We start from the raw sequence: 131,189 nt of genomic DNA on the forward strand, positions 1-131,189 counted from the left end.
CAATCCCTGAGGGTCAAATATCTGTAGGAAAACTTCTTATCCCCTGCAGGGGAAAGAAAAATCTGGTGAGTGCAAGCATTGTCAGAGCATGCAGACAAGGCACTAATTAAAGAAACCAGCACCTGGATAAGAAGTTTTCCTACAGATATTTGACCCTCAGGGATTGAACACATCAAAACAATTTTAAAAAGAACTTGTTTTTTCATAAACGGAACTTTTCCTATCCAACTATTACTGGTCACAGCACATCAGTCACTATATATGATGGATAATTTGCACAATTTTGTATACATTTTTATGGTTTAACACTGGTCACTTGAGTGATGTTGCACCATGCACTTTTGTTGAATAATTGAAGCACCCTATGTTGCAATTGTACCTTTAATAGTAAGTACTTAGCACCAGTCACAGATTTTATTTAATCATTTGGCGCACACAGGCTTAGAAGCAATACTTTAGGAATTATAGAGCTATTGTTTATTTTAAAGAAAAAGTCCTTTTGTCTCCATAAGGGCAGCACCACACTACTCCTGTTTTCCTTTTTTATACTTTCCACTTAGGTGGTATTGTATCCATATCCACAACTATTTACCTAATTTATTACCTAATTTAAAGCACACAATGCACCTTTGCTGAATAATTGGAGCACCATATGTTGCATTTTTCACTTTTAATAGAAAAAATCCGTCACCAGTCACAGTTTTTATTCAACCTTTTGACACATACAGGTTTTAGAAGCAATTCTTTAGGAATAAGGTCACTAGGTAACACATTTACTACAAAGAAGATAAATATCTTTTTGTCTCCATAAGGACTGTGGTGAGGAGACTATAGGATAAAACCAGAGCCACCGAGCTGGAGCCGATTGAGCCCTGCACGGTGCACCTGAGAGGAGGTCAGTGACAGCACCGCTAGGCGAGTCTGAGGGGGTCACTGATGTAAGGGGGATGAATACGATAATGTAAGGGGGCACTGATAGGTTTCCCCCTTATATCAGTAACCCACCCCCCTTACCTTAGTGCATTCTTTCTGCGGAAGGTCCCCCCCCCCCACGTTCTGAGTTCCTGGGGTCCCCCTTGATGATTGACCACTTTTAACTGGAATTTGCTTATATATATATATAAAAAGCCCTATGTGATTTCATATCTGTATTATCTATATATAATACACTCTTCAAATGTGCTTTATGTGTTTTCCCTTTCATGAACAAGAAAATAATGATGTTATGCTGTTGGGCTGGTATAATTATGCTATGGGGCTGGTATAATTTTTTTTCCAGGGCTGTTTTTTATTCCCATTCCAGACCTGGCTACTGGTGTGTAGGGCAGCCATCAGAAATTTTTGGGCCCCTTACACAGCTTTAGACCTGGGTCCCCCGCCCCCCCGAGTCTGACCTCCAACATTCCCCAGGGCTTGCCTATGTGCCATCCTACCGAATCCGCACACCGGCCAACTCCCCTGTACGCCCCCCCTCAATCCTGTATATATGTCAGCCCCCTCACACCTGTATATTTGTCAGCCCCCCAAACCTGTATATTTGTCACCCCTCCCACACACATCTGTATATATGTCGCCCCCCCACACACCTGTATATATGTCGCCCCCCCACACACCTGTATTTTTGTCCTCCCCAAACCTGTATATATGTCAGCCCCCCTCACACCTGTTTATATGTCAGCCCCCCCACACACACCTGTATATATATGGCAGCCCCACACACACACTTGTATATATGGCAGCCCCCCACACACACCTGTATATATGTCAGCTCCCCATAAACACACACACCTGTATATATGGCATCCCTTCTTACACACACCTGTATATATGTCAGCTCCCCCACGCACCTGTATATATGTCAGCCCCCCTCACACAACTGTATATATTTCAGCCACCCCTCCACACACCTATATATATTTCAGCCCCCCATACACACACACCTGTATATATGGCAGCCCCACACACACACTTGTATATATGGCAGCCCCCCACACACACCTGTATATATGTCAGCTCCCCATAAACACACACCTGTATATATGGCATCCCTTCTCACACACACCTGTATATATGTCAGCTCCCCCACGCACCTGTATATATGTCAGCCCCCCTCACACAACTGTATATATTTCAGCCACCCCTCCACACACCTATATATATTTCAGCCCCCCATACACACACACCTGTATATATGGCAGCCCCCCTCACACACACCTGTATATATGTCAGCCCCCTCACACAACTGTATATATTTCAGCCCCCCCACCCACACACACCTGTATATATATCAGCACCCCCACACACACCTGTATATGTGTCAGCCACCCCTCCACACACCTGTATATATGTCAGCCCCCCACACACTTGTATATATGTCAGCCACCCCTCTACAAACACCTGTAGATATGTCAGCGCCCTCCCACACACCTGCATATATGTCAGCGCCCCCCCACACACCTGCATATATGTCAGCCACCCCCCCACACACCTGTATATATGGAAGTCCCACATACACAAATCTGTACACACACAAGCCTCTGGCCCCTCCCTGTACACAAACAGCCCCCTCCCTTTCCTTCACAGCCCCTACTTCCTACCTGGTCCCAGCTCGTTTTTACAAAGCTGACATGTTGGTGAGAAGCACAGTACAGGCAGATCACTGTTACACGAGGAGTGCACATGCACATAGTAGCCAGAGGTGGCTGTAAAGAGCTTGATGTCTAAAATCAATGAGAACTGCAGAAACTGTGAGATTGTTTCTATACTGCACACCACGGATCCCCTTCACACATCCTGCCTTCTTCTGGCATGGGCAGGCCCCTTACAGTTGTAACGGCTGAACCCCCTGATGGTGGCCCTGCTGGTGTGCAAAAGGATCAAGGAAAGAAGAACCCATGGGGTACCCCCAGGGACCACAGCGTGCAATCTAAGTTGCCCCCAATGCAGGTGGCAAGGAAAGAAGGCCAAAAACCAAAATAAAGATAAAAATAAAATGGTGTAAGAATAAACTGTGAACTGTGACAATGTGAACACACAGAATTAAAGAGGTTGTAATCTCAGAAAAAAAAAAACCCTGTAAGACCAAGGCTCAATATCAAATACTTACCTTAGATCAATGCTGTGGCAGCAGTCCACTGTACACCGCTGTGACCGGCGACATGTCTCCCGGAGTTATTTCCGGGTTTGAGGGCTCCGATGCTGTGATTGGCTGGAGCCGCAATGCCGTCACTCCTGCGCAATGCTCGAGGGAGCCGCTGGTCATGGCACGGCTGCTGAAGAAATGGCACGAGCGAGCCATTTCTTCAGTGCACATGCGCTGATGACGTTGGTGCAAGTGTATATGGTAAATATATTTACAGTACCTACAGGCAAGCCTTATTATAGGCTTACCTGTAGGTACAAGTGGTGTAACAAGGTTTACAACCACTTTAACCACAATAACAAATGACACAAAGATAAAGGTGGGCAGCTCAAAACTAAATGGCAGCCAACTACTCTACCTATGTAAGTGATGATACTGGGTATACAGGAGCTGGTGCATGCAAACAAGGAGAGAAAATCACAGTAATAAAAGCATATACATTTATTAAACAATAAAACTGCACTTACAAAGATGATAAAGTACAGGTGGGTATTGTGAGCTACGGTGGAACATAAAAGTCTCACAAGGAAAGTCTCTCCAGCTTCGGCCACAGGCATGGGAAAGCCTGGAAGGTGGGCACCGATCCCATTGTGGAATCCCCTGGGTAACGCACGGGAACTGAAAGAGCCACCATGGACACAAGGAACTCCCTCATCTGACATCACATTCTGGGCATGCGCAGTAGAAATGCGTTTTGAGGCATGCTAACCTCTTCCTCGGCCTACTATCACTTTTAATGTGCAAAGCAAGGATGAAATGTACTAAAGTCAAGGAGCACAGCTTGGGGTTTTACTACAAGGATTAAGATACTGTAGAGCAGTGGTCCCCAACCTTTTTGGCACCAGGGACCGGCATTGTGGATGAAAATTGTGCCAAGGCCCAAGGTGGGGGGGGTGGGGGGGTGTCTGGGTGATAATGCGTTTTTTCACAGCCAATTTGTCAGGAAATGGCTGGTGTTAGCACTTTAATCATCACAACACCATGGTTAATATGGTGTCAGGATGATTGAAGCGCAATATTTTTATTATTATATTGTAATATAAGATTAAATAGTTCAACTCACCATAATGCAGAATCTGCCACCAGATGCAGCTTGCCACCAGATGCAGATTGCCACATGCCACCAGATTCAGATTGCCACAGTCACATGCCACCAGATGCAGATTGCCACATGGCACAGTCACATGCCACCAGATGCAGATTTCCACATGCCACAGTCACATGCCACCAGATGCAGATTTCCACCAGATGCATATTGCCACATGCCACAGTCACTTGCCACCAGATGCAGATTGCCACATGCCACGAGATGCAGATTGTCACATGCCACAGTCACATGCCACCAGATGCAGATTTCCACATGCCACAGTCAGATGCCACCAGATGCAGATTGCCACATGCCACAATCATATGCCACCAGGTGCAGATTGCCACATGCCACCAGATGCAGATTGCCACATGCCACCAGATGCAGATAGTCACATGCCACCAGATGCAGATTGCCACAGTCACTTGCCACATGCCACCAGATGCATATTGCCACATGCCACAGTCACATGCCACCAGGTGCAGATGGCCACAGTCACTTGCCACAGTCACATGCCACCAGATGCAGATTGCCACATGCCACCAGATGCAGATTGCCACAGTCACATGCCACCAGATGCAGATTGCACATGCCGCTGTCTCCTGCCACAGAGGCAGTGCACTGGAGTGGTGGGTTCCGTGTGAGGGAGAACAGCGGTGATGTGGGGCGGGCGGTGAGAGATGATGTCATCTCTCTGCTCACCGGCTTCACCTCCAACAGTATACTGGCTGGGCTGTGTGGGCGGAACAGCGGTGATGTGTGTGGGTGGTGGGAGATGATGTCATCTCTCTGCTCGCCTGCTTCACCCCCAACAGTGTAGCTGCAGGGCTGTGTGGGCGGAAGTGCAGTGATGGCGGTGATCTCTCTGCTCACCCGCCACCACACCTCAGATAGTTCAGACTTCGCAGCCCAGCTGCAAACAAGCTGCGGCCTGGTAGTGGGATGTGGCCCAGGGGTTTGAGACCTCTGCTGTAGAGGATACCGCAGAGTAAAATTGGGCAGTAGAACAGTTTGAGTTAGGGATAGTAGGCCTAACTGCTATATGCCTAACTTTTATTTTCTCTATTGGGACAGAGGGTGCAATGAATGTGAGTGATAAAGTGTGAGATGGTAAAAGTGTACACTACTTTTACATTTTCTTTCAAATAATGTAGCGGTGTGCGGCAAACAAAAGACACTGTTGGGGGTGAAGCAGGCGAGCAGAGAGATGACATCATCTCAAGAAAAGATGGTAAGTAACATGTGAATGCTTTGCTTTGACCACCCAAACTTAAATAAAGGCCCTATCAACATAAAATTTTAAAAAAGTGTACTCTAAAATAAAGGTCCTTTCTCACAAATAAAAACCAATATACCCCCCAAATAACTGAAAACTCCAAATCATACGTTTTTGTTTTTTGTTTTGCAGTCCTCAGCCACACTTTTATAAGGATCTGTTGACTTTTTTTTATGCCATTGATGAAATTAACAATAACCCTACAATGTTACCAAATATTACTCTTGGATATCACGTATATGACTCCTGTCAGGAGAGCAGAAAGGCGATAAAAAACACATTGCAGATTTTATCTGGACCAGGAAAGATGGTTCCAAATTACTCTTGCAGAGAACGTAAAAAAATACTGGGCTTCATTGGAGACCAGAGCTCTTCAACCACCACATCTATAGCACAGATATTGGCTTTATATCATTATGCGCAGGTCAGTAAGGCCTTTTTTCTTTTAGAATTTAAGTTGACTTCATTAAAACAGTTTATTGTGAGACGGTCTAAATTTCATTTTCAAATGTTCAGATCTGATCATATAGCAATGGCCTTACCAGCCAGGACCATTGTTAATGGTCTTCAATACCATCTGTCACCTACATATAATATCATTTTAACAATTCTACACCGGCAATTTGATAATGATTAACACTTGTTAATCATTGAGTAACTATTACCTGTTCCAGATGCCATGGCACCATGGGGTTTGGATTATGTAATTAGAACACAAACACGTCCCAACATATTCTGGGACAATCAGCATCTGTATTGACACCCTCCATGGTGTTTGATTCTGGGTGATTAAGTGATTAAGTTAAGTGATTAAGTGATTAAGTTACGTCCCATGTGGAAATAAATGATGGGGCTTTATTCTGTCACTCATTAGAACAGAGGAAGCTACTTGGATAAGTGTCAAAAGCTCTTTAGTGTTATAGAACAGGTCCAGCTCAATGTGATCAATTAATACTATGTAAGTGTAGCAAGGTACCAGGCCTCCTATGGTCTAAAGAGAACCTCCAGGGCCAGAGATAGCTGACATCCTTCTGAATATGGTGGGTTGCATGGCATAGTGAGTGTAATGCAAGGTAGATTGATTGGGCACCAGATACTTCTTGAATGCAAAAGAGATTTTATTTCTCTTAACAGAACTTTGGGAGAGAGGGTTAGGGCCAGGACACCCTTGCAAGAATAATTGGCAGACTCCGAGACTTCAACAGGAGAACAGCCATTCAGGGAAAGGCATCCAGCAAGACACCACATCTGCATGTATAGGAATGCTGTCTCCCATGGCAACCATCTTTAACAGTTCCTAACAAAAAATGTAACAGTTTCTTCGCTTCCACTACAATCACTTCTTGTAGTACTTCAGCCCACTGAGCTCCCAGTCTCTCACTAGACTAGATGATTTACTGTCACTGAATCCCTTGAGCTCCTCCAATCTTCATGGTGGTATCTTCCTCAAGCGTCACCCCCACCTCGCTGCTGGGTCCCTAGCTTGGCACTCGAGATACTTCTCAAGCTTCACTCCACTGGCCTACTTGGTCCCTAGATTGACACACAAGGCTGCTCTGCAAGCGTCACCTCCGCTGGCTGGGTCCCTGGCATGATACCCACTGAAGTTTCCTGATTCTTGGTGAGAATACTGCTCTGGTACTTGCTTCAGCTACTCACTGTGGTCCCTGATAATAAGGTGGATGATCCCTTGGTCCCGACCATGACAGGTTCTCCGGCCGTCACTTCTGGTTGGACTGCAAGCCGCAATCCCAATCCTGCCCTATTCTCTTGCTTCTGGATAGGCCCTCAGACAGCCTAGCAGCCATATGTGCCCGGGATAGGCCCAAACTCTGGCCTAGCAGCCCAGGCAATACAACACACATCCACTCAGACTGCCGTCCAGGTGGCACAGAACATTGATCACCTGACTCCACCCAAATATATAGGTTCTCCGCGCAGGCCAAGGGATTCAAGAAAACCCCTGCCCATTGGCTGGGATACCCCATACACCTATAATCTGACCTTGCATTGCCCTTCCCATATCTATTACCAGCAAGTACCCAGCCACCTAGCAGCAAAAGAGTGAAGTGCAGCAATTACAGACTTAACGTGAAATTAATTGATCCTTAACAATTAGCCAAGCCAGCTATACCTGGCAGGTAAATTTAAGAGCAACCCTGCCTAAACACCAGGGTGCTACATAAGTGGTCCATATAGTGAACTTGGAGATGAGTTATTCAATTTCAGGGTCATAACAGAGAACAAGGGGGCATTCTTTACGTCTTGAGGAAAAGAGATTAAATCTCCAAATACAGAAAGGCTTCTTCACAGTAAGAGCTGTGAAAATGTGAAATAGACTCCCTCAAGAGCCGGTTCTGGCCAACTCAGTAGATTGCTTTAAAAAAAAAAAAAAGCCTTGATTATTTCCTAAATGTACATAATTTAACTGAATACTAATATTTATAGGTAAAGTTGATCCAGGGAGTATCCGATTGCCTCTTGGGGGATCAAGAAGGATTTTTTACCCCGCTGGAGCAAATTGTATAATGCTTTATTGAGTTTTTTTCACCTTCCTCTACTGTGGGTACAGAATAGTATATATGGAGGTTTTCTATTGTGTGTGTGTCTTTTTTTTTGGCTGATTAACCTGGACTTGTGTCTTTTTTCAACCAGATCAACTGTGTAACTGTGTAACTGTGTAACTGTGTACTACCTACAAAAAATAATGAATGGAAACTATTGGAATTTTATTTTTGCCTTTTTTATTTATTGTTAAACAAAAAAAAAAATACAAAATATATAAATTAGCTTACTTTTTGGGTTATTTATTTTTTATGGTTTTATCACATCATCTGTAATCATGATCAGTAGAAAAAGTGAAATTGGAAAACAGACTTTAAGGGCTGCCACTATAATCCCAATGGGGAAAAAAGGGGGTACTCAAAAGTATAAATAAAATATTAACATTTATTTAATATCATCTTAAAAACATGTCACAAAGACAAGTGCATAGATATGTCACTGTACATATACATTCTCCCATCTATTACAGCTATGGCTAAACAAGGAGACCTGTACAGGTGGCCTCAAAAATATTGAGTGTATTCCTTTACAATAGTCTTCTATCTGAAGGCCAACCAACGGGATCACAATACCAGCACCAATAGATCACTACGCGTTTCACCCAAAGCGTCCTCAGGAGATCTAATTGGGACATGACCAAAATATGGGAAGCGCGAGGCATCCAAGCCACTGTGAAGGAGAAGAGGGGAAGGGAGAGAGAAAATCTTGCTTGACCAGCTCCAAGGGGAGTATAGAGAGGCACTAAACAGCCAAATGAAGGGCCTCATTCATGAATAGTAGCTTTTAAATGCACTTTTTAGTAGTGATATGGGATAGGTCACAGATGGTGAGCCCAAAGGCTTTCGTCCCTTTAACAAGTCGGATAGTCCAAGTTACTAAATAACTTGGACTATCTACTTAAAAAGGGATCATTTGGGGGTATTTGTACTGTACTGGTATTTTTTGGACCTCAAGAAATGAGAGGATTGATCGATTTTCAGATATATATCCCATAGTTTGTGGATTCTATAACCTTCCTACAGACTAAATAATATACACTGATTTGGGTTATTTTCACCAAAGAAACGTAGAACAATTTGTTATTTGCAAAAAAATTGTAATAGAAATTAAACATTTTTTTCAAACTTTCCAGCCTTTTTTTCATTTATTTAGCAAAAAAAGGCAGTGGTGATTAAATATCACCAAAAGAAAGCTTGAGTTATGTGAACAAAATGATAAAAATTTAGTTTGGATACAGTGTTCCATGACCGCGCAATGGCCATTCAAAGTGTAACAGCGCTGAAATCTGAAAATTGTCCTGGGCAGGAAGGGGGTAAAAATGAAAAATACAATTTTAAAAATGGTGTGAGGTCTCTCAGGAATTCCTTGGTCTTGAAGTGAAGTCCATGCAAAAAAAAAATGTGTGAGGTCCCTCTAAAAATTCACTTCGGACCCTAAACCTGAGCATTCAGCCTGACTGGCCAAAAAAGGTGGGGACAAGAGTCACATGCCCTCAACATGTGGATTGAGCTTTGCCAGGGAGGTCCCTCTCTGCAAAGCACTTTGTCTTTCTATTGATAAGGGCAAGGGCCCCATTCCCACATTCACTGTCCAGATTAATGTAATTTCCCAAATTTAACCATGTGGCCATATAAAGGTAATGATATCACCCGCTCCATTACCCGCCCATTTGCTTACATGGCCGTGGACTGTAAATTAATGGGTTATGACAGTGGTTGGTATGGAAACAGCGGGTGAAAGCAGCTTCTGGTTCCTTAGCAACCACTGAACGCCCATCCACTCTGAACACCGTAAATGTTTGACTTTTGCATGAACGTCTGAATTAGCGTTCAGACCAAACACTAAGCTCATCCCTAATTAGAACTCATCACTGATTACAAAAACGCTTCTGCTGAAATCCAGAATGTAATCTTTGGCCAGCCAGGTTCACCATGTTTTTATATATCATGCAGCTTTGTAGCATTGTCAATTCATGTTTTATAGATCAGTTATGGTGCAACCAGTCCATCACTGAAAGACAGGAGGGTTTTCCCAACCTTGTTCCGGATGCTTCGAAATGATTTTGTAATTTATTCTAACTTGGCTCAAATGCTGAAGTATTTTGGGTGGACCTGGATAGGAATTATTAGATCTGATGATGACAGCGGGAGAGAAGAGTATATGGTTTTGAGGGAAGTCATGAATCTCTATAAAATTTGCATTTCCTTTAAAATAGAAGTTGCTGTGCGGGAATCCATGTTTAGAAAGTTAGATGAACAAGCACATTCCTATAAAAAAGGATCTGTCAATGTCATTGTAATCTGTGGGGCGTTGTTTGATTTTGACACTGACTTTCTACATTTTATAAGAGGTTATGTAGAAGACGGAACAATCATCCTTAGTCCTGTCTGGGCAGCAAACGTTGTCCTCATTGGTAAACACCCAGAAATATTTAATTGTAGTTTGTCCTTTGGGGCCAAGTCCACAAGTATTGCAGAATTTCAGAATTTTGTTAATGAATTCCAACCTCAAAAAAAGCCAGACGACAAATTACTTGAAGATCTGTCGATGATTGAATTTGGTTGTTCTTCTGTAGATAAAGACAAAAATCTTCTCTTTGAAAAGATTTATAAAAGGTCACTTCATGAGTGCAATGGCACAGAACATATTACTGATATCCAACACTTCTTCCATGGCGGTAATGCCCACCAAGTGTATCTCGCGGTTTACTCTATGGCAACCGCCTTACATGATATGCTTGGATTCATGAAGACATCTGGAAGCCATTTATCTGACTTTAATCACCAGGTGAGTGCAGCCTACTTATGCCATGTACACACGATAGGATTTTCCGATGGAAAATGTGTGATAGGACCTCGTTGTCAGAAATTCCAACCGTGTGTAGGCTCCATCACACATTTTCCATAGGAATTTCCGACATACAAAGTTTGAGAGCTTGCTATAAAATTTTCCGACAACAAAATCCGTTGTTGGAAATTCCGATTGTGTGTACACACATCCGACACACAAAGTGCCACGCATGCTCAGAATAAATTAAGAAATTAAAGCTATTGGCTACTGCCCCGTTTATAGTCCCGATGTACGCGTTTTACGTCACCACGTTCAGAACGATCAGATTTTCCGACAACTTTGTGTGACCGTGTGTATGCAAGACAAGTTCGAGCCAACATTCGTCGGAAAAAATCCATGGATTTTGTTGTCAAAATGTCCGACCGTGTGTACGGGGCATTAGAGTAAAGCATATCTGAATCACTTTTTCCCTTTTATCTTTGTAACCCAGCAAATAACTCACACTACTTGTCCCTGGGTGGCTTCACTAAGTTCTCCACTGTATCTATGGAGGAATTCATGCTTGCCAGCCAGGCTGGACTTGAAACACGTCTGTCTATTTTTTGGGAGTAATGGGAAAGATAACATTGTTTCGCTTCCAGCTCAGTTCATGAGGAATTACAACAACATCACATTTCTGGCAAGATCAAAAGGTTTTTTTTTTCTTGCTGAAAATCAAAACTAATGCAGCCACCACATCCAAGGACTGTTAAACTGCAATACATTTAATCTATTGATATATTTTAATGTCCTTAACAATGCATGTTACGTAATGTGCAAGTGTGCAAGAGTGAAAACAATTTGTTTCTTTTTGATTTATTATTTAAATAATTGAATTCAATTTGTCCGAATTTGAAAAATTTGAATTGGCATTCAAATTTATTCTATTCAAAATTTATATTTTGGAAGACGATTATATTCTTTCTATTTTATTCTATTCTATTCTCTTTTTTTTCTATTTTATTCTATTTTTTTCTTTAATATTCTATTCTTATCTATTCTAATCTATTCTATTTGAATTCAAATTTATTCTATTTAAAATTAGAATTTTGGAAGGTGGTTATATTCTTTCTATTTTTATTCAACTCTATTCTAGTTTAATGTTTTTTTTATATTCTATTTTTCTATTCTTTTATTTTTTTATTTTATTCTTTTCTATTCTAAACTATTCTATTGAAAGCTATTCTATTTTTTAATCTATTATTTTCTATTCCGTTCTAGTCAATTCTTTTCCATTCTATTCTAATCTATTTTATTCAAATCTATTCAATTCAAAACTTAAATTTTGGAAGTCAGTGCTGTTTACAAAGAAAGATAACATTGTTTTGCTTCAAGCTCTGTTCCTGAGAAATGACAACAACATCACATTTCTGGCAAGATCAGCAGGCTTTTTTTTTGTTCTTGCTGAAAATGAAAACGAATGCAGCCACCACATCCAAGGACTGGTAAACTGCAATACATTTCATTTATTATTTTAATGTCCTTAACCATGCATGTTAACTAGGCCCGGAAGAATTTGCCCCCATAATGACCAGGCCATTTTTTCGCGATATGGTACTGCGCCGCTTTAACTGACAATTGTGCGGGCGTGCGACGCTCTACCCAAACACAATTTATGTCCTTTTTTCCTTCAAATAGAGCTTTCTTTTGGGGATAATTGATCACCTCTGCGGTTTTTATTTTTTGCCCTATAAACAAAGACCGACAATTTTGAAAAAAAATATATTTTTTTACTTTTTGCTATAAAAAAACAAATGTATTCATCAGTTTAGGCCACTATACAGTATTTATCGGCATATAACATGCACTTTTTCCCCCTTAAAATCAGGGGGAAATCGTGTGTGCGTGTTATATGCCAATCCCTGCTGCCTTGGAGTGGAAGTAGGGGACGAGCGTCGCTGGATTACACACAGCCGCAATCTCCTGTGTATCCGGCGCTAAGTCACATACAGTCCCGCTCCCCTGGCCCGGCATTGGACAACTGTTCTGTCCATCATATGAGCCGGGCAGGACTGTGAGTGACTGAGCGCCGGATACACAGGAGATAGGCGGATCTGTGTCATCCAGCACTGGCGCGGCTGCAATCGCCTTGGCAAAGGCGAGTCTACAGATGTGTACTAAACAGGCTGCAATGATGGGCACATTAGAGGCTGCAGATGGGCATAGATCAGTCTGCATTGATGGGCACTGGTGAGGCTGCAGAGCACTGGCCCTTATTTTAAGATTTAAGGTTTTTCACAGAAACTTCCCTCTTAAAGTTAAGGTGCGTGTTATACGCCAATAAATACTCTTCTACATATTTTTCGTTAAAAAAATCGCAATAGACGTATATTGATTGGTTTTCACAAAAGTTATAGCGTCTACAAACTATGGGATAGATTTAGGGACTTTTATTTCTTTTATTGTTTTTACTGGTAATGGCGGCGATCTGAGATTTTTAGTGGGAGTGCGACATTGTGGCGGACAAATCTGACCCCAAATGACACTTTTTGGGGAACAGTGACATTATTACATTGATCAGTGCAATAAAAATGCACTGATCAACTGGCAGGGAAGGAGTTAACACTAGTGGGCAATCAAGGGGTTAAATGTGTTCCCTGGGTGTGTTCTAACTGTAGGGGGGATCGGCTGGCAGGGACATGATAGAGACCACTGTTCCCGATGACTGGAAACAGTAGATCTCTGACATGTCCCCTGTCAAAATAGGGATCCACCTTATTCACAAAAGCAGATTCCCATTCTGCCTCTATACTAGGAGATTGCAGGCCGCCAGTGGACAACGAGTCCGCCCAACCAGCAGGCACACGTGCGCAGTGTGCATGTGCGCACGCCCCGCCCAAATGCGCCTGCGCGAGCCGCCGTACAGCTACGGCGATTCACGCAGGAGAGCCCACCTGTTGCCGTATAACGACGGCGGCTGGTCGGCAACTGGTTAAGTAATATGCAAGTGTAACTAGATGTGTGCAGAACATCTACTCTTTTCTTTTCAAATTTATTTAATTCAAAATTCAAATTTCGGAAGTCCGTTATATTCTTTCTATTCTATTCTATTCTGTTGTTTTTCTATCCTATTCTTTTCACATTCTTTTCCTTTTGTTTTCTATTATATTTTATTATATTCTTATATTTTCTTCTCTATATGTTCTTTTTTACTGTATTCTATTCTTTTCTATGTTATTCCTCTATTTTCTATTCTATTTTATTCTATTCTTGTTTTCAAATTCAATTTTAAATTCATTTTTAGATTCAATTCAATTTGAATTAGAATTTCGGCTGAATTTCGTTGAATTATTTTGGATTAATTTAAATTCGTTCCTATTGTAATTCGGAAATTCAGATACATCTGAATTTCCACATAACGAAAACATCTTCATAATTTCGATTCGGAACTAAATGAATTGCGCATGCCTAGATATAACACTTCTAGGTATTGATCACAATATCCCCCCTGACAATGTCATACCAGACCAACTTTAGCACGCTGCCTGGGTGTCCAGGGAAGGGAGGGGCAGTGAGCTTGCAGCCTCCACTCCCTCTTGAGCCATACCGATTTGCATGCTATCAACATTGCATGGTACCTTGCTAAGCTCCCCTGGAAGTACACCCAGCCCCCATGTTATTTGGAGAAAAGGCAGGGTAGATGTGAGTGTCTGCAGAGGAGACTTATCAAAATCTGGATGTCCCTTTAAGATAGGGGGAATTTAAAATTTTGGGACCCCCTATGTGAGTGAGGAGTGCATAGTACCCCTTGTTTATCCTTCACGGTAAAAAGTAAAATGGTGGATAAACACAGAGATAATGTGAAAAATCCTGAATTAAAAAAATACAAAAATAAAAAGCATCATCCCTCAATGTAAATTCAATGTCATTTATACCATCTAGCTATGTAGACCCAACATTCATCACAATAAATGATGCCCTGATGACCCACAAATAAAACTTCCGCTTCTCTTGTTGCATATGAAAGCTCCTAGGCCAGCCGCTGAATATCAACCAATTGGAAGGGTATCCTGAGTGATGTCATTGACCAAATATGGTCACGATCATGCTTGGACACTTGACCAGTTGGTTGACATTCAGCAGCTGGCCAGGGAGCTGTCATGTGTGATTGGAATATCAACAGGAGAGGATCATTTTTGCACAGGACTTATTGTCTGGCAGGTCATCAGGGATGATGTATCTACATTGTTGGGCAATGTGTTTAATGTTGGATTTACATCAGGGGCAATTGTATTTTTTTGTGATTTATTTATTAATTAACCACTTGCCAGCCGCCCACTATACATTTACGGTGGGCGGACGACATGGACAGCCTGTATCACGTACATTTACATGAACCAGCCCTTTTCTGGGTTAGGGGCATGCTGCATGCTACTTCCCTGGACACAGCAGGTTGTGGATCCCAGTCCCGGAATCACTATGCGATCACCTGATCACAATGCCAACAAAGCTATTGTGCATGAATTTAATTCTTAACAGCTGTGTTTCCTGCAGAGTGATGAGTGATTGGCCCACAGCTATCATATGGTACCTGGGCAAATCACAGCACCCTGTAACATGCTGTAGCCAATCACAGATCCCTAGTAATCACAGCTGTCATGAATGTAAACCATTCATGACAGTTGAAAATATTACTCTTACTATGATCACCATTGTAACAGTAATCAAAGTGTAAAAAAAAAATGCTTGATCACCTCCCCAGAGTAGTACAGTGTTACTATGGTGACACTGAACTACTCTGATGAGAGTATGTAAAAAAAGAAAAAACACAAGAAAAAAATGTTGAATAACAGGTTTTAAAATAATTGAATAAAAAAAGATTTACATTTAACAACTGTCACCAGTCAGTATTCCTAATCACAGCCACACAGTGGTGTAGCAACAGGGGTTGCAGGGGTCGCAATGGCTCTGCTCTGGGGGGCCCATGCAACTGGTAGAGAGAGGCTGTCAGACAAAACTCCCTATCGTTTATTGGCATTGGGAGCTCCGTCAGACAGTGAAGACACTGCAAAGTGAAAGCAAATGAGGAAGAAGCGTCTTCCCGTGTGCTGTGTTCTCTGCCTTCCCCTAGAGCACAGTACCCGGCTGTATGATTGAAGGTACTGTATTGCTGATTTTTTGACAGGTTGTATATATACACTACAGTGCCTTGCAAAAGTATTGGCTTTTTACCTATTTTGTTACATTACAGCCTTTAGTTCAATGTTTTTTAATCTGAATTATATGTGATGGATCAGAACACAATAGTCTAAGTTGGTGAAGTAAAATTAGAAAAATATATACATAAAACTATTTTTCAGAAATAAAAAACTGATGATTGGCATGTGTGTATCTATTCACCCCCTTTGTGATGAAGCCCATAAAAAGCTCTGGTGCAACCAATTACCTTCAGAAGTCACATAATTAGTGAAATGATCTCCGCCTGTGTGCAATCTAAGTGTCACATGATCTGTCATTACATATACACACACCTTTTTGAAAGGCCCCAGAGGCTGCAACACCTAAGCAAGAGGCACCACTAACCAAACACTGCCATGAAGACCAAGGAACTCTCCAAACAAGTAAGGGACAATGTTGTTGAGAAGTACAAATCAGGGTTAGGTTATAAAAAACATCAAAATCTTTGATGATCCCTAGGAGCACCATCAAATCTATCATAACCAAATGGAAAGAACATGGCACAACAGCAAACCTGCCAAGAGACGGCCGCACACCAAAACTCACAGAATGGGCAAGGAGAGCATTAATCAGAGAGGCAGCACAAAGACCTAAGGTAAGTATCTGGAGTATCTGGACATAGGACAACAATAAGCCGTACGCTCCATAGAGTTGGGCTTTATGGCAGAGTGGCCAGAAGAAAGTCATTACTTTCAGCAAAAAAAAAAAGGCACGTTTTGAGTTTGTGAAAAGGCATGTGGAAGACTCCCAAAATGTATGGAGGAAGGTGCTCTGGCCTGATGAGTTCAACTAAAATTGAACTTTTTGGCCATCAAACCCAACACATCACATCACCCAAAGAACACCATCCCCACAGTGAAACATGGTGGTGGCAGCATCATGCTGTGGGGATGTTTTTCAGCAGTCGGGACTGGGAAACTGGTCAGAGTTGAGGGAACGATAGATGTGCTAAATACAGGGATATTCTTGAGCAACACCTGTACCACTCTGTGTGTGATTTGAGGCTAGGACGGAGGTCCACCTTCCAGCAGGACAATGACCCCAAACACATTGCTAAAGCAACACTTGAGTGGTTTAAGGGGAAACATGTAAATGTGTTGGAATGGCCTAGTCAAAGCCCAGACCTCAATCCAACAGTAAATCTGTGGTCAGGCTTAAAGATTGCTGTTCACGAGCGCAAACCATCCAACTTGAAGGAGCTGGAGCAATTTTGCAAGGAGGAATGGGTAAAAATCCCAATGGTAAGATGTGGCAAGCTCATAGAGACTTATCCAAAGCGACTTGGAGCAGTGATAGCCGCAAAAGGTGGCTCTACAAAATATTGACTTTAGGGGGGTGAATAGTTATGGACATTGACTTTTTCTGTTATTTTGTCCTATTTGTTGTTTGCTTCACAATAATAAAAAAAAATCTTCAAAGTTGTGGGCATGTTCTGTAAATTAAATGATGCAAATCCTCAAACAATCCATGTTAATTCCAGGTTGTGAGGCAAAAAAACACGAAAAATGCCAAGGGGCTGAATACTTTTGCAAGGCACTGTATATCGCCAAAAGTATTGCCTTTAGAGGCACATGAACTTTAATGACATCCCAGTCTTGGTCCATAGGGTTCAATATTGAGTTGTCCCACCCTTTGCAGCTATAACAGCTTCAACTCTTCTGAGAAGGCTGTCCACAAGGTTTAGGAGTGGTGTGTCTATGATAATGTTTGACCATTCTTCCAGAAGTGCATTTGTGAGGTCAGGCACTGATGTTGGACGAGAAGGCCTGGATCATAGTCTTTAGTCTAATTCATCCCAAAGGTGTTCTATCAGGTTGAGGCGAAGACTCCGTGCAGGCCAGTCAAGTTCCTCAACCCCAAACTCGCTCCTACATGTCTTTATGGACCTTACTTTGTGCACTGGTCCAAATCATTTGGTGGAGGGGGATTATGGTGTGGGGTTGTTTTTCAGGTGTCGGTCTTGGCCCCTTAGTTCCATTGAAGTGAACTCTTAAGGCGTCATTTTGGACAATTTCATGTTCCCAACTTTGTGGGAACAGTTTGGGGATGGCCCCTTCCTATTTCAACATGACTTCGCACCACTGTACAAAGTAAGGTCCATAAAGACATGGATGAGTGGGGGGGGCGTGGCTACAGCGCTAGTGAACAGTCGCATGATCTTTTAGCTCCGCTCTAATGACAGGATTTGAAGCAGTTCGAGGCGAACCAAACTGCTCCTTCGGGTTCCAGTACCTACCTACGGACCTGCACCACCGTTAGAGATGACGAGAAAGAGACATAACTCATCGCAGCCAAAGAAACTGAGAGATTTCTTCCCTCCTAAGATCCACAGCGAGACCCAAGATGGCGCCGCTGGCTGCTCTCCGGTCACATAGTTCGGATCACACTCTGCCACACCGAGCCCGAGCTCCGGAAAAGGCCCACACCGCTACTCTCCAGATGCCTCCACTCCGCTCTCAGGCAGCCCTGCCAAATCGAAACCCCGCATGTCGGATGAGTCGCACAAACAAAAGGTCAGTACGGGCCATAACTCATTAGATGACACGAAGGAGACGTCTGACTCCATTAACTCCTTCCCTACTGTAAACCAACCTCTCTCAGACACAACCCTCAGAGACATGTTGGTCTCATTACGCAGTTCCTTACATGCAGACATGATGGAATGCATGCGGGACTTTAAAGTAGAAGTGAAGGAACTGGGAGGTAGAGTAGACCACGTGGAGAAAAAAATGGGGGATTACGCAGCATCATACAACACCCTAGTAGATGCTCACAATGAACAGTCAGATGAGGTAACATGGCTTAAAGAAAAAGTCGCAGACCTCGAGGACAGATCACGCAGGAACAACCTGAAACTGCATGGAGTCCCAGAAAGTGTTCAGCCCCCACAACTCTGAAAATACGTTCAGGAATTTATGTTAGCCTATTTACCATCTACTCCCTCCTTGGAGTTAGTCATCGACAGAATCCACAGGCTTCCTAAACCTGCACACCTACCAGACAATATTCCTAGAGACGTTCTGATGCGGGTGCACTTTTTTCATGTTAAGGAGCAGTTCATGCTAGCCTTTAGGAGAAACTCACAACCTCCTGAGAAGTACTCCAATATCCAAATGTTTACAGACCTTTCACAGTTCACAATGCAAAAGCGCAAATCACTGCTAACTGTGACTAAGGCATTGCGCAACCATAACATTGTATACAGATGGGGCTACCCAACAAAACTTATCGTCACCCATGATAGCAAGACCTCGGTGATCACAACCTAGAAGACGGCCTTTCTATGCTGCGTACATGGGACATTCTACCAGAGCAACCCTCTGCAGGGTCTTCCCCCTCACCGAGACTAGACGACCAAAATGAGTGGAAAGTCGTAGCACACAAAAAGAAACAGAAAAGCCGCAACACCCAATCGCCTCGAATGTCATAAGCTACCCACAACTACGATTTTCCTGATTCCAAATGGAGCTAACACACCCAACGTAGTTCCCCTCCTAAGGAAAAAAAAAATGCGCAGTACATCTGCCATCAGATTCTGGACGGAATCTCAATTTTTTACACACCAGTTCTATTTTTGTTTATTGATTTTCTCTGCTTTACCTTTTCTTTTTCTCAATCCTTACCCCTCCGTATTGGTGATGGACTGTAAAATCATACCATTGGAAGAAACCTTCTCATCCAGGAAGAGGAAAAAACTACAATCAAGACGTGCGGAAACCTACTCAGGATTACATAAGGTACCAACACATCATCATCCCACACATCTCATATGGCGGTTAGAGTAACCTCTTTTAACGTCCACGGTCTAAACCACCCTGCCAAAAGAGCCTCAGTGTGGAGAGAGGCCCTCAGACTCAAGTCAGATATCCTGTGTTTGCAAGAGACACACTGGGCGGCCTCAGCAGCCCCCAAGTTCTCACATCCTAAATACCCATACATCTTTCAGGCATCAGCCTCTAAAAAACAAAGGGGCGTACTTATTGCCATAAGAGACTCTGTTCTCTCTCAATCCGAGAGACCCACATAGACCCAGAGGGTCGATATCTAATCCTGATTGGGGAATTCAACAACCACCTATACACATTAGTTAACCTTTATGCACCAAGCACACACCAACTCCGCTTTTTGAAAAAGATGTTTCAAAAGATCAACTCAATCAAAATGGGAGCAGTTATAATGTGTGGGGACTACAATATCACAGTGGATTACAAAATGAACACCACCTCCAAATCAAGACGCCTTCTTCCCTCAATCCAAAATATACTACATAAAGAAGAGATGTATGACGCTTGGAGATGCCAGCACTCCAATGAATGGGATTATTCCTTCCATTCCTCTAGGCTCAACTCATACTCACGCATAGACCTGATCTTGGTGGACAGAACTCTCCTTCAGAAGGTATCCTCCTCTACCGTGCATGACATTATGTGGTCAGACCACGCTCCTGTGTCTCTCACGATAGAGGAGAAATATACATCGGCACCAGCTTATATTTGGCGGGCCAATCCACAAATCTTCCAGCAGCCCTCCCAGGTTGCTCTTGTGAACAAACATCTAAAAGAATATTTTGATGTCAATGCTAAGTCTGTCAATAGTCCATTTACTATGTGGTGTGCCCCTAAAGGCATTTATTAGAGGTATCTTGCTACAGATCAGTTCACGGATGAAGAGGCAGAGGACACAAAAATTAGATTCCCTTCTAAAAGATATAAAACTTTTGGAGGTTCAAAATAAAAAACCTGCCTAACCCTAGCACAGCAAACAAATTAAACCAAATGCGATCAGATCTCAGGCTCCTGTTGCTAGAACAATATGACAAACATATCAGATTCCTTAAACTGAATCATTACTCTTCTGGTAACAGAGCTGGCAAATTTTTAGCCCAGAGACTAAAAGACCGTAGAACACAAATGAAGATCCCCTATCTAATTCGAAGCTCAGACAACAGTAAAATATTCGACCCAAGCGACATAGCAAACAATTTTGCTGAGTATTACTCTTCTCTTTATAATTTAAAGGAAGATGTAAATACACCACAGCCCTCAGATGATGCCATTCAATCATTTTTGGCAGATCTCACATTATCCTCCCTCTCAACATCACAATTAGAACAACTTAACTCACCCATAACAGAGACTGAGATCCGAAAAGCAGTAAAATCATTGCCCACTGGTAAATCTCCAGGACCAGATGGACTACCAAACAGTTACTATAAAGTGTTTTGTGAAACCCTGTCCCCCTCACTCAAAGAAATGTATTTATAAGCAATGTCCTCTGCCTCATTCCCCACCGAGATGCTTAAAGCGTATGTTGTCACTATCCCAAAACCCGGGAAGGACCCTATAACACCTGCTAACTTTAGACCTATTTCACTACTTAACACAGATGTTAAGCTGTATGCCAAAATCCTTGCCCATAGACTTATAACACTCCTACCACTCCTGATCAATCCAGATCAAACAGGTTTCACCAAAGGCAGACAAGCATTGGATGCCACAAGGAGGATTATTGATGTGGTCTGTCATGCTGGATCCTGTCGGGTGCCTTCTCTGCTACTCTCTTTGGATGCGGAGAAGGCATTCGACAGGGTCCACTGGGGATATATGATGCAGACACTTAGGAAGTTTGGGTTCACAGGCCCCATTCTCTCAGCCATCTTAGCCTTGTATTCCTCACCATGTGCGCAAGTCTATACTTCCGGTATCCTTTCCCTTTCCTTCCCAATTACCAACGGTACCAGGCAGGGATGTCCACTGTCCCCCTCTATATTCAACCTCCTCATAGAGCCTTTAGCGGAAAAAATTAGAGCACACCTAGGTACACCCGGATTTTCCTTATCAGGTAAATCACACAACATTAATTTATTCGCAGACGATATCATTCTTCTTTTGACATCACCACATAGATCCCTAAGATGTGCCCATGATATTCTTACAAACTTTAGTCAAGTGTCATATTATAAAGTGAATTTCTCAAAATCCCTAATCTTGGGCTTAAATATCCCTCCATCCCTCAAGTTGGATCTACAAAAACGATTCCCTTGTACATGGAACTCATCTAGCATCCCGTATCTGGGATTACAAATAACGGCCGACCCCTTAAAACTAGCAGATGCCAACTACAATCCGCTGATAGACAAAATTAAGAAAGAAACAAAACGACTTACTAAAATAGAATTATCGTGGTCAGGACGATTAGCTTCCTTTAAAATGCTCCTCCTTCCCCAGATTTTGTATGTGTTTCGTACATTACCGATCCCACTCAAGAACACCCACCTCCAAATATTAAACTCTCTCCTCGGAAATTACATATGGGGCTCCAAAAGACCAAGATGCTCTAGAGCTATTCTAGTTAAACATAGATCAATAGGAGGAATGGGCCTGATAGATATTAAAGACTACCATCGAGCATCTTTGCTTACCCAACTCAGATGTTGGTTATCACCATCCCCAGATATCCTCTGGTACAACATAAAACAAGCCCTTAGCCCAACCCAAGATCTCTGAATGCTCTTACTACTTGATACATGGATACCTTACCCCCTAAGATCATTACCACTAACTATTCCGGCCTCTCTATTAGCATGGAGAGAACTCCACAAGACACCCCCACCCCTAGCCAAAAGCATAAATATTCCTATCCCAATCACAATCTTAAACCACGCTATACCATACTCCAATTTCTCAAAATGGTCCTCGAGAAGTATATCTCTGATTGCTGACCTATATATCAACAACACGCTTAAATCATTCAACGCACTGATGAAGGAATACTTACTACCCCTAGCGGACCACTTTAAATACAGACAACTTGTCCATTTTCTAAAATCTCTAAAATCAACCCACATACTTATACACGACTCAATATGGCAAATCTACACAAAAACTCCCGCTACACCCAAGGGTATTTCCCTATTTTACAATTTTCTTCAAAAAAAAATCTACCTTCACGAATCTACCACCTTTTCTAAAGTGGGAACTAGAATTGGGGGAATCCTACACCGATAGTCAATGGGAAATTGCATTCAAAACCATGTACAAGGCAACTAGATGTGTAAATCATTGGGAACTCTCCCTAAAAATAGCTCAAAGATGGTACCTCACGCCCTATAGATTATCTAAATTCTCCTTCTCCAACTCACCGTTATGTTGGAGAACATGTGGGGAAGTGGGTAATATCTTACATGTATTTTGGTCGTGTAAACATCTCATCAGCTTTTGGAGAAGTATATTTAGGTGTATATCTCGTATCACAGGAATACTAAGACCACCAAACCCTGGCCTAGCACTGCTAAACTTGGGTATTGAAAATTTCCCTCCTTGCTTCCGAACAGTGATCACACATATACTCCTGGCTGCTAGATCACTAATTACCAAAAACTGGAAAACAAATATCGTACCCAATGTATCAGAAGTCCTTGCAATAACACAAACTAATTATATCTTTGAATCATTAATAGCAGCTAGAACTGAACAAAAACCTTCCTTTGATAAACATTGGAAGATATGGTCGGATTGGTTTATAGATAGTTAGAAAAGATTGGTGCGTCAGGGATATATCAATGTCCTGCAAGCGGGTGGCTACTAGTTTTTGAAGTTTTTTGAAATTTGTTGAAATAATGCTTCACAAAGTATTCACCCCTCACTATGCCTCAGCTAACTTTGAATAGTTACTGTAAAATAAACATACCTACATCACTCCATCACCTCTCCCTTTCCACTAACCCCCTTCAATTCCTTGCCCTACTCTTCCTCCTCTCCCCCTTCCCTCTTTTTCTACATTCTCACTCTATTGTCTCATGGAAATACACTATGTTACATAAAGTAATATCTCATTATAAATGACTAACAAGGTAATAAGATTGTTAAAATCATTCACCCTCTACAATGTATACTTGGAACCTGTCTCAAATTCATGTGTGTTCTCATGTTTTGTACTTTACAAAAAACTTGTACTATGTTTTGTACTTGAAAATCTTTAATAAAAAATAATAAAAAAAAAAAAAAGACATGGATGAGCAAGTTTGGGGTGGAGGAACTTGACTGGCCTGCACAGAGACCTGGCCTTAACCCGATAGCATATATTTGGGATGAATTTGTGCTGAGACTGCGAGCCAGATCAGTGCCTGACCTCATAAATGCGCTTCTGGAAGAATGGTCAAACATTCCCATAGACACACTCCTAAACCTTGTGGACAGACTTCCCAGAAGAGTTGAAGCTGTTATAGCTGCAAAGGGTAGACCAACTCAATATTGAACCCTATTGGCCCCAGACACTGCTTTCCGCTATGCCATCAATGTTTGGGAATATTTTTTTCTAATGTTTACATACCTTAGGCATCCTGAAGCGTTGCACTTCCGTATTACCTTGCCACAGCGAGGTACGTCATATCCTCCCACCCATTTGGGATTGATGACACATATATCCCAGTAGCTATCGGTCAACTGGGATCTTCCGCACTTTGCCGAGTGCGCCTCACTTTCTTCACACTGTGCAGGCGCATGATTAGGAGGTGAATGCTGGGTAGCCAGCTGCACTGTATCCTGGGAGAAAGTCCGACCGGCTTCAGATGCACATACTGATGATGGATGCCTACAGAATTGAGAGGAGACAGTGAGTCAAATTGCATTTACAAGGAACACAAACAATTGCATATACAGCTTATACCAATCTGAATAGCATAAGCTGCAACTATCATGGGGGTGCTTTAAAAAAATGACTGGAGCTGCGCTTTAAGTGGGGAATAAGTATATATTGTCCAGTGGAAGAATATCATGAGGAACTCCACCAAACCTATTGCTGTTCACAAAAAATTGGAATGTTAGGTTGGGTGGATTTTAGAGTAGCTTGGCAACCTTCGTACATACTGTAAGGTGGCACTAGAGGTATGAACAGTATAGTTAGTGACCTCATGGAATAAGACCAGCCCTCCAGAAACACGAGGTCCATGGCTCAACAAGGGTCCTCTAAAACTGCATTATAGTTTCAATCAAATTTTGTTCTCCTGCAGAAGTTGCACCGATATATACAAGCTTCATACTACTTTTCTGAAAACACTTCACATCAATACTTTAATGAAGACGGAGAATTTGTTACACAATATGTAATCCAAAACCATTTATTAGTCAACAAAACTATTCTCACTAACGATGTTGGATTATTTGAGCAATCTATTTCCAGAGGACAGAGCATTTTTATCAATGCAAGTTTAATAAAATGGAAGAATCACCAAAAAGAGGTAAGATTAACCACTTCACTGGAAGCAGTTCGGAAGCATTCACCCCCTTCCTGACCAAGCCCTTTTTTGCGATACGGCACTGCGTCGTTTTAACTGACAATTGTGCGGTTGTGCGATGTTGTACCCAAACAAAATTGATGTCCTTTTTTCCCCACAAATAGAGCTTTCTTTTGGTGGTATTTGATCACCTCTGCATTTCTTTTTTGCGCTATCAAAAAAGAAAGAGCGACAATTTTGAAAAAAAAAGCAATATTTTGGGACATACTAAACTGCTTATTGGGATGATGGGATGATTGGATTATTGGCTGCAATACTCAAAACTCTCACTAGATGTCAGTGTAATTTATACACACACAGAATTATTATTTTCATGGGGATTATGGGTGGAATATCATGTTAACACCTAACAATGAACATATTAAAGCTATTTCTGATAAGAATATGCATATAATTATTTTTTTACATGGGGATTATGGGTGGAATATTACAGTTAAACATTCCTAGTAGGGATGAGCTTCGAGTTCGAGTCGAACCCATGTTCGACTCGAACATCGGCTGTTCGATCGTTCGCCGAATTTTGAACGATATGGGCCGTTCGCGCCAAATTCGTGTGGCGCATCACGGCCCATAATTCACTGCGGCATCGCAGTGCATTGCTTGCTGATGATTGGCCAAGCATGCACTATGACCCGCATGCTTGGCCAATCACAGCGCCGCCTTAACAGAGAGCCGTAATTGGCCAAAGCCAAGGAGGCTTTGGCCAATTATGGCTCAGGGGATTTAGTACACGGCCCACACTATATAAGGCCGCCTGCACGGCGGCCCTGTGCAGTGTGTTCCGGTGTGCTGAGAAATAGAGAGAGAGAGAGACAGTGTCATTTCATTTGAGTTAGCTAGATTAGGCAGGACAGTCAGTCAGTTAGCTGCACTTAAAGTGTATTGTGTATATATATGCATCCCAGGTGTTGCATATATATATATATATACACTGTATTCAGTTTAGCTAGATCTGTTCCTGTTATCTTCTGGACTATTTACATTTAGTGCAGTGCGTCCTGCTCACAGTGTTCAGCTAGATCCGTTCCTGTTATATTCCAACTGACAGGCAGGCTTGTCTTGTTACAGTATTTTGAAGAAAATTGCTGGTGTTCTTTTGATCCTATTAGTACCACAGTCAGGCAGCTAGACTATTTACATTTAGTGCAGTGCGTCCTGCTCACAGTGTTCAGCTAGATCCGTTCCTGTTATGTTCTTACTGACAGGCAGGCTTGTCTTGTTACAGTATTTTGAAGAAAATTACTGGTGTTCTTTTGATCCTATTAGTACCACAGTCAGGCAGCTAGACTATTTACATTTAGTGCAGAGCGTCCTGCTCACAGTGTTCTGCTAAACCTACAAGTTAGTGGGGTGCGTCCTGCTCACAGTGTTCAGCTAGATCCGTTTCTGTTATCTTCTTACTGACAGGCAGGCTTGTCTTGTTACAGTAAATACAGCTACCTGAAGAAAATTGCTGGTGTTCTTTTGATCCTATTAGTACCACAGTCAGGCAGCTAGACTATTTATAGTTAGTGCAGTGCGTCCTGCTCACAGTGTTCTGCTAAACCTACAAGTTAGTGGGGTGCGTCCACCTCACAGTGTTAAGCTAAACCTACAAGTTAGTGGGGTGCGTCCTGCTCACAGTGTTCAGCTAGATCCGTTTCTGTTATCTTCTTACTGACAGACAGGCTTGTCTTGTTACAGTAAATACAGCTACCTGAAGAAAATTGCTGGTGTTCTTTTGATCATATTAGTACCACAGTCAGGCAGCTAGACTATTTACAGTTAGTGCAGTGCGTCCTGCTCACAGTGTTCTGCTAAACCTACAAGTTAGTGGGGTGCGTCCTGCTCACAGTGTTCAGCTAAACCTACAAGTTAGTGGGGTGCGTCCACCTCACAGTGTTCAGCTAAACCTACAAGCTAGTGGGGTGCGTCCTGCTCACAGTGTTCAGCTAGATCCGTTTCTGTTATCTTCTTACTGACAGGCAGGCTTGTCTTGTTACAGTAAATACAGCTACCTGAAGAAAATTGCTTGTGTTCTTTTGATCCTATTAGTACCACAGTCAGGCAGCCAGACTATTTACAGTTAGTGCAGTGCGTCCTGCTCACAGTGTTCTGCTAAACCTACAAGTTAGTGGGGTGCGTCCTGCTCACAGTGTTCAGCTAAACCTACAAGTTAGTGGGGTGCGTCCACCTCACAGTGTTCAGCTAAACCTACAAGCTAGTGGGGTGCGTCCTGCTCACAGTGTTCAGCTAGATCCGTTTCTGTTATCTTCTTACTGACAGGCAGGCTTGTCTTGTTACAGTAAATACAGCTACCTGAAGAAAATTGCTTGTGTTCTTTTGATCCTATTAGTACCACAGTCAGGCAGCTAGACTATTTACAGTTAGTGCAGTGCGTCCTGCTCACAGTGTTCTGCTAAACCTACAAGTTAGTGGGGTGTGTCCACCTCACAGTGTTCAGCTAAAGCTACCTGTAGAAGGTTGGTGGTGTTCTCATACTACAGGCAGGCAGTTGATTTTGCTAGCTGCAGTATCAGTACATATATATATATATATATATATATATATATCCCAGCTTAGTGCAGCTACAGGCCATTAGTATGTCTGGAAGGCCAAGAAGGAGAGGCAGACAGTCACAAGCCAATAAGAGAGGGCAAGCAGGCTCTGTGACTAGTGCTGGTCGTGGAGACGGTGCATCCTCATCAGCACGTGGCCATGGGACACGCTTGGCCTTTTTTTCGGCAGCTGGCCATGTTGAGCCTCAACATGCGGAAGACTTGGTCGAGTGGATGACCAAGCCGTCCTCATCCTCCTCATCCTCTCTCACCCATGCCCAGGGAACTTTGTCTGGCAAAGCAGTGGCCTCTTCCCTCGGCTCAATGTCATCAGTGACTCCTTCCCTAGCCCCACCATGTCCTCCTGAGGAGTCCCTCGAACTGTTTGACCACAGTGTTGGGTACATGCTCCAGGAGGATGCCCAGCGTTTGGAAGGCTCTGATGATGATACTGAGCTCGATGAAGGCAGTAATACGAGCACGGACAGAGGGGGTGCCCAAGAAGGACAGCAATCTGGCAGTCATGCTCCCCCTGCTGCAGCATACTGCCAGGTTTGCTCCAGTGATGAGGAGGGAGGGGATGATGAGGTCACTGACTCAACGTGGGTGCCTGATAGGAGAGAGGAGGAGGAGGAGGCGGCACATCACCAACGAGGCAGGATGCCCTCCAGGGGCCAGCCTAAGGGCAGCACATTGACTGCATCACACCCCAAAGCTCCACATGTGCAGGGCGCTGCAGTCTCTGCGCGTTATTTAAAAAGTTCTTTGGTGTGGGCCTTTTTTGAGACGAGTGCATCAGATCGCACCGCTGCTATTTGCAACATATGTCTCAAGCGTATCTCGCGTGGCCAAAACATCTCCCGCTTGGGTACCACATGCTTGACCAGACATATGTTGACCTGCTATGCAGTTCATTGGCAAGCGTATCTAAAAGACCCACACCAAAGAACAAAGAGGACCTCTCCTTGCTCCTCATCAGCTGAGATTTCCAACCCCACTAGACCTTTAGTCCTCTCTGAGACCTGCACTGAGAGGAATGAAGGTGTAGAATTAGGTGTGTCACAGCCAAGTACTTGTGGGCAATCTGATTTTGGTACACCAACGTCAGATTGTACCAGGCAAATTTCCCTGCCCCAGCTGCTGCACCGCCGAAAGAAGTTTGCTCCCAGCCATCCACATGCCCAGCGGTTGAATGCTAGCTTGGCAAAATTGCTAGCACTTCAACTGCTGCCTTTTCAGTTGGTAGACTCTGCCCCCTTCCGTGAGTTTGTGGAATGTGTGGTTCCTCAGTGGCAGGTACCCAAATGCCACTTTTTCTCACGGAAGGCGATTCCGGCTCTCTACCAGCATGTGGAAGGCAATGTCCATGCCTCGCTGGACAGGGCGGTCAGCGGCAAGGTGCATATTACCGCTGACTCATGGTCCAGCAGGCATGGACAGGGACGTTACCTAAGTTTCACGGCGCATTGGGTGACTCTGCTGGCAGCTGGGAAGGATGCAGGACAAGGTGCAGTAGTGTTGGAGGTTGTTCCGCCACCATGCCTCCAAAATGCTAATGATTGTGACACACCTCTCTCCTCCACCCCCTCCTCTTCTTCTTCCTCCATGGCCTCTTCCTCGGAACCAGCGGTGCTCCGTAGTCGTTCAAGGGGCTACGCAAGTACGCAGGCCAAAAGATGCCATGCGGTGCTTGAGCTGGTGTGCTTGGGGGATGGGAGCCACACTGGGGCAGAAGTTCTGTCAGCTCTGCAGGGGCAGGTTCAGAGGTGGTTGACGCCACGCCAACTTAAGGCAGGAATGGTGGTTTGCGACAATGGCACCAACCTCCTCTCTGCCCTCCGACAGGGACAAATGACCCATGTGCCCTGTTTGGCTCACGTCCTTAACTTGGTGGTGCAGCGGTTCTTGGGCAGGTACCCGGGCTTACAGGATGTCCTGAGGCAGGCCAGGAAAGTCTGTGTGCATTTCCGCCGGTCATATAATGCCAGTGCTCGGCTGACGGACCTCCAAAAGGAGTTTAACCTGCCCAAGAACCGCCTAATCTGTGACATGCCCACCAGGTGGAACTCAACGTTGGCCATGCTGCAGCGGCTGCACACGCAGCAGAGGGCCATCAATGAGTACCTGTGCGACTATGGCACCAGGACAGGGTCAGGGGAGCTTGTTTTTTTTTCCCCACGCCAGTAGGCCATGATCAGGGATGCATGCACTGTCCTGTCACCATTTGAGGAGGCCACGAGGATGGTGAGCAGTGACAGTGCATGCATCAGTGACACTGTCCCCCTTGTCCACCTGTTGGAGCACACGCTGCGTGGAATAATGGACAGGGCACTTGAGGCAGAACAGAGGCAGGAAGAGGAGGACTTCCTTAGCTCTCAAGGCCCCCTTTATCCAGACAGTGTTCCTGCGTGCCCGCCGATCACACAGGAAGAGGAGGAGGAGGAGGAGGAGGAGGAAGATTGTGTCAGTATGGAGGTGGAGCCTGGCACTCAGCATCAGCAGCAGTCTTTAAGGGATCAGTCCCAAGAAACACATGGACTTGTACGTGGCTGGGAGGAGGTGGCTGCGGACCATGTCGTCCTTAGTGACCCAGAGGACTCCGGACCGAATGCCTCAGCAAACCTACGCTGCATGGCCTCCCTGATCCTGCAAAGCCTGCGTAAGGATAAAGTAATTCGTGGTATCAAGGAGAAGGACCAATACTGGCTGGCAACCCTCCTTGATCCACGTTACAAGGGTAAGGTTGCGGACCTTATCTTGCCATCGCAGAGGGAGCAGAGGATGAAACATCTTCGGGAGGCCTTGCAGAAAGGTCTGTGCAACGCGTTCCCAGAGACTGGGAGGTTACAAACTCCTGTTTCTGGACAACGTGTTGCTGAGGCTTCGGTCAGTCAAAGAAGGAGCGGTGGAGAAGGTGGCCGTCTGACCGATGCGTTCAGACAATTTTTTGGTCCGCAGCCCCAAGGTATGATCGGTTCCAGCAACCATCGCCAGCGTCTGTTTTACATGGTGCAGGAATACCTAGGGGCAAGATCAGACTTGGACACCTTTCCCACCGAAAATCCTCTGGGTTACTGGGTCTTGAGGATGGATCACTGGCCAGAGCTTGCACAGTATGCAATTGAGCTACTGGCCTGTCCTGCATCCAGCGTTCTTTCGGAACGCACATTCAGTGCTGCTGGAGGCGTGGTAACCGATCACAGGGTGCGTCTGTCCACTGACTCGGTCGATCGACTGACCTTCATAAAAATGAATCAGTCTTGGATCACCACCAGCTACCAAGCACCTGATGCTGATGTAACCGAATAATTTTTTTTGAAATCTCAGATCCCTTCAAAGACTGCCTATGCTGATGCTGAGTGACTATCCCTGAGTAATTATCCTCTTCCTCCTCAATCATCACGCTGATAGCTTGTAAGAACATTTTTGGTTCTGGGCGCCACCACCAGTGCCTAAGGCACAATTTTTCAGCCCCTGTTTAACAGGGGCGTGTAATTACAATTTTTGATGTAATACTTTGCAGCAGGGCTCGTTCCTGCATTCCAACTAGAGTGTCTGTGAGGGGTTGCAGTGTTGTGGCACCAGCACCAGTGCCTAAGGCCCATTTTTTCTGCCCCTGTTTAACAGGGGCGTGTAATTACAATTTTTGATGCAATACTTTGCAGCAGGGCTTGTTCCTGCGTTCCAACTAAAGTGTCTGTGAGGGGTTGCAGTGTTGTGGCACCAGCACCAGTGCCTAAGGCCCATTTTTTCTGCCCCTGTTTAACAGGGGCGTGTAATTATAATTTTTGATGCAATACTTTGCAGCAGGGCTCGTTCCTGCGTTCCAACTAGAGTGTCTGTGAGGGGTTGCAGTGTTGTGGCACCAGCACCAGTGCCTAAGGCCCAATTTTTCAGCCCTTGTTTAACAGGGGCGTGTAATTACAATTTTTGATGCAATACTTTGCAGCAGGGCTCGTTCCTGCATTCCAACTAGAGTGTCTGTGAGGGGTTGCAGTGTTGTGGCACCAGCACCAGTGCCTAAGGCCTAATTTTTCAGCTCCTGTTCAACAGGGGCATGTAATTACAATTCTTGATCTAATATTTCACAGCAGGGCCCTGTGAGGGCTTACAGTGTTGTGGCCACAGCAACACCTAAGGCCCAAATTTCTGCTGAGTATATAGGGCAGGACCCTACTTTCAAACAACTAACTTATAAACGACTCCTACTTGCAAACGGAAGGAGACAACAGGAAGTGAGAATAAATCTACCCCTAGGAAGGGAAATTCTCTCCTGTAAGAGTTAATATGGGAAAAACATTTCTCCTTTCCACTGATGCTTTCCAATCCATTGGGACAAAAAGTGAGGTGAAATCTTCTGAAGAGGAGGAAAGACAGCAAAACAAATGTCACAGGGGTGATAACCCTTCCCTATGTTTTCCAAAAAGCTTAAAAAAGATTTTTTGGCTGGAGCTAAACACGTTAAAAATGTACCCGTTCAAAATTACAAAGAGATTCTACTTAACAACAAACCTACAGTCCCTGTCTTGTTTGCACCGCCTGTATACTGCTGTTCAGAGTATATAGGGCCTGGTGGCCCCACACCTTTCCTTATTTTAATTTGGGTGCGGGGTTCCCCTTAATATCCATACAAGACCCAAAGGGCCTGGTAATGGACTGGGGGGTACCCATGCCGTTTGTCTCACTGATTTTCATCCATATTGCCAGGACCTGACATTACATTAAACCCGCAAGCAGTTTAAAATGAGATTTTTTCCTTTAAAAATGACATTTGGTGCAGGGACTGTTCTAAACACGGGAAACACGCATCACTTTACAGGCATACTATAGACACCCCTCAGGTACGATATTTAAAGGAATATTTCACTTTTTTTTTTTTTTACTTTAAGCATCATTAAAATCACTGCTCCCGAAAAAACGGCCGTTTTTAAAAGTTTTTTTTTGCATTGATACATGTCCCCTGGGGTAGGACCCGGGTCCCCAAACCCTTTTTAGGACAATAACATGCAAATTAGCCTTTAAAATGAGCACTTTTGATTTCGAACGTTCGAGTCCCATAGACGTCAATGGGGTTCTAACGTTCGTGCGAACTTTCGGTCCGTTCGCAGGTTCTGGTGCAAACCGAACCGGGGGGTGTTCGTCTCATCCTTAATTACTAGGAACATATTTAACCACTCCAGCCCCAGAAGATTTGGCTGCTCAATAACCAGGCCATTTTTAGCAATACAGCACTACACCACTTTAACCGCTTGCCTACAGAGCACTTTCACCCCCTCCTGCCCAGACCAATTTTCAGCTTTCAGCGCTCTCACACTTTGAATGACAATTACTCAGTCATGCAACACTGTACCCAAATGAAATTTGCGTCCTTTTTTTCACACAAATAGAGCTTTCTTTTGGTGGTATTTAATCACTAGTGGGTTTTTTATTTTTTGTGCTATAAATAAAAAAAGACTGAAATTTTGGTGGAAAAATGCCTTTTTCTTTGTTTCTGTCATAAAATTTTGCAAATTAGTAACATTTCTTCATAAATTTTGGCCAAAATTTATACGACTACATATCTTCAGTAAAAATAACCCTAATTAGTGTATATTATTTGGTTTTTGTGAAAGTTATAGAGTCTACAAGCTATGGTGCAAATCATTGAAAATTGATCACACCTGATCACACCTGATGTACTGAAGACCTATCTCATTTCTTGAGACACTAACAAGCCAGGAAAGTACAAATACCCACAAAATGACCCCATTTTGGAAAGCAGGCACCCCAACGTATAATCTATGAGGCATAATGAGTCTTTTGAACTGTTCATTTTTTTCCAGAAGTTTTTGGAAAATGTGGAAAAAAAATGAAAAGACATTTTTTTTCCACAAAGTTGTCCATTTTTAAGATATTTTCAACACATAGCATGTACATAGCAAAAATGAAACAAAAATGCATTCTGCTACTCCTCCTGAGTATGGCGATACCACATGTGTTAGACTTTTACACAGCCTGGCCACATACAGAGGCCCACCAGGGAAGGAGCACCTTCAGGTGTTCTACAAGCATAAATTACACATCTCATGTCACGGACTAATACTCACCGAGGCCGAGATGCCGAGAGCGGCTTGCCCTTACGACCATGCGCACCCAGACCCCTGAAGTGGGTACAGAGAGCTGGGGGCACGCGGAGGCACAGGCTTCCGGGAGGTAGGAGGTCCGGAGATTGGAAGCGGGTGCTCTGGGATCTGTAGGAGGGACCAGAGATAAGGACTGAGTATAGGCAGAGGCAGGACTGTAATTATGAGCAGGGGTCAGATGTGTAGCAGGCAGATTACACAGTAGGAAGTCCGTTAATGCAGGCAGAGGTCAGGGTATCAGACAATCGGGTGGAGACAAGTCCGTTACACAGGCAGAGGTCAGGGTATCAGGCAATCCAGTAGAGTAGTGGTTAACAAGCTAAGGTTCAGTACACAGAGCAGGCAGATAGTGGGGCAATCCAGCAGAGTAGTGGTTAACAAGCCAAGGTTCAGTACACAGAGACAGGCAGATAGTGGGGCAATCCAGCAGAGTAGTGGTTAACAAGCCAAGGTTCAGTACACAGAGACAGGCAGATAGTGGGGCAATCCAGCAGAGTAGTGGTTAACAAGCCAAGGTTCAGTACACAGAGACAGGCAGATAGTGGGGCAATCCAGCAGAGTAGTGGTTAACAAGCCAAGGTTCAGTACACAGAGACAAGCAGATAGTGGGGCAATCCGGTAGAGTAGTGGTTTAACAAGCCAGGGTTCAGTACACAGAGACAGGCAGAGATCAGGGTATCACAGGCACAGGGAATCAGGGAGAGCTGACGATGAACCAGCAACCCGACTGGGCGCTGGAGCCGTCAGAAATAGTCTCCCTGCCCGGCGAGCGCGTCAGTGTGACGCGCTACCGGGCACCCGCACGGGTGACGGCGCGCACACGGGGACCGCTGTGCACCCACGCGCGCCGCACCATCAGGCCACGGACGGGTGTGTGGTGAAACACCAGTCCCCCACGCATGTGCACCGGAGCCCGCCGAGCGGAGACGCTCCCTGGCTCCTGACAGTGCCCCCCTCCTAAGGGCGGACACTGGACGCCTAGGCTAGCCATCAATTCCGGATGATCTTGGTGGAAAGTTTGGATTAGCCGTGGAGCATGCAGGTTTCTAGCGGGTTCCCAAAAATTATCTTCAGGTGGGTAACCCTTCCACTGAATCAGATACTGTAGCTGCCTGCCCTTCTTCCTACAGCTCAGAATGGACTCCACTTCGAACTCGTTCTCGCCATCGATTCTGACTGGCGGAGGAGGAGGCTCTCTTCTTCCCGGAAAAGGGCTAGGCACCACAGGCTTCAACAATGACACGTGGAAAACAGGATGGATCTGATATGTCTTGGGGAGTGCTAGCTCAACAGCCACGGGGTTAATGATCCTCTTGACTTGGAAAGGACCGATGAACTTGGGTCCAAGTTTTCGAGATGGCAATGGTAATCTAAGATTAATGGTGGACAACCAGACCTCTTCTCCTAAGTCAAACTTTGGGTTCGCCTTTCTGCCCCGATCATACTGTTTCTTGTAGTCTTCCTGCGCCTTGTGTAACATATCTTGGATCTTCTGGAAGTTGAATTGCAACCAGGTTATCCTGTCCTGAACTGCGGGGACTGTCATTTCGGGAATGTCGTTAGCAAAGAACGTGGGATGGAACCCACAATTTGCCCAGAAGGGTGTCTGGTTGGTAGAGGCATGAATTGAATTATTATATGCAAATTCAGTGTAGGGAAGAAGACTCGCCCAATCATCCTAAGAACCTGAGCAAAAGCAACGGAGGTATTGCTCTAACGTTTGGTTTGTCCTCTCCGTTTGACCGTTGCTTTGGGGGTGATAAGCTGAAGAGAGACAAACGTTGATGCCCAGGGACTTGCAGAGTTCCCTTCAGAATTTGGACGTAAATTGTACGCCCCTATCCGACACTTCTTGGTATACCATGGAGCCTCACGACCTCTTTTAGGAAGACATTGGCTGTGTCTACGGCAGATGGAGTGCCCCTCATGGGCAAGAAATGGGCCATCTTAGAGAAGCGATCGACAATGACAAGGATGGTAGAAAAATTTTCCGAGGTAGGTAAGTCGACAATAAAATTCATGAACACATCAGCCCATGGCCATTCCGGGATGGGCAAAGGTTTGAGCAGGCCCCAGGACCTAGTGTTTTGGCCCTTGTTCCGCTGGCACAGAGAACAGGAAGCCACATACTCTTTACAATCCCGTCTCCATCCTGGCCACCAGAAAGAACGAGAAAGTAGTTCAGACGTTTTCTTACGCCCGAAGTGTCCTGCCATCTTATGGTCATGACACATCTTAAGGGCTAAGGACCGAGTCCCTTGTGGAACAAATATTTTTCCTTTAATCCAAAAAAGGTCCTCATATTTCCTCAAGGAGTGCACTACTGGTTCTGTGCACGAGCTAGATGAGGATCTAATGGATGACATTAAATCCGCCTGAGTTAGTCCAAGAAAGTTTTGTGGAGAGAGGATCGTACTTGGCGTTGACGTTTGAGAGTCTGCGGAAAACATCCGAGAGAGAGCATCGGCTTTCCCATTCTTTGTTCCAGGTCTGTAGGCTATATGAAAGTTGAAACGGGAAAAGAAGAGGGCCCAACGGGCTTGGCAGAGTTTTAGTCGTCTTGCTGTTCGGAGGCACTCTAGATTCTTGTGATCCGTAAAGATCATGACCGGGTGTATTGCACCCTCCAGTAAATACCTCCTCCACTCCTCTAAAGCGAACTTTATAGCCAACAGCTCCCTGTCACCCACATCATAGTTGAGTTCCGGTGGACTGAGTTTCCTAGAGGCGAAAGCTACCGGATGCAGAATGGCCTTAGGTCCCTGTCTCTGGGAGAGAATTGCTCCAGTTGCGATCTCCGATGCGTCTACCTCTAATACGAAGGGTTGAGTCGGGTCAGGATGACAGAGAATCGGGGCGGAACTGAACAACTTCTTCAATGTTAGAAAAGCCTCTTGAGCGGCTGAGGACCACTGAAAAGAACTGTGCTGACAGGTTAGTTGGGTAATAGGTGCCACGATGGCCGAGAATCCAACAATAAATTTTCAATAGAAGTTGGCGAACCCTATAAACCTCTGTACCCCTTTCTTGTTAGCCGGCCACTCTTGAATTGCCTGAATCTTCTGTGGGTCCATTGTGACCCCATTGGTTGAAAGGATGATTCCCAGAAACTGTATGGTTGATTTTTCAAATTCGCACTTTTCAGCTTTCAAGTATAGCTTGTGCTGTTGAAGTATGGTAAGAACCTTCTTTACATGTCTCTTGTGTATCTCTAGCGTGGGGGAGAAGATAAGAATATCGTCCAGGTATACAACAAGGAAGTCATCCAGATATTCTCGGAATATGTCATTCACCAGGTGTTGGAAGGTGGCCGAGGCATTACAGAGTCCGAATGGCATCACTAAGTACCCGAAATGCCCGAATCTGGACCTAAAAGCCATCTTCCATTCGTCCCCAGCCCTGATCCTGACAAGATTGTAGGCCCCCCGGAGATCAAGTTTGGAGAACACCTTAGCTGATCGGAACCTCTGAAATAACTCAGGAATGAGTGGTAACGGGTACCGGTTCTTAATCGTGATGTTGTTGAGCTGTTGATAATCTACACAGGGTCTTAAGGAACCGTCCTTTTTCCCAACGAAAAAGATACCCGCTCCGGCGGGTGAAGATGAAGGACGGATGAAGCCCTTCTTGAGATTTTCGTCTATATATTGTTTAAGAGCTTCTAGCTCGGTTTCTGAGAGAGGGAATATCTGACCAAATGGAATCTCGAATCCGGGAAGGAGGTCGATCGGACAGTCGTAGGACCGATGAGGTGGTAGGCGGTCAGCCATCTGTTTACTGAAGACCTCTTGAAACTCAAGGTACTCAGAGGGAACATGTTGGAGGTTGCCCATTGTGGCACAAACTTTGGGAGCCGGGAGCAGACAATGCTGAGAGCAATACTGAGAGGAGAAGGATACTGCCTTGGTGCTCCATTTAATCTGTGGATCGTGAGCCTGTAACCAGGGCAAGTCTAGTATGACGGGAAAGATAGGTGAATGAATCAGGTCGAGCCGTAAGAACTCCCGGTGGCCGGAATTAGTAGTTACCGGAATAGGTTTCCTGGATGATGGGACCTGAGCTAGGAAGGGATCCGTCGGCCAGGTGCACCCGTAAATCTTGAACTTTAGTTTGGATGGGAATATTCAAGCTGTGTGCCAAGGCAGAGTCTATGAAGCAACTGCACGCTCTGAAATCAATGATGGCCTGCAAGCGGGTCTCCCCTTCCGGAAGCTGTAGGGAGATAAACAACATCACATAAGTCTTGGGAATATTATTGTTTGGATAGTTTAACACATCTGGCTGAGGAGACTTACTGGGCCTGATCGGACAGCTGCGCAGGAAATGTCCGGTTCCTCCGCAGTAGAGACATAGGTTGGACTGTTGCCTGCGTTGCTTCTCTTCGGAGGTTAGTGGGCCCCAGACCAGGCCGAGCTGCATGGGTTCGACCTCAGGGACCGGTGCAGCAGCAACCGAGGTTGAGATCGGGGTCTGTGCGGAGTGGGGTCTTGGTAACACCCAGGTTGGGCGTGGACCTTGGAAACGTTCTGAGCGTCACTCCCGCAGTCACCTATCTAGTTTCGTGGCTGCTTGAATGAGTTCTTCCATCCTAGCTAATTCGTCCTTAAGTAACTCGGACAAGCCTTGGCGGTACTGATAGCGTAGGGCCAGCTTGTTCCAATTTGTATCGCATGCCCACTTACGGAATTCCACAGTATAGTCCTCAATAGGTCTTCTTCCTTGGGACAGATGGTGCAGGATGGCCTCAGCTGTAGCCATACGCTGCGGGTCGTCATAGAGCTGGGACATACTCTCAAAGAAGGCCTCGATTGTATTCAGAACAGGACTGCTCTGTTCCATCAAGCCGTGGGCCCAAGCTTGGGGTTCTTTGGATAGTAGGGAAATCGCAAATCCCACCTTAACGATTTCTGAAGAAAAGGTTCTTGGCTGGAGAGCGAAGTAAAGGTAGCATGCATTTTTGAAGGCCCTAAACTTCTTACGGTCCCCTGAGAACCGTTCAGGTGTAGGAACGCTGGGTTCCGGAAGTGCCATGACGACAGTAGGGTTGGCGGAAGCCTGAGGGCGCGGACCCCCACTGCTGGGTGTGGGAGCTGCGGCTGCAGGGGGTAGAGACCCTGTGATCTGCTGAAGACGGTTATCAATTTGGGTATAACCTTCCTGTAATTTCTGTACTGAGTCAGCAAGAGTAGACACCTGTTGGCACAGGATCTCCAGAGGAGAGCGCGCTCTGTCGGCCTCGGACATCTGGCTGGTTCGTACTGTCACGGACTAATACTCACCGAGGCCGAGATGCCGAGAGCGGCTCGCCCTTACGGCCACGCGCACCCAGACCCCTGAAGTGGGTACAGAGAGCTGGGGGCACGTGGAGGCACGGGCTTCCAGGAGGTAGGCGGTCCGGAGATTGGAAGCGGGTGCTCTGGGATCTGTAGGAGGGACCAGAGATAAGGACTGAGTATAGGCAGAGGCAGGACTGTAATTATGAGCAGGGGTCAGATGTGTAGCAGGCAGATTACACAGTAGGAAGTCCGTTAATGCAGGCAGAGGTCAGGGTATCAGGCAATTGGGTGGAGACAAGTCCGTTATACAGGCAGAGGTCAGGGTATCAGGCAATCCAGTAGAGTAGTGGTTAACAAGCCAAGGTTCAGTACACAGAGCAGGCAGATAGTGGGGCAATCCAGCAGAGTAGTGGTTAACAAGCCAAGGTTCAGTACACAGAGACAGGCAGATAGTGGGGCAATCAAGCAGAGTAGTGGTTAACAAGCCAAGGTTCAGTACACAGAGACAAGCAGATAGTGGGGCAATCCGGTAGAGTAGTGGTTTAACAAGCCAGGGTTCAGTACACAGAGACAGGCAGAGATCAGGGTATCACAGGCACAGGGAATCAGGGAGAGCTGACGACGAACCAGCAACCCGACTGGGAGCTGGAGCCGTCAGAAATAGTCTCCCTGCCCGGCGAGCGTGTCAGTGTGACGCGCTACCGGGCACCCGCACGGGCGACGGCGCACACACGGGGACCGCCGTGCACCCGCGCGCGCCACACCATCAGGCCGCGGACGGGTGTGCGGCGAAGCGCCAGTCCCCCGTGCATGCGCACCGGAGACGCTCCCTGGCTCCTGACATCTCATTTCTCAACCACCTATTACAGTTTTGAAGGCCCTGGAGCCCCAGGACAATGGAAATGCCCCCAAAATGACCCCATTTTGGAAAGCAGACACCTCAATGTATAATCTTTGAGGCATAATGAGTCTTTTGAACTGTTCATTTTTTTCCAGAAGTTTTTGGAAAATGTGTAAAAAAAATTAAAACACATTTTTTTCCCCACAAAGTTGTCCATTTTTAAGATATTTTCAACACATAGCATGTACATAGCAAAAATGACACCCCAAAATACATTATGCTACTCCTCCTGAGCATGACGATACCACATGTGTTAGACTTTTACACAGCCTGGCCACATGCAGAGGCCCGCCAGTGAAGGAGCACCTTCAGGTGTTCTACAAGCATAAATTACACATCTCATTTCTCAACCACCTATTACAGTTTTGAAGGCCCTGGAACCCCATAGGACAATGGAAACGCCCACAAAATGACCCCATTTTGGAAAGCAGACACCCCAATATATAATCTATGAGGCATAATGAGTCTTTTGAACTGTTAATTTTTTTCCAGAAGTTTTTGGAAAATGTGGAAAAAAAATTAAAACGCATTTTTTTCCACAAAGTTGTCCATTTTTAAGATATTTTCAACACATAGCATGTACATAGCAAAAATGACGCCCCAAAATACATTCTGCTACTCCTCCTGAGTATGGCGATACCACATGTGTCAGACTTTTACACAGCCTGCCCACATACAGAGGCCCACCATTGAAGTAGCACCTTCAGGCATTCTACAAGCATAAATTACACATCTAATTTCCTGACAACCTATTATTTTTGAAGGCCCTTATATTTCTAACACATAGCATTTACGTACCAAAAATTACACTCCAAAATAAATTCTATTGAGGAAAGGGTATAAAAAAAGTATTACCTGTAGTTTTAGTAATGTCCCCAGAGGAGAGAATTGGTGCAGGCAGCAGGCAGCAGGCAGCAGGCAGGGATGTGCTTAGCAACAATAGTAATTATCCAGGCAGCAGGCAGGAATATTGTCTATAGTCAGCACAAGGATATCGTCAGCACAGCCAAAGCATTTGTCCATAGAAATTGTCCAGGCAGAGACAGCCAGCACAGCCATAGTATTGGTCCTGGTACACCGTTACCTCCCTGCACTCATTATTGTACAGCTCTCCAGCCCTTCATAAACATACTGCCTCTTGCTACAGCTAATTATTTCCATAGTCCAGGTAGCAGGCAGAGGTGTGGTCAGTTTATGCTGCAGGCAGGGGGATGGTGGCAGTAAGTCAGCAGCAGGCTGAGGGCCGCAATCAGGTAAGACCTGTGCACAGGGGCACAGGGGTAGATGCTTCGACCCACCTAAATCTCTATGAAGCCTCCGGACTCCAGACCTTAATCCGGAAATTACAAAACCCGGAGACAACAAAAAAAATTGTTTTCTACATCCGGAAAAACATTTCTGGAGCCCTTCACATGTGTGTCCTACAATAGCAGAGCAACAGATCAGTCCAAGCAGGAGGCAAAAGCATAGTCCATAAAACAGGCCAGGGTCAGATAATGTGCAAGCAGTCCAAATGGTAGGCAGAAGCGTAGTTGGTAAAACAGGCCAGGGTCAGTTCACATGTAAGCAGTCCAAACGGTTGGCAGAGGCATAGTCAAAAAACAGGCCAGGGTCAGTTCACATAGAAGGCAGTGGCATGGTTATTTGAGGAAGCATGGGAAATGGTCAGCATAGATGATGAAAATGGGGAAATGGTTAAGAATATGGGCTAATATTTTAGGGATGTGTGATATAGTCTGAAGCATTCACCAATGCAAAGGCTGGGTTCAAGGGGACACTGGGAACAATGGTAGCTGGTATCTCTTCGAAATCCTTTACTGCTGCATACTCAACATCTTTTTTGGCGTCTTCGGCCTGCTTCAGATGGTGGAACGTGGTCCGGGAAGTGGCGTTCATGAAGTCGGCTAACAGCATCAGAGGGAAGGTTTTCTGGGGGGGTATTTGATGGTAGATGAGGGATGTGACAACTTCTTCAATGAATTTTAGAAAGTGGGCAGGGCTTTCGGTGGATTTGGTGTAAATTATAAAGGCATTATAAATGGCCAAATGAATTAAATAGAGTGCTACTTTCTTGTACCAGAAACAGGACCTCCTTATTGCTAAATAGGGCTGAAGCATTTGGTCGTTGAAATCCACCCCCCATGTACAGATTGTAATCTTGTACAAATTTTGTCTTTACAATGGGACCTCATCTTCTCTGAACTTCAACTGTAGTGTCGTCGTCATGGATGGTGGACATCATGTACACATTCCTGGTATCCTTCCACCTCAAGGTCTGCACTTTGTTGCATCTCAAAGTTGCTCTTTCTCCCCTTCACAATTTCTTATTTACTATGGCTTGTGGGAAGCCTTTCCTATTCTTTCTGGAGGTTCCACAGGCCAGGGTTTGAGCGAGGTATAGGTGTTTGAAAAGGGGCAGGCTTGTGTAGAAGTTATCCAGGCATATGTGGTAACCTTTCTTCAGCAGTGGGTATGCCAGGTCCCATACAATTTTACCAGTTGTGCCCATGTAGGCCGGGCACTCAGGGGGCTGGAGCTGGGAATCTCTTCCTTCGTATATGCGGAACACATACAGATATCCCGTGACTCTATCGCAAAGCTTATAAAATTTCACTCCGTATTTGGCCCTTTTGCTAGGAATGTATTGTTTTATTCCTAGCCGGCCTGAAAAGGGTACCAGGGACTCATCTACACATATATGCTTATCGGGGACATAGAGTTCTGCAAATCGTTGGGAAAAGAAATTAATGAAGGGGCGAATTTTATATAATTTATCGTAATTTGGATGATTGCGGGGAGGGCACTGGGTGTTGTCACTGAAATGAAGAAAGCCCATTATCATCTTGTATCGGGACCTGGACATTACAGAAGAATAATTGGGCATGTGGTGAATGGGGTGGGTGGACCAATAGGAATGTCCTTCATTTTTTTGTAAGCCCCATGTTTATGGTGAGGCTCATAAACATTTTGAACTCCTCCAGCGTCAAATCCTTCCACTCGAATGGACAGGCGTATGAAGATTGGGGGTTGTTGGCAATATGCTGCTGGGCATATAAATTGGTCTGGTCCACGATGAGTTGCAGCAAAGTGTTGGGCAAAAATAAATTAAAACAATCAATTTCAGAACAAAATTGGGTATTGGCCTGCACACCTGGCTGTGCAGTGAAAGGTGGAATTCTTGCTGATCCTGAGTCGGAAGGCAGCCATGTTGGATTGGCAAGACAATCTGGGAGATATGTAGTGGCCCTGGCTCTTGGGGGACGTGGCACTCCAGTGCTGGTAGTTGGAGTTCCTGTGCTGGCATTTGGGCGTGATGCTGCAGAAGTGCTGGTACTGGGCATTTCTTGTGGCCTTTTGCTGGCAGCAGCTCTGGTACTGGGCCTTTGGTTCTGGGGTCTATCGCTGGTAGCAGCGCTGGTACTGGGCCTGGGAATTTGATCCTGGGGTATATTGCTGGTGGCTGCCTGGTTTCCAGAGCGCCGTGCTCTTTTAGGAGGGATCCATTCTTCCTCTGATTCATCTGCCGATCCACTACTATCGATCAGTTCAAATGCTGAATTTGATTCACAATCGGAATTGGCATTTGAATCTGATGAGAACTCCCCGCTGCTCTCATCAGTCATGGAGAGGATCTGGAATGCCTCCTCACTTGTATAGAATCTTTTGGACAATTTTTCTGATGGGCTGTGTGACAGGTGACAAACTACGGTTACTGATGGGTGACAGGTGATGGGTGACAGGTGACGGTCACTGATAGGCAACAGGTGATCGGTGACAGGTGACGGTCACTGATGGGTGACAGGTGACGGTCACTGGTGGGTAGCAGGTGACGTGCGACGGTCACTGGTGGGTGACAGGTGACAGGTAACGGGTGACAGTCACTGATGGCAGTCTTGATAGTGACTGGTGCACTTTATGGGACTGATAGGTGACAGATGAGGGTCACGGATGGGTCACTGATGACGGTCACCGATGGCGGTCACTGATGATGGTCACTGAAGGGTGACAGGTGCACCACTGACAGCAGTCTCTGACAGTGGCAGATGCACTTTGTGGGCACTGATGGGTGACAGGTGCACTTTGTGGGCACTGATGGGTGACAGGTGCACTTTGTGGGCACTGATGGGTGACAGGTGCACTTTGTGGGCACTGATAGGTGACTGGTGCACTTTGTGGGCACTGATGAGTGACAGGTGCACTTTTATAAGCACTGTGTGGTGACTGTTGGGTGACAACTGTAATGGGGGGGCGATGTGACAGGTTCTCTTTGTGGTGTTGGTGCAGTACACTACAAAACACACATAGATCGGTCACTCACTGCTCCTGGTTCTTCTCTCCTCACACTGGAAAAGGTGTGTGAGGAGAGAAGAGCCGGTAACAGCTAGTAACCGGTCTATGTTTACATTTAGTGATCGGCTGTGAATGGATCACAGCCGATCACGTGGTAAACAGCCGCCATCCATTGGCTGTTTACCCTTGTTGGTGACGAGCAGTGTTCCTGGGAACGCACCGCCACCAATGTGCTGCGCTGCATGCTCCCGATCGCGTGCATGCGCGGTCTAAAGCGGGGAATACCCCTTTGTGATCGGCCGTGATGTAATCACGGCCGATCACATGGTGAACAGCCATGCCCAATGGCTGTTCACCCCTGTCGGTGACGCGCTGTGTCCCGGGGACAAGGCGACACTGACAGAGCAGGTCTGCATGCCCGCGATCGTGCGCATTGCCTGCGTGAATCAGCTGCCGTCATATGACGGCGGCCCAGAACAAGAGCCGCACCGCTCCGCCGTCATATGACAGTGGGTGGGCGGCAACAGGTTAACAGACAATTGCTCGGTCATGCGACCCTGTACCCAAACAAAATTGACGTCCTTTTTTCCCACAAATAGAGCTTTCTTTTGGTGATATTTGGTATATCGCCTCTGCGGTTTTTATTTTTTGCGCTATAAACAAAAGAAGAGCGACAATTAAAAAAAAAAAACACAATATCTTTTACTTTTTGCTATAATAAATATCCCAGTTTTTATTTTAAAAAACAAAATTTTTCTTCAGTTTAGGCCGATATGTATTCTTCTACATATTTTTGGTAAAAAAATCGAAATAAGCGTATATTGATTGGTTTGCGTAAAAGTTATAGTGTCTACAAAATAGGGGATAGATTTTTGGCATTTTTATTATTATTATTCTTTTTACTAGTAATGACGGTGATAAGCGATTTTTATTGGGAATGCGATATTGCGGCAAAAAGGTCTGACACTTTTGACACATTTTTGGGACCAGTGACAATTATACAGCGATCAGTGCTATAACAATGCACTGATTACTGTATAAATGTCACCGGCAGGGAAGGGGTTAACACTAGAGGACGATCAAGGGGTTAACTATGATCTCTAGGTGTGTTCTAACTGTGGGGGGATGGGACTGCCTAGGAGGAGAGAGATCAGTTTCATACTTAATATGAACACACGATCTGTCTCCTCTCCCCTGAGAGAAACAGGATCTGTGTGTTTACACTCACAGATCTCGGTTGTCGCTCTATCATGAGCGATCGCCAAGGGGGTGCCAAGCAGTCATCGCGCTCACCGGACACTCGCATTGGCTCCAGCAACAAGACGCGGCCGCAGTGCACATGCCATCAGTGGAACGTGCGCGCCCCTAGTGGTCAAGCGTCGAACCGACGTAAGGTAACGTTGTTTCGGCCAGGGGAGCCAACATGCCGGAGTACAACTCCGGCGGCTGGTCAGGATGGGGTTAACTCATTTCTAATAAAAATATGCATATAATTATTTTTCTACATGGGGATTATGGGTGGAATATTACAGTTAAACATACCTAGGAACACATTTAACCTATTTCTGATAATAATATGCATATATTTATTTTTCTACATGGGGATTATGGGTGGAATATTGTAGTTAAACATACATAGGAACATATTGAACCTATTTCTCATAAGAAAATGCATATAATTATTTTTCTACATGGGGATTATGGGTGGAATATTTTAGTTAAACATACCTAGGAATATATTTAACCTATTTCTGATAAGTATATGCATATCATTAATTTTCTACATGGGGATTCTGGGTGGATTATTACAGTTAAACATATGTAGGAACATATTTAACTTATTTATCATAAGAATATGCATATAATTATTTTTCTACATGGGGATTACCAATGGAATATTACAGTTAAACATACATAGGAACATATTTAACCCATTTCTGATAAGACTATGCCGAAAATTATATTTCTACATGGGGATTATGGGTGGAATATTACAGTTAAACCTATGTTGGAACATATTTAACCCATTTCTGATAAGAATATGCATATAATTATTTTTCTACATGGAGATTATGGGTGGAATATTGTAGTTAAACATACACAGGAGCATATTTAACCCATTTCTGATGAGAATATGCAGATAATGATATTTCTACATGTGGATTATGGGTGGAATATTACAGTTAAACATACATAGGAACATATTTAACCCATTTCTGATAAAAATATGCATATAATTATTGTTCTGCATGGGGATTATGGGTGGTATATTGGAGTTAAACATACATACCCTGTTTCCCTGAAAATAAGACCTAGCGTGATTGTCGATGATGCCTGCAATATAAGCCCTACCCCCCAAATAAGCCCTAACTCTATTAGTCCAAGATTATTCTACATAGAGAGCAAAGATTTGACATAGAGAGAAAAGATTTGACATAGAGAGAAAAGATTTGACATAGAGAGAAAAGATTCGACATAGAGAGAAAAGATTCGACATAGGGGAGAAAAGATCGCTGCTGGAACTGGGTGGGGGAAGTAAAATAAAAATAATGATGATGATGAATGTTATTGGCTGATTGTAACCAAAGAGGAGGGGCAGTAAAATAGCTAGAACTAACATAAGTACAGCCAACTTACTTTCATTTACAATTATGGTGTCTGTTGAAAGTTCTTAGAGGATTCGACGGAGCTGCTAAACTATACGGCGTCGTACAGTTTAGCTGCTCTGTCGAATCTTCTTTGAACATTCGACAGAGACACCATAAGCCTTCAATGACAGATTCAACCTTAATTAATTTGGATTTTCTGGCGAATGCAAGTTTTTAACGAAAAACGAAAGAAAAACTAATTTCGGGACTAACTAAATAAATTTATTTTTCAGATGAAAACGAAATTCCCGAAATGAAATATTTCAGTGTGCACATGTCTAATAAGAATATGCATATATTTATTTTTCTACATGGAGATTATGGGTGGAGTATTGTAGTTAAACATACATAGGAACATATTTAACCTATTTCTCATAAGAAAATGCATATAACTATTTTTCTACATGGGGATTATGGGTGGAATATTTCAGTTAAACACACATAGGAACGTATTTAACCCATTTCTGATAAGAATATGGATATAATTATTTTTCTACATGGGAATTATGGGTGGAATATTGTAGTTAAATATACCTAGGTATATATTTAACGGCTTCAGTCCCGGACCATTTGGCTGGCCAAAGACCAGAGCACTTTTTGTGATTCTGCACTGCGTCACTTTAACTGACAATTGCGTGGTCGTGCGACATAGCTCCCAAACAACATCAACATCCTTTTTTCCCCCGGTTTTTATTTTTTGCGCTATAAACAAAAAACGAGCAACAATTTTGAAAAAAATTGTACTATTTTTTACTTTTTGCTATAATAAATATCCCCATAAAATATATAAAAAAACATTTTTTTTTTCTCAGTTTAGGCCGATATATATTCTTTAACATATTTTTGGTAAAAAAAATCACAATAAGTGTATATTGATTTGTTTGCGCAAAAGTTATAGTGTCTACAAAATAGGAGATAGTTTTATGGCATTTTTATTAATAATTCTTTTTTTACTAGTAATGGCGGTGATGATCAATTTTTATTGTGACTATGACATTATGGCGGACATGTCAGACAATTTTGACACATTTTTGAGACCATTGGCATTAATACAGCGATCAGTGCGATTAAAAATGCATTGATTACTGTAAAAATGTCACTGGCCGTGAAGGGGTTAACACTAGGGGGCAGTGAAGGGGTTAATGTGTGTCCTAGGAAGTGTTCTAACTGAAGGGGGATGTGGACTGTGCATGGGAGATGACAGATTGCCTGTTCATACTCTGTATGAACAGAGGATCTGTCAGTTCTCCCCTCAGAGAACCGGAAACTGTGTCCTTACACACACAGCTCCCTGTTCTCTGTGTGCCCTGAGCGATCGGTGATTGAGACCGCCGGGCACTCACATCGGCTCCGAGGGCGAGCAGGGGGCACGCACGCCTCCGGCGGCGCACATGTGCCCATTAGTGGCCTTCTATGATACCGACGTACAATGACGGCAATTCGCCTGCCTGTGCCATCCTGCCACAGTATAACTGCGGTGGACGGTTGGCAAGCGATTAACCTATTTCTGATAATAATATGCATATCATTCATTTTCTATGTGGGGATTTTGGTTGGAATATTACAGTTAAACATGCATAGGGACATATTTAACTTATTTCTCATAAGAATATGCATATCATTATTTTTCTACATGGGGATTATGGGTGGAATATTACAGTTAAACATACATAGGAACATATTTAACCCATTTCTGATAGGACTATGCAGATAATTATTTTTCTACATGGGGATTATGGGTGGAATGTTGTAGTTAAACATACCTAGGAACATATTTAACCTATTTCTCATAAGAATATGCATATAATTATTTTTCTACATGGTATTATGGGTGGAATATTACAGTTAAACATACATAGGAACATATTTAACCTATTTCTGAAAAGAATATGCATATAATCATTGTTCTACATGGGTATTATGGGTGGACTATTGTATTTAAACATACATAGGAACATATTTAACCTATTTCTGATAACAATATGCATATCATTATTTTTCTACATTGGGATTATGGGTGGAATATAATTCTTAAACATACATAGGAACATATTTAACCCATTTCTGATACGAATATGCATATAATTATTTTTCTACACGGGGATTATGGGTGGAATATTGTAGTTAAACATACATAGGAACATATTTAACCCATTTCTGATAAGACTATGCAGATAATTATTTTTCTACATGGGGATTATGGGTGGAATGTTGTAGTTAAACATACCTAGGAACATATTTAACCTATTTCTCATAAGAATATGCATATAATTATTTTTCTGCATGGGATTATGGGTGGAATATTACAGTTAAACATACATAGGAACATATTTAACATATTTTTGATAAGAATTTGCATATAATTATTTTTCTACATGGGGATTATGGGTAGAAAATTACAATTAAACATACATAGGAACATATTTAACCTATTTCTGATAACAATATGCATATCATTATTTTTCTACATTGGGATTATGGGTGGAATATAATACTTAAACATACATAGGAACATATTTAACCCATTTCTGATACGAATATGCATATAATTATTTTTCTACATGGGGATTATGGGTGGAATATTGTAGTTAGGGGTGCAACGGATCGTCATCGATCCGTGATCCGATCCGCGGAGGTTGATCCGTAAGGGACACCCGCGATCCACGGAGCGCTCTGTGGCCTCGGTCATAGGAAAGGCCACGGCTTTGGCCTAGCTCCGGAGCGGCAGCCATCTTGGTACACCCGGCGGCCGTTTAGCACATGATCGCTCCGTCAAATGACGGAGTGATCACTTGTAACAAACCGGCGTCATGTCATGACACCGGTTCCTCTCTCCCCTCTGTGTACTGATCTGTACAGTGGAGGGGAGAGATCGGATGGCAGCAGTGCCAATACTCTGCAATGCCCTGCCAATACTCTGCAATGCCCTGCCAATACTCTGTAATGCCCTGCCAATACTTTGCAATGCACTGCTGCAATACCATGCCAATACTCTGCAATACCCTGCTGCAATGCCCTGCCAATACTCTGCCATGCCCTGCCAATACTCTGCCATGCCCTGCCATGCCCTGCCAATACTCTGCCAATACTCTGCCAATATACCTGCCAATACCCTGCCAATACCCTGCCAATACTCTGCCAATACTCTGCCAATAGGGAGATTGTCGATATTACAGTGGGGGAGATTTTTTTTTGTTGATCCAAAAATGATCCGAACCGTGACTCCTGATCCGAGGAACGATCCGAACTGTGAGTTTTTTGATCCGTTGCATCCCTAATTGTAGTTAAACATACCTAGGAATATATTTAACCTATTTCTGATAAGAATATGCATATCATTTTTTTCTACATGGGGATTATAGGTGGAATATCATATTTAAACATGCATAGGAACATATTTAACCTATTTCTCATAAGAAAATGCATATAACAATCTTTCTACATGGAGATTATGGGTGGAATATTACAGTTAAACATACATAGGAACATATTTAACCCAGTTCTGATAAGAATATGCATATAATTATTGTTCTACATGGGTATTATGGGTAGAATATTGTATTTAAACATACAAAGGAACATATTTAACATATTTTTGATACGACTTTGCATATATTTTTCTACATGGGGATTATGGGTAGAACATTACAGTTAAACATACATAGGAACATATTTAACCTATTTCTGATAAGAATATGCATATCAATATTTTTCTACATGGGGATTATGGGTGGAATATTCTAGTTAAAGATACTTAGGAATATATTGAACCTATTTCTGATAAGAATATGCATATCAATATTTTTCTACATGGGGATTATGGGTGGAATATCATACCTAAACATACATTGAAACATATTTAACCTATTTCTGATAAGAATATGCATATAATTATTTTGCAACATGATAATTATGGGTGGAATATTACAGTTAAATATACATTAGGACATATTTGACCTATTTCTGATAAGAATATGCATATATTTATTTTTCTATATGGGAATTATGGGTGGAATGTTGTAGTTAAATATACCTAGGTATATATATAACCTATTTCTGATAAGAATATGCATTAATTTTCTACATGGGGATTATGGGTGGAATATTCTAGTTAAAGATACTTAGGAATATATTGAACCTATTTCTGATAAGAATATGCATATCAATATTTTTCTACATGGGGATTATGGGTGGAATATCATACCTAAACATACATTGAAACATGTTTAACCTATTTCTGATAAGAATATGCATATAATTATTTTGCAACATGGTGATTATGGGTGGAATATTACAGTTATAAAACATTAGGACATATTTGACCTATTTCTGATAAGAATATGCATATATTTATTTTTCTATATGGGAATTATGGGTGGAATGTTGTAGTTAAATATACCTAGGTATATATATAACCTATTTCTGATAAGAATATGCATTAATTTTCTACATGGGGATTATGGGTGGAATATTACAATATTACAGTTAAACATACGTAGGAACATATTTAACTTATTTCTCATAAGAATATGCATATCATTATTTTTCTACATGGGGATTATGGGTGAAATATTACAGTTAAACATACATAGGAACATATTTAACCCATTTCTGATAAGACTATCCGGATAATTATTTTTCTGCATGGGGATTATGGGTGGAATGTTGTAGTTAAATATACCTAGGAACATATTTAACCTATTTCTCATAAGAATATGCATATAATTATTTTTCTAAATGGGGATTATGGGTGGAATATTGTAGTTAAACATACCTTGGAACATATTTAACCAATTTCTCACAAGAATATGCATATAATTATTTTTCTACATGGGGATTATGGGTGGAATACTACAGTTAAACATACATAGGAACATATTTAACCCATTTCTCATAAGAATATGCATATAGTTATTTATCTGCATGGGAGTTATGGGTGGAAAATTATAGTTGAATATACCTAGGTACATATTTAACCTATTTCTGATAAGAATATGCATATCATTAATTTTCTACATGGGGATTATGGGTGGAATATTACAGTTAAACATACATAGGAACATATTTGACTAATTTCTGATAACAGTATGCAGATAATTATTTTTCTCCATGGGGATTATGGGTGGAATAGTACAGTTAAACATACATAGGAACATATTTAACCCATTTCTGATAAAAATATACATACAATTATTGTTCTACATGGGGATTATGGGTGGAAATTTGTATTTAAACATGCATAGGAACATATTAACCCATTTCTGATAAGAATATGCATATAATTATTTTTCTACATGGGGATTATGGGTTGAAAATGACAGTTAAATATACATATGAACATATTTAACCCATTTCTGATAAGAAAATGCATATAATTATTTTTCTACATGGAGATTATGGGTGGAATATAACAGTTAAACGTACATATGAACATATTTAACCCATTTTTGATAAGAAAATGCATATAATTATTGTTCTACATGGGGATTATGGGTGGAATATTACAATTAAACATACGTAGGAACATATTCAACTCATTTCTGATAAGACTATGCAGACAATTATTTTTCTACATGGAGATTATTGGTGGAATATTACAGTTAAACATACATAGGAACATATTAAACAATTTCTGATAAAAATATGAATATAATTATTGTTCTACATGGGGATTATGGGTGGAATGTTGTAGTTAAACATACATAGGAAAATATTTAACCCTTTTCTGATAAGAATTTGCATCTAATTATTTTTCTACATGGGGGTTATGGGTGAAATATTACAGTTAAACATACATAGGAACATTTTTAACCTATTTCTGATAAGAATATGCATATCATTTTTTCTACATGGTGATTATGGGTGGAATATTACAGTTAAATATACATAGGTACATATGTGACCTATTTTTGATAAGAATGTACATATATTTATTTTTCTACATGGGGATTATGGGTGGAATATTCTAGTTAAACATACATAGCAACATATTTAACCTATTTCTCATAAGAATATGCATATAACTTTTTCTACATGGGGATTATGGGTGGAATATTACAGTTAAACAGACATAGGAACATATTTAACCCATTTCTGATAAGAATATGCATATCAATATTTTTCTACATGGGGATTATGGGTGGAATATTCTAGTTAAAGATACTTAGGAATATATTGAACATATTTCTAATAAGAATATGCATATCAATATTTTTTTTTTTATGGGTGGAATATCATACCTAAACATACATTGAAACATATTTAACCTATTTCTGATAAGAATATGCATATAATTATTTTGCAACATGGTGATTATGGGTGGAATATTACAGTTAAATATACATTAGGACATATTTGACCTATTTCTGATAAGAATATGCATATATTTATTTTTCTATATGGGAATTATGGGTGGAATGTTGTAGTTAAATATACCTAGGTATATATATAACCTATTTCTGATAAGAATATGCATTACTTTTCTACATGGGGATTATGGGTGGAATATTCTAGTTAAAGATACTTAGAAATATATTGAACCTATTTCTGATAAGAATATGCATATCAATATTTTTCTACATGGGGATTATGGGTGGAATATAATACCTAAACATACATTGAAACATGTTTAACCTATTTATGATAAGAATATGCATATAATTATTTTGCAACATGGTGATTATGGGTGGAATATTGTAGTTAAACATACCTTGGAACATATTTAACCAATTTCTCACAAGAATATGCATATAATTATTTTTCTACATTGGGATTATGGGTGGAATACTACAGTTAAACATACATATGAACATATTTAACCCATTTCTCAAAAGAATATGCATATAGTTATTTATCTACATGGGAGTTATGGGTGGAATATTATAGTTGAATATACCTAGGTACATATTTAACCTATTTCTGATAAGAATATGCATATCATTGATTTTCTACATGGGGATTATGGGTGGAATATTACAGTTAAACATACATAGGAACATATTTGACTAATTTCTGATAACAGTATGCAGATAATTATTTTTCTCCATGGGGATTATGGGTGGAATAGTACAGTTAAACATACATAGGAACATATTTAACCCATTTCTGATAAAAATATGCATATAATTATTTTTCTACATGGGGATTATGGGTGGAATATTCTAGTTAAAGATACTTAGAAATATATTGAACCTATTTCTGATAAGAATATGCATATCAATATTTTTCTACATGGGGATTATGGGTGGAATATCATACCTAAACATACATTGAAACATGTTTAACCTATTTCTGATAAGAATATGCATATAATTATTTTGCAACATGGTGATTATGGGTGGAATATTGTAGTTAAACATACCTTGGAACATATTTAACCAATTTCTCACAAGAATATGCATATAATTATTTTTCTACATGGGGATTATGGGTGGAATACTACAGTTAAACATACATAGGAACATATTTAACCCATTTCTCATAAGAATATGCATATAGTTATTTATCTACATGGGAGTTATGGGTGGAATATTACAGTTAAACAGACATAGGAACATATTTAACCCATTTCTGATAAGAATATGCATATAATAATTTTCTACATGCGGATCATGTGTGAAATATTACAGTTATACATACATAGGAACATATTGAACCCATTTCTGATAGGAATATGCATAAAATGATTTTTCTACATGGGGATTATGGGTGGAATATTACAGTTAAACATACATAGGAACATATTTAACCCATTTCTGATAAGACTATGCAGATAATTATTTTTCTACATCGGGATTATGGGTGGAATATTACAGTTAAACATACATAGGAACATATTTAACCTTTTTCTGATAAGAATTTGCATCTAATTATTTTTCTACATGGGGGTTATGGGTGAAATATTACAGTTAAACATACATAGGAACATTTTTAACCTATTTCTGATAAGAATATGCATATCATTTTTTCTACATGGTGATTATGGGTGGAATATTACAGTTAAATATACATAGGTACATATGTGACCTATTTTTGATAAGAATGTACATATATTTATTTTTCTACATGGGGATTATGGGTGGAATATTCTAGTTAAACATACATAGCAACATATTTAACCTATTTCTCATAAGAATATGCATATAACTTTTTCTACATGGGGATTATGGGTGGAATATTACAGTTAAACAGACATAGGAACATATTTAACCCATTTCTGATAAGAATATGCATATAATAATTTTCTACATGCAGATCATGTGTGAAATATTACAGTTATACATACATAGGAACATATTGAACCCATTTCTGATAGGAATATGCATAAAATGATTTTTCTATATGGGGATTATGGGTGGAATATTACAGTTAAACATACATAGGAACATATTTAACCCATTTCTGATAAGACTATGCAGATAATTATTTTTCTACATGGGGATTATGGGTGGAATATTACAGTTAAACATACATAGGAAGATATTTAACCCATTTTTGATAGGAATATGCATATAATTATTTTTCTACATGAGAATTATGGATGGAATATTGTAGTTCCACGGTTATTTTGAGGGGACAGCAAATTTACACCTCTTAAAATGTGAGAGGTGTAAATTAACCCATTTCGGGAATGACGCAGCAACGTATGGGTACATTGTTTTGTGCACCTGTGCCACTTTGCCGACGTATATCGGCATGAGCCGTTCAGCGAATGGTACACAAGGACCTGTATTGTGTAAGATGCCTGTGATCTTTCCCTATCACTGGCTTATTCCGCTTTGTCAGGTCTCTGTAAAGGTGGCCATCTTGGTATAGGAGTAGCGTTTTGCTTCGTAATGTCAGAGTTACCCCCTTGATGAATGTTGGGAAATGTTTAGATAGAAGTAGTAGATGCGGAGGAAGCAAAGATCCACTGAATAGGCAAATAAGAAGCAGGGGGATCTCTGCACTGCAGGCCTTCATGTACAGCTTTCTTTCTAGCAAGAAGAACAGTGATCAGCACAGTAGTGACATCAACAAATCTCACTCCAAATCATCTAGTGAGACCATCAGTCAGAGGCAGCAGTGCCTTAGATGATATTACACTGCAGATATACAGTTCTGAAGAGAGAAAAACAGGAAACAAAAGGCTCATTTTCAGGGTGCTATGAAGGTGCAATTAAAATTTCTAGATGCGTTTTAACCTCTTCAGCCCCGGAAGGATTTACCCCCTTCCTGACGGGGCCATTTTTACTGTACTGCGTCGCTTTAACTGACAATTGCGTGGTCATGCGGCACTGTACCTAAACAAAATTTACGTCCTTTTTCCCCCACAAATAGAGCTTACTTGTAGTGGTATTTGATCACCTCTGTGGTTTTTAATTTTTGCGCTATAAACAAAAAAGAGCAACAATTTTGAAAAAAAAATCAATATTTTTTACTTTTTTCTATAATAAATATCCCCCAATTTAAAAAAAAAACAAATTTTTCCCTCAGTTTAGGCCGATATGTAATCTTCTAATTATTTTTGGTAAAAAAAAATAATCGCAATAAGTGTATATTGATTGGTTTACGCAAAAGTTATAGCATCTTTTTTACTAATAATGGTGGTGATCTGCAATTTTTATTGGGACTGCGACATTGCGGCACACAGATCGGACACTTTTGACACTTTTGTGGAACCACTGACATTTATACAGCGATCAGAGCTATAAATAGCCACTAATTACTGTATAAATTTCACTGGCAGGGAAGAGGTTAACACTAGGGGCGATCAAGGGGTTAAATGTGTTCCCTCTGTTTGTTCTAATTGTGGGGGGATGGGACTGCCTGGGGGAGGACACTGATCGGTGTTCCTATATACTCTCCCCTGTCAGAACGTGGATTTGTGTGTTTACACACACAGATCCTCGTTTTGGCTTTGTCAGGAGCGATCGGTGTGCCCAGCGGACATCACAGCCGCTGGAAACGCGCATCGGTTCCTCACTACCGCGACGGGCGCTCCCCCTATACCCCCTTAAAGTGCCCGCCATACAGCTACGGCGATTCAGCAGGGGAGTCTTTTTTTATATATAGGCGAAAAAAGAGCAAAAAAAAAAAACAAAACAAAAAAAAATATTTTCTACTTTCTGTTTTTTTTAAATCCAACAAAATCACATTTCATCATTAATTTAGGTCAGAATGTATTCTGCTACATGTATTTGGTAAAAAAATCCTGATAAGTGCATGATGATTGATGTTTGTTTAAAGCTATAGTGCCTACAAGCTAGGCTACGTATCATTTAAAATTGATCAATCAATAGTATATCAACTGTTGGCCTATCTCATTTCTTGAGGCCCAAAAATGTCAGGACAGTACAAATACCCCCAAAATGACCCTGTTTGGAAAGAAGGCAGTCTAAGTTATTTAGTAAGAGACATGGCAAGTTTTTTGAAGTTGCAATTTTTTCCCACAATTGTTTGGAAAATGAAGAAATTTTTCCACAAAATTGGCATGTTACCAAGTTATTTCTCACACATGGCATTCCGAAAATTCAAAAGAATGAAAATCCAAAATAAACGAAAATTTGAAAATTTCCAAAACCCAAAAATCTAATAACTAACTAACTAACTAATAATAATAATTATTACTAACTATTAAATTATAGGTACTGTAATTTCCTTTAAAATTTGGATGTTGAACGTGAACGTAACGAATTTATCCGAAGTTACGAATTATCCGAAATAATGAATGCCGCATCTAAACAAATATAAAATAAGAATAATAAAAACTTTTTTATTATTATTATTTATTATTATTAATTAATTATGTTCCATTTGTTTAGATGCGGCATTTGCTATTTCGGATAATTCGTAACTTTGGATACATTTTTATTTGTTACGTTCCCTAACAGCCAAATTTTAAAGGAAATTCCAATACCTATAATTTAATAGTCAGTTGTTATTAGTTAGTTATTAATTTTCAAATTTTCAAATTTCAAATTTTTGAATTTCGATCATAACAAATGACCCGAAAAACAGAACCCCCCCCCCCAAAAAAAAACAAATTAAACAAAAACCAGAATGAATTACCGTAATTTTTCAGCAGTGCACATGTCTACTGCTTGCAGTCCCATAAATTAAGGAGCAATGTGCTGCAGACGTTAACATTAAAAAGATTAAAGTGTATCTCAACAGGGTGGAAATGTGTTTTTACAGTTATGCTGAACAGAAGTTGGGCCTTTACTACGCAACCTTAAATATCTAAAATCTAATTTTTTTTTATTATTTACATAAAAAAAAATATATATATATACAATTAATTTGGGCACAGTGTGGCATGGCTATGGTATATTCTAGTCAAGCTATCCTGAAAGGATGACCTGGTAATAAAGGGGTATATACAGGCTTGTACTAAAGTTGTTAAATAAAGGGATTATATTGTTATTTAACCACTTAAGGACCGAGCCTCATTTTGAGATTTGGTGTTTACAAGTTAAAATTATTTTTTTTGCTAGAAAATTACTTAGAACCCCCAAACATTATATATATTTGTTTCTAACACCCTAGAAAATAAAATGGCGGTTGTTGCAATACTTTCTGTCACCCCTTATTTGTGCAGCGGTCTTTCAAGCGCACTTTTTTTGGAAAAAATACACTTTTTTGAATTAAAATATAAAAATAAAAAATAAAATAGCTCAATTTTTTTATATTGTGAAAGATAATGTTATGCCAAGTAAATTGATACCCAACATGTCACGCTTCAAAATTGTGCCCGCTCGTGGAATGGTGACAAACTTTTACCCTTAAAAATCTCCATAGGTGGTGTTTAAAAATGTTTACAGGTTGCATGTTTTGAGTTACAGAGGAGGTTTAGGGTGAGAATTATTGCTCTTGCTCTAACGATCGCAGTGATACCTCACATGTGTAGTTTGAACACCGTTTTCATATGCGGGCGTTGCTCATGTATGCGTTCATTTCTGCGGGATGGGGCGCGTTAAAAAAAAAAAAATTCTTATTTATTTTACTTTTTATTTTTACATTTAGAAAAAAATTGTGTCACTTTTATTCCTATAGCAAGAAATGTAAACATCCCTTTGTAATAGAAAAAAAGCATGACAGGACCTCTAAATGTGAGATCTGGGGTCAAAAAGACCTCAGATCTCATATTTACACTAAAATGCAATAAAAAAATATTGTTTGAAAAAAAAAAAAAGTTCCTTTAGGAGCTATGGGCGGAAGTGATGTTTTGACGTTGCTTCTGCCCTGCAATGGTATGGAGCCGAGCGGGGGCCATCTTCTCCTCAGTCAGCTCCATACCACAGACCGAGAAGGATCCGATCGCCTCCGCCGCTACCAGTGGCACTGGTAAGTGGCGGAGGGCACCGGAGCATGGGAGGGGGGCCTCTCCCACCACCGATAAAAGTGATTTTGCGGCGAATCCGCTGCAGAGACCACTTTTATCTTAAAGCCGACCTCCCGCCTAAGAAGAGGATACTGGGGTTTTGGTAGCTAGCTGCTGCCATAACAATGATATTCCTCTTCAAACAGCCGATGTATAACGACGGCAGGCGGTCGGCAAGTGGATAAACCATTTCCAGACTATCCACCTTCGTTATACATCGCTACTTTGACATTAAATACCATTGTTATACCGTTGTTATAGCAGCAGATAGCTGCCATAACCCCGGTGGGCGGTCCGCTATAAGATAAAAGTGCTATAAGTGATAAAAGCGGCAGATTCGCCAGGAAATCATTTTTATAGGCGGCGGGAAAGGTGCCCCGCCTCCTGCCACATCCCGGGCATCCCCGCAGCTTTCCAGAGCCATTGGAAGAAGCGGAGACATTCCAATCCTTTTACCTGATGGACAGGAAGTCGAGTGAGGGCATGATGGCCCCCACTCAACTCTATATCCTTGGAGGACCGGAGTGACGTCAAACATCACTTCCGCCCAACGGCCTTAAAGGGACAACTTTTTTTAAATTGAAAAAAAAAATCTTTTTTTTTTTTTGCTTTTAAGTGTAAGATCTGAGGTTATATTACAAGGGATGTTTACATTCCTTGTAAAAGGAATTAAAGTGATCCAAAATAATTTTTTTAAAGGGAAAGTGTAAAAATAAAAAACGGAAAAATAAAAATGAAAATAAATTAGAAAAAAGTGCCCCTGTCTCTCCGTGCTCACACGCAGAAGCAAACGCACACATAAGTCACGCTCACATATGTTAAAGGTGTTCAAACCACACGTGACGGGAGTCACTTTGGGTGTGGTTGTATCCCATGGTTCTGTTGTGTCTGTCTGCCTTGGGAGAAAAGTATATTATGGGATGTATGTCTATGTGGAGGGGGGAATTCCTCCAGCAGCCCCTCCTAAGACTGTTTACTGATGAGAAGTTTGAATACACCTGACCTGTGTGTCTATTGTTATTGGAAAGTTTATCCCACCCTGAATCCAAGGGAGGGGGGAGTGTGGCTGAGTTGTATATCTGTTGTTACATGTGTTTGAATAAAGAGTCTGATGTTTTTCACCCTACACTGAGTTACGGCTGGTGACTGGGTGGGCTAAAGGGTCTTGGATAGTGCTGGTTTTGGACAAAGGAAGCATTTACGGTGGACATAGTCCTGTTAAAGACAGGGGTTTGTCACACCACACATCTGAAGTATTGCCGCAATCGTTACAACGAGTGCAATAATTCTAGCCCTAGACCTCCTCTGTAAGTCAAAACTGGTAACCTGTAGAAATTTTTAAATGTCGCCTATGGAGATTTTTAGGTGCCAAAGTTTGTCGCCATTCTGAGCGAAACTTTGAAGCTTGACATGTTGGGTATGAATTTACTCTGCGTAACATTATCTTTCACAACATAGAAAAAAATTGGGCTAACTTTACTGTTGTCTTATTTTTTTTAATTCAAAAAAGTGTATTTTTTACAAAACAATTGCGGTTGTAAAATACAGTGTGACATAAAATATTGCAAGGATCTCCATTTTATTCTCTAGGGTGTCTGAAAATAATATATATATATATATATATATATATATATATATATATATATATATATATATATAATGTTTGGGGGTTCTAAGTAATTTTCTAGCAAAAAAAAAATTAACTTGTCAACAAGTGTGAAAAATAGGCTTGGTCCTTAAGTGGCTAAAAGTATTTCCTGAAAGTTGATTAACAAAAAATTCTCTTTGTCTAGATCCCGAGATCGCAGTGTTCTGCGGACTGTTTACCGGGAAACAGAGAAGTGCCGAGCTCAGATGTACATGAATGCTGTCATGGTTGTGTCCCATGCTCAGAAGGAGAGATGTCCAATAAAACAGGTGGATTTTACTACTATTTTCTAAGACTTCTGTTGGTGGTAAAAGCAATGCAAGGAAACCCATAGCACCCCTAACATTTTTGTAAATATTTTATTGTATCTTTTCATGTGACAACACTGAAGAAATGACACTTTGCTACAATGTAAAGTAGTGAGTGTACAGCTTGTATAACAGTGTAAATTTGCTGTCCCCTCAAAATAACTCAACACACAGCCATTAGAGTCTAAACCGCTGGCAACAATAGTGAGTACACCCCTAAGTGAAAATGTCCAAATTGGGCCCAATTAGCCATTTTCCCTCCCCAGTGTCCTGTGATTTGTTAGTGTTACAAGGTCCCAGGTGTGAATGGGGAGCAGGTGTGTTAAATTTGGTATTATCGCTCTCACGCTCTCATACTGGTCACTGGAAGTTCAAAATGGCACCTCATGGCAAAGAAATCTCTGTGGATCTGAAAAAAAAGAATTGTTGCTCTAAATAAAGATGGCCTAGGCTATAAGAAGATTGCCAAGACCCTGAAACTGAGCTGCAGCACAGTGGCCAAGACAATACAGTGGTTTAACAGGACAGGTTCCACTCAGAACAGGCCTCGCCATGGTCCATCAAAGAAGTTGAGTGCACGTGCTCAGTGTCATATCTAGAGGTTGTCTTTGGGAAATAGACGTATGAGTGCTGCCAGCATTGCTGCAGAGGTTGAAGGGGTGGGGGGTCAGCCTGTCAGTGGTCAGACCATACGCCGAACACTGCCTCAAATTGGTCTGCATGGCTGTCATCCCAGAAGGAAGCCTCTTCTATAGATGCTGCACAAGAGAGCCCACAAACAGTTTGCTGAAGACAAGTAGACTAAGGAGAGTACACCTCTCAAAATGTGAGAGGTGTACTCACTTTTATGAGATTCAGTACAGTACACAAAAACAGAGGCTAGGTACACAGCTAGCCCCATGATTGTCCTAGATATTTAACTCCTTCCCAGCCAGTGTCATTAGTACAGTGACCATGCATATTTTTAGCACTGATCACTGTTTTGGTGTTGCTGGTTCCCGCAAAGTGACAAAAATATCAGTGTCCGATTGTCCACCGCAATATCGCAGTCCAGATATAAGTAGTTGATCATTACTAGTATAAAAAAGAATAAATAAAAATTCCTGAAATATATCCCATAGTGTGTAGACGTTATAACATTTGTGTAAACCAATCAATATACGCTTATTGGGAATTTTTTATTTATTTTTTTTACCAAAAACATGTAGCAGAATACATATTGGCCTAAATGAAGAAATTTGATTTTTACATTTTTTTAAATTGGATATGTTTTAAAGCAGAAAGTAAAAAAATATTGTTTCTTTTTTTTCAAAATTGACAGTATTTTTGGTTTATAGCGCAAAAAAAACAAAAAAAAAACGCAGAGGTGATCAAATACCACCAAAAGAAAGCTCTATTTGTGGGAAACAAAGGACATAAATTTCATTTTGACACAGCGTTGCATGACTGCGCAAATGTCAGTTAAAATAAAACAGTGCCGTATCGCAAAAAAATGGCCTAGTCATGAAGGGGATTAAACCTTCCAGAGGTCAAATGGTTAATATGTATATTACGTTGGCTTTTTCCATATGAAAACGTTGTGGAGTTTTTGTCTAAAATACTTTTTAATCTGTGTAAATTAAAAACTAAGTTCAAACACAATTCAACAATTGTTTTTTTTTTTCAGGAAGTGATAACTGCATGAAGTGTCTGGACCACGAATGGCCAAATGAGAACAAAACTGAATGTAATCCCAAGCTAATAGAGTTTTTGTCTTATACTGATAATCTATCTTTATTTTTCATGGTTATCTCTTTATTCCTTTGCATTTTAACTTTTTTGACAATGACTGTATTTATTTCATATGGAGATACCCCCATTGTCAGAGCCAATAACAAGAGCCTCAGCTTTGTCCTCCTGGTCTCCATCATGTTGGGTTTCCTCTGTGTGTTCTTGTTTCTGGGTCATCCCATGGATACAACCTGCTGGCTACGCCAAACATCTTTTGGATTTCTTTTTACCATAGCGGTCTCTTCTGTGTTGGGCAAGACTGTGATGATTTGGCTTGCTTTCAAAGCCACCAAACCGGGCAGTGTGTGGAAAAAATGGGTTGGAGTAAAACTGCCCAATTCTGTTGTCTTCATCTGCTCATCATTGCAAGTTTTAATCTGCATTGCATGGTTGTCGATCTCTCCCCCATTCCAGGAGTTGGACAAATGCTCATATCAAACAAAGATCATCGTTCAGTGTAATGAAGGGACAGTTATCGGGTTCTACTCTGTCCTGGGTTATATGGGGATCCTGGCTGCTTTCAGTTTTATTACAGCGTTTTTAGCAAGGACATTACCGGACAGTTTTAATGAAGCCAAATACATCACCTTCAGCATGCTGGTGTTCTGCAGTGTCTGGATTGCCATGATCCCGGCCTATCTGAGCACCAAAGGGAAATATATGGTGGCTGTGGAGATTTTTGCCATCCTGACCTCAAATGCTGGACTTCTAGTTTGTATCTTTTTTCCAAAATGTTACAAAATTCTTTGTCAACCCAACTTAAATTCAAGGAAGCATTTGCTTGACAACAGATGCAAATAACTTTTTAGGCTGGGTTCCCCTATTACAAATTGGTTGCGGGCTTCCCTGCATCCAGTTCACATGTCAAGAGAGCTGCTCCATTGTGAATTGCATAGGAGTCCTGTGTGTCTTCTGGTTAGTTTCAGGTCCGAATTCAGCCAAAAAGCCGGGAACAGGGACGCATTGGACCCTTGCTGTGAGCCGCTCCATGCAGCAGTGTGAACTCAGCCTTACAGTGATATTAAAGAGTTGTACCTTCATATTAAACTTAATGTGGGGCTTCCAGGAGAATGGAATGTCTGCTTTACCAATGATCCACCACCCCAATCACATTTTGGCTAAAACCACTTGCATTGGCAGCTGGGTTTTTTTTTGGGGAGGGCAGACAACCACCCCCCCCACTGCCGGTTGGATCACCTGCTCCCCCGGGGGACTCTTATGGTCATCCAGCCCCACACTTATCCCATCTAGGTTGCTGGCAGGCTGCGCTCCTATGGGCTCCTCCTCTGCATCATGGCAGCTTCCACTGTGCGTCTCCTCCTTCCTCCTCCTAGGCATCCAAAAGGGTCACCTGTCCTTTCAGCCATTCAAGTGATGCCTCTCAGGGCCCGCTTCCTGATTGGCGGGGAGGAGGATCAGTGTGACAATAGTGAATATTAATTTGCTATCATCACAAAACTGGGTGGGCTCGGGGCTCAGTGCTCTGCACCTCAAGCCCAACCTTTTTTTGGAGCCTATTTGAGGTTCTGGCTCTAATCACGTGGTTTAAAACCCTCCCTCCCCATTGTTATCCATGTGTCTGGCACCCTTCATGTAGATTAGGGGCCAGGCACATGGATGGGGGGCACTGACCACTTGTCAAAAACAAGTTGCATTTTTCTAGCAAATAAGTGTTTTTTTGGTTCTATCAGCAAAGTTGACCTTTTTTTTATGGAAGGTTGATTTTAAGGCTTGAACACAATAAATGATGCTCCAAGTAGAATATTTTCCTTTTGCAATGTTGCACCACAGGCATGCATACCATTTGTAGTGCTTGTTTTAACTTTTTAAGTTAATAAACTTGTTCACAGTTAAAAGATGTAAAACAGATATCTTCACTGATTTTCTTGTTCAGTACTTGTATTGAAGGATTTGCATACAAAGTTGGGAAATATGCAACATGGAGGAAAAATAATTCTTGTCACCATGCAGGGAGGACCAGTAGGCAAGAATTAAAGCTTATAACAGAAATCGGTACATTGACTATTAAAATAGAGAAAACATTTTAGAAATAATTTGAATCAAAACATTATTCCCATATTCTATGCAATGCATCAACAGAATCATGCGGGTGAAACAAGATGCCTTCCCTGGAAAGGCCCAGGGTTAGCAGTAGAAGCATTAAAAACCGGGAGATGGGAGGGAGGCAAGAAACACAAAGAAGAGTAAAGAAGTAGTAGATAGATTCAGTCAAAAAACCAATGGTATTTGGAGCGCTATGGCTGATGAGAGGACACCTCTATTGGGGGAGTATGGCATGTATATTACAATAGAAATAGGTAAAAAATTGCGCTATACAAATCAAATTAAATTAAAGTTCATATGTGTATCAAACAAATGATACATGTTAAAAATAGTCTACATTAACGTGACAAAAGTGAATAGTTCCATATCCGTTTCCATCACCAAATAGCACAGTGAATCCACCACCATCTATGGAAAGGCTTACCAGCTCCAGTGGACCCCTTGTCACAGGGGGTCAATGAACACCTGCAGCCTAAACCCAGCCAGGACCTCTCTCCACACTTTAGGATCACTCCACACTTTGGATGGTATCGAATGGAAATGTATAGAGGGTTGTCACCGAAAAGGAAACCAAAACGGCTCCACATAGTGTAAATTATCCTTTAGGTTTATTAGGGATCTCACTCACAGCAATACACAATGAGCTGACATCTAAAAGCCTTAAGTTATGTGTGTCGGCCAGCACACATCTAAACAAACCTGATCGTTGGGACATGAGAAGAGAGATGGTTATGTCAGCACATCGCTTCGCCCACAATTGGACAGATCAATCCAGATACAGGGTAGGAGGGGAGGAGGGAAAGTCCATATATTCTAAAAGTCCAAATGTTCTGGGGGCACATGGGCTCCGCCTCCAATACATACATCCGGCCCCCTTATCTACATGCAGGACGCCAGACTCATGGATTCCAGGGGGGTTTTGAAGCATGTGATTAGAGCCAGAGGCTCTAATGGGCTTCAAAAAAGGGTGGACTAGGGGCGCCAATAGCGAATGAATATTCGCTATTGTCACACTGATTCTCCTCCCGGCCAATCAGGAAGCAGGTCGTGAGACTCGTTTCCCGATTGGCCGAAAGGAGAAGCCATCCTATTGGCCTATGGGGAGGAAGGGGAGGAGGAGGAGGAGGGAGGAGACGTACGGCTGAGGAGACACACCAGATCATCAGAGATGGGACATGGAGGAGACTGAGGGGGGAAGCCGCCACCTGCCAGCACAGGGTGAATGGGCTGGCGACCGGGGCGGGTGTGGGTATGGTGTGTGGTGGGGGCTGGAGTGACGGGGGGTCCGGTAGGTCTGCCGGCATCCCTACCGATGGAGCACCAGTCACTGACACACTTGTGCACACACTGGAAAGGCAGCCTGCTGAAGGGCAGAAGAAACTCTGTAGGTACTGAGATACAAGGAGAAAGGAGCATTACCAATCTGAGTGTAGCAATATCAAAAAACAAGTTTATTTAAAGGTAATGCACTTATTAGACAATGGTGATTCTGGGCACACTGTAACTGTCAGCCAAGTGATAGCAGAGATACGGGGTGGCAGCTGAAGGGTGCGGTGTCATCGTACTTGGTGGCACCGGTGGTTTCCGGTGTCCCAGGCTGGCATGCGTGCTCCTTCATCAGGCAGTGCTGTCGGACATCTTTGATGTGGCTAAATAGAGCTGGGTAAGCAGGCGGCCAATGAGGGAGGGCAGCCGCCACCCTTCTCTGCACTAGACACACCGCTGACAAGTGGGCGGGCAGGATACAAATACGAGTGCCAAATGGTATATAGGAAAAATTAATGGGTGGATCACAGTATATACAGAGGTTAAAATTAAAAATAAAAATAATAAAACATGATTGGAACTAGTAAAATATAGACAATTAAACAATTACACAATTGAAATAAAGGTGTGTGAGGAAAATACATATATGGAAAACACTGCATGTGGAGATACTTACTGAGGAACGATTCTATATGAGGGATATTATTATTTCTTAAGACCATAAGGGTCCTGTGGAAAAAAAATATATAAAAAAGAGGGAGATGTTAATTATTACAATTATTGCCCATGCTTAATAGGGATGGACCAAACACCCCCCCCCGGTTTGGTTTGCACCAGAACACTAGCACACATGCAAACCCTATTAAGGTTTATGGGACACGAACATGAAAAATCTAAAGTCCTCATTTTAAAGGCTTATAGGCAAGTTATTGGCATAATAAAGTGTTTGGTGACCAGGATAATGCCCTAGGGGACATGTATCAATGCAAAAAATATTTTTTTAAAACAATCTTTCGTTTTTAAAGGAGCAGTGATTTTATTGATGCTTAAAGTGAAACAATAAAAATGAAAAATTCCTTTACATATCGTTCCTTTACATTGGCACATCTGTACAATGTGTAGAACCTGCTGCAGGAATCCTGACATTTGTAAAGGAAAATACGTCATTTAAACTTGCTCGCGGCTGTAATGTATTGCCGCATTCTGGCAATACAGATTAAAAGAAAATGAAAAAAAAATGTTGTGGAGTCACCCCCCAGCCCATACCAGGCCCTTCCAGTGTGGTATTTATTTTTAGGGGAACCCCACGCCAAAATTTTTAAAAAAATGGCTTGGGCCCCCCAAAATCCATACCAGACCCTTATCCGAGAATGCAGCCTGGCAGGCCAGGAAAGAGGGGGGATGAGCGAGTGCCCCCCCTCCTGAACCATACCAAGCCACATGCCCTCAACATGGGGGGGTTTAACAAGTCCTTTATTGAAAAATAAAAAAATAGTGTCCCTCGATGTACAACCATTGTCAATCACGATGCCCGCTGACCCGAAAAATAGAAAAAAATAAAAACGCTTTCACCTCTGGGGAGGCCTCCGGCAGTCTGCCCAATTTACCATTACTTATATAGGCAAGGGGCGGGGCCACCCGCTTTTGTCACAAGGTGCCACTGCCCCCTTATTAAGCAGATGGGGGTGCCACCGAGTGATGTAGCCGGGTGGCCCAGCCCCTTGCCTATATAAGAACTTGCAAAGCAGAGAGGAGTCAGACAGCCGGAGACCTCCCAAGAGGCGACAGCGGGTTGGCTTTTTTATGCTATTTTTCGGGTCCGGTGGGTGTCGTGATTGACGATGGATTACATTGAGGGACACTACTTTTTTCTTTTTTTTAACAGTTCTTGCCAAGAACTGTTTCTTGTGGTTCTCACTTTTTAAAACTTTTTTGGTGAATGGGTAGGAGTACGGTACCCGATACCTATTCACCTGGGTGGCATCTGGGGTCCCCCTTGTTAAAAGGGGCTTCCAGATTCTGATAAGCCTCCCGTCTGCAGACCCCAGGGTTGTCAATAAAAAAAAAAACATTTTATTTTCATTTCTGTTATAAAATTTTGCAAATTAGCAATTTTTGTTCATAAATTTGGGCCAAAATTTATACTGCTACATATCGTTGGTAAAAATAACCCAAATTAGTGGATATCATTTATTCTATGTGAACGTTATACAGTCTGCAAGCTATTAGACATGCACACTGTCGAAAGATATGTTCGTTTTTGTTTTATTCATTTTTCTTTTTAGTTTTTCGGGTTATTCATTATGATCGAAATTTGTTATTTCAAATAAATTCATAACTTCGGAAAAGTTCGAATTTCGCAATCCGAAAATTTGGAAATTCGAAAATTTAAAAAAATTTTAAAATTCTAAAATTCTAAAATCCGCAAATAAGAATGAAAATCATAAAATTCAAAAGAACGAAAATCCAAAAATCTGAAAATCCAAAATAATAACCAACTAACTATCTAATAATAACTATTAATTTATAGGTTTTGGAATTTCCTTTCAAATTTGGCTGTTAGTGAACGTAACGAATACAAATTTTTTCAAAGTTACGAATCATCCGAAAAAACGAATGCCGTATCTAAATAATGGAACGTAACAAACTAATAATAATAAATAATAATAATAAAAAGGTTTTATTATTATTAATTATTAATTTGTAACCTTCCATTCGTTTAGATGTGGCATTCGTTATTTCAGATAATTTGTAACTTCGGGTTAATTTGTTACGTTCACTACCAGCCAAATTTGAAAGGAAATTCCAATACCTATAATTTAATAGTTATTAATAGTTATTATTAGTTAGTTATTATTTTGGATTTGGGGATTTCGGAAACATTTGTTTAACAGGTTTTTGTTAATTGGAATATTTCCAAATGAAGGAATTTCGTTGAAAAACGAATCCGAAACTAAACTAATTACACATGTCTACAAGCTATGGTGCAAATCATAAAATATTGATCACACCTGATGTACTGACGGCCAATGCATTTCTTGAGGCCCTGAAATGTCAGGACAGTACAAATACCCCCCAAAATTACCCCTTTTTGGAGAGTAGACAATCCAAGGTATTTAGTAAGAGGCATAGCGAGTTTTTTGAAGTTGTAATTTTTTTCCCACAATTCTTTGGAAAATGAAGAAATATATATTTTTTTACACAAAATTGTCATAAAAACAAGTTATTTCTCACACACAGCATATACATACTTCCAATTACACCCCAAAATACATTCTGCTACTCATCCGGAGTATGACGATACCACATGTGTAAGACTTTTTCACAGCCTGGCCACATAGAGAGGCCCAACATGCAGGGAACACCATCAGGCCTTCTAGGAGCATAAATTACACATCTAATTAAATTTCTACCTAACACACTTTTGAAGGTCCTGGATCACCAGGCCAGTGGAATTACCTACAAAATGACCCCATTTTGGAAAGACAACACCCCAACATATGAAGCATGGGCAGCAGATAGTTACTCAGGTACTCTGATGGGCTACAGATAGGTACTCGGATATTCTGATGGGCTGCAGATAGGTACTCGGGTACTCTGATGGGCTGCAGATAGGTTCTCGGGTACTCTGATGGGCTGCAGACAGGTACCCGGGTACTCTGATGTGTTTGAGACAGGTACTTGGGTACTCTGATGGGCTGCAGATAGGTAATTCAGCAGTGGGGTCCCCCCACACCAATTTTTCCCATTTTAAAAAACATTTATATTCTTTTTTTAACAATTCTTTTTTTAAAATTCAGCTGTGGGTACCCACTGAAAGCTGAATTTTTTAATAAAATTGTAAAAAAAATGTAAATGAAAAAAAAAATGGGGAAAAAATGGCGTAGGGGGACCCTTTGAATCTGGGAATTTTAACCACTTCCTGCAGCCCACCAGAGTACCCAAGTACTGTGTGCTCAGTGGGCGAACATCCCGCTAAGTGCCCAGAAAGTTCGGGTTTTAGGTGAGTACTTGAATGGGCAATGTTCAGACCAAACTTGTGCTCGGCCAAAACTGTTCGCCCATCCCAAGTGGTGCCTGAACACTGTAACCCCTCACAGTTACTCTTGCTGGTCACAGGAATGGGCCTTTTGTTAAAACTAGAAAACATTTTAAATTACATGCACCAATCAAACAGGTGCAGAAAAATTGGGCCTTGGGTGTTGGTGGTGCCTTAACACTATAACCCCTCACAGTTACTCTTGTTGGGCGCAGGAACTGGCCCCGCTGTTAAAAATTTGAAAATAAATTTGAAATTACATGCACCGATCGAACAGGTGCAGAAAAATTGGGCCTTGGGTGTTGGTGGTGCCTGAACACTGTAACACCTCAAGGTTACTCTTGCTGGGCACAGGAATGGGCCTTGCTGTTAAAAATGTGACAAAAAAATTTGATTGGGCCTTGGGTGTTGGTGGTGCCTTAAAACTGTAACCCCTCACAGTTACTCTTGCTGGGAATAGGATAGGCAGCATAGGCAGTCTTCAAGGGATCATAAATCCCTAGCAAATTCAATTAGTTACATCAGTATCAGGGGCTTGATAGCTACTGTTGATCCAGGACTGATTTATTTTAATAAATGTCAGACGGTCAATGGAGTCTGTGGACAGACGCACACTTTTATCCTTCACAAAACCTCCAGCAGAATTGAATGTCCATTCAGAAACCACACTGGATGCAGGACAGGCCAGTAGCTCAATTGCATATTAAGAATATTGAGCAACCCAGTGGATGCTCAGTTGGAAAGGTCTCCATGTCTGCTCTTGCCCCTAGATAATCCTGCACCATATGATGCAGACGCTCATCAAGGTGCCCTGAAGATGTTTCATCCTTTGCTCCTTCTTTGAAGGCATGATGAGCTCTGCAACTTAACCTTGTAATGTGGATCAAGAAGGGTTGCCAGCCAGCAATGATCCCTCTCCTTGATACCATGAATCCTCAGTTCCTGTCGCAGGCTTTGTAGAATCAGGGAGCCCATGCAGTGTAAGTTTGAGGAGGCATGAGATTCTGAGTCCTCTGGGTCACTAAGGATGACATTGTCAGGAACTACCTCCTCTCAGCCACGTACAATTCCTGGGGTTTCTGGGGACTGAAAACCATTCCTTAAAGACTGCTGTATGTTATCCTCTACATTCATGCTGACACAAACCTCCTCCTCTTCCTCCTGTGTGTTTGGTGGCCCCGCAGGAATGGTATCTGCATAAAGGGGGCCTTGAGAGGAAAGGAAGTCCTTCTCTTTCTCCTGCTGTTTTGCCTCAAGTGCCCTGTCTATGATTTCACAAAGCGTGTGCTCCAGCAGGAAGACTAGAGGGCTAGTGTCATTGATGCTTGGGTGCAAGCACCTGTGGCACCCATTGCTTTACCATCATTCCTCTCAGTGGAGGTTTTTGAGAAGACTTGAGGTATAGTAAAGGTAGAGATCCCAGATGAGGAGCAAGGAGAAGTCTGCATTTTTTTATGATGTGGGTCTTTCAGGTGCTGTTGCCAATGGACTGCATGGCAGGTTGTCATATGTCTTGTAAAGCATGTGCCCAAGCGGCTGGTGTTCTGGCCATGCTTCATTCAGAGGTTGTCTTTGGGAAATAGACATATGAGTGCTGCCAGCATTGCTTCAGAGGTTGAATGGGTGGGGGGTCAGCCTGCCAGTGCTCAGAAAATAGACTACACACTGCATCAAATTGGTCTGCATGGCTGTCGTCCCAGAAGGAAGCCTCTTCTAAAGGTGATGCACAAGAAAGCCTGCAAACAATTTGCTGAAGACAAGCAGACTAAGGACATGGATTACTGGAACCATGTCCTGTGGTCTGATGAGACCAAGATAAACTTATTTGGTTCAATGGTGTCAAGCGTGTGTGGCGACAACCAGGTGAGGAGTACAAAAACAAGTGTGTCTTGCCTACAGTCAAGCATGGTGGTGGGAGTGTCATGGTCTGGGGTTGCATGAGTGCTGCCGGCACTGGGGAGCTACAGTTCATTGAGGGAACCATGAATACCAACATGTACTGTGACATACTGAAGCAGAGCATGATCCCCTCTCTTCAGAGACTGGGCCACAGGGCAGTATTCCAACATGATAACGACCACAAACACACCTCCAAGATGACCACTGCCTTGCTAAAGAAGCTGAGGGTAAAGGGCATGGACTGGCCAAGCATGTCTCTAGACCTAAACCCTATTGAGTATCTGTGGGGCATTCTCAAACGGAAGGTGGAGGAGCGCAAGGTCTCTAACATCCACCAGCTCCATCATGGAGGAGTGGATGAGGACTCCAGTGGCAACCTGTGAAGCTCTGGTGAACTCCATGCCCAAGAGGGTTAAGGCAGCTGGAAAATAATGGTGGCCACACAAAATATTGACACTTTGGGTCCAATTTGGACATTTTCACTTAGGGGTGTACTCACTTTTGTTGCCAGTGGTTTAGACATTAATAGCTGTGTGTTGAGTTATTTTGAGGGGACAGCAAATTTACACTGTTATACAAGCTGTACACTCACTACTTTACATTGTAGACAAGTGTCATTTCTTCAGTGTTGTTACATGAAAAGATAGAAGAAAATATTAAAAAAAAATGTTAGGGGTGTACTCACTTATGTGATACTGTATATATACGCACACATGTGTGTTTGAGATTTGGGGTGCAAATCCTAATGCAATAGGCTGCACACACCTATGTTATTCACACTACACTACACTGACTTCACTAAACTGAACGCATTATCCACTAACTACCTGCCTAATCTCCACTAACATGCCACACAAGGTTTCCGTGTAAGCAGCCTTATATAGTGTGGGCCGTGGATTTAGCCCCTGAGCCATGATTGGCCCAAGGCACAAGTTCTTTTGTGTGCAAGCTATTTGAGAAACAAGACAACTTGCAGGAAAGCTGTGTACAGACATACGAGGAGTATGTGTCTGTGTATTGACTAGGACATTGCTTGTAAAAGAGTTGGTGTCTTTGCTGAAACAGAGAGAGGGTCTAACCAAAACTTAATAGACAGAAGGCTGTGTTTTGTTCCCCATTCTGCGTGTTGTTGAAACCCCTGCTAGAAAAACCTTTTGTTAAGGAACATTTTTCTTTAACATGAATTGATAACACTTGCACACACTAGTATTTACACTAAGCAATTGACACTTTAAACTCTGATTTTTATTATTTTTAGTGAAAATATAATATAGGGATACACAGAGTGTCACACAGGTACAACCACCTAAGTGGAATGTAAATGCAAGTGTTAAATAAGAAAAGGTAGATGTGGCGCTGTTCTAGGGTACAATAATTGCATGCCCCTGTGTGACACTCTGTGTACAATAATTGCATGTCCCCTGTGTGACACTCTGTGTATCCCTATATTATACTCCCACTAAAAATAATAAAAATCTGAGTTTAAAGTGTCAAATGCTTAATGTAAATACTAGTGTGTGCAAGTGCTATCAATGCACGTATGCAAGAGTAAATGAGTGTGTTGTAATAAAAAAAACTAAAGTGACAGGTGCTCTTCAAAACCATGCCCTAGTGATACTCATATATATCAAAACATTATTTTCATGCAAAAAAAAAAAAATATATATATATACATACGCTGTGATCATAAATAGTCCATAATTCATTTCCAAATAAAAAAAGTAGTAAAATATATAAGAATGAAAAATGAAAAATGGAAAAAGTGACAGGTGCTCTTCAAATCTGTGCTCTGTGCTTCTTATAGATCCCCCTATAGGTATTGCACTCACCCGAAGCACTTACCCCACACAGGGGTATTTCACTTTCACAGTATCTGCCACTGTGCAGCAATCATCAGATCTTTATCTGCTATGTCAGCTATATCTTTCCGTGCTTGTGGTATTAGGTGTATCTTTCTTCTTTAGATCCCCCTCCGCATCTCCCACATATAGGAAAGAGACATCTCCATAGTGTGATTCCGTTTTAAATCACATTTATTGTTACATAAAAGTGGAAATGTACTCACATTGATTCAAATGCCTATAAGCCTTTAAAAAACACAGAAAGCCGGGATGATTCACGCTCAATGGCCCGAAACCAGAAATGATGCAAAGACGCTAGATGCTCCGCCCTATGCGTTTCGTCATCAAGCCGTCATCTTGCTACACCATCTGGTTTAAATAGCATGTGGTGATCCCTGATTATTAGTCATGTGGCCGTGGCCATTTTTGGTTAGTCCATCGATAAATTAATACAGGCGCCATCTATTATGTTATCCTTCCTATAATATTAGTCTTTTTTGCATGAAAATAATGTTTTGATAAATATGAGTATCACTATCACTAAGGCATGGTTTTGAAGAGAACCTGTCACTTTAGTGTTTTTTTTATTACAACACACTCATTTACTCTTGCATACGTGTATTGATAGCACTTGCACACACTAGTATTTGCACTAGGCATTTGACACTTTAAACTCTGATTTTTATTATTTTTAATGGGCGTATAATATAGGGATTAGGGATGAGCTTCGAGTTCGAGTCGAACTCATGTTCGACTCGAACATTGGCTGTTCGCAAGTTCGCCGAACAGCGAACAATTTGGGGTGTTCGCGGCAAATTCGAATGCCGCAGAACACCCTTTAAAAGTCTATGGGAGAAATCAAAAGTGCTAATTTTAAAGGCTTATATGCAAGTTATTGTCATAAAAAGTGTTTGGGGACCCGGGTCCTGCCCCAGGGGACATGGATCAATGCAAAAAAAAGTTTTAAAAACGACCATTTTTTCAGGAGCAGTGATTTTAATAATGCTTAAAGTCAAACAATAAAAGTGTAATATCCCTTTAAATTTCATACCTGGGGGGTGTCTATAGTATGCCTGTAAAGGGGCACATGTTTCCCGTGTTTAGAACAGTCTGACAGCAAAATGACATTTTGAAGGAAAAATTCCATTTAAAACTACCCGCGGCTATTGCATTGCCGACAATACACATAGAACTTCATTGATAAAAACGGCATGGGAATCCAACACAGGGAAACCCCGAACCAAAATTAAAAAAAAAAAAATTATGTGGGAGATCCCCTAAATTCCATACCAGGCCCTTCAGGTCTGGTATGGATTTTAAGGAGAACCCCGCGCCAAAAAAAAAAAAAAAAAAAACGGCGTGGGGTCCCCCCAAAAATCCACACCAGACCCTTATCCGAGCACGCAACCTGGCAGGCCGCAGGAAAAGAGGGGGGACGAGAGTGCGGCCCCCCCTCCTGAACCGTACCAGGCCACATGCCCTCAACATTGGGAGGGTGCTTTGGGGTAGCCCCCCAAAACACCTTGTCCCCATGTTGATGAGGACAAGGGCCTCATCCCCACAACCCTGGCCGGTGGTTGTGGGGGTCTGCGGGTGGGGGGCTTATCGGAATCTGGAAGCCCCTTTAACAAGGGAAACCCCAGATCCCGGCCCCCCCCTGTGTGAAATGGTAAGGGGGTACTTACCCCTACCATTTCACTAAAAAACTGTCAAAAATGTTAAAAATGACAAGAGACAGTTTTTGACAATTCCTTTATTTAAATGCTTCTTCTTTCTTCTATCTTCCTTCATCTTCTTCTGGTTCTTCTGGCTCTTCTGGTTCCTCCTCCGGCGTTCTCGTCCAGCATCTCCTCCGCGGCGTCTTCTATCTTCTTCTCCTCGGGCTGCTCCACACCCATGGCATGGGGGGAGGCTCCCGCTCTTCTCTTCATCTTCTTCTTCATCCTCTTCTCTTCTTCCTTCTTCTCTTCTTCATTTTCTTCTCCGGGCCGCTCCGCATCCATGCTGGCATGGAGGGAGGCTCCCGCTGTGTGACGGTGTCTCCTCGTCTGACGGTTCTTAAATAATGGGGGGCGGGGCCACCGGTGACCCCACCCCCTCTGATGCACAGGACATGACGGGACTTCCCTGTGGCGTTCCCCGTGACGTCACAGGGAACTCCTGTCAAGTCACCGTGCGTCAGAGGGGGGCGAGGTCACCGGGTGGCCCCGCCCCCCGTTATTTAAGAACCGTCAGACGAGGAGACGCCATCACACAGCGGGAGCCTCCCTCTATGCCAGCATGGGTGCGGAGCGGCCTGGAGAAGAAAATGAAGAAGAGAAGAAGGAAGAAGAGAAGAGGATGAAGAAGAAGATGAAGAGAAGAGCAGGAGCCTCCCCCCCATGCCATGGGTGCGGAGCGGCCCGAGGAGAAGAAGATAGAAGACGCCGCGGAGCATATGCTGGATGAGAATGCCGAAAGAAGAACCAGAAGAGCCAGAAGAACCAGAAGAAGATGAAGGAAGATAGAAGAAAGAAGAAGCATTTAAATAAAGGAATTGTCAAAAACTGTCTCTTGTCATTTTTAACATTTTTGACAGTTTTTTAGTGAAATGGTAAGGGTAAGTACCCCTTGTTAAAGGGGGCTTCCAGATTCCGATAAGCCCCCCGCCTGCAGACCCCCACAACCACCGGCCAGGGTTGTGGGGATGAGGCCCTTGTCCTCATCAGCATGGGGACAAGGTGTTTTGGGGGGCTACCCCAAAGCACCCTCCCAATGTTGAGGGCATGTGGCCTGGTACAGTTCAGGAGGGGGGCCACACTCTCATCCCCCCCCCTTTTCCTGTGGCCTGCTAGGTTGCGTGCTTGGATAAGGGTCTGGTATGGATTTTTGGGGGGACCCCACGCCTTTTTTTTTTTTTTTTTGGCGCGGGGTTCCCCTTAAAATCCATACCAGACCTAAAGGGTCTGGTATGAAATTTAGGGGGAACCCCACGTCATTTTTTTTTTAATTTTGGCCGGGGTTCCCCTTAATATACATACCAGACCTGAAGGGCCTGGTATGGAATTTAGGGGGACTCCCACATCATTTTTTTTTTTAATTTTGGTTCGGGGTTTCCCTGTGGGGAATTCCCATGCCGTTTTTATCAATGAACTTCTATGTGTATTGTCGGCAATGCAATAGCCGCGGGTAGTTTTAAATGGAATTTTTCCTTCGAAATGTCATTTTGCTGTCAGACTGTTCTAAACACGGGGAACATGTGCCCCTTTACAGGCATACTATAGACACCCCCCCAGGTACGAAATTTAAAGGGATATTACACTTTTATTGTTTGACTTTAAGCATTATTAAAATCACTGCTCCTGAAAAAACGGCCGTTTTTAAAACTTTTTTTTGCATTGATCCATGTCCCCTGGGGCAGGACCCGGGTCCCCAAACACTTTTTATGACAATAACTTGCATATAAGCCTTTAAAATTAGCACTTTTGATTATTCATGTTCGTGCCCCATAGACTTTAACGGTGTTCGCGTGTTCGAGCGAACTTTTTCCCTGTTTGCATGTTCTGGTGCGAACCGAACAGGGGGGTGTTCGGCTCATCCCTAATAGGGATACACAAAATGTCACACAGGGGCATACATTATTGTACCCTAGAACAGCGCCACACCTACCTTTTTTCTTATTTAACACTTACATCCCACTTAGGTGGTTGTACCGGTAGGGGCAGCAGTTCATTTTCCATCCCATTCATTGCCATAAGTGCGGGGCCACCAATATATTTTACATTAAATTTGTTCATTTCCTCAGTTTTCACAAAGGAATCGGGGGGCTTCAGTAACCAAAACTGCAGTGTTTATCCTCATGACACATCACAGGAAGCACCCTCATGGCTAACAGAGGACAGAATTTGAGAAGTCACCGGAACCAGATGGTTTGCATCCGAGGGTCCTTAGGGAACTCGGTCAAGTAATTGTCAAACCATTGTTCCTAATTTTTACTGACAGTCTACTAATGGAAATGGTACCACCTGATTGGAGAAAAGTCAATGTAGCACCAATATTTAAAAAAGGGCCAAAATAAATCCCTATAATACAGACGAGTTAGCCTAACATCAATAGTATGCAAGCTCCTGGAGGGGATGATAAGGGACCATATATATGTAGATTATAAGATTTTAGTAAAGAAAATGGTATCATTAGCAGTAATCAGCATGGATTCATGAAGAATCGTTCTTGCCAAACCAATCTATTAATGTTCTATGAGGAGTAAGGATGAGCCAAACACCCCCCCGGTTCAGTTCACACCAAAACTTGCGAACAGGCAAAACATTCAGAAGAACACACGAAACACCGTTAAAGTCTATGGGACACGAAAAATAAAAAGTGCTAATTTTAATGGCTTATATGCAAGTTATTGCCATAAAAAGTGGGGACCCGGGTCCTGCCCCAGGGAATATGTATCAAAGCAAAAAATTTTTTAAAAACTGCAGTTTTTTTGGGAGCAGTGATTTTAATATTGCTTAAAGTGAAACAATAACAACGAAATATTACTTTAAATATCGTGCCCTGGGGGTGTCTATAGTATGCCTGTAAAGTGTCACATTTTTCCCGTGTTTAGAACAGTACCGCAGCAAAATTTCTAAAGGAAAAAAAGTCATTTAAAACTGCTCGTAATGCTGTAATGAATTGTCAGGTCTCGGCAATATAGGTAAAACTCATTGAAAAAAAACGGCATGGGTCCCCCCTAGTCCATCACCAGGCCCTTTAGGTCTGGTATGAATATTGAGAGGAACCCCAAACCAAAATTTTTTAAAAACTTGCGTGGGGGCCCCCCTAAAATCCATACCAGGCCCTTCAAGTCTGGTATGGATATTAAGGGGAACCCTGCGACAATTAAAAAAAATGGCGTAGGGGTCCCCTATAATCCATACCAGACCCAGGGTCTGGTATGGATTTTAAGGGGAACCCTGTGCCAAAATAGAAAAAATGGCAAAGGGGTCCCCGCAAAATCCATACCAGACCCTTATCCGAGCATGCAACCTGGCAGGAAAAGAGGGGGGCAAGAGAGAGTGCCCCACCCTCCTGAACCATACCAGGCCACATGCCCTCAACATGGGGGGGTGCTCTGGAGTAGCTCCCCAAAGCACCTTGTCACCATGTTGATGGGGACAGGGGGCCTTATCCCCACAACCCTTGCCTGGTGGTTGTGGGAGTCTGTTGGGGGGGCTTATTGGAATCTGGAAACCCCCTTTAACAAGGGACCCTCAAATCCCAGCACTCCTATGTGACTTGGTAATGGGTACATTGTCAAAGTGTCAAAAATAGTAAAAATGACAAGAGACACTTTGGGACAAGTCCTTTATAAAAAAAAAGTCCCGCAATGTAAATGCATCTCATGCCGCCTGACGAACCGAAAAAAGGAAAAAAAAATAGTGTCCCCTATCCTCCATAAGTAGTGTCCTTTGCCCCTTTCACTTCTTCCCTCCCCCACAGTAATGTACTCTGCACCTCACATACAGTAGTGTCCTCAGCCCCCCCACACAGTAGTGTCCTCTGCCCCCCTATTGAAGTGTCCTCTTCCTCCTTTACATCACCACCCCCAAAGCAGTGTTCTCTGGCCCCCATAGCAGATTCCTCTGCCCTTCCCCCCAGCCACAGTAGTGTCCATTCCCCCCTCACATCACCCCCTGACACAAACACACAGCAGTGTGTGGGTAGCACTTTCCTACCTTATAAAGGATGTACAGCAGAGCGGAGAGTGGGAGGCAGCACGGTACTGGACAGAGGGTGAGAGGGAGAGAGCGAGCTGCTGGAATTACCACTGCCTATTATCAAGCTGGTGGCCGGTTGCTAGGACCATCTGGCATCCTAGCAACCAATCACCTGCTATATGTAACCTCCGGCAGCTCCTGCCCATTTTCTTTCGTAAATGTGAATGCTAAAAAAAAATCACCGCTCCTAGCACTATTGATTAAAGAAATAAAATTACATTGGTATATGATCCCCAAGGCAGTACTTTCTCCATTTTTTTTACACCCCTTGCAAATTAGCCCAAAATAATTTGACAGATTTGGCTTCCATTGATTTCAGTGCAGTTCAGGGTTTGTATCTCCACTTCTTCACAGTTTGATGAACCCTCTGCTGAACTGAAGTCAGGGCTGTTCGGCTGATACCTCTTGCCTTTGCTTTGATTTTTTCAAAATTGTATTTTTATTGGGGTATCAAAGAACAAGTACAAAATTGTAACAAAATGTACATTACACTATCAATGAAAGTGCATTATAAACAGTCATAGTAAAACGAAAAAAAAAAAAAATAGAAAGTAACAATTATAAGTAAAAAGAAAAGTGTTCACAGAAACTAGGCACAAATGTGAATTGGGTCACTTCCCTTTGATGTACATAGTAAGCGTATTATGGATAAGAATCTAGAACCTTGAGATTAATCTAAGTCATATAGTAGGTAAGAAAATCCACGAAAGGCGTAGAATATGTGATTTAAAAACCTAGTGTAGCGTTGGATAAGGAGTACCGGATATGGGGAGGGGGGAAGCCAAATAGATACAATCAATGTAGAATCAACATAAAATTAGGGCATGTTTGGTAGTATGGGGGTCCCGAATTCCGAAAGATCCCATGGTTCCCATTACTTATTAAATTGAGGGAAGCAGTCATGCACTGAGGACATCAAAAACTCCATCGTCCGAATCTCAGCCACTAAATGTAGAAATCTGGACCACAAAGGAGGTCCCTTAGATAACTAGGACAGTGGGATAAGCCTTTTGGCTGCTATTAAAATATAGGATATTAGTAGGGATGAGCTTCGAGTTCGAGTCGAACTCATGTTCGACTCGAACATTGGCTGTTCGCAAGTTCGCCGAACAGCGAACAATTTGGGGTGTGCGCGGCAAATTCGAATGCCGCGGAACACCCTTTAAAAGTCTATGGGAGAAATCAAAAGTGCTAATTTTAAAGGCTAATATGCAAGTTATTGTCATAAAAAGTGTTTGGGGACCTGGGTCCTGCCCCAGGGGACATGGATCAATGCAAAAAAAAGTTTTAAAAACGGCCGTTTTTTCAGGAGCAGTGATTTTAATAATGCTTAAAGTCAATCAATAAAAGTGTAATATCCCTTTAAATTTCGCACCTGGGGGGTGTCTATAGTATGCCTGTAAAGGGGCGCATGTTTCCCGTGTTTAGAACAATCTGACAGCAAAATGACATTTCGAAGGAAAAAACTCATTTAAAACTACCCGCGGCTATTGCATTGCCGACAATACACATAGAAGTTCATTGATAAAAACGGCATGGGAATTCCCCAAAGGGGAACCCCGAACCAAAATTAAAAAAAAAAAAATGACGTGGGAGTCCCCCTAAATTCCATACCAGGCCCTTCAGGTCTGATATGGATATTAAGGGGAACCCCGGCCAAAATTAAAAAAAAAAATGACGTGGGGTTCCCCCTAAATTCCATACCAGACCCTTCAGGTCTGGTATGGATTTTAAGGGGAACCCCGCGCCAAAAAAAAAAAAAAAAACGGCGTGGGGTCCCCCCAAAATTCCATACCAGACCCTTATCTGAGCACGCAACCTGGCAGGCCGCAGGAAAAGAGGGGGGGACGAGAGTGCGGCCCCCCTCCCTCCTGAACCGTACCAGGCCACATGCCCTCAACATTGGGAGGGTGCTTTGGGGTAGCCCCCCAAAACACCTTGTCCCCATGTTGATGAGGACAAGGGCCTCATCCCCACAACCCTGGCCAGTGGTTGTGGGGGTCTGCGGACGGGGGGCTTATCGGAATCTGGAAGCCCCCTTTAACAAGGTGACCCCCAGATCCCGCCCCCCCCCCGTGTGAAATGGTAAGGGGGTACATAAGTACCCCTACCATTTCACGAAAAAAGTGTCAAAAATGTTAAAAATGACAAGAGACAGTTTTTGACAATTCCTTTATTTAAATGCTTCTTCTTTCTTCTATCTTCCTTCATCTTCTGGTTCTTCTGGTTCTTCCTCCGGCGTTCTCGTCCAGCATCTCCTCCGCGGCGTCTTCTATCTTCTTCTCCTCGGGCCGCTCCGCACCCATGGCATGGGGGGAGGCTCCCGCTCTTCTCTTCTTCTTTTCTTCTCTTCTTCTCTTCTTCATTTTCTTCTCCGGGCCGCTCCGCAATCCATGCTGGCATGGAGGGAGGCTCCCGCTGTGTGACGGCGCTCCTCGTCACGGGGAATGCCACAGGGAAGTCCCGTCATGTCCCGTGCGTCAGAGGGGGGCGGGGTCACCGGGTGGCCCCCCCCCCCCGTTATTTAAGAACTGTCAGACGAGGAGCGCCGTCACACAGCGGGAGCCTCCCTCCATGCCAGCATGGATTGCGGAGCGGCCCGGAGAAGAAAATGAAGAAGAGAAGAAGAGAAGAAAAGAAGAAGAGAAGAGCGGGAGCCTCCCCCCCATGCCATGGGTGCGGAGCGGCCCGAGGAGAAGAAGATAGAAGACGCCGCGGAGGAGATGCTGGACGAGAACGCCGGAGGAAGAACCAGAAGAGCCAGAAGAACCAGAAGATGAAGGAAGATAGAAGAAAGAAGAAGCATTTAAATAAAGGAATTGTCAAAAACTGTCTCTTGTCATTTTTAACATTTTTGACACTTTTTTCGTGAAATGGTAGGGGTACTTATGTACCCCCTTACCATTTCACACAGGGGGGGGCCAGGATCTGGGGGTCACCTTGTTAAAGGGGGCTTCCAGATTCCGATAAGCCCCCTGCCCGCAGACCCCCACAACCACCGGCCAGGGTTGTGGGGATGAGGCCCTTGTCCTCATCAACATGGGGACAAGGTGTTTTGGGGGGCTACCCCAAAGCACCCTCCCAATGTTGAGGGCATGTGGCCTGGTACGGTTCAGGAGGGAGGGGGGGCCGCACTCTCGTCCCCCCCTCTTTTCCTGCGGCCTGCCAGGTTGCGTGCTCGGATAAGGGTCTGGTATGGATTTTTGGGGGGGACCCCACGCCGTTTTTTTTTTTTTTTTTGGCGCGGGGTTCCCCTTAAAATCCATACCAGACCTGATTGGTCTGGTATGGAATTTAGGGGGAACCCCACGTCATTTTTTTTTTTTAATTTTGGCCGGGGTTCCCCTTAATATCCATACCAGACCTGAAGGGCCTGGTATGGAATTTAGGAGGACTCCCACGTCATTTTTTTTTTTAAATTTTGGTTTGGGGTTCCCCTTTGGGGAATTCCCATGCCGTTTTTATCAATGAACTTCTATGTGTATTGTCGGCAATGCAATAGCCGCGGGTAGTTTTAAATAAGTTTTTTCCTTCAAAATGTCATTTTGCTGTCAGACTGTTCTAAACACAGGAAACATGCGCCCCTTTACAGGCATACTATAGACACCCCCCAGGTACGAAATTTAAAGGGATATTACACTTTTATTGTTTGACTTTAAGCATTATTAAAATCACTGCTCCTGAAAAAACGGCCGTTTTTAAAACTTTTTTTTGCATTGATCCATGTCCCCTGGGGCAGGACCCAGGTCCCCAAACACTTTTTATGACAATAACTTGCATATAAGCCTTTAAAATTAGCACTTTTGTTTATTCATGTTCGTGTCCCATAGACTTTAACGGTGTTCGCGTGTTCGAACGAACTTTTTTCCTGTTCGCATGTTCTGGTGCGAACCGAACAGGGGGGTGTTCGGCTCATCCCTAGATATTAGTCTATTTGCCTTTTTAGATACACCCAAAGAAGGCAAACCCAATAGGTAATTCAAAGGATCCATCGGAAGGGGCACCCCAGTCACTTTTTGTATAACCAAATGTACATCACGCCAAAAGGGTTGGATCAAGGAGCATTGCCAAAAGATGTGGAATAAGGAACCTATTTCAGTCCCACACCGCCAACAGTGCGGCAGGACTGAGGGTTCATACTTATGAATTACATCAGGAGTTCTATACTAAAACATGAGAATCTTAATGGATGTCCCCCTCTGAGTGACACATTTGGAGGATCTGAAAGTAGAGGACCAAATCCCATTCCGTATCTGTATTGTGACAGGATGGCCCACTAAGGTTTCCGTGATTGGAGTCGACTCATGTAGGATATGGTAAATACAAGAAATTAAATGCAGTTGATGGGGGCCCTGAGCACATAGGTATTCAAAAGTAGTTGGCTTATCTAGGGTCAGGGTTGGCGCTTTAGAGTGAAAGAAGTGTCTAACTTGTAGGTAAAAGTGTAAGAGATGTGATGGTATATCAAATTTTTCTTTTAAAGTGTTGAAAGTATGCAGCTTCCTCGTTATGGGATGGACCAGGTTCCGGAGTTGAAATAGATGTACATTTATCCATGGAAAAGTCCTGCCTAGGGACATACTATCTGGGATGAGAGGGTTGAATAGTACATTCACAAGAGGAGAGCAGGGGGACATAAGGGGATAGCGTTTGAGGCAATGAAGCCAAATGGTTAAAGTCAATGCCATTGGGCCAGTGCACTGGTGTTTATATATGGGATTTAAAGAAGGGGGGGCACCCCAAACCAAGGAGCATGGGTGGACCGGATAGAGTACCCCTTTATCAATGGCAGCCCATTGGTTTGGTGCGTGTAAGGAAGTCCAAGAGGTAATGGCCCTTAAATGCGTGGCATGATAATATTTAGTAATGTCCGGAGCTCCCAAATCTCCTCTGGATCTAAGGGAAAACATCACGGAGCTCGCTAGGCGATGGGCCCTATCATTCCATATAAATTTTAGAAAAGTCCTGTGGAGTGCTTTTAGTTGTGGAGCAGGTACAGCTACTGGGAGAGTTTCAAAATAATAGAGAAGTCTGGGTAGGATAGACATATTTAAAACATTGATTCTGCCTAAGAGAGACAGGGAGTATTTGGCCAAGTTCGACAGAGACTTATTAATATCCAATATCAGAGGAGGAAAATTAGCATTATAAAGGGAGGTATAGGAAGGGGTAAGTAGGATACCTAAGTATTTGAGGGAGGTGTTACACCATTTATAAGAGTATGATTCTTTAAGTTGGGATAATAAGGGCGTTGGAATGTGTATAGGAAGGGCCTCAGTTTTGGAAGTGTTGACTTTATATCCGGAAATAGCACTAAAAGAGGTCAGTAGTTTATGTAATGAGGGGAGAGATATCAACGGGTTAGTGATAGTAAGCAAAATGTCATCTGCAAATAATGATAATTTATATTCCCCCTGTCTCATCACCACCCCACGTATGTCTGGGTAAACACGGATAGACTCGGCTAGGGGTTCCAAGCACAAGATAAAAAGCAGTGGCGAAAGAGGACAACCCTGCCGAGTTCCATTTGTCATGGGGAAGCCAGGAGACATAAAGGATGACATATGCATCTGTGACAGTTGAATATAGGACCTCTAAAGCTTTTAGAAATGGACCGCTAAAACCGAATATTTTTAAAATGGCAAACATGTAGGGCCAACTTAGCCTGTCAAAAGCTTACTGTGCGTCTAAACTCAGAATCAATGCCGAACGAGAAGTTCTATCCAAAAGGTCTATTAGGTCTATTGTACGCCGAGTGTTATCTCCCGCATGCCTACCAAGCACAAAACCCACCTGGTCCCTGTGTATCAGTTTAGGGATGAGCCCGGATAGTCAGGAAGCGAGTATTTAAGTAAAGATTTTGTAGTCTGAATTTAGAAGGGCTATGGGTCTGTAATTATCTGGGATAGAGGGATCCTTTCCAGGCTTAGGGATAACTGAAATTAATTAATGGGAGAAATGTGAGTACGGAGGAGTATCCTTAAGGAGGGAATCATATAAAGCTAGCATATGTGGAGAAAGAATGTCAAAAAAAGATTTGTAGTAGGAGTAGGGCAGGCCATCAGGGCCGGAAGATTTGTGTAATGGGAGGCTTTTAATTATAGTTAAGAGTCCTTCAGCTGATACTGCTACGTTTAAACTCTCTAAATCCATTGTAGATAATTTCGGTAGCTTTATATTGGAGAAAAAGGACTCAAAATTTCCCTGGGTAAAGTCAAAATGGTTCTCTAGGGTCAGGCAATACAGTTATACAGTTTGCTGTAAAATTTGCCAAAAATGTTGGACATCTCATGGGGGCAGCGTGTTCTAGATCCATCTGACTGTTGAAGGAAGTCAGGGAATGAATTAAACGGTCCTGGGCAGAGCTTATTAACTAACATCCTGTGGGGTTTATTGGAGTACTCATAAAATTTTTGTTTCGTCCACAGCATGGACCTAGCTGTTTTCTCAAGTTTTGTTGATTTAATTTGTTCTCTGAGATAAATGACTTTGCGTAATTTCATCACTGTGGGACCACCAAAAATCCTCCACTCAGCAGTTACTAGAGCGAACATTAAAGACTGTAGAAGACTATTTCTATCTCTCTTCAGCCGAGAGCTTTCAGCTATACACGCACCCTGGAAGACAGCCTTATGTGCCTTCCACAGTATAGAAACCTGAGATACTGATCCAGTGTTGAGTAAAAAATACTCTTTCAAGCCATTTGCTAGGATGGAGTGGGATACGTCAGACTGTAAAAGGTGGTCGTTAAGACGCCAATGACAGGATTTGGTATAAGTCTGGGATAGCATAAGATCTAACATGATGGGCGCATGGTCCGACCATGTAATGGTAGAAATATCCGATTTGACCACATAAGGTATAAGTGGAGCCGAGATAAAAAAAGTGATCAAGGCGGGAGTACATTTTATGGGCCGGGGAATAGAATGTAAATTGTTTAGCAGAGGGATGTTTTATCCTCCATGAGTCGAAGAGTCTGCATGACCTAATACATTTACGAAAGGCATTGGCTTAAGATAATATTCTCTTGAATGGAACAGTACTAAAAAGGGTTTGTCTATCCCTAGTGGGTGACATGACCAGACTGAAGTCCTCACCAACTATCATAAAAGGTTGTGAGCGATATTGGGGGGTATCAAAAAGTTTGTTGAGGAAGTCAATCTGGCCCGTGTTTGGAGCGTACAAATTAACCAATGCAAAAGAGGCAGACATGTATTCACATTCTAGGATAAGAAATCTCCCATGAGGATCCACGTGAGACTTCCAAACCTTAACAGGGCACGATTTTCTGATCAGGATTGCTACTCCCGCCTTGCCCGTGGAGTCAGAGGCAAGGAAGGAGGTGGGGAAAAACCTTGAGGCAAATTTTAATGATCCGCTTGCCCGAAAGTGGGTTTCCTGGATCATTACCACGTCTGCGCCCGAGGCCCTGAAATCCTTCAGGGCAATCCAGTGCTTACCAATGGAACCCAAGCCCTTCACATTATAGGACATAATTTTCAGAGCCATGGTTGTAATCTATTTAGATAGGCTTGTGTAGAAACATTTGATAATATAAGCATTGAAGTATTAAGAAAATAAAAGTATATATACTGCAGTTTATGGCTATTGTTAATAACAAGCATTTTTTCACCTCTGACTGCTAGAATACAGACCCCAAGTTGAAACCATTTCAAAATGGGGTGATAACGACCATGGAATCTCAATCTGTGAAACACATCTGTAGACATGAATAAGAAAAGTAAAAAGAAAACCAAAAAAGAAAAAACAAAAGAAAAAAAAGAAAAAAAAATTTCAAAACTCTGTAAGCCTGAAAAAAAACAATCTCTCAGGAAGCCCTGGGCATAGACCAGGGCCTAGTAGGATGTGAACAGACCTCCATCTGGCGACTCTGATTGAGGAGATGAGAAGGGTCTGCTGCTCACCTTGTGCACTTGATAGCGGAAACAAAAAGGACATTGAAGAAAAAACTTGTAAATCCTTAAGGAAAAGCAAAGTTAACAAGTAAACAGGTATGTTTGTCACTCAAAGTATCAAAACCTCTAGTGAATGCATCTCATGGGATGAGAAAAAGTTCTACCCCGGAAAAAAAACAGGGCAGATTCAAAACTTAAGTAACCAAAACAGCAACATTGTTTCATCCAAAAATTTGAGGAAAGGGAAATGCAAAGAGTAGTGAGGAGTAGAACCAACAAGGAATGTTCAGAGAGGCGTTCAGGGAGGTTGTTTAGAAAATCACAGGTGTTGAGGGGTGGAGAGGTGTTTCTTGGACTTGCCCCTAACAGGGATCCAGATGCAAGTGGGCGTGGTTGGAGGTAAGCGGGCCTGTGCGGCAGAAGGGATCATGTCATCTTCCGGAAGAGGGGGGAGACCCAGGTTTTTAAGGAACGCCTCAGTCTCTTGCAATTCATGTAGAGCGTATTGGGCTCCCTCTTTATATACGGCTAGACGGAAAGGAAATCCCCAGTATTATGGGATTTTGTGTTGTTGCAGGTGTGAAGTAAGTGGACGTAAATTCCTCCTTTTAGCCAGAGTGATGGGAGAAAGGTCGCTAAAGATCTGCAGTTTAGCACCCTTATACATAATTTGGGATTTATTGCGTGTTGTAAGAGTTAGTGCCTCTTTACTTTTGAAGTAATGAAACCTTACCACAACATCTCTGGGTCTAGCTCCGGCCAGAGGCTTTGGGCCCAGAGATCTCTGGGCCTTATCCAAGTGCCAATCTATGTCCACCACTGAGGGAGCCAGATTGTTAAAGAGGCCTAAAAGATAGGTTCGAAGCTCAGAATCACCCACTGTCTCCGGAATTCCTCTGAATCATAGGTTTTGCCTTCTTTCTCTGTTCTCTAAGTCCTCTTGTTGTAGTTGTAGTTGATAAACAGAGAGGCATAAGGTATGGTTTTCCTCTTCGATCGCTTGTACATAGTTTATCATTTCATCAAATTTGCTCTCCAGAGTGTCTGTGCGATCTCCAATTTGGGTTATTTCCCCTCTCAATTCGGCAGCTAGTTAGCTTACCTCTGCCGAAACATTGGACGTAATTTGTTGAAGTAAAAGCTGCAGTTTGGTGTCTAAAATGTCCGGGGTACAAGTCATACTTGAGGGTGGAAGAGTGGGAGTGTGGTTCTGAGAGTTAGACAGAGAGGAGTTTGTAACATCTTCCGAATCCAGGGAGGGATCCAGCAGGGCAAAAGGGTTTGCGGAAGGATTAGAGGAGGTAGGTTGCGGTCTAGTAACATAACGTTCCATGTTTGGTTCCTCTCGCAGCCCAATCAGTGGTTTATAGTATTATTGCTGCTGGCCAACTTTGCCCATGAGGTATGCAGAGAATTTAGTGATCAAACAGCCAGGCTTACCTCCGACACTGTAGATAGCTAAAACAGCTGCACAGAGATCTTGGTGAGCAGACAGGGGCCCTGGGTTTATTTAAGCGGCATCCTTTTTAAAGGTAGTAGTGCACTCCATTTGGATCATCAGATCCACTTGTTTACAGCTCCACCTCCCCCCACTGTCAGTTAGAGATGAGGGAGACAGTCTCTGCAAGCCCCCACACCCTATAAGTGTTTGTTCAGCTGAAGGAGTGGAGGGAATGCCTTTAGGGTATATGTTGGAGTCCCAAGATGGCCACCGGCCTCCAGGGGTAGGCTGAAGCCGCGGACTATCCTAGGAGACGGCCGCCGGGTGAGTGAATATGGCCACCCCCAGTCCCCAGAACCCCCACGGGGAGGTAGAGACAGAGGATCAGGTAGTCTGACGCCTCCTGGGGACTCGGCTGCGGGTGGTGATGCAGAGTGTATTACTCACTGTGTCCCAGGAGAGCGTCTGTAATCCAGCCTGCAGGCTGTGTCAGAGTGGAAGGCCGTAGGATGCTGAGGCCTACCGTCGGATGAACTCCCGTGGCTTCTCCGAGCTGGTAGGCTGATCCGCGTGTTCCCCAGAGATAAGGCGGCCATCCAGTATGTGTGGACTGTCCGCCCACCCTCCGATTTGTGGGCTCAGATGGTTAGAGCCGCTGGTCAGTCTATAGGTCCCAAGATGGAAGCGGAGGGCCCTGGTGGCAGAGGGGAAACCTCGATTTAGAAGAGGATCTGGCAGGTCAAGGTCACAAATAAACACCTGGAACAGAGAAGCAGGGGTCTGGGATCAAAAGTATGTAGTCTGCGATTGTGGCAGCGTGAGAAGTGGCAGCGGATGGCTCTAGATTGGTGCGGGCTATGAGGAGCTCAACTCGCACACGTCTCTCCAGTTGCACGTCCGGATACGCCCCATCACCTTTGCTTTGATTTAAATCGTTGCTTCCCACCAAAAAAGGTTTTGCTTTGGTCCATGTCCACCCAGGGCAATGCCCAGCCCCCCATATCATTTGTTTGATCATCTATTGCCTATTAACCGAAAATTGGCCATTACTGTTTTCTAACATTTGTTTCCCATTGAGTTCGGAGGGGTTCAGAACTGGCACCTGAACTTCAGTAACGTTCCCCAAACTGAATGGAGGTACCTATTGATAACGTCATTTATGACGAAACGCGTCTGGAGGAGGATACGTGCTGATATCACTACGCTTTGGTATTAGGAGGACGGGATATCGTATGCAGCCGGCCGGCTCTGTTATTTATATGCGAGTTTTAAAGCTTTTTTATGTAAGTGCAATACTTTCTTTATTTAATCATTACTTGTGACAATATTACGCTATGGACATTTTTTTTCTCTTATTTATGGTTGGGGTATCGGGCCTCTGATCAAGGTGTCAGGAGTGTTTCTGACCATCCACTAACCATCCAGTTTCCAGCCTATTAGCTGATCTTCTATACAAGCAAAGGCCCTGGCTGGGTTTAAGCCATCTGCCCGACTTTGCTTGCCAGCTGGTAAGCAGGCTTTTCTTAAGGTGACGTCACGTTTTGTTTGATTTAGCTCACCCTGGTGTTTGATCCAATTTCAGATTGAACTGTTTAATAATTTGTCTACAAGGAATTGTTTGGACTTTCCATTAATTAGCGCAGCTTCCTTTTTTCTTTTTATATTTCTATTTGTGCCATCACACATTAAGCTGCTGCTCTTTGGACTGTACTTTATCAATTAATTCTAATTGTGATTTTTTATTTACATCACTTGTTTTTTTTCAATGTTTAGTATATTTTTTGACTAAGCGTGTTTTTTTCTTTTTAATTTACCTTAATTTCGTTACTAGTAGTGATTAGCGTTAATTCGAAAGTCCCCCAGGGCAATGCCCAGAACCCCCCCATGCCAATTGTTTGACCATCCATTGCCTATTAGCCGAAAATTGGCCACTTACTGTTTTTTAACATTTGTTTCCCATTGAGTTTGGAGGAGTTCAGAACCGCCACCTGAACTTCAGTAACGTTCCCCAAACTGAACGGGGTACCTTCATTTCATCACTAGTAGTGAGGAGGGGTTCCGTTAATTTGAATGTCCACCAGGGCAATGCCCAGACCCCCCCATGCCAATTGTTTGACCATCCATTGCTTATTAGCCAAACATTGGCCATTTACTGTTTTTATTAACATTTGTTTCCCATTGAGTTCGGATAACACTGGTTTAGGAACAACTAATTTTAATGTCTGCCATTTAAAAAAAAGACTCACCTACAAATGTTTGTCATTTATTTTCTTCTCTTTCTTTTATTCAAAGATAAAGTCTGATATTAACAGAAAATAAAATAGTTATATGTAACCGTATGGCAGCTGCACAGCACTCTATATAAGAGGATGCAGTTTTATTCCATAGACATGATCTGTAGCCTTGTGTATTCCCAGATAATGTTATACCGGGTTATAGTGACCTCTCTTCATCTCCTTGCTGTTGTATTGTGTAGATTTATACTGACGTTTCATACACAGATTGGAGAATTGTGTGTGCTCCTTCTATATGTGACACCTTGTACCACTGACACCGAACACCCAGGACCAGCATCAACCTACGTACCAGAGGATGCCGTATATGAAGACTATGAGTATTATCAGGATGGAGACGTTATAATCGGAGGGGTCTTCACTGTCAATAGTCTTTTAAGAGGAATCATCTATGACTCTCCAACTATACCCAGAATTTTTTTTCTAATGTGGTGTTTGAAGTGAGTATCCTGCCTCATATGTAAAAGAGAACCTATCTCAAAAAAGATAAAATGTGTGACGATGCAGGAGAAGGATTAGTAAACAGAGACAGATCTCTCCACCCAATAACACCCTGAGCAAGGAACTCCATGGCAGGATCAGCAGGCTTTATTTTAATGAAAGCTGCAGATCTACAAAGACTGAAAATGACTTTTAACATTAACATGTTAAAGCTTCTATGAGATTTTAGTGATTGGGATCACGTCTATTTTTAATATCAGGTTACGTTTGCTTTCCTGTGTGTGAAGTTTCTATGAAGTGTAACACTGCATTGCTCTAGTTTCAGCTCTTACATTGTATCCTCAGCATTGATCTCGGCTTTGTCTGCTTTGTCTCTGATCTCACAGTGTGCGGGATTCCCAGTTACGGAAAAGACCGCACCGGCAGCAGACCGGTGTTACTCCAAACATTCGCAGACACCTTTCCTTCCTAAGTAGGGGTTTTGGGTTGCAGAAGGTTGGAATTTAATTTAGATCATAAGTCTTTCTGTCAAACTGTGCACCCAATGCCGAGGATACAATGTAAGAGCTGAAACTAGGGCAATGCACTGTTATGCCCTGTACACACGATCGGATATTGATCGGACATTCCAACAACAAAATCCCTGGATTTTTTCCGACGGATGTTGGCTCAAACTTGTCTTGCATACACATGGTCGCACAAGTTGTCGGAAAATCCGATCGTTCTGAACGCGGTGACATAAAACATGTACGACGAGACTATAAACGGCAGTAGCCAATAGCTTTCGTCTCTTAATTTATTCTGAGCATGTGTAGCACTTTGTGCATCGGATTTGTGTACACACGATCAGAATTTAACCGATCTGATTTTGTTGTTGGAAAATTTTATATAAAAGTTGAATTTTAACTACTGGTCAATCTGGGATAATGACACAGTCAAAATAGCGGCGCTAAATGTTTGTGCACAAGGAGTATTAAATCCCCTAAAATGACATGTGACTCACAATTTACAAATGAGAATATAACTGACATGTGCTAAAATATAATAAATGCTAAAGCACTAAATTGACAAATAGCACTAAACACCCTGTGACAAGTGAAGTGATATGATGTAGCTAGTGAAGCTGCAAAAAAAAAAAAAAATTTTTCCAAAACATAAAAAATAAAGTCCATAAAATATTGAAGAGAATCTATAGTCCATTCACCACACCAATGTGTCTGTGATTCCACTCCCCTAAAGAAACGCACTCACCGAATTCCAATGCCTACATTCTCATGTTAGGCTAAAGTGCATTTAAACCACATGGATAGGGTTTTAGAGCAAGCATCCGAACTCCAGCCTTGCTTCTCATATAATCTCCACATGTGAATAAAAAAGTGTACCAATAGTGTAATACCGTAAACAAAGCTTTAATGAAAACTTTAATGAAAACACTAAACAGCCTTCAAGATTTAAACTCACATGGTACAAGTTAAAAGACAGTAAAAGTGACTAAGGTAAGCCTTTCAAAGCCTCCAGAGCAGCGGATAAAATGGCCACGGCGGACCCAAGGTGTGCAGGCATAAGGTTGAATCACACCCCTCCCTTGGTCCTGGATCTAAACCTGCTTGTCAACTTGCTGGTGTGTCAAGCAACGTCCTGCCTCAATGATGTTGATTGCCGTACAGCCACGACATGTTTCGTCACAAGGACTTACTCATGGGATTCATCGAAAAATTTTATAGCCTGCTCTCAAACTTTGTATGTCATAAATTCAGATGGAAAAAGTCCGATGGAGCCCACACATGATCGGAATTTCCGACAACACAATCCGATCGCACTTTTTCAGTCGGAAAATCCGACTGTGTGTACAGGGCATTAGACTTCACATACAGGAAAGCAATCAGACGTAACCTGATATTAGAATAGACATGATCCCAATCACTAAAATCTCATAGAAGCTTTAACATGTTAATGTCAAAAGTCATTTTCAATCTCTATAAATCTGTAGCTTTCATTAACCACTTAAGGACCGCCCCATGTACTATTACTGCGGCAGGGCAGCCCAAAGCGAAAAATAACGTACCTGTGCGTGATTCCTGTATATAAAGTGACTGGTGCTGCGCTGCTACAAATAGAATAAATACATAAACATTAAAATCTTGCTGCAACAAATAGTGATGATCAGTGAAATAAAAAAAAAAATTAGATCTTCAGTAATAGTAGTGATATCTTATAAAGGTGAAAGAGCTCTTGTGCAAAATACAAATGTCGAGGTGACATAAAGGTGGGTGTCTTTTCTTTGTTGTGCCATGACACCTAGGTGCAAGATGGCCTCTTGCCTTACAGCTGTAAGGTAACAGCGTGTAGAAAACAATAGATGTCCTGGACGATCTTGTTACAAGCTTTTATGGATAGATACCAATGGTTTCCTCTAGGTGGCATTTAATTGAAAATTCCTGCAGAGATAGGGTGTAAAAGTGTACTTCTTAAATCGAGTGTGTGTTTTGGGTACCCCTCCCGGGTTCACCCATGAAGATATGTGGAAAAAAAAGGGGGTTCCAAATAGTGTGATAAGGTAAAAACAGAATGTACTTTATTCAGCTTCGAGCTGGGGTACTCACATGACCAAAGCAAGTTAAAAGCATGTAAACTATGAGCGGCGAGCTTGTGCACAAAAAACTTCACTTCTGGTGTGCCTGTCTGTCCCAACGCGTAGCGTCATGCCCACGTGACTTCATCAGGGGAACAACATGATCCCTGTTGTGATTGGACACAGCGGGAGCCAATCAGCAGGTCAGGTGGCAACGATGCCCGCTGTTCACACGCGTTCGTTCGTAGGAGAGGCAGAATGTAAACAAGGCAGACCATTGTTCTGTCAGACAGGAAGAGAGAATCAGGAACACAGATTTTTTGCTTCCTTCAGTCAGTCCATCCCCCACACAGTTATAAAGCACCCCCTAGGAGCACACCCTGATGTTAACCCCTTCCTTGCCATTATGTTCTTTACAGTGAAAATGCATTCTTTATTTTTAGCACTGATCACTATATTAGTGTCACTGGTCTCCAAAAAGTGTCAATTAGTGTTAGAGCTGCACGATTAATCATTAAAAAATCGTGATCTCGATTCAACCCCCCTCATGATCTCTATGGAGAAATTCCCAATTCTTTCATGTAACAAGTGTAGAGAGTTCTCTGCTCACTCAGCTGTCAAAAAAAAAAACCCGGGAAGCCTGCCAAGTTTTTCACAACATTGTCCAGGCTAGTAGATTAACTATAAACATTGTAGCTTTTCGTTGTTGGATCAAAGGGATGAACTTCTGTGTGTAGATGAGCTAATTTTAGCCAGAATCATGCAGCTCTACTTTTAGTGTCAGATTTGTCCGCCACAATGTCGCAGTTTCGCTAAAAATGGCTGGTCACCGCCATTACTAGTAAAACAAAAAAAAAAAGTCTAAAGTCCATAAATCTATCTCAAAGTTTGTAGATGCTATAACTTTTGCACAAACCAATCAATATTTTTGCAATCTTTTTTGCCAAAAATATGTAGCAGAATACATATTGTCCTAAATTGATGAAGAAATTAGACTTTTTTTATTTATTGAAAATGTTTTATAGCAGAAAGTAATAAAATATTTTTTTTTGTCTTTTTTTTATTATAGTGCAAAAAATAAAAACTGCAGAGGTGACCAAACACCACCAAAAGAAAGCTCTATTTGTGGGAAAAAAAGGACATCAATTTTATTTGGGTACAGCACGACTGCGCAATTGTCAGTTAAAGCAAAGCAGTGCCGTATCACAAAAAATGGCCTGGACAGGAAGGGGGTAAACCTTCCTGAGCTGAAGTGTTTTTTTTTTCTTTTTTTTTATAATCAAATTTTTTTTTTATTTTAGAAAATTATTCTCATTATACATATCATTCATGCATTTTGTTCAATAAAACATTACACATAGAATATACATGCCTATTCCTGCACTCATGCACTATTCTATGTCTTTCTTGTGTATTTATTTCTATATCATATCACTCTATCTTCTTTTCCCTCCCTTTCCCCCTTCCCTCTAATCTTATGGCTACATCCATCACTTGTGTCTCCTAATATTTATTCACCGCATTAGTTTTTCCCTTTCTTCCCCCACTGATGCTTTTTCCTATCTAAATATTCAACCTTTACTCCGTCAGGCCTTTCTTTTCCTCTCCTCTCTGCCCTTCCCTCTCCTATACCTCCCCCATGACTCTACATCTGAAGTTTTTCCACTACCAGTTGATGTGGTGCTAAATCCGCATCCCCCAACCATGATTGCCATATAGAGTCAAATGTACCATTTTCTCTCCTACGACTATAAGTCAATCGCTCTTTAGGAAGCAGAGAATTTACATAAGAGATCCACTGCTTCCCCGTGGGTAAGGCTGGTGCCATCCAGTATTTTGCAATAAGTTTTCTGGCTAGGTACATCAATCTAGTTAACATGTAGTACATTCCTCTTGGGAACATTTCTGCATTTATGGCTCCAAGCAAGTACACTACCGGGTTTAGGGGGATAGGAACGTGCGCTAGTCTAGTAATACACTGGGAGACTTCTTTCCAGTACCTATGTAGTTTAGGACACCTCCAAATTAGGTGTATAAAAGTCCCCCTTATATATTCTACATTTAGGGCACAGAGGGGAGTCTCTTCCTCCCCATTTATAAAGCTGCTCTGGTGTTCTATAAGCCCTATGCAAAATAAATAATTGTGACAATCTATGGGATGCGGATACCGATACAGCTGGAATAGATTCAAGTGCCATTTCCCACTGGTTTTCATCTATCTCCCCTATATCTTCCACCCATTTGTTTCGACACTTTAACTAGGCATAGTCCTGAACTGAGGACAGCAATTCCCTATAAATTTTTGATGTTAATCCTTTCCTGGTGTCTGCTACAAAAACTTCTCTCAACAAAGATGATGTTGATACTTTCAGAGGGTGCGTTGTTTGTTGTGCCTGCAAGGCATGACGGAGTTGGAGATATTGATAGAAGCTCCTGGGGTTTAACTGAAATTCCCTACATAGTTGTTCATAGGTCTTTAGCACCTCCCCCTCATAAAGTTGTGCAAAGAACCAGATCTCCCTTTCTTTCCAGGGGTAAAACCTTGCAATTCTTGTACCTCTGGGTATCTTTTATTGTGCCATATTGGAGTAAATGGGAGTACACCCGTTATTTTCAGCGCTTTCCGGATCTCCCCCCATACCCTTTTGAGAAGGATGCTCATATGTTCTGAACCATTCATGCTTGGCAAATCCATCTCCATATGTGAGGCCGCCTTTAATGCGGGGTCTGATATGGTCACCAATTTACATATAGGGTCCTCATTTCCTTCCCGCCCCCACCCTGCCATCTGCTGTAGCTGTGAGGCCAAAAAATACATTTTGGAATGAGGTACTGCCAGTCCTCCTCTATCCTTTCCAAATTGCAATGTGGCTAAACTGATCCTAGCTACCTTTTTTTTCCATATTAGTTCCCTCATCAATGTGTCGATTTGCTTGAACCATTTGTTTGAAATCCACATTGGTGAGTTATGGAAGATATAGAGTTGCTGCGAAGCCCATACCATTTTTATTAAATTTGCCCGTCCTATTACTGATAGTGGAAGCTTACACCAGCTGTTACATTTCACTTTCTGTCTAACCAACAATGGACCAGATTTAGCTGAAGATACTCAGCCGGATCTGGGGATACCATCACTCCCAAATATTTAAAGCTGTTGACTATAACTATTTGTTCTGCCCCCTCTGGTAGCTGTTCCTTCAGTTGATCTATGGACATTAAAGTTGATTTTGACCAGTTGATGGTAAAGCCTGGAAAGCTTCCAAAATCCCCTATTATCTCCATCACTATTCGCAATGAGGCAGCTGTATCGCCTAAATATATAAGCGCATCATCTGCATATAAAGATATCTTTTCTTCCCTCTGGCCCCTGCGGAAACCTACCATCTCTGGTGAATTGCGGATCAATATGGCCAGAGGCTCTACCGCCAGGGAGAACAGTAATGGTGACAATGGGCATCCCTGTCGGGTGCCTCTATATAACTCAAATGGAGAGGAGAGGTTATTGTTAATACGCAGTCTGGCTCTAGGCTTAGAATAAAGCACCTTTACCCACGCTATAAATCTATTCCCCACTCCAAATCTCTCCAGTATTTACAAGAGGTAGGGCCACTCCACACTGTCAAACGCCTTTGCAGCGTCCAGTGACAGAATGGCCCTACCCCCCGGATTATCCACCGGCACCTGTAGATTCATATATAATCTTCTTATGTTATCAGCCATGGAATGGGTGGGTATAAAGCCAGACTGATCACAATGAACCAGTTTACCGATTACTTGGGATAGCCTTTTAGCCAGGACTCTAGCAAAAAGCTTGACGTCCATGTTTAGTAAAGATATTGGGTGATAGGAGTCCAATAGAAGCTTATCTTTTCCTGGTTTTGGGAGTACTGTTATTATTGCCTCTTGAATGCTATCTGGTAAGCTGCCCACTTCCTCTGCCTCCGTTATAGCCTGCAACAGTGGAGATAAAAGGTCCTCTCTATAGTGGGAATATACTTCCACTGGTATCCCATCTGGGCTTGGAGATTTATGGTGTGGTGCCCCCTCTAATGCCTCTGTCAGTTCTGCCAATGTAATTGGGAAATTCAACATTTCCCTGTCCCCCTTAGATAACCATGGAAATGGGCAGGCTTGTAAAAACCGTGCCAAATCAGATGGAGTACAGCTAGTTTTAGAGGAGTATAAATCTTTGTAGAACCGCTGAAAGTTATTTAAAATATCCGAACTAAGGGTCTGCTTCTCCCCAGATTCTGCCCTCACAGCTGAGATGTTAGTGGATTCCCTCTGCTCTCTAGCTATGAGAGCAAGAAGACGGCCAGTGTTTTCCCCCTCCTCAAAATAGCTCTGTTGCTGAAAATATCTCCTCTTCTCTGCTGCGGACAGCAAAACCGAATTATACATTGCTTGTGCCTCCCTCCAGGAGTCATGGTTAAATTAAGATGGATCAGCTATTAGAGCTTGTTCTCTTTCTTTCACTTCATCCCGTACCCTACTCTCCCATTCCCTGGACCGAGTTTTGATTCCTGCAATCTCTCTAATAAGGCATCCCCTTAAGAATGCCTTAAGTGTATCCCATACTACCGCTGCACTGGCAGATCCCCTATTAAAATGCAAAAACTCCCGCAATGCCCCCCTCGTTCTGTCCGCGGATGGTAGCAGGGTTAACCAAAAGGGGTTCACTTTCCACATTGGGCAATTCGATGTTAAAGTAACATCCAGCCATACCCAAAATGGAGAGTGATCGGATAATAGGCATGGCTCATAGGCCGAGTCCACCACCCGCTGCATAAATGCCTCATTCCCTAAACCTAAGTCAATACGGGAGAGTCCGTCATGTGTTGCAGAGTAGCATGAATAACATCTGTCCTTTTCGTGCCTCTCTCGCCAGACATCATGAAGTCCCAGTTCCAAAAGTAATGAGGCGAAAGCCATCTTACAGCTATCTGTCTCACTACTCTGGGTGTCAAGGACATTCTATCCTGGGAATTATCCAGGGCATTATTATAATCTCCCAGTGCTAATACCGGAACGTCCGGATATAGGGCCATAAATTGCACTAAACTTCTAAGTGGGGTTATTGAAAACGGTGGGGGGATATAGCTTGAGGCGATAATACATACTAGTCCATTAAGTTTGCAAAACAGGAAAATAAATTTTCCCTCCTTGTCCACCCTCTGTTGAATACACTCAAAGGAGACGTCAGTGGAAACCATTACACTAACTCCCCTCAAATATGAAGTGTGCATTGACTGAAACTGTATTGGATATTTCCGTGAGTACAGAAGGTGGACAGAGTCAGGGCACATATGCGTTTCTTGTAGGCAGATTATCTGGGGTTTCATTTTATCAAAATATTTAAACATTGCATTTCTTTTGTCCTTATCCCCTAATCCCCTCATGTTCCATGTCATGCTATACCCCTTCTCTTCACATTAACCATTGAGAGGAACAAACCAGGAACTGTGCTAAATAAAACCAAAAATAAGAATAAAAAGAGTAGGTCAAGACACATTTGCCCTTCTGGGTGTCACCTGTCCCCAAAGACCTGTCAGCATAGGGTACATATCTATATAAATTCCCCATTTTTTCCCCTCTATCGGCGGTGGAGCATAAAAAACATATATAACAAAACTTGTGTTTGTGATATCTTCCACTGTTTGTTTGTGATGTACCTCCCCCTCCCTCCCTTTCCCAACCTCCCCCTTCTCCCTCCCCCCACTCTCCCTCTCCACCCCCACCCCCCCTTCCCCCCCAAACCTCCACCCCCCACCTTAGCCCAGCTGGGCCTACCCAAGGGGCTTTATCTCTGACCTCCACACTACACTCATTCCCTATATTCTCCCCTTTCCCATACATCTCTTTCCCTCCTTACTCCAAGGGTCCCAAACCACCCCCCTCCCCCCCTCTCCGACAAACCTTTTAGTGCTATTCCTGTGCATTAATCCTTGTGTCTACTATTTTAAATAGATATATCAAACCAGCCCCATTTTAATCTAATTAGTGTATGCTTTTCTTTCTTCATTTCTCTTCCCCCTTTCTCTCCTTAGTGCTTCAATTAGTGTTTTAATTATTGTTTTCCCCTCTCTCTTCCTCTCCCTCCCCTCTACACTAGTGCTTTGGAAATTAAATTTATATAAAACAAGCAGCAAGCTCTGTATGGGGAAACAGAGAAACAGACAAAACGAGCAAAGTAAGCCAAAAAAAAAACAAAAAAAAAAAAAAAACACACAACAAAAAGGAGATCTAATTAGTCTCTAGTCTCTTGTCCCGCAGTATTCCGTGGCGTTTTCCTATTGTCCTCCAGCCACCTTTCAACGCTCAATGGGGAATCAAAGAAATGTATACCATTCATTGTAGATACCCTCATGCGGGCGGGGTACAACAAAGCATACTCCATCTTATTTTGCTGTAGCATACGTTTAATCGGCTTAAAGGCTGCTCGCCGCTTTTGGAGATTTGCGGAAAAGTCCTGATAAAATGAAATTTGTGTCCCTCTATAGAGTATTTCTCCCCTTTCTCTAGCCTTCTGGAGCAGTGTCACTTTGTCTCTATAGTTAAACATTTTTATGAGTAAGGGTCTTGGATACTCGCTACCCTTTAAAAGGGACTCGATGGGCACGCTCAATACCAAAAAAAGGGGAAAAAGATGCAGCCCAAAATGTCTCCTTAAACCACCCCTCCAGGAATTCTATAGGATCACCTCCCTCGCTCCTTTCAGGCATGCCTATTACTCTTACAGTACCTGACAGCGAGATCGTGTTTCCAGTGCGATACCATCGCGCTGGTTCTTGGCGACAGGGTACTGTGCATGTCGCGCTGGTTCACTCATTGGGAAAGGAAAACTTTGTTTTCCTTTCACGATGAATGACAGGCAGTGCTGACAGCTGTCTGGTATGAATCCTGTGGGGGAACGCCGTATCAAATTTTAAATGAAAAAAACTGCATGGGTTCCCCCCAGGGGCATAGCAGGCCCTTAGGTCTGGTATGGATTGTAAGGGGAACCCCTTACGCTGGGTTCCCCCCAAAATCCATACCAGACCCTTATCTGAGCATGCAGCCCGGCCAGTCAGGAAAGGGGGTGGGGACGAGCGATCGCCCCCCCTCCTGAGCCATAGCAGACCGCATGCCCTCAACATGGGGGGTGGGTGCTTTGGGGGAGGGGGGCGCCCTGTGGGCCCCCCCACCCCAAAGCACCTTGCCCCCATGTTGATGAGGACAAGGGCCTCTTCCCGACAACCCTGGCCGTTGGTTGTCGGGGTCTGCGGGCAGGGGGCTTATCGGAATCTGGGAGCCCCCTTTAATAAGCGGGCCCCTAGATCCCGGCCCCCCACCCTGTGTGAATGAGTATGGGGTACATGGTACCCCTACCCATTCACCTAGGGAAAAGTGTCAATAAAAAAAAACACAGTACACAGGTTTTAAGAGTCATTTATTAGGCAGCTCCGGGGTCTTCTTCCGACATCGGGGGATCTCCTTCCGACTTCTCCCGATGTTCGGCCTCTTCTCCCGGTGTTCGGCCTCTTTTCCTGGTGTTCTGCCTCTTCTCCCGGGCCCCGCCACTATCTTCTTCCAGCTCTTTTGCCAGCGAGGGGCCCGGTCTGCTGCCGCTGTCTTGCCACCGCTGTCTCGCCGCTTCTTCTCTTCTTTCGATGTTGACACGACGTTCTCTCCAGCTGGAATGCTTTGTGCGAGCTGTGGAGCCATTTATATAGGCGGTGACCGCGCCTATATAAATGGCTCCGCAGCTCACACAAAGCATTCCAGCCGGAGAGAGCGTCGTGTCAACATCGGAAGAAGAGAAGAAGCGACGAGACAGCGGCGGCAAGACAGTGGCAACAAGACAGCGGCAGCAGACCGTGCCCCTCGCTGGCAAAAGAGCTGGAAGAAGATAGCGGCGGGGCCCGGGAGAAGAGGCAGAATACCGGGAGAAGAGGTGGAACACCGGAAGAAGAGGCCGAACATCGGGAGAAGTGGGAAGGAGACCCCCCGAAGTCGGAAGAAGACCCTGGAGCTGCCTAATAAATTACTCTTAAAACCTGTGTACTGTGTTTTTTTTTATTGACACTTTTCCCTAGGTGAATGGGTAGGGGTACCATGTACCCCATACTCATTCACACAGGGTGGGGGGCTGGGATCTGGGGGCCCCCTTATTAAAGGGGGCTCCCGGATTCCGATAAGCCCCCACCCACAGACCCCGACAACCAACGGCCAGGGTTGTCGGGATTAGGCCCTTGTCCTCATCAACATGGGGACAAGGTGCTTTGGGGTGGGGGCCCACAGGGCGCCCCCCTCCCCCAAAGCACCCACCCCCCATGTTGAGGGCATGCGGTCTGGTATGGCTCAGGAGGGGGGGTGATCGCTCGTCCCCACCCCCTTTCCTGACCGGCCGGGCTGTGTGCTCAGATAAGGGTCTGGTATGGATTTTGGGGGGACCCCCATGCCGATTTTCTGGTGTAGGGGGTTCCCCTTACAATCCATACCAGACCTAAGGGCCTGGTGAGGCCCTGGGGGGGAACCCACGCCGGTTTTTTCATTTAAAATTTGACGCGGCATTCCCTCACAGGATTCATACCAGACAGCTGTCAGCACTGCCTGTCATTCATCATGAAAGGAAAACAAAGTTTTCCTTTCCCGATGAGTGAGCCATCTCGGCGCTGGCTCCTGCGACGGGGCTCGCAGGTGTCAAATATCGCTGAGAAATGCAGCGAGATTGACACAATATCGCGGTCACCTACTGTACATTACATCTGCGATTCCTATTTTCTAGTTCATCTATTTTGGCAGCCTTATTGTCCATTTGTTTCTTCATCCCAGTTATGTCTTGTCTAAGCGGGAATAGTGCATCTTCAACTGTGCTTAATCTTTCCTCCAAGGCTGTTGTTCTTTTCACCGTCTCTTTTAACCTGCCTCCCACCACTGCTAATTCCTCTTTAATGCCTTTCAACTGGGTATCCAGTCCAGTAATCGATTCCTTACATGCATTTATAGCATCTAAAAGGTCCCTCATTGTGGGCTCTCCCTCTCCTCTTTTAGGGTCGCCTTCCATATTCGCCTCGGCTGTGTTGGGAGGATTTATTGTCGTAGTTTCAACAATTATAATGTTAGATTTTCTTGCCCCTTGCTTTTTTGTACCCGCTGTTTTTGTACTCAGTGCTACTGCCGGGTTCGCCGATGCTAATACCTGGCCACTGCCTTGACTTTTCCTGGCCACCGATGTTCCTAATTTACCTGGTTGTTGTGACTTTGCTGGTGAAAGGGATGTTCGAGCAAATCGCTCAAGCTTTGTTGCTGCCGCTGCTGCTGCTGCTGCTGCGGCCTTTGCTTGGCTTGCCTGGCTCTTTTCTGAGCGTGTATCCTGGGCTCCTTCTTGTTGTGGCTGGTGCTGATTTGCTTTATCCTCTGCTCCCCGCTTCCCGGGCATAATAAAAAAAAAACGCACAACCAAAAAAAAAAAAAAAAAAAATCTCTTTTTCTCTTTTTATTTTCCCCGGTCTGTTGGTACAAAAAGGGGGACAGGGTACAAAGAGAGAGCAAATCTTTCACCTGTCGTCCAATGCTGCAAAACCAGTTTGCAGAAGTTAATCCTCCAAATCTCAGTTTCTCTATAATGTTTATATTGCAATGGACTGTCCCATCAAGCAGCTCCCTGCCACCCTCTCACCCTGCTTCTTAGGGCTGTTTCATTGCTTGGTGAGAAAATGAAAAAAATAAATGCATCTCCTTTAGTGCATCAACATTACGACACAACCAGCGTTTTCATAGTAGCCTCACGCTAGCGATTTGAAGAGTTAACCAAAAAAAAAAAAAAAAACAGAGTAAGAGAAGGGGGAACGGCTTTCACCTATATACTGCATTCATAAGTTCATCATAGGTTCATCCTCAATACTGTTTTTTGTTTAGGGTAAATGGCAAATGTAGCTAACACAGCATGCCAGTAGTTCCACACAGCCAGCATATAAGTATAGAGTACAATTCAAATTGCATCTAATATAGATAAGGTGATCTTCAAAGGCACAATTCTACTGATTCTACTGCTGTTAGGATTGTCCCATAAACCAGCTCCCTTTCAGTCTTCCACACTGATTTGGGAGCTGTCTTTGTGTTTTAAGCTCAGGATCCTTAATATTAGCAGTTTCTCCTTGAGTATATCAATATTTCAGTGTAGCCAACTTTTACCTAGTAAGCTCAGTTCAGGCTAGCAAGTTTGAAGGTAAAGTCAGATATGGCAGGGAGAGAGAAAAGGAAGGGCTTTCTCCTGCATCCAGCGTCCACACGTTCATCCTCAGAGTCAAGGTTCACAGCTTTACACACACTGCCACTGCTACTGCTGGAGCTGGTTTCTTCATTAGCTGTTGACAAGCAAGGGAGGGCCTCTCACACTGCCACTGTGAACCCATCCACAAAGCATGCACTAATGCCAGGTTTGTCCAGAAAAACAGCTCACATGAAAGCTATTCAGCTCAGCCTGGCTGCTCTCATCCATCGCCGGCCGGCCTGCATGCTCTCAATCAGCGTCCCAGCTGTTCAGAGCAGAGGGAGAGGGAGCCACACACACATCCTCTCACTTCCACATCCGGTCACACCCCCATCGAGCTGAAGTGGTTAGTGAAGTGTGTGAAGTCTAACACTGCATTGCTCTAGTTTCAGCTCTTACATTGTATCCTCAGCATAGATCCTGGCTTTGTCTACTTTGTCACAGTTTGCAGGATTCTTGTGTCCCAACTAGGGATGAGCCGAACACCCCCCTGTTCGGTTCGCACCAGAACATGCGAACAGGAAAAAAGTTCGTTCGAACACGCGAACACCGTTAAAGTCTATGGGACACGAACATGAATAATCAAAAGTGCTAATTTTAAAGGCTAATATGCAAGTTATTGTCATAAAAAGTGTTTGGGGACCTGGGTCCTGCCCCAGGGGACATGGATCAATGCAAAAAAGAGTTTTAAAAACGGCCGTTTTTTCAGGAGCAGTGATTTTAATAATGCTTAAAGTCAAACAATAAAAGTGTAATATCCCTTTAAATTTCGTACCTGGGGGGTGTCTATAGTATGCCTGTAAAGGGGCGCATGTTTCCTGTGTTTAGAACAGTCTGACAGCAAAATTACATTTTGAAGGAAAAAACTCATTTAAAACTACCCGCGGCTATTGCATTGCCAACAATACACATAGAAGTTCATTGATAAAAACGGCATGGGAATTCCCCAAAGGGGAACCCCGAACCAAAATTTAAAAAAAAAATGACGTGGGAGTCCCCCTAAATTCCATACCAGGCCCTTCAGGTCTGGTATGGATATTAAGGGGAACCCCGGCCAAAATTTTAAAAAAAAATGACGTGGGGTTCCCCCTAAATTCCATACCAGACCCTTCAGGTCTGGTATGGATTTTAAGGGGAACCCCGCTCCAAAAAAAAAAAAAAAAAAAAAACGGCGTGGGGTCCCCCCAAAAATCCATACCAGACCCTTATCCGAGCACGCAACCTGGCAGGCCGCAGGAAAAGAGGGGGGGACGAGAGTGCGGCCCCCCCTCCTGAACCGTACCAGGCCACATGCCCTCAACATTGGGAGGGTGCTTTGGGGTAGCCCCCCAAAACACCTTGTCCCCATGTTGATGAGGACAAGGGCCTCATCCCCACAACCCTGGCCGGTGGTTGTGGGGGTCTGCGGGCGGGGGGCTTATCGGAATCTGGAAGCCCCCTTTAACAAGGGGACCCCCAGATCCCGCCCCCCCCCCCTGTGTGAAATGGTAAGGGGGTACTTTACCCCTACCATTTCACTAAAAAACTGTCAAAAATGTTAAAAATGACAAGAGACAGTTTTTGACAATTCCTTTATTTAAATACTTCTTCTTTCTTCTATCTTCCTTCATCTTCTGGTTCTTCTGGTTCTTCTGGCTCTCCTGGTTCTTCCTCCGGTGTTCTCGTCCAGCATCTCCTCCGCGGCGTCTTCTATCTTCTTCTGCTCGGGCCGCTCCGCACCCATGGCATGGGGGGAGGCTCCCGCTCTTCTCTTCTTCTTCATCTTCTTCTCTTCTTCTCTTCTTCATTTTCTTCTCCGGGCCGCTCCGCATCCATGCTGGCATGGAGGGAGGCTCGCGCTGTGTGACGGCGCTCCTTGTCTGACAGTTCTTAAATAACGGGGGGCGGGGCCACCCGGTGACCCCGCCCCCCTCTGACGCACGGGACATGACGGGACTTCCCTGTGGCATTCCCCGTGACGTCACAGGGAAGTCCCGCCAAGTCACCGTGCGTCAGAGGGGGGCGGGGTCACAGGGTGGCCCCGCCCCCCGTTATTTAAGAACTGTCAGACGAGGAGCGCCCTCACACAGCGGGAGCCTCCCTCCATGCTAGCATGTGTGAGGAGCGGCCCGGAGAAGAAAATGAAGAAGAGAAGAAAAGAAGAAGAGAAGAAGAGAAGAGCGGGAGCCTCCCCCCCATGCCATGGGTGCGGAGCGGCCCGAGGAGAAGAAGATAGAAGATGCCGCGGAGGAGATGCTGGACGAGAACGCCGGAGGAAGAACCAGAAGAGCCAGAAGAACCAGAAGATATAGGAAGATAGAAGAAAGAAGAAGTATTTAAATAAAGGAATTGTCAAAAACTGTCTCTTGTCATTTTTAACATTTTTGACAGTTTTTTAGTGAAATGGTAGGGGTAAAGTACCCCCTTACCATTTCACACAGGGGGGGGGGCGGGATCTGGGGGTCCCCTTGTTAAAGGGGGCTTCCAGATTCCGATAAGCCCCCCGCCCGCAGACCCCCACAACCACCGGCCAGGGTTGTGGGGATGAGGCCCTTGTCCTCATCAACATGGGGACAAGGTGTTTTGGGGGGCTACCCCAAAGCACCCTCCCAATGTTGAGGGCATGTGGCCTGGTACGGTTCAGGAGGGGGGGCCGCACTCTCGTCCCCCCCTCTTTTCCTGCGGCCTGCCAGGTTGCGTGCTTGGATAAGGGTCTGGTATAGATTTTTGGGGGGACCCCACGCTGTTTTTTTTTTTTTTTTGGCGTGGGGTTCCCCTTAAAATCCATACCAGACCTGAAGGGTCTGGTATGGAATTTAGGAGGAACCCCACGTCGTTTTTTTTTTTTTAATTTTGGCCGGGGTTCCCCTTAATATCCATATCAGACCTGAAGGGCCTGGTATGGAATTTAGGGGGACTCCCACGTCATTTTTTTTTTTTAATTTTGGTTCGGGGTTCCCCTTTGGGGAATTCCCATGCCGTTTTTATCAATGAACTTCTATGTGTATTGTCGGCAATGCAATAGCCGCGGGTAGTTTTAAATTAGTTTTTTCCTTCAAAATGTCATTTTGCTGTCAGACTGTTCTAAACACAGGAAACATGCGCCCCTTTACAGGCATACTATAGACACCCCCCAGGTACGAAATTTAAAGGGATATTACACTTTTATTGTTTGACTTTAAGCATTATTAAAATCACTGCTCCTGAAAAAACGGCCGTTTTTAAAACTTTTTTTTGCATTGATCCATGTCCCCTGGGGCAGGACCTGGGTCCCCAAACACTTTTTATGACAATAACTTGCATATTAGCCTTTAAAATTAGCACTTTTGATTTCTCCCATAGACTTTTAAAGGGTGTTCCGCGGCATTCAAATTTGCCGCGAACACCCCAAATTGTTCGCTGTTCGGCGAACTTGCGAACAGCCAATGTTCGAGTCGAACATGAGTTCGACTCGAACTCGAAGCTCATCCCTAGTCCCAACTTTGTTATTGGGTGCACTGTTTGACAGAAAGGCTTACAATCTAAATTAAATACTGACCTTCTGCAACCCAAAACCCCTACTTAGGAAAGGTGTCTGCGTATGTTTGGGACGACACCGGTCTGCTGCCGGCGCGGTCTTTGCCGTACCCAGGAATCCTGCACACTGTGAGATCAGAGACAAAGCAGACGAAGCCGAGATCAATGCTGAGGATACAATGTAGGAGCTGAAACTAGAGTAATGCAGTGTTATGCCCCGTACACACTGTCGGACTTTGTTCGGACTTTCCGACAACAAAATCCTAGAAAATCCCAAAATTTTTTCCGACGGATGTTGGCTCAAACTTGTTTTGCGTACACACGATGTTGTCGGAATTTCCGATCACCAACAACGCGTTGACGTCAACCACGTATGACGAGACTAGAAAAGGCCAGTTCAGAACCAAGCGCGGCACCCTTTGGGCTCCTTTTGCTAATCTCGTGTTAGTAAAAGTTTGGTGAGAGACGATTCGCTCTTTTTCAGACTCGTGGCTTTCAGATTGTTTTCTGCCGTTCAGTTGGTGCTTGTGGGTTTGTATCTGCTCTTCAGTGCATGCAAGCAAGTTCCGCGTGACTTTAATTAGTCATTGTGTTCTCGTTCGTTCGTTACTGTTTTTCAGGTCGCTCTTCACAGGCCTTGCTGTTCTTCAGTGCGTTCTGTTACTTCGTTCTGAGCAGCCGACCGTTTTCTAGCCATGTTGTGTATACGTACTCCTCGTAGAGTTCGTGCTGTGCGGGGGCTTGGTGTTGGGGTCCTGACCTTGACACAAGTCCAGTCCATGAACAGGGTGGGGAGGAGTTCAAGGACCAAGAATTGGTTGCTTCAGCGTGACCAGTTTTCTCATATGCCTTTGCTCCGTGAGATCTGTGAGAATAATCCTGATGATTTCAGGAACTTTCTCAGGATGACGGACCCCGTATTTCACCGTTTGTTGGCTTCGCTGACCCCCTATATCAGCAGGCAGGATACCTGCATGAGGCAAACCATCACTCCGGAGCAGAGGCTCGTCGCTACCCTGCGGTACTTGGCGATGGGGAGAAGTCTGCAGGACTTGAAGTTCTCGACAGGCATCTCCCCCCAGGCTCTGGGTATCATTATCCCAGAGACCTGTTCTGCCATCATTCAGGTCCTGCAGAAGGAGTATATGAAGGTAAGATTTTTATCCTTTAATATCACATTTTATTGTATTGAATGTTTGATTATATATTATATTTTCTTTCCTTATTCCCTAATTACCATGATTGTAATATGCTGTGAATGTCCCCTTTGTTCTCATGCATGCTGGATTTTTATGTAATTTTTTTTTTAGTACTTCATACATATTTGCATTCAATAACCTCCCCAACATGGTCTCCTGCCCTATATTCACCTCATGTAGTCACTTAACAATGTATTTTATCAGCTCCATAGTAGTTCTTTACCCCAAACACCCCCTAAAATTTTTCCAAATGTGATTTTGGCTTTAAATTCAGGCAGAGTGGCAGAGGCTTTGTTTTTTAGTGTTCCCAAATCATTTTTATTAACCCTCCCTCCCCCAACTGCTAAGTCAGCTGATCCCAATTCTCTATCTATCCTCAATCATCTATCTGCTGACTTTGCCAAACCCATACACACTATACCCACCTCTTTTGTGGTCATATTTATGGATGAATTCCCCAAAGCATGTAGTGCAAGGGCCTGCCTGAATACGTTCAAATGGTACTGTTTGAAGTTTTTCTATCCTATTATTATCTTGATAGGTAATAGCAGAATGTCAAAATGTGCTCTAATGTGTACAATGTGTATTTATATCTTTGTATTATGACACTTCTTTTACCTGTCCAGTGGGCTGCCAATAGTGTAACTAAGGAGGGGCTGTTCCAAGTAATACCCTGTATTTAGGCATTCATCTCTCAATGAAGTGAAGAGGGTTACCTGTCCAAGATTCTCCCTATAATGTTAGAAATGGCCCATGAGAGGGGGTGGGAGGGGGAATATGATAGGTGTACCTTATACTTTGGTGTTGTAAAATTCCCCTTAATAAATGTGATCTGGATGTTGGGCAAGAATGTTTTGTGTCTATAATCTGCTTTCCATGGTTATGTGCAAAAATAATAATTTTTTTTTTTCCTCAACAGTTTCCTTCCACGCCACAGGAATGGCAGACTGTGGCCTCCCATTTTGCCCAGCGGTGGGACTTTCCTAACTGCGGAGGGGCAATTGATGGGAAACACATCCACATCGTCCCACCACCCAACTCGGGGTCGTAGTAAGTATGATGTTGGCGGTGGTGTCGGCTAATTACGACTTCTTGTATGTGGATGTGGGTAAGAATGGCCGGATGTCATCGCCCAGACAGAGTTCTACAGGCGTCTCCAGAATGGCAGCTTGGACTTGCCACCTCCAGAGAACAATGTGGAAGGACTCCCATTCGTCTTCGTTGCTGATGAAGCATTTGCGCTGGGGGACCATCTTATGTGGCCATTCCCTATGAGGACCCTCACCCCGGAACAGAGGGTTTTTAATTACCGGCTGGCCAGAGCCAGAAGAGTGGTGGAGAACACATTTGGAATCCTGGCCAGCCGGTTCCACCTATTTCTGACACCCATCCATATGGCGGAGTATAAACTTAATCATATAATCCTGGCGTGCTGTATTCTCCATAACTTTTTACGCAAACATTCGGCCAACTATGCTGGCTCAGTTGGGCCTGAGGCCGGAATGATACATGAAACAACACTGACGCCGCTTGAAAGTGGCCGTCCTGGCTTGCCCTCCCTGTGTGCCCATGATGTCCGGTTACGATACCTGGAGTTCTTTGCGGGTAGGGGGGCCATCAATATGCCAGTAAATTTGTGAAGCCTTTATCAAATAAAAGAAACAAAAAACTGTTTGTTGACATTTACTGCTTGTGTTTGTTTTAGATGACTCTGACTGAAATGTGGTGAGTCCCGAAAATGGCGTGATTGTGTAACCTTATACAAATCACTGTTGGGTGTTATTTACTAAAGGCAAAGACACTTTGTACTACAAGTGCACTTGAAACTGCACTGAAACTGCACTTGTAGTGCAAAGAGGATTTGCCCTTAGGATATAACCCCCATTTTCACAGAAAGCAGCAATTAGAGCCCCACAAAAGTGTTGTAGCGTTGAGGCAATAATCCACACATTCTTGATTAACAATCTTTTTAATACCTGCACAATCACATGTGCATTTAGAAAAGGTTTTTAAAACAAACCAAGATGTTTGTTGTATAACAAGTTTTGGGGTATCAGTATAAAAAATAGAAATGTCCATTTAAGCTAAAACAGGCATGTGTAAAACCAACAAGAAAGACACAAATCTTGAACTTACAAAGTTCACATTTGCTAGAATTTGAAGGCAATATCAGTCATAAGTATTTAGGAACTGTGTTTGATATTGCGTTCAGATGGGGTGAAGTCACCCCAGGAAAAGCCAAATTTGGAAGATGCACACAAATTTCCCAATGTCAACATGTGCTAGCTGCCATCATGGGGGATCAAGGGACGTGTTTTGGGGGAGCAACCCCTTCCTCTCAGCTAATTTATTATTGAGGAAGGGGTTGCACCCCCAAAACGCGTCCATTGATGGCAGATAGCACATGTTGGCACACTGTGTGCATCCTCCAAATTTGGCTTTTTGAAAAATCGCTAACAAATTTATAACATTGTAGCACACAAAAAAACAAAGGGATTTGGAGGGTTTTAAACTCGCCCCAAAACATCAATGATGTTTGTATTTTTTTGAATAACATCATTGATGTTTTTCTTGAGGTTTTCCAATTGTAAATTACACCCCATGATCTCCCCGATCAGGATCTGGGCACTTTCTAATGTGAAAGGATCTGGATCCACAACATCACGATCACCTAAAAAGAGAGAAACCAAAAAAAAACAGGTATCAAAAATATGCCGGCATCCATCTCTTACCTGAGCCTGTGGTCACAGACACTCACCTGTTGTGGTGACAATTTCCACCACGTCTTCTTCCTCCTGCTCTTCTTGTGTTGGGTGGATTTCCCCTTCTTCCAGAGGTGGGGGGTCTCTGGTCTCCTCGGATGAGGGGTGTCCTCCGAGTCTTTTCTCCCCTATGTAAAACAAAAATGGTATACTTAGCACACAGATATTTGATGGCAGAACTATAAATACGAAACATTGCTTAGAAGCGGGGTACAATTGTCTATTTTGGCAGAGTTCCAAGATGTAGCATTTTCAGTGTCCTTTGTCAAGCTGCAATACTTTACCTGTCTTGTACAAGCTTCACAGATGGAGACCCCCTATAGTATACACTGGAGCGCCTGTGTGCCCCCCCTAATAAAAATGGTGTTCTTGTGTCCCACACTAGTGCTCCAGTGTCCAGATGTGAAAACAGCTGCTGAGTGTCCTCTCCTTACACAGAATCTAGTTTGCATTTCATTCTAGTAACAAAGCCATCTACACAACCAAATTAGTTTCAGCCAAGTAGGGCGTAAAAATTGTGGCCAAATGCATATGGCCTAAACAATGGTGTTTTATAGGCCGAAAGAAAAATGTTTGATACGAACGAATAATGTGGCCATGAACATGAAAGTTGCCAGTTAAAAATGTACACTTGTAAGAAAAGCACATGGAGCAGCATGAACGTAATAAACAGAAAGAATAGGAACACAGGACAACTACTTACTTTTTTGCAGCACTCTCCGGATCTTTCTGTACTACTCATGTTCTTGTAATTTGAGGTTCGACCACCGCTTCCTGAGCTAATCTTTCGATCGTCGTACCCCGAAATGCCGGTGCAGACTCCTGACCACTTTCGCCATGATCTTGGCCTTTCTGACATTGGGGTTGGGGTAAGGTCCATACTTCCCCTCATAGTCGGCCTTCTTCAGGATGTCCACCATCTCCAACATCTCCCCAAAGGACATATTTGAGGCCTTAAATCTCCTTCTGGATCCAGACGTTTCAGGCTCCGGGCTTTCCTCCCCCTCCTCCTCGTTGCTGTAATTAGCACGCACCTGCTGTGTATCCGCCATGTGCTCTTCCCCCACTGCGCCGAATGAAAAGGGGCGGGGAATAGACTAGAAAGAACGTCAGGGGCAGGCGGGGTTACACGCATGCACAGTGTGTATAAAGCGTAACACGCGTGCGTATTACGTATGATCTGTGAGCGGAGGAAGGAGCATCGGAGGCGCCGATCGTGATAACGAAGGTAAGATCTAAACTTGGGCCTATACTGCTTCGAAATAGAAGCCTATATTGTAACAAGATTAGGGGAGTTTGGCCTGACCTTAGGGTTTGTCTTGTTTTGTGTCTTGCAGAGAAAATTGATGGCTTCAATGACCACAACTTCCTCCCCCTGTTCATAGACAACTACAGGGAGCTGCCCTGTCTGTGGCAGGTGAGACATCCCCATTATAACAACAAACAAAAGAGGCTGGCAGCACTGGAGAAACTGCTGGAGTTGGTGAAGCCGGTGGTCCCCACAGCAACCATCCCCTATTTAAAAACCAAAATTGGTGGCCTGAGGAGCACTTATCTTAGGGAGCGCAAGAAGGTCACAGATTCCCAGAGGTCCGGAGCTGCAGCAGATGACGTTTATGTCCCCAGGCTGTGGTACTATGAGAGACTGTGATTTCTGTCAGACCACACTGAAGTCAGGGAATCCCTCTCCACTAGGGATGAGCTTCGAGTTCGAGTCGAACTCATGTTCGACTCGAACATTGGCTGTTCGCAAGTTCACCGAACAGCGAACAATTTGGGGTGTTCGCGGCAAATTCGAATGCCGCGGAACACCCTTTAAAAGTCTATGGGAGAAATCAAAAGTGCTAATTTTAAAGGCTAATATGCAAGTTATTGTCATAAAAAGTGTTTGGGGACCTGGGTCCTGCCCCAGGGGACATGGATCAATGCAAAAAAAAGTTTTAAAAACGGCCGTTTTTTCAGGAGCAGTGATTTTAATAATGCTTAAAGTCAATCAATAAAAGTGTAATATCCCTTTAAATTTCGTACCTGGGGGGTGTCTATAGTGTGCCTGTAAAGGGGCGCATGTTTCCTGTGTTTAGAACAGTCTGACAGCAAAATGACATTTTGAAGGAAAAAACTCATTTAAAACTACTCGCGGCTATTGCATTGCCGACAATACACATAGAAGTTCATTGATAAAAACGGCATGGGAATTCCCCAAAGGGGAACCCCGAACCAAGATTAAAAAAAAAAAATGACGTGGGAGTCCCCCTAAATTCCATACCAGGCCCTTCAGGTCTGGTATGGATATTAAGGGGAACCCCGGCCAAAATTTAAAAAAAAAAATGACGTGGGGTTCCCCCTAAATTCCATACCAGACCCTTCAGGTCTGGTATGGATTTTAAGGGGAACCCCGCGCCAAAAAAAAAAAAAAAAAACGGCGTGGGGTCCCCCCAAAAATCCATACCAGACCCTTATCCGAGCACGCAACCTGGCAGGCCGCAGGAAAAGAGGGGGGGACGAGAGTGCGGCCCCCCCTCCCTCCTGAACCGTACCAGGCCACATGCCCTCAACATTGGGAGGGTGCTTTGGGGTAGCCCCCCAAAACACCTTGTCCCCATGTTGATGAGGACAAGGGCCTCATCCCCACAACCCTGGCCGGTGGTTGTGGGGGTCTGCGGGCGGAGGGCTTATCGGAATCTGGAAGCCCCCTTTAACAAGGTGACCCCCAGATCCCGGCCCCCCCCCTGTGTGAAATGACTTGACGGGACTTCCCTGTGACGTCACGGGGAATGCCACAGGGAAGTCCCGTCAAGTCACCGTGCGTCAGAGTGGGGCGGGGTCACCGGGTGGCCCCGCCCCCCGTTATTTAAGAACTGTCAGACGAGGAGCGCCGTCACACAGCGGGAGCCTCCCTCCATGCCAGCATGGATTGCGGAGCGGCCCGGAGAAGAAGAGAAGAAGAGAAGAAGAGAAGAAGAGAAGAAAAGAAGAAGAGAAGAAGAGAAGAGCGGGAGCCTCCCCCCCATGCCATGGGTGCGGAGCGGCCCGAGGAGAAGAAGACAGAAGACGCCGCGGAGGAGATGCTGGACGAGAACGCCGGAGGAAGAACCAGAAGAGCCAGAAGAACCAGAAGAACCAGAAGATGAAGGAAGATAGAAGAAAGAAGAAGCATTTAAATAAAGGAATTGTCAAAAACTGTCTCTTGTCATTTTTAACATTTTTGACACTTTCTTCGTGAAATGGTAGGGGTACTTATGTACCCCCTTACCATTTCACACAGGGGGGGGCCGGGATCTGGGGGTCACCTTGTTAAAGGGGGCTTCCAGATTCCGATAAGCCCCCGCCCGCAGACCCCCACAACCACCGGCCAGGGTTGTGGGGATGAGGCCCTTGTCCTCATCAACATGGGGACAAGGTGTTTTGGGGGGCTACCCCAAAGCACCCTCCCAATGTTGAGGGCATGTGGCCTGGTACGGTTCAGGAGGGAGGGGGGGCCGCACTCTCGTCCCCCCCTCTTTTCCTGCGGCCTGCCAGGTTGCGTGATCGGATAAGGGTCTGGTATGGATTTTTGGGGGGACCCCACGCCATTTTTTTTTTTTTTTTTGGCGCGGGGTTCCCCTTAAAATCCATACCAGACCTGAAGGGTCTGGTATGGAATTTAGGGGGAACCCCACGTCATTTTTTTTTTTAAATTTTGGCCGGGGTTCCCCTTAATATCCATACCAGACCTGAAGGGCCTGGTATGGAATTTAGGAGGACTCCCACGTCATTTTTTTTTTTTAATTTTGGTTCGGGGTTCCCCTTTGGGGAATTCCCATGCCGTTTTTATCAATGAACTTCTATGTGTATTGTCGGCAATGCAATAGCCGCGAGTAGTTTTAAATGAGTTTTTTCCTTCAAAATGTCATTTTGCTGTCAGACTGTTCTAAACACAGGAAACATGCGCCCCTTTACAGGCACACTATAGACACCCCCCAGGTACGAAATTTAAAGGGATATTACACTTTTATTGTTTGACTTTAAGCATTAATAAAATCACTGCTCCTGAAAAAACGGCCGTTTTTAAAACTTTTTTTTGCATTGATCCATGTCCCCTGGGGCAGGACCCAGGTCCCCAAACACTTTTTATGACAATAACTTTCATATAAGCCTTTAAAATTAGCACTTTTGATTATTCATGTTCGTGTCCCATAGACTTTAACGGTGTTCGCATGTTCGAACAAACTTTTTTCCTGTTCGCATGTTCTGGTGCGAACCGAACAGGGGGGTGTTCGGCTCATCCCTACTCTCCACTCTTCCTTCCACTCTTCCTTCCACCCTAGCTGAGGCTTCCAATGTCCAACCTGGGCCTTCCAGCCAGGAAGAAGTGGAGGAGCCCAGCTGGAGCCAGGTATAGCATTGTTCTACAGATTTCTGGTCAATAAAGAAATGATGTTTATTAGATGTTATTATTGATCACTAATTGCTGATTAAAAAAAGTGTTTGACATATCAATAGACAGTAGTGGGCACCCAAAATTGGGACAAGAATGAAAAATCCTGGGCTCAGAAGGATAGTCTGTTATATTTGTTAACATTCAATTTGCAACAGTCAGGAGGTGAAAATTGTGTGTGATTGATGAAGAAAAAACTAAAACTATGTCCCTTTTTCATATACAGGAAGACCTCAGCCAGGAGGAGGTTGTGGAATGTGGCAGTCAGGAGGAAGCGGGGATTAGTGGCAGCCAGGAGGAGGCGGGGCTAAGTGTCAGCCAGGAGAAGCCTGGGACCAGTCGCAGCCTGACTGAATCGCAGGTTCCTCCCCTCCGCCTTCCATACAAAAGAGCGAGGAAGACGACTCCCATGCAGGATTCAGTGCTCAGGCTAATTCAGGAGGCTTCTGCGTCCCTCTGAGCCTTACCCACTCCTGAAGAGGCCTTTGCCTGCATGGCTGCCACAAAACTGCAGGGCATGCAGGAGGGTCAACGTAAGCTATGTGAGGACCTGCTTTATAAAGTCCTAAGTAAGGGGGTGAGTGGGGAACTAACACCCAAGACCGACGTGATTGAGTTGGACCATCCTCCTCCTCCTGCTGCCACAACTCCACCACCAGAGCCACCACGTGGAAGGAAGCGTGGAAGGAAGACAAGAGAGTGATGACCCTGGGTTCAGTCTGGTCTGACAGAAGCTGCAGTCTCTCATATGACCACAGCCTGGGGACACAGATGTCATCTGCTGCTTTCCGGAGCTCTGGGACTTCTGGACCAGACTGCACTCCCTTAGATAAGGACTCCTCAGGCCCCCAATTTTGCTTGAAAATAGTTGATGTGTGCCCTGGGGGTCCAAGGCTTCACCCATTTCGGCAGTTTCTCCAGCGTTGCCTCCCTCTTTGTTTAGTTGTGAGCCCTAATAAATGTTTTTTTTTTTTTAAATTATACTCTCCTATGTGTGTTTTCATCGAAAAAGGACATTTTGTTGGTGACGATTCAGGTACATTTCTAAAGTACAATGTGAAATTAACAAGAGACACCACCAAACAATCTCCTACAGATTAAATAGAACAACATATCAATGGTGTTGTGGTAACTTGACACAAAAAACACACACAAAAATTTTCGGGAGTAAAAATAAAAATCCAAAAAAACAAAAATCAGCCTTGAAAAAAATACAAACCAAAAATAACTAATCTGCCTTAAAACCAAAAAAAAACACCAAAATAATGTTGTCAGATGTGACTAATCAAAATATATTAAGGGAATCCCGATAAATAATAAAGAAATAAGTTTGTGAGAAATCTGTGTGAATATGAGCAGCAAAACTACTTCATTCTTCTCACATTATAAAGAAGAAGAGAGAGCGCTGTATTAAACCATTTTTAACATTGCAGCGTGACGAAAGTGCTGTATCCAATGCTAATTTTACCAGACCGAGCTGTTCCGTGTCAGAATTTCTTCTGAGCATGCGTGGCACTTTGTGCGTCGGAACAGGCGACACACGGTCGGAATTGACGCGATCGGATTTTGTTGTCGGAAAATTTTATAGCCTGCTCTCAAACTTTGTGTGTCAGAAAATCCGATCGAAAATGTCCGATGGAGCCCACACACGCTCCGATCGGACATTTTCCATCGGAAAATCCGACCGTGTGTACGGGGCATTAGACTTCACAGAGACTTCACACACAGGAAAAATAGACGTGATCCCAATCACTAAAATCTCATAGAAGCTTTAATATGTTAATGTAAAAAGTCATTTTCAGTCTTTGTAGATCTGCAGCTTTCATTAAAATAAAGCCTGGTGATCCTGCCATGGAGGTCCTTGCTCAGGGTGTTATGGGGTGGAAAGCTCTGTCCCCGTCTCCTAATTCTTCTCCTGCATTGTCTCCCCTGTTACAGATTTCAGTGAAGAAGTGGCTTTGATAAGCTATGAATTGTCTTCACCATTACATGAATGAATGTGACTATGACGAGCTATACCGTGACCTGGATAAATGAGAACCTTCACAGACCTATTACCCATAGGACTCAAACTTCTGAGATGTACAAATATTAAATGAAGTCTTTTTGCACCTTAGGCTGGGCTCACACATGTGGGTGTGTATGGATTTTGTTTCACTGTAAATAAATCTCACTAAAAGCATACACAGTGTGGTCCCGGTCTACTGACTGTAGCCATTCAGATCTGGCCATCCCTGCTGCTGATTCCTGACAGTGACATAAATAAAGATTAAAATAAAATGGAATAAGAATAAACTGTGAACTGTGACAATGTGAACACACAAAATTAAAGAGGTTGTAATCTCAGAAAAAAAAACCCTGTAAGACAAAGGCATAATGAACTAGTATGCATCAATATGAAATGCTTACCTTAGATCGACGCTGTGGCAGTCGTCCACCATACACCGCTGTGACCGGTGACATGTCTCCTGGAGTTGTTTCCGGGTTCGCAGGCTCCGGTGCTGTGATTGGCCGGAGCCGCAATGCCATCACCCCCACGCAATGCGTGAGGGAGCTGCCGGTCACGGCCAGGCTGCTGAAGAAACGGCACGAGCGAGCCATTTCTTCAGTGCGCATGCGTTGATGACGTTGGTGCAAGCGTATATTGTAAATATCTCCTAAACTGTGCAGGCTTAGGAGATATTTACAGTACCTACGGGTAAGCCTTATTATAGGCTTACCTGTAGGTACAAGTGGTGTAACAGTGTTTACAACCACTTCAACCACAATAACAAATTATACAGAGATAAAGGTGGGCAGCTCAAAACTAAATGGCAGCCTACTACTCTATCTGTGTAAGTAATGATGTTGGGTATACAGGAGTGGGTGCATGCAAACAAGGAGAAAAAAATCACAGTGCAAATACACCATAGTGTAGTAAGTGATAAAAGCATATACATTATGAAACAATAAAACTGCGCTCACAAAGATGACAAAGTACAGGTGGGTATTGTGAGTTATGGTGGCACATCAAAGTCTCACAGGGAAAGTCTCTCCAACTTTGGCCACAGGCATGGGACAGCCTGGAAGGTGGGTACCGATCCCATTGTGGAATCCCCTGGGTAATGTACGGGACCTGAAAGAGCCATAACGGACACATGGAACTCCCTCATCTGACGTCACATTCTGGGCATGTGCAATAGAAATGCGTTTTGAGGCATACTCACCTCTTCCTCAGCCTACTATCACTTTTAACGTGCAAAGGAAGGATGAAATGTACTAAAGTCAAGAAGCACAGGTTGGGGTTTTACTACAAGGATTAATATACTGTAGAGGATACTGCAGAATAAAATTGGGCAGTAGAAGAACAGTTTGAGTTAGGGATAGTAGGCCTAACTGGCATATGTCTAACTTTTATTTTCTCTATTGGGACAGGGGGTGCAATGAATTTGAGTGATATAGTGTGAGGTGGTAAAAGTGTACACTACTTTTACACAGTTGTTCTTTCAAATGATGTAGCGGTGTGCTGCAAACAAAAGACATCTTCAAGAAAATATGGTAAGTAACATGTGAATGCTTTGCTTTGACCACCCAAACTTAAATATAGGCCCCATCAACATAAAACTAAACTAAACTGTACTCTAAAATGAAGGTCCTTTCTCAACATAAAACAAAAACCAATATACTCCCAAAATAACTGAAAAACCCAAATCATACTTTTTTTTGTTTTGCAGTCCTCAGCCACACTTTTATAAGGATCTGTTGACTTTCTTTTTTGCCATTGATGAAATTAACAATAACCCTACAATGTTACCAAATATTACTCTTGGATATCACATATATGACTCCTGTCGGGAGAGCAGAAAGGCGATAAAAAACACATTGCAGATTTTATCTGGACCGGGAAAGATGGTCCCAAATTACTCTTGCAGAGAACGTAAAAAAATACTGGGTTTCATTGGAGACCAGAGCTCTGCAACCACCACATCTATAGCACAGATATTGGCTTTATATCATTATGTACAGGTCAGTATAGCCTTTTTTCTTTTAGAATTTAAGTTGACTCCATTAAAACAGTTTATTGTGAGAAGGTCTAAATTTCATTTTCAAATGTTCAGATCTGATCATATAGCAATGGCCTTACCAGCCCGGACCATTCTTAATGGTCTTCAATACCATCTGTCACCTACATATAATATCATTTTAACAATTATACACTGGCAATTTGATAATAGACATGTGCACATCCAAAAAAATGTGTTCATTTTCGTTTTCGTTTCATTAGTTTATTTTTTTCGTTTTTCGGGTCATTCGTTATGATTGCGATTCGTAAATTCATTCATTCGTAAATGCGTTCATTTGTACATTCGTACATTCGTAATTTGAACATTCGTTCATTCGTACATTCGTTCATTCGTACATTAGTAAAATCGTACATTTGTAAATTAGAAAATTCGGAAATTTGTAAATTTGAAGTTTGAAAATCCAAAAACCCGAAAATTCAAAAATCTGAAATAGTAACTAACTATTAAATTATAGGTATTCTAATTTCCTTTCAAATTTGACTGTCAGTGAATGTAACAAATACAAATTTAACCAAAGTTATGAATTATCCAAAACGAATGCTGCATCTAAACAAATGGAACGGAACAAATTAATAATAAATAATAATAATAAAACGTTGTTATTATTATTATTATTATTATTGTTGTTTATTATTATTAATTCATTACGTTTCATTCCGTTTTTTCGGATCATTCATAACTTCGGATAAATTTGTATGTGTTACGTTCACTACCAGCCAAATTTAAAAGGAAATTACAATACCTATAAATTAAAAGTTACTAGTAATTACTAATAGTTAAGTTATTATTAGTTAACTATTATTTCAGATTTCTGAATTTTCGAATTTACAAATTTACGAATTCACTAATTTACTAATGTACGAATGCACGAATGTACGAATGTACGAATGTAAATTTCGAATGTATGAATGCCTGAATTTACAAATGTCCAATTTTATCGAATTTACGAATATTCTGAAAAAATTAGTTAAACGGGTTTTCGTTAATTCGGATATTCCTGAATTAATGAATTTGTCGAAATTCGTTAAAAAACGAATTCGGAATGAAACGAATTGCACATGCCTATTTGATAACGATTAACACTTATAGCTATATGATCGGAGTAATTATTACCTGTTCCAGATGCCATGGCACCGTGGGGATTTGATTACGTAATTAGAACACAAACACGTCCCATCGTGTTCTGGGACAATCAGCATCTGCATTGACACCCTCCATTGTGTTTGATTCTCTGTGATTAAGTAACCCATGTGGAAATAAATGATGGGGCTTCATTCTGTCACTCATTAGAACAGAGGAAGCTACTTGGATAAATGTCAAAACATCTTTAGTGTTATAGAACAAGTCCAGCTCAATGTGATCAATTAATACTATTTACAGTAAGTGTAGCAAGGTCCCAGGACTCCTTCGGTCTAATGAGAACCTCCAGGGCCAGAGATAGCTGACATCCTTCTGTATATGGTGGGTTGCATGGCATAGTGGGTGTAATGCAAGGTAGATTGATTGGGTGCCAGACACTTTTTGAATGCAAAAGAGATTTTATTTCTCTTAACAGAACTTTGGGAGAGAGGGTTAGGGCCAGGACACCCAACAATAATTGGCAGATTCCGAGACTTCAACAGGAGAACAGCTATTCAGGGAACGGCATCCAGCAAGACACCACATCTGTATGTTTATGAATGCTGTCTCCCATGGCAACAGTCTTTAACAGTTCCTAACACAAAGTGTAACAGTTTCCCAGTCTCTCACTAGACTAGATGATTCACTGTCACTGAATTCCTTGTGCTCTTCCAATCTTCACGGTGGTATCTTCCTCAAGTATCACCCCCGCCTCGCTGCTGGGTCCCTAGCTTGGCACTCAAGATACATCCCAAGCTTCACCCAACTGGCCTGCTTGGTCCCTAGCTTGACACACAAGGCTGCTCTGCAAGCGTCACCTCTGCTGGCTGGGTCCCTGGCTTGATAGCCACTGAAGTTTCCTGATTCTTGGTGAGAATACTGCTCTGGTACTTGCTTCAGCTATTCACTGTGGTCCCTGGTAATAAGGTGGTTTGCCCCTTAGTGGTGACAGCTTTCCCTTCTACCTCCGACCACGACAGGTTCTCCGGTCGTCACTTCTGGTTGGACTGTAACCACAATCAGACAGCCTAGCAGCCAGATGTACCCGGCCCAAACTCTGGCCTAGCAGCCCAGGCAATACAACACAAGTCCACCCAGACAGCCATTCATGTGGCACAGAACATCAATCACCTGACCCCACCCAAATATACAGGTTCTCCCAGCAGGCCAAGGGATTCAAGAAAACCCCTGCCCATTGGCCGGGATACCCCATACACCCATAATCTGACCTTGCATTGTCCATCCCATATCTAGTACCACCAAGTACCCGGCTACCTAGCAGCAAAAGAGGGAAGTGCAGCAATTACAGACTTAAAGTGAAATCAATTGATCCTTAACAATTAGCCAAGGTAGCTATACCTGGCAGGTAAATTTAAGAGAAACCCTGCCTAAACACCAGGGTGCTACATAAGTGGTCCATAAAGTGAACTTGGAGATGAGTTATTCAATTTGGGGTCATCACAGAGGACAAGGGGGCATTCTTTATGTCTTGAGGAAAAGAGATTTAATCTCCAAATACAGAAAGGCTTCTTCACAGTAAGAGCTGTGAAAATGTGGAATAGACTCCCTCAAGAGCCGGTTCTGGCCAACTCAGTAGATTGCTTTAAAAAAAAGCCTTTATTATTTCCTAAATGTACATAATTTAACTAATATTTATAGGTAAAGTTGATTCAGAGAGTATCCGATTGCCTCTTGGGGGATCAGGAAGGATTTTTTACCCCGCTGGAGCAAATTGTATCATGCTTTATTGAGTTTTTTTTGCCTTCCTCAACTGTGGGTACAGAATAGTTTATATGTAGGTTTTCTATTTGTGTGTGTGTGTTTTTTTGGGTTGGTTAACCTGGACTTGTGTCTTTTTTCAACCAGATTAACTATGTAACGGTATACTACCTGCAGAAAATAATGCATTTTTGGAAATTATTTGTATTTTATTTTTGCCTTTTTTATTTATTGTTAAAAAAAAATACAAAATATATAAATTAGCTTACTTTTTGGGTTATTTATTTTTTATGGTTTTATCACATCATCTGTATTCATGATCAGTAGAAAAAGTGAAATTGGAAAATGGACTTTAAGGCCTGCCACTATAATCCCAATGGGGAAAAAAGGGGGTACTCAAAAGTATAAATAAAATATCAAAATGTATTAAATTTCATCATAAAAACATATCACAAAGACAAGTGCATAGATATGTCACTGTACATATACATTCTCCCATCTATTACAGATATGGCTAAACAAGGAGACCTGTACAGGTGGCCTCAAAAATATTGAGTGTATTCCTTTACAACAGTCTTCTATCTGAAGGCCAACTGACAGAATCACAATACCATCACCAATAGATCACTACGTGTTTCGCCCAAAGCGTCCTCAGGAGATCCTATTGGTACATGACCAAAATATGGGAAGCGCGAGGCATTAAGCCACTGTGAAGGAGAAGAGGGGAAGGGAGAGAGAAAATCTTACTTGACCGGCTCCAAGGGGAGTATAGAGGGGCATTAAACAGCCCAATGAAGGGCCTCTTTCATGAATAGCAGCTTTTAAATGCACTTTTGAGTAGTGATATGGGATAGGTTACAGATGGTGAGCCCAAAGGCTTCCATCCCTTTAACAAGCCGGACAGAGTATGCGGTATAATAAGTCCAATTTAGGTATTTGAAATGGTCAAAGTAGTGTAGATGCCCTTCCTGACAGAGCCTGTGGTTCCCTGTTTGCCGGTCCTTGTTGCCAAACAATACCTCCCACCACAGGGTAAATTAGACTTTTTAAAGGGACAGAAGCCTTTGGGCTCACCATCTGTAACCTATCCCATATCACTAGTCAAAAGTGCGTTTAAAAGCGGCTATTCATGAAAGAGGCCCTTTATTTGGCTGTTTTATCCCCCTCTATACTCTCCTTGGAGCTGGTCAAGCAAGATTTTCTCTCTCCCTTCCCCTCTTCTCCTTCACGGGAGCTTGGACGCCTTGCACCTCCCAAATTTTGATCTTGTACCAATAGGATCTCCTGAGGAAGCTTTGGGCGAAACGTGTAGTGATCTATTGGTACTGGCATTGTGATCCTGTTGGCTGGCCTTCAGATAGAAGACTATTGTAAAGGAATACACTCAATATGTTTGAGGCCGTACGTACAGGTTTCCTTGTCCAGCCATATCTGTAATAGATGGGAGAATGTATATGTATAGTGACATATCTATGGGCTGACTTTTCATTGGGGTGCAACCTATATGCTAAAGATGGTTTGCACTTGAATGGAAGGGGGTCTGCTGTGCTGGGGGAGAGGTTTATGGGAAGGCTGGAGGAGTATTTAAACTAGGATTGAGGGGGGAGGGTGAACTAGAATTACATCGGGCAGACAGGTCAGTTAGGGGTCAGACATTAATGGAGGGTGGAATGGGAATTGATGGGGGAGGGTTATGGCAGGTGACAAGAAATTTTGCATGTTGCAAACAGCCATTGGAAACTATAGTGCCATTTGTACTACTAAAAATGATATGAAAAACACCAGAGCAAAATGTAATAATGCATTAAAGTGTTTGTACACCAATGCCAGTATTGCTGAAACTTGGCTTCAATCCTCACATGACTGGGCTATTAATATTCCTGGCTATACTCTCTTTTGGAGAGACAGGGTAAAAAAGAAAGGTGGCAGGATCTGTCTCTATGTGAGAAGTGATCTCAAAGAAAGTGTGAAAGAGGACCTGGTTGATGGAGAGTGTGATGAGTCTGAAGCATTATGGGTGGAACTGCATATAGATGGGCGTAGTTCAAAGTTAAACATTGGAGTTTATTATAGACCACCCAATGTTAACAAGGAGGTGGAGACTCAGCTCCTTGCACAGATGGAATGTCCAGATAAAGGAACACCTGGGTAGCAGTGATCATAACATGATTTCATTTGATGTTAGCTGTAAACAAGAAATACATACGGGAAAGATAACTGCAAGAGAGCAAATTTTCCAAGGATGAGGGCTGCTCTCCAGGATTTAGACTGGGAGGGAATATTTGCATCGATAAACACAGAACAGAAATGGGAATTCTTCAAAAAGACTGTTTGGGACCTCACTGCAAAGTATATTTCCATGGGCAATAAGTTTAAAAGGCTAAAAACAAAACCTATGTGGCTCACGGCCAAAGTTAAAGAAGCTATAAACAATAAGAAAAGAGCTTTTAAAAAATATAAAAATGAAGGAACACTAGTGTCGTTTAAATGTTACAAAGAATTTAACAGAATATGTAAAAAGGAAATCAAGGATGCAAAAATTCAAAATGAACGACAGATTGCAAAAGATAGTAGGACAAACCCCAAAAAATTCTTCAAATATATTAATAGTAAAAAGGCCAGGTCTGAGCATTTAGGCCCTTTACAAAATAATCTAGAGTGGGTGACTGGGGACAAAGAGAAGGCAAATTTACTAAATACTTTCTTCAGCTCTGTGTATACAAAAGAGCATGGTGGAGCTCATGTCCATCATGGGGGTGGTAGTGACACAGCCCCGAATGATCCACAATGGCTCAAAAGTTATATGGTCCAGAATTATTTAGACAGAATAAAGGTGGATAAAGCACCTGGACCTGATGGCATCCACCCACGGATCCTAAAAGAATTGAGCTCTGTAATTTCAAAGCCATTGTATCTAATTTTTAGGGACTCATTAATGACGGGAATAGTACCACTGGATTGGCACAGGGTGAACGTGGTTCCTATATTTAAAAAGGGATCAAAGTCTTTACCAAGTAACTATAGACCTGTTAGTTTAACTTCTATAGTCGGGAAGATACTGGAGCATTTAATAAAAGACCACAAAAACATTTTAAGCAACAGACAGCATGGATTCATGAAAGACAGAAGTTGTCAGACAAACCTGATTTCTTTTTATGAAGAGGTAAGTAAAACCTTGGACAGAGGGGTGGCTGTGGACGTGGTATACTTGGATTTTGCAAAAGCGTTTGACACAGGTCCCCACACGTGGCTCATGTGTAAGGTAAAGTCTACAAGCTTGGAAATATCAGTTTGTAAATGGATAGAAAACTGCGTAAAAGACAGAATTCAGAGAGTAGTGGTTAATGATTCTTACTCTGAATGGTCTAAGATTATCAGTGGTGTACCCCAAGGTTCAGTGCTGGGACCCTTACTTTTTAATACCTTTATAAATGATATTGGGTCTGGGATTGAAAGTAACATTTCTGTCTTTGCAGATGACACCAAGCTATGCAGTGGAATAACGTCCTTACAGGATGTCTCCAATTCACAAGCCGACCTCAATGCACTGTCTGATTGGGCGACTATGTGGCAGATGAGGTTTAATGTTGAGAAATGTAAAGTTATGCACTTGGGGGCTAAGAATATGCATCATACATGCTAGGGGGAGTACAACTGGGGGAATCTGTGGTGGAGAAGGATCTGGGGGTTTTGGTAGATCATAAGCTCAATAATAACATGCAATGCCAAGCTGCGGTTTCCAAAGTGAGCAAAGTCCTTTCTTGTATTAAGAGAGGTATGGACTCCAGAGAGAGAGAGATAATTTTGCCCCTGTTCAAATCATTAGTAAGACCTCATCTGGAATATGCAGTTCAGTTTTGGGCACCAGTTCTCAAAAAGGATATCGGGGAACTGGAGAAAGTGCAGAAAAGGGCAACCAAACTGATAAGAGGCATGGAGGAGCTTAGCTATGAGAAAAGATTAGAGGAACTGAATTTATTCACTCTTGAGAAGAGGAGAATAAGGGGGGATATGATCAACATGTTCAAATATATAAGAGGTCCATATAGTGAACTTGGTATTGAGTTACTCTCAACCCAGAGGACACGGGGGGCACTCTTTACGTCTAGAGGAAAAGAGATTTAATCTCCAAATACGCAAAGGTTTCTTCACAGTAAGAGCTGTGAAAATGTGGAATAGACTCCCGCCAGAGGTGGTTCTGGCCAGCTCAGTAGATTGCTTTAAGAAAGGCCTGGATACTTTCCTAAATGTACATAATATAACTGGGTACTGACATTTATAGGTAAAGTTACATAGTTACATAGTAGGTGAGGTTGAAAAAAGACACAAGTCCATCAAGTCCAACCTATGTGTGTGATTATGTGTCAGTATTACATTACATATCCCTGTATATTGCGGTCATTCAGGTGATTATCTAATAGTTTCTTGAAGCTATCAATGCTAAAGTTGATCCAGGGAAAATCCGATTGCCTCTTGGGGGATCAGGAAGGAATTTTTTCCCCTGCTGTAGCAAATTGGAGCATGCTCTGCTGGGTTTTTTGCCTTCCTCTGGATCAACTGAGGGTATAAAATTGGGTATATTGGATTGTACGATATTTTTTATTTTATTTATTTATTGTTTTTAAGGTTGAACTGGATGGACTTGTGTCTTTTTTCAACCTGACTAACTATGTAACTATGTAACTATGCATTTGTCTTTGTGACATGTTTTTATGATGATATTTGATACATTTTGATATTTTATGTATACTTTTGAGTACCCCCTTTTTTCCCCATTGGGATTATAGTGGCAGCCTTTAAAGTCCGTTTTCCAATTTCACTTTTTCTACTTATGCATTTTGGATGTATTGCCACGCATTGCGGATATCTGTCTCAAATTTTTCCTTTGTAATCATGATCATTCATCATATGCAAGAGTTAAAAAAACACAAATAAACAATTGTATCCTTTCCTTTGTGTTTTTCCTGCTTTATAATGTATTTTATTGTCCAAGGTATTTCAGACAAAGTGAGAAAAAGGCTGCATATTAATTCACTATTGTCACACACCTGGGTGGGCTTGGGGGGCAGTGCTCTGCCCCCCGAGCCCACCCTTTTTTGAAGCCTATTAGAGCCTTGGGCTCTAATCACATGCTTCAAAAAAAAAAGAAAATGAACCCCAATGGAATCCATGTGTCCGGCGGCCAGCAAGTAGATTAGGGGGCCAGATGCATGGATGGGGGACAGAGCCCCTGCACCCCTAATGGACGGGCTAACACTAGCCCATATCCTCTTCTTCTCTGGTCCCAGCACCTGGGCCCTCCCTCCTGCTGTGTGCCCCCATACAAGTAGCTTTTTATAGGGGGGCACCCGAGCCGAGCCACTGCTCTGTGTGTTCATTCATACACAGAGCCTTGGCTGTCTCCTCTGATTGGCTCACTGACTTTTATGGACAGCAGCGGGAGCCAATGCGGCTTGCTGTGTGTTTCAGCCAATCAGGAGGGAGAGTCCCGGACAGCTGAGTCTCTTATGCAACATCACTGAATGGAGATGGGGCTCGGGTAAGTATTGGGGGGGCTGAGAGGGGGGCTGCACACAGAAGCTTGCTTATCTTAATGCATAGAATGCACCTTCTGCCTTTACAACCGCATTTTGTTGCTATTTTTGCACTTTTTTAGTGCAACCTGACAACCTCAAATAACAAGATATATCCAAAATATACTTGCAGCATTTTTTTTTTTTTGCATTTTTTATTTTTATTTTTTTGGTTTGTGTTTTTCTTTTTTGATTCTTCTGTATTTATTTTTTATATTTTATACAAAAAACTATGATTATCACCCTGTCCCTTCTTGACTTGGTATTCATAATGGTGGTTAATGTGGGTTGTGAAATACCATGGTCTACATAACAACGGTCCCAACACAAAGGCAAAGGCGTGTCATACAGCAATCAGGGCTTTTAGGTTCTAGGAGTGTAAAGTACTCAGCTTTTTGAACATAGAGGTAAAAAATGTAAGTGGGCACAATGATTTATGTCAAATGAAGTATATATATAATAGTATTTTTAAAATAATAATGAGCCAAGCTGTTTTTTTTTCTTTGTAAATGTACTTTTTGCATTAGAACATCCTACAGCAAGAATAAAAAAACAAACAAACATATGTGTAGAGATCCCCCCAGATGCATAACAGACCTTTTGAGTCTGATTAGCGCCTATAGCGTAATGACAGCCGGCAGATATGTGCAATTTGTTTCAAATTAGTTTTTCACGAATTTCGACAAATTCATTAATTCGGACACATCCGAATTAACAAAAACCCGTTTAATGTATTCTTCCGAATAATCGTAAATTTGAATATTCGTAAATTTGTGAATTCGTAATTTCAAAAATGTGTAAATTCGAAAATTTGTAAATTAGTAAGTTGGAAAATTCAGAAATTTAAAAATTCGTAAATTATGTAAATTTGAAAATTTGTAAATTCAAAAATGTGTAAATTCGTAAATGTATAAATTCGTAAGTTCAAAAATTCATAAATTCATAAATTTGAAAATCCGAAAACCCGAAAATGTGAAAATCTGAAATAATAACTAACTAATAATAACTTAACTGTTACTAAATATTAAATTATAGGTATTGGAATTTCCTTTCAAATTTGAGTGATAGTGAAAGGAAGGTGAATGGAACGTAACAAATTAATAATAATAATAAATAATAATAATAAAAACTTTTTGTTACTATTATTATTATTTATTATTAATTTGTTCTGTTTGATTTGTTTAGATGCGGCATTCATTATTTCGGATAATTTGTAACTTCGGATACATTCGTATTCATTACGTTCACTAACAGCCAAATTTGAAATGAAATTCCAATACCTATAATTTAACCCCCCTGGCGGTATTCCCGAGTCTGGCTCGGGTTGGATTTTACATACCAAAAGCGGTATCCCCGAGCCAGACTCGGGCTTGCATCGCAGGATCCAGGAAGAGTTTACTTACCTTGTCCCCTGGATCCTGCAATGTCTCCCCGCTGTGATCGGCGAGCCGCTGTGTCTTGCTCGATTCACAGTGCCGAGCTCCGTTCCCTGTGAGCGTTGCGACGCACGGGGACGGAGTTCGGCGGTAAATTCAAAAGTGAAACACATAGTATAGATACAGCATACTGTAATCTTACAGATTACAGTACTGTATCAAATAACTACACATCCCCTTTGTCCCTAGTGGTCTGCCCAGTGTCCTGCATGCAGTTTTATATATATAAAACTGTTCTTTCTGCCAGGAAACTGGAGATTGTCCATAGCAACCAAAACTGTCTCTTTACATCAAAAGTGGTTTTAGAGCAGCTAGAAAAAAGCGATAATAAATTAGAATCACTCGCAGAATTGAGCGATAGTGATTTGTGAGGAGATCCCTCATCAAACACTAAAAG

At 42.9% G+C, this 131,189-nt stretch overlaps 1 protein-coding gene across 1 annotated transcript; it reads left to right on the forward strand.

The window, feature by feature from the left end:
• The first annotated feature begins 3,613 nt into the window (after nt 1–3,613).
• LOC141112908 (vomeronasal type-2 receptor 26-like) lies at nt 3,614–64,034 on the forward strand. Its single transcript, XM_073606011.1, has 6 exons — nt 3,614–3,627; nt 5,638–5,929; nt 10,054–10,857; nt 25,088–25,315; nt 61,301–61,424; nt 63,130–64,034. Exons 1-6 carry the CDS (start codon nt 3,614–3,616, stop codon nt 64,032–64,034), a joined length of 2,367 nt encoding a protein of 788 aa, XP_073462112.1.
• The last annotated feature ends 67,155 nt before the right edge of the window (nt 64,035–131,189 follow it).

Source organism: Aquarana catesbeiana, linkage group LG11, assembly GCF_042186555.1.
Source record: "Aquarana catesbeiana isolate 2022-GZ linkage group LG11, ASM4218655v1, whole genome shotgun sequence".
NCBI lineage: Eukaryota > Metazoa > Chordata > Amphibia > Anura > Ranidae > Aquarana > Aquarana catesbeiana.

Excerpts from the sequence above, each read along its gene's own strand:
- LOC141112908 (XM_073606011.1), top strand. Across the intron at positions 25,316-61,300 it reads GGAAGAATCACCAAAAAGAG|ATCCCGAGATCGCAGTGTTC; the intron begins GTAAGATTAACC and ends CTCTTTGTCTAG. Across the intron at positions 61,425-63,129 it reads AGAGATGTCCAATAAAACAG|GAAGTGATAACTGCATGAAG; the intron begins GTGGATTTTACT and ends TTTTTTTTTCAG.